Raw genomic sequence first — 144,179 nt, 5'->3', positions numbered from 1 at the left:
GGACTTACTCGCCTGCCCTAATTCCTGACTTCTGCTTTAGCCGCCTATCCACGGGGGTGACGGCGCAGCGCTGCCTCTGAGGGATCATTTGTATTTCTGGGGCAGGTCCTGCAGTTGAAGCGCCTGCAGGTGAGGAAACGTTTGAGTACATGCATCCTCTCCTCATGAAGAGCAGTCACCTTCTGGTCCGCTGATCTGGCTGTTGAATTCTGGGCCTGGAGCAGGGAGATATCTGGGAGAATCATTTTTGGATGCTGAATCCCCAGCCTGGAGCAGGGAGCTATCTTATCCAGCTCTTTTATGGATAAAGGAGCAGCCATCTTGTAATGGCTAAGGAGTGCACCTTGACCAGCCCATTTCTATTCTGAAGGACACCTGGCTCACTATCTACTTTAATGGAACTTCAGGGTTCTCTGCCTGCTCTTCGTTTCCTGAGTCTCTGGGTGAGCCGATGATGTGGATGGCGGCAGTTGGGGGTTACTCATTTGATGGACACTCATGAGGGTGGCACTGTGGCTTTAACTTCCCTCCATCTTGTTGTTACTTCTCCCCTTCCTCTCACGAGAGCACCTCAACAAATCTATACATACAACAGATGTGTTTGTGTTATGTACCTCTCGCCTCCCTGAGGTGAAAGAGGCTAGTGGTGGAGGGTGCGTTTCTCCAAAGCCTCTTTGAGAGTCTAAGTTTGGGACATTCATCATTAAGGTCACCTTTAAACCAAGGTTTGGATTGTTTCCTGGAATCCTTTTGAGTTGCTTTGGTGCAATAGTGTCAATCATCTCCTTGTGTTCGCTTAGATCTCTGATATATCCAGTACCAATCAATACTAAGCACAGCAAAATACATTTATATTTTTCCAATTAGGAGTTTAACATTGCAGTTAGACCATTTCTAAATTCTCCAAATTTTTGAATGGAGCTATTTTACAAACAAGACAGATTATAATTACATCCTATGGCCAGTACTATTCCTATCAGAGATCATATTACTAAATGGACAGCACTCACACTGTCACAACACATTAGGTATATTTTATCTATCCTGCTCACTGTTAATATTCTGTGTGCAGAGAAAATATTGTGGGTTAAAAAAACAACTGAATAACGTCTGTGTTAAAAATATTGTCAAATGAAAAAATAGAATGAAAATAAGTAGGGTCTTAAAACATGGTAAAATGTCATACATTATAGATCAAAGGTAGGCTTACTGAGAGCAGGGGTACGAGGGCATCCTCCTTCTAAAGTAGACTAGAGAATTTTAAATGAGGTAGGGAAGGGGGCGGGAGACTAGCAATGCATTTTTCAAATTCAGGGAAAGTTAGCGTTAATGGATAGTTTGGGGATTTTAGAGCAGCACTAAGGAGCAGTCTGGGGCTTTTATGAGTCAGGGTAGAATACTGTTTTTTAAGTATCAAGAAAGGTAGCATGTATTGGCAGTTTGGCATTTTAAGGCTTCAGGGATGGGAAGCATTTAGGGATAGTAAGGGATTATTAGCCTATAGTTAGGTAAATGAAAGAGTGCATACAATATTAAAAGATTTAAAAATCAACATCTTTGGAATTGTTGTAGCTATCCACGGCCTCTAAGGATGATACCTATTTTCTGCACTCCTGGGCATCCCCCAAGAGCTGAGACTGTGTGCCTTCTTGTATATTATATCTACCCGCTTTAATTTTGATCCCACATGTAGCTTAGACTTTAGACGGCGTGCTCCTCCTGTATAATGTAGCCTTCTTGTATATTATATCTACATCCTTTAATTTTTATCCCACATGTAGCTTGGACTTTAGACTGTGTGCTCCTACTGTATAATGTATCCCTATCTTTCCTAATTTGATCCCTCCCATCCTTATGCTTTGTATTCCTCCCCCTCAACCCTGTAAGGCGCTCTGATACCCTCACGGGTCTGGTTCGCGCTCTATAAAACTATAAAATAAATAATAAATAAATAAGTAGAAGAACACCAAATTGTTCCCTTGAAACTTTAACTCAAATTTAATGAAGTAGACTTGTAAAAGTCAACTTTATTCCACACAACCTCATACTCTCTGCACTGTACGTAGATAAACCTTGCCTCCACACACAAAGACACTTCCTCAATTGACCACACATTTGCCACCTATATACCGCTGAATGTGGACCTTTGCACAAAATAGAGAAGCATGTCTTACCTTGTGGCCTGAGGTCAAGGGCCTCGAGGCTGAGTTGCGGTCAAGGTCCTGTTGCAGGGGAGCTGGAGACGCCATGTGTCCTCTTTCGATATCTCTCAATACTGATCTTGAATGCAATTATATTACAACCAGTCTTAACTCCAATTTCTCAAGTGCTGAAGGATATAAAACAAGAATTATTACCAACAATGACATTGCATTTATGTAATTTTTGTGGCAAATATGCTTCATGTACAATACAGTTTTACACAAAACCAATAAACACAAACATTTGAAATAATACATTCTGGTGGTTTTTAATGGAAAGTGTGTGAGTGCAAGTGAGCTCCTGGGTCTCTGCAAGCATGATGATATGTGCAATTATGTTTGGAGTTGCATATTTGTGCAAACAAGTGAATGCACATGTTTAAACATGTGTCTATATGAAGGAATGTGTATTTGTGCATTTGTGCATGTGCATTTTGGGATATGTGTACATTGCTGTAAGTGCCTGTGTAAGTGTTTGCAAATATAATTTGTGATTACGTATGTGTATACATGTGTTGTCTTTTGGAAAACATAATTATAATGATTAAAAAAAAAGGAATATTCCATCGAGGTCATGGTTTAACACTGACATCAACTCCAAGAGTCTCTGGAGAAGCAATCCTTCTGCTATCCTCCGGGAGCAACCCAAAGCAGCTCGCAGGAAGTATAACAAACACATCCAGAACGAAAAAATAAGGCTATATATGGCCCAGGGGCATCAATTGATATCACATCTCTATCGGGTTCTACAAGATGATCTGCTGGGAACGGCACTTCATATACAAGTGAAGTGTTACACCTTGTTGGGAGAACCCTTGTCGGCTAGGGAGTGGGTGAGGGTCCATGAGGGAGTCTGAATGGTTAGCTCTAATGTGTGCTTTAATCTCCTGTAATAAAATGTTGAACATCAAACTTACCTTGCTCCGCGGATGCTATATGGTATCTATCATATCCGCCCAGCGGAGTGCCCAAGGGCCGATTTTATTCACATGGTGTGGACTTTTCCATCCCTGACTTCCTATTGGCAAAATATACCTACTTGCGTTATTGAGGCTTCAGGGTGGGGTGTCCCCATGGTAATCCAACAGGTATTGCTTGGATTGCTTCCATCCCCAGCAAAAAATAAATTAAGTAGGACGTTTTAAGGCAAAGTAGTGTATTGCCATTACATGGCTTGGTCCTACACCTTGCACCTATAGGGCATGGCTGTGGGGTGTCTGTGAGTGGGCGACTGTGTAGGAGGTGTGGATGCGGCATGTACGAAGAGATGAAAAACTTGAAGTTGGCCTGATGGACTGGTCGTCAATGCTGTCTGAATTGCGGGAGCCGCATCTCAGGGTGCAGCAAAAGGGTTAACACCCCTCGCCCCGGAGGTGTGAATGCAGGACAAACAGATGTTAGCAATGGCTATGAAAATCTGATGATAACCAGAAATCGCTTACAATATTTTGTTCCTTTCTTTTATGTGCTGGCCTAAATCGAAAGCAGGTTAAGTGGGGGGGGGGGGGTTACATTGTTAAGTTTTTACTCTCCTGTATTGCTAGATTCTAATGGAAGCTGGGTATATGCTTTCTGGCTATGAATGTATGCTCTAAACCCTATATGTGAGAACATTGTATAGTGTTTGCCCTTTTCCTTCCTGGATACCTCTGTTGTTTCTGAATAAAGTAGTAGGATGTGGATTACTCATATATGCATGGACAGTGTGAGAAGGACAATGGAAGCCTACAGATGGACTCCTTCTGGTATGCGTTGTCTATGTGATATCTCTATATGCCAATAAAGTTAATTTAAAGAAAAAGATGTAACACAAACATGCATTCAAATGAAACCTCGTCCTGCGAGGAATCACTCTGATCAGTGCAGATTTTCTCTGTGCAAAAGGTCCGCCAAACTAATCATCCTCTCTTTCACCCAAAAAGATAAACATCCCTATCTCAATTGAGCTATCAATGACATGTCACAACAAACCCCACACAAGCTCAGCACAAAATTACAATAAAGTGTCTTCAAGTCTTTTCAATATCATCCCATGATCTTAGGCCATGTTGGACCTGATAACATCTTCTCCACAATAGGCGTTACACTCACACAATCATCTAAAACATTACCACACCATATCACACAATCTCTGCAAGACACAACACAATTGTAACAAACACCACAAGCTAAGCATAAGCATAATACCTTACTGATATTCAAACTTTTGCTGTAAAAACTCGCCCTTGCCCCACAGGAACAGCACCGATTCTCCAAGTCGAAACAAGGGCACTAGGGATTGCAATTGTATATGGATGAATCTAAGTTACAGTTTTCAAACCCCTCTACTTCAGGTACCAACCATCCTCGGTATCCTACCATCTAAGTACTCTCTAGGCCATTTCTTCCAATTTTACTCTAGTCAATATTCCTTAATAGTAGCCTGAGAGCAAAAGGGGTAAACTACAATTTAAATCTTAAGATACAGTGAGATCATTAGGACCACACAATAGAAGTCTGAGTCAATAACTTGAAGGTAAATGGTTTATTACAAACTCAAAGCCAGAATAATATAAATCTGTCTCAAGAACAAACTATAAAAATCAAAGATTATCAAAGGAAGACCAAAGCATCGTACAATATTGCCCCTCAACAGGAAAGAGCATATACACATTTCTGTGGCAGCAATACAGAAAATAAGGAAAAGGATTTGATGACGAGATGCATAGTTTCGATACTTCTTCCCATACATGGAAAAGATTTCCAACATCTACTAAATCCTACACTAAACTGAGACTAGGGAATGCCCTATTGAATCAAGGAAGCAGGAACAGTGTCAGCATCAAAACCTCTATTGAAGTTCTATATGTAAAGAGTAATGTGTAGCATGGAGCCACACAATCAGAGATGTCAAGTGAGGTCTGTACCTCTCCAAGTCTAAAGGAAACCTTATTAATCCCAATGTGGGTTCTCTAGTTAAAATGCACAAAGAATCGTCCAAAAAATATGACCTCATACACATCTCAGTACTTTTTCATTCTCAGAAATAAACTTGGCACCTTGATCACTACTCCCATATTCCAGCCTGCGCTTCAAAGGGTACCAACTGGTAACACTTCCTTTGTTCTTCATTAACATTATTTGACCTTGCCAGTTCTTTCTCACTTCACTATCTTTGAAATACAATGTGCTTTTCACTAACTAATGAATGTCTTTGGTCTGCACCTGCAGAGGAGACTACATGCAGAAAAACAAATTTCACGTTAGTTTTAAATGTCTCAACTGTGAGCTTAAGGCCCACATTCATGCTAACTTAAGAGTTTTCTTTAAATGCATAATTATTCTACACTTACATATAATCCAATAAATGAAATATTTAATAAGGAGAAATAATCTTTATCAATCTGTACACTCATATGCAGCACAATAAACCAATACATGTATTAATAAACAGCAATATATATGTGGCCTAACCAAACAAAAAAGAATGGAGTCAAAATGATGCTACTCCAATGACGGTGAGTAACTTTTAGCAAACACCCTCCTTCTGGATTTCTATTGACTCCTGATTTTCCAGCTCTGCCTTGGTTTTGTTACTTCTGCCTTCCTTTCAATAACTGGCTGCCTTCTTGCCACTCTTTAGCAAAAGGGTTACCCCTAACAACGTTTCCTATATCAGGGTAGACGTAACATATGTGTGAATACCTATATAGGAAACATATTAGAACGTGGACCAAATAACTATATAAAGTTGTACAAACCCATGGATAATGATTTATCAAAAATAATGAAATACCCTGGGCACAGGCCATAAGGTGTAACAATAACTAACTGTATACCTTTAGTCTGCCCAGTAGTAGCTATTTGTACTTTCTTAGAACACTGCTATGTGGCAGCTTGCATATGTCATTCTCAGGTTCCTATCAATAGAGATGAGAGTATCCAATTGTTGATTGCTTTATTGTCCATTTGACACCTAAATGTCAGATAACATCCATGGGGTAGGTATTTGGTTATGATACTATTTCCATATAATACATAGATATATATGCTTATCCAGCACTTTCTAAGATGGTGCTACCTAATTTTGACATATAGCACCGCCACACGTCTGTTCAAAGGACGGGGCTCCAACAACGCGCTTGCGCAACCCAATGAGTCTAAATTTGCTGATCAGCACTTCTTTAAGATAGCGCTACCCAGTTGTTGGGCGCAATATCATTGTGTGTCCCTACAGTGGGTGGGTCTGTAGTTAAACATAGGCGCAGGTCAACCATTGTAAAACTGTCCGATTAGTACCCGTTTAAGATGGAGCCAACTAATTCTGGTTCGATACATCCCCGCGTGCATCATTATTGGACGTGTCTTTAAGCACGCACAGGTGCAGTCTACCGAGTTCAACATTTAAATCCGGTGGGAACTATGCGCCCTACTAGGGGGGACTTGGGGGGGCAGCCGACCGAAAGGGAGGTCCCCCCCCGGGCTGTTTGGTAGGGGCGGGGGGAAGGGGGCATGACGGATAAACTGACATTTTGTTTTGGGCTCTTTTTGATATAGCCCAAAAGCAGCGCAACGTATAAATGCGTTGGGCTGCTTCTCCAAGCCACCATTTTGTCCTTGGTGACCTGGTGGCTGGGAGTGAAGTCAGGGAATTTTTGTGTCAGGGGATTAGTGCGAACTAGTTGAGATAGTTAGCGTATAGGTGGTATTGAGTTTCAGGGTTTTCTTTTTGTGGTGACAGGGTAGGTTTGGTTGCTGATATGTCCGGAGACGACGCCAAAGTGCTCGAGGCCCTTCGCCTCTTGAGCGAGGCAGGTACCTTGACCGGGTTATCAGGGATTTAGCCGGTCCGCTGTGGCTAGCGCAGCAGGCCTCTGCAGGGGTGGCGGCCATGGTGGCGGCATGCACTTCCCCCAAACGGCTGCGGATGACGTTGCCTTCAGAACGGGGCCGCCCGAGTCGGAGATTACAGGTGGTCGAGCGGGCCGGTCTGGCGGAGGTGAGTCTATCTAGGCGAGAGGTGGGCATGTGTGAGGTCGGAGGGAGTGTTGCTGTGACATCGTTGGGGGTGCCTGCCGCCTCTTTGCAGATTGATCAACGGGCCCTGTCTGCCCCGTGCATGGTACAAAGCGCTGGGGAGGCGGGCAGGCAAGAAACGCTCCGCGTCCCTGTTGGCCGATCTCGGCGCGGCAGGGTCGGCGGGGGTGGGGCGGGATGCGGTCAGACCGGGCACCTTTGTGGAGTCTGTAGTGGAGCTGGAGCATTCGGGAGGCGAGCAGCGCAGCATCCCAGAGCTTTCAGAGGGCATGCAGGAAGGTCGGGATGTGATCGGGAACAGTGGGGGGCCTCCCATTATCATTTATCTTCTCTTCAGCACGTTGGGGGCAGTTGTTGGGGTCTGGGGGCAAGAGTGAAAGGGGGAGTGGGTAAAAGAAGGGGGGGCTGTGTCTGGGGTGTCTGATACCGGGAGGGTTCAGAAGGGGGGTCGGAGCTGAGTGGGGTGGGCAGGGGGATGGGAGTGTCTGGCAGTCCTCTCCTTTTTTCTCCTTCTCCTGCGGCGGGTCATTTGCCTCTTTCTGCAGGTGGCAGCTCCCTGGGGGAGGGGGGAATGGGCGCAGGTGGGGGGGTGGGGGTTTTTGCAGCCTCTAGGGGCGGGTCAGGATATGGACACAGGGTTAGAGGAGGTGGATGTGGGGGCCTACGGGCCTTCAGACCAGAATTTGACCCCCCGGCTGGGGCGCAAGCTTGGGAGGGCCTTGATGTTTTCAAGTCATGGGCAGAAGGAGTGCGGGGACAGCGGGTAGGTGGCCCTAAGGTTTTTGTTAGCCCCTCTCGGGTTTCTCGGTTCTCAGAGGGTGTGGGGTTCAGTGAGGAGCGTTGTGGGGAGAGGTTGGCTGTGGGAGGTGAAGGTGAGGGGGCGAGGGAGAGTTGTTGTTTGCTGGTGAGGTCTGTGGTCAGGGCGCAAGAGCGGATGGTGCGGAGCGGAGATGAGGTGGGGGGGCCCCCTCCCCCTTCCTTTGCCCCAGGGTTGGTGAAGGGCAGTCACCTGCGAGCATAGTAGGTAGGGCTGGAGAGGGTGCCTCTGTGGGCGGGCAGGAGGGTAGGCAAGTTAGTTTTTTATGTCGGCCCAGCACACCAGTCCCAATTTTTTCCTTCCAGGATAGGGAGCGTTGTGGGACCACAGACTCTGTAGGGCGGTGTGCGGCCCGTTTGCGTTGAGGAGAAGGGAGGGTGGAGCCTTGCACAGCACATTCCGTACCATCGAGGGATCCCGGCGTGGCCAGCTCACGAAGGTCAGGCGCGACCTCGCTGGCCCCAACGTCAGAAGGTTCAAGGTGGTCACCAAGGCCTCAGGACAGGAACCCTCAGGACAGTCATCGTAGCGGGGTGAACTGGCGAGTACAGTCGGCTCCCCACCAGGAGTATGGTCAGGGGCCACTAGGGCTGATATAGGCAATGTGGGGTCGTTGGAGGCTCGCAGTGTGGGTTTGGTGTCAGATCCTCTATTGATAGAGGAAGCAATTGTTTTGGAATATGATGAGGACAGCCCTGAAGAGGGGGAACTGAGGGACAATAAGGAGGTGGGGTGCCTTCTAATATGTCTTCTAGAGTTTTACAGGCACCTGGAGTGGTGCAGCCCAGGAGGGCGGTGTCGGGCTTGGAAGAGAGTGCGGCCCATCATTGAGGGCTCCTCGGACGGTCGACCCTGTGGAACAAATGGCATGGAGATCGGTGCCTGGTCGGGCGGCCTTGTTAGACCCAGGTGAGAGCATTGTCCCACGGGCCAAACCAAAGATGGTGTCGGTGGGGACTGGGGGTGATGACGTACAGGAGGAGCTGGGTGGTAAGCTCCATAAGGGAAAGTATGTTAAAGATCAGGGTGTGAGGACTGTTGAGAATGTGGTACAAGGCGGTAAAGTGGAAAGTGGGATGAATACGGAACCAGAAGTGGTTAATAAAGATCCGGTCCTGAGTAAGGAGTTGAAGATTAAAAGGTTGCCATATATGGGGGTGACGAAACCACTGGGTGCACATTTGATGCTCGCCACGAAAGAGCGAATTTGGAAGGGGGAGTAAGTTGAGATTTTAAAATTACTGCACAGAGAGGTGCGATCCAAAGAAGGATATAAAGAAGAAGAGTATGAGCTGGCTAAGCAACCTAAGGTGCCGTTAAATATTGAAAACTGGACAGCGGCATTTTTAATATATGCCAGTGTTTATTGCGAGAAATTTCCTGAGCGCTGTGTGGCTTTATTTAAATATATGGATGTGATTTGGAAAGCGCAGATCACAGGGATTGGGTATGCCTGGGCGCAGTATGATGAGGAGTTCAGGGCCCAAATGGCTTGGGATCCAGAGGCTAAATGGGGAGAATTGGATTCGGATCTTTGGCAGCATACTATGGGAGCGTCAGCTGGGGGTAAGACTATATTTACAGCAAGTGGTTTACCTTTAGTTTATCGACCCTTTCAGGGGAAGCCCACCCAGGGAGGGGTGGGGATGGCAGCAACATCTACCGTTGGGTCAGGAGCATGCGGGGAGTTCAATAAGGGCTTGTGCACAAGGGAATATTGCAGGTTAAAGCACGAGTGCTCCCAGTGTGGAAGGAAACACCCATTGGTTAAATGTTGGGGACTCAGGCCGCAAGGCAACCAGCAGTTGCATCAGACAGGTGGAAACACAGCAGGGCCTTCACAACAATTCCAAAGTGGTAGGGGAGATAAGGGACCTCAGGGGGCTGGGCCCAAGGGCTCCTACACCAGTTAGACTGGAGGCATTGAGGGTTGGTATGCAAGGTTATGGAGATTTGAGAGCCAAGAGGGTACTGTTGGAGGGTTTTTAAGTGGGGTTTCATTTGGGTTATGAAGGGCCACGGCAGAGGAGGTGGGCCAAAAACGTGAAGTCAGCCTTTGAGCACAAGTCAGTGGTACAGGACAAATCGGACAAAGAAGTCCGGGAAGGCAGGATGGCAGGTCCATTTCTGGACTGGCCTTTAGAGGACTTGATTGTGTCCCCAATTGGGGTGGTGCCCAAAAAGGAAGTTGGACAGTACAGAGTAATACAGCACCTATCGTGGCCTGAGGGGTCTTCTATCAATGATTGTATTGATGAGGATGCAGCATCAGTGTCATATTCTTCAGTGGACGTTGCTATGTTACTGGTGGTGACCGCGGGCGCAGCTTCAGAAATGGCGAAATGCGACATAAAATCTGCATTTCGTTTGCTTCCCGTACACCCGGATGATTGGAATCTTTTGGGAATTCATTTTGAAGGTCAGTGGTACGTGGACAAGGCTTTGCCGATGGGTTGATCAATGTCTTGTGCTTTATTTGAGTGTTTCAGTGCTTTTTTACAGTGGTATTTTACAGAGCACACTGGCCAGAGGCTGGTAACACACTATTTAGACGACTTCTTGTGGGATCCCCGGGATCGGCGGACTGCCAGGTAGCTCTGGACAAGTTCCTGGAGCTTGTGGGTGAACTGGGTGTGCGATGGGTCCATGTACAACTATGTCTTTCGTGGGCATCAAAATTGATTCAGTTGCTATGCAAGCACGACTGCCAGTGGAGAAAAAAGTGAAAATGTTGGAGTTGTTGGACAAAATGCTTTCACAACACAAGGTAACGGTGAAGGACATACAGGTCATCTTGGGTCACCTCAATTTTGCCTGCTGAGTAGTTAGGGCGAAGAGGACTTTTTTCCGGAGATTGGGCTGTGCGTTGTCAGGTCACCATCTGCCGCACCACCATGTCTGCTTGTCAGCAGCGGTGAAGGAGGATCTGCGTATGTGGGGAACGTTTCTGCATTCCTTTAATGGTATACCATTGGCCAGGGAAGATGAGTTTCAGTGGGATGTTCAGATTTTTTCAGATGCGGCTGGCAGTGATGGTTTTGGTGTTTACTGGCAGGGCAGATGGTGCGCAGAGCAATGGCCAGCAGGATGGAACGATGGGGGGAGGAGCATTGCATTTTTGGAGCTTTTCCCGGTGTTGGTAGCACTGCCATTGTGGGGTGAGGAACTGGCACATAAGAAAGTGCTCTTCAGGATTGATAACTTGGCACTAGTTAAAATCATCAACAGACAGTCTGCAAGAGACGAGCAGATTTTGAAATTGCTGTGGTTTTTGTACTTGGTTGCCTGAGATATGATATTTCGTTCAGGGGGTTGCATATCCCCGGTGTGGACAATGACATTGTGGATGCTCTGTCTCGTTCGCAGTGGGAGAGATTCCATGGGCTGGCCACAGAGGCGGACAGGACACCAACACCAATGCCGGAGCATCTGTGGTATGTAGGCAACATAGGATTGTACAGCTGGTAGTAGGTTCTTTGTCAGTTTCTACTTGTTCAGCTTATGCCTTGGCCTAGAGGGAATTCTTAGCATCAGGTGCCCACAGGAGGGAGGAAGCTTGCAAACGCACAGAGGATGTGATTCCGTTTTTGCTAGACATGATTGGCAAAGGCCTTTCTAAAGTCACCATCGCGGGTAAATTAGCAGGAATTTCTTTTATGGGTAAGCTGTTGTGGGGCTTTTCTCCTTCTGCTGGGGAGATAGGGAGGCGAATGTTGGAAGGTTGGGAGAGGGAGCGGGTGGGGCTCGTTTGACACGTAGGCCGTTATCTTGGCAGATTATGGCGTGTTTGTTAGTGGTTTTGCCTGCGGGTTGCAGAGATGATTTTGAGGCTTGCTTGTTTGCCACTCTCATGGTTTGGGTGTTTTTTGGAGCCTTTAAGGTTTCCGAGTTGTTAGGTTCCAGGTCTCGAACTGGTATCATTTGGCAGGAGGCTATTTTTCTCTGAGAAGGGTGTCCATATTTGGTTGTCCAGCGCAAAAAACGGATCAGAGGAGTTGTGGAAAAGGGGTTTGGTTAGAAGCTGCTTATCCAGTGTCAACTTGCCCCTTGTATTGGGCCAAACGGTGGAGGAGGTTATCTGGTGGCGCAGACAGTTCGAGGGTTTTCCATCATGCGGACGGGGGAAGGGTGACGGGTTATCAACTTAGGATGGTGCTGCGTAAGGCTTTGCGTCAGCTAGGCCTGGATGGGGCCCAGTTTGGGACTCATTCTTTTAGGATTGGAGCGGCAACTGAAGCGAGGAATCAAGGTTGGTCTAGGGGGATATTATGCGGCTGGGGCGCTGGTCATCCAACTGTTTTCAGCGATATGTGCGGAGCAATGCAGAAGATGCGCTAGCGTCAACCTCTTTTTCCTGTAGCTGATATTGTTTTTTCTCATTTCAGGTTCCGTAGCGGGCCCCCGTACTCCGGAATTGACTATTTGGATAGTGGGGCACTCTTTTGTAAAATGGGCCCAGGTTCAAGCCAGCAATTGTTATTTCGGGAAAATGTTGGATTTCAATGAGCGCTTTTTAAAAATTGTTTGGAAAGGGAAAGGGGGGATGTTATGGGGGAAGTTGGCTCCTTGTTTGAACAAATGGTTGGTTGGGGGTCAATTTCCGGATGTTCTGTTAATACATTTGGGTGAGAATGATCTTTGTGGGGTGAAGGGTGTTGTTCTGTTGAGGCCAATAAAAAGGGATTTGGCGCTTTTGAAGGAAATGTGGGCTGGTTGCCACGTTTTGTTAGCCGAGCTTGTGCCTCATAGAAATTGGAGGGGAGCGCGGGACCCCCGGGCTATTGACAGGGCTTGCAAGAAGGTGAACCTGGAAATTTCTAGATGCTGTAGGAGTTTGAGTTTTGGGAGAGTTTGTCACAAGGACATTAAGTTTGAGGCTGTGGAGTTTTTCCGGAGCGATGGTGTCCATTTATCCTGGATGGGTATGGACCTATATTTGTTGGAGATTAGGGAAGTTCTATCTAGGTGTCCCTTGGTTCAGGAACATTCTGGATTGGTATAAGTGAGTATTTACAGGGAACTGCTTTTTTCAGTGGTATCAGTCAGGCGCTATTGCTGTTTTGGTTTGGGGGTAGAAAGGGGGGTTAGTATCCCCCCTCTGGCTTTCTGGGTGGCGGGGATTGGTGGAATTTTTGACAGGGTTGGCAGAGTTTTTGTGTTGGATTGTTTGAAGTTGGGACATCGGTAGGGATTGTTGGGGCAGGTTGATTGTTGGGGCACTTACAGAGGTTGGTGATCGTTAAGTGGTGAAGGGGCAGGCAGGGGAGTGTTGGTATAATAGATATTATTTTTATAAGCTATGTGTTATGCATTGAATTATGATACTGTATTTTTGTAATGTTGTAATGTTGGGTGGGGGCGGGTTTTCAAATAACTGTTAGGGGCGGGGAGGGGTGTAGGGGTTAGGTAAGTCTTTATTTAGTGACGTTTAGTTTTGTAAGGCATTGGCCGAGGAGTTTTTATTTGTTATGTGCACCTGTTCCAATAAAGCGGCCTTTTACACACAGAGAAGTTGTTTGTGGTCTGCCCCCTCCACCCCTCCTTCCCAAGGGGGCTTGGGGCGGCCGACCGAAGGGAGGACCCCCCCTGAGCTGTTTGGGAGGGGCATGGGGGAGGGGGCATGACAGAAAAACTGACATTTTGTTTTGGGCTCTTTTTGATATAGCCCAAAAGCAGCCCAGTGTATAAATGCGTTGGGCTGCTTCTCCTAGCCACCATCTTGTCCTTGGTGACCTGGTGGCTTGGAGTGTAGTAAGGGAATTTTTGTCCCTCCCTTACTCCCTTGTTTTTTTTTCGGTTTTCTTAGTTTCCATTCCTTTTTCGATTTCCCTTTTTACTTAATTTTTTAGGGCCCCGGTCTTTTTCATTCTCCCTCTTTTTTCCCCCTTTTTTCTTATATGGTTGGCTTTGTTGTTTCTGGTGCGCGGGGTAGGTTTGTTGTATTGTCGCTTGGAGCAGGTGCTGTGCAGTGTGGGGATTGGTGGAATTTTTGCCTGGGTTGGCAGAGTTTTTGTGTTGGATAGTTTGAAGTTGGGTCATCGGCAGGGATTGTTGGGGCAGGTTGATTGTTGGGGCACTTACAGAGGTTGGGTGATCGTTAAGTAGTGAAGGGGCAGGCAGGGGAGTGTTGGTATAATAGATGTTTAGTTTTATAAGCTATGTGTTATGCATTGAATTATGATATTGTATTTTTGTAATGTTGTAATGTTGGGTGGGGGCGGGTTTTCAAATAACTGTTAGGGGCGGAGGAAGGGTGTAGGTGTTAGGTAAGTCTTTACTTAGTGAGGATTAGTTTTGTAAGGCATTGGCAGAGGAGTTTTTATTTGGTATGTGCACCTGTTCCATTAAAGCGGCCTTTTACACACACAGAAGTTGTTTGTGGCCGCCCCCCACCCCTCCTTCCCAATCCGCCTGTGTCGTATACGGACAACATGACGACATGCTCTTTCGTCGCCGCACCACTCAAACTAGAACCTGAGGTCGATTTCGGTTCACGCTTATCCAACAGGAATCTAAGCAGAGGGATGGAAAAGGATTCCCCCTGCGTTCTCGATTGAAGGTGGCCACCCATCGGCTCGAGGATTTTTGTGTCGAGGTTGAAATTCCACACTACTTACGGATCTCTTTTGAGGTAAGAGACCGATCTAGTGCAGCACAGTTAGTTTGGTGTGTAGCTTTGCTTTCCTGAATGACACACAAAAGCTAGTTATACGCACTCTTGGGCTCAGGGTTTTTCACCGCATGAGTCATGAGAGATAGCTCTCATCAAAACTTGCCGTAAAAAGGAATGATGGATAATATAAATACATTTTTAAATATCCAGTGTCCGAGGATGGGCCAGCCGAATTAGAACTCAGAGATAGATAAGGCCCCGTCCATCCTATTGAGCCATATGTATCTATGTGTCCACTAAGGAGACTTGCATAAACTACGGAGTTCAGGGGTCTTGTTAAGTTCATCAGTGACAATCTGGTATATATATATATATATATATATATATATATATATATATATATATATATATATATATATATATATATATATATACTTAAATATGCTCTACTTGTCGTCCCTGCAGGACTACTGCCATCTGGGGATAGACATCCCCACCTTTTCGTTGTGCTTACTGTGGTGGGGTAAGCATTCTTGCCTGCTCGGACCATAATCATCCATCACACAGCAGTCAGAATGAAGTCATAAATATAGTTATTTTATGATCCATTGTACCCAGGTCCTGCCCTTTATGTGAATGCACAGCTGTCATCACAATTATCATTGAGAGCATTGCACTAGTCATAATCAACATAGAAGGTAAATATTGTGCTACCAGTATATGGCACTAACTAGGGAAGCATGCAAGGCCATAAATAATCACGGGTGAAGGTGCTTGCCCTATACATATGTTCAACCAGCAGATCTTTTTTCGGTATACACCTGATGGAGGAGGTACATAATTCACGCTTATTTCTTTTCATTTTCTTCTCCTCTTTCTTCTGTTTATCATCTTTGACTGAAGTGATGGGGCAAATAATTCTGTCTCTTTTCTTTTGCTTTGTAAATCTCTTGTTTTTTTATATATACATTTCTGTGACTGGCCATGTAAGTGTAAATATGTACATACAGTGTTTTTTATCTTGAATTGTATAAAATGTGTATATATGATATAATCAGTAGGATTGCCCACTTGTACTCCCCATGGATATATTAGTGATACCGCCCTGATAATATCCTTTCCCTGTTGTCAAACCTTTTCAGATGGCAAAAACACATGGCTACCTGATGAAGGCCCAAGGACGAAACGCGCATAGCTTGTATATTTAGCCATGAAATATTTATATGATTGTATTTCATTTTTGCATTATTTGTCTGTGTTTGTTTCAATTTTGGTCTTTAGGATTTGTGTGTGTAATCTGAATGTGATGTAGGACTATTGGCACTGTATTGAGAAAATAAACCATGTTGAAATTGTGCCAACATGAGACTGTTGTATGATACATGGTCTTATTTATTGACTGAAGTACATATATATATATATACACAAAGGGTCTCTCTTTTGATCTGAATTTTTTAACAATAAATATGGATTTTTGATAAATTATTATCCGTGGGTTTGTACAACTTTATATAGTTATTTGGTCCACGTTCTAATATGTTTCCTATATAGTTATTCACACATATGTCCCTTCTTGCCACTTTCTTTTCAACTCTGTCCATTGTGTTTAGGGCTGTGCAAATTTCCTTTTTAATTATTGCTAGTCAGAGTCCAGTGTTTTCCCTGTTTTTCTATGCTGGGTTCCTTCTGTTATTTCCTTACGTGGAGCTCGGTGTTTCCTTCAGGCTGTGATCTCCTCATCCTCCCTGTACCCCACCACTATCCTAGACAACGTTTTCTAAGTTGCCTTCTGGCCATCAGACTGACGGATTTAGATCCTTTCTTCTTGTTTTCCTTGTGTGATGTGCTGTGAAGGAGGAGGTTAGTTCTGGTACTGGAGCCATGTTAAATAGAGCCCTAGGTTACTTGATTCTTAATGATTTGATAACGCACAATGGGATTTGCTGCTGCACTACTTTGGTCTAGCAGCGTGTTTTACTCTGGAGTTGTTAGCTCAAGACCAACGCATGCTGATTTGGAAACTCCTCAGAGTAAAGAATCAGATAAGGTAGGGAATAAAGGGGTAATTCTTAGAAATGAACCAGTAATCCTAACTACTCTGATTCTCCCTTCCTTGTGTCAGATCTTACATTTCCATCATACTTCCATGAGGGTGGTTGATTGCCATCCAGTTGTGGCTTGGAATGAATCAGGCTAACGTAAGAGTGGGTCTGGATTTATTTTGATGCCCGTGTGGGGGCGTGGCCCTAGAGGGATTGGACCAGAACATCTTCTGTTTGAAATAATTGAGATATTTACAGTGGTGCCTGGCCTGAGGAGGCAGGCCTTCCTCCTCATAAGTACTGGTACGAGGAAGAAAGAAATGGCGTAATAAAGAGTGTCTGTAAATAATGCTCTGCAGAACTAGAATCACAAAAGCTCTGCGTTAATGTCTTTATTTCATTTTTATATGTTTTATGTAGCGCGAACTTGAAGGTATCGCGTATCAGAGCGCTTTACATGAGCACCAGTTGAGTTACATAGGAACACATACATTTTTGTTAGGCACGGGGAGATAAACAGGCACATGTGTGCCCAAATGGTGCGATTCGCAAAAATCGTCCGTTTGCGCCCACTATAAGCTATGCATCAAGGTTCAAGGCCCTTTCAATTTGAGAATTCACAAATAATTGCGATTTCTCAAATTGTGATTGCATTTAAGGAATCGCAATTTGCGATTCCTTAAATGCAATGCAAGAACCACTTTAAAATAGTGATTTCGCTATTAGGGGGCGCAAATTACCATGAAGTTGAACTTGATGGTAATTTGCAAAAACTTTGAAAAACGCACTAAAGTGCATTTTTCAAAGTTGTAAGTTATACACACACACATGCCCTTCGGGCATGTGTGTGCGCAACATGTGTGCACAGAGCAATTTCAGGGGTGCAACAGGGTGGATACCCTTGCACCCTTGAAATTGTGCATGCAATCTCCCATTCATTCCTATGAGCCTGTAGGCCCATAGGAAGGAATGGGAAGGCATTCCTTAATTGCGACTCGCAATTTGCGACTCACAACATGCATAGGCTTTTGAGAGTCCTTAATTGCGATTCCTTAATAATCGCAATTAAGAACTCGCAAAAGCTTCTGTTGATGCATATACCTGCATGTGATTTGCCCAGAATCACAGGATGTTAAGCACCGTTGCAGAGACTCGAACCCGGTTCTCCAGATTTGAGGTCGACCGTATTTCTTATTCAAAATTCTCAAGAGACACTTTAAAATGTATTTGCCCTGATAAGCATGTGGGAAAACAGAAAAGCGTAATAAGCTACACCCTCGCTATATATGTTCGTAAATTCGTCTTGCAATTAATTGTATGAGCACAGAAATAATATCTAGATGATTTTTGGACTGTTTTTCTTTTCCTTGTCTGTCTGGACAAGTCAGTTCCTTCAGCACACAGTGGTTGATTAGGGGCTTCAAAGCTACATAAGCTATGATGCAACTTGCGCCTATTAGTTCAAGAAAAGGCCCATATCAATGGTGCATTACCAATGCCTGGGGAACAATTAAGACAGGCCTTCTCTACAAAACAGCTTTTAAGTGGATAAAACATATTTAGCTGCAGAGCCTGCGGCACATCCAATGGAAATACAATGAAACCCACTGGGAATGTGCATTTATCCCTACCCTGAGCAGATACATAATAACTCACTCGAGACATAATCACTTGTGAATTATCCTTTATGTAACTCAAGGGGATATCCAGTGTGTACATCCTAACTGCTGCTAATGAAATGCTTACAATCTAGCGCATTGTAAAAAAAAAGAAAATAATCATCTGCAGTAGGGTGAAGGGCAACTTTAACAACAATGGTATGGCACATTCAAGATGCACGCGCCTATTGATCTCTTGAGGAAAATGGCGCCGAGGCTAGTATTCATGCTGCAACCAGCTGTGCGACAAAACGAAGCGGCCTGGGAGTTTGGCATCAACTGCACAGCGAGTGATAGATTCATACGGGTCAGACAATGTCTGTGCGAGAGCACGTGATCAATATGGACAAATGTGTCAGAAAAGTGATTTGGAAAAAAAATGATTTTAAGAGGAAAAAAAATCCGAGGTCAGATTCCTGTCCGTTTTACTTTTACTGATCCCAGACTAATAGATTTCTGCAAAGGATTTTTTTTTCATTAGAAAATATAAAGAAATGATGTTCTGAGCAAGAACAATCAACTATTGCAAGGTCGTATTTACCTGTCACCTTAATTTCAAAGTACTTATCATGCATCAGAGGCAAATATGGAACTTTCGTGTAATGAAGAAAACAACAACAATGAGTAGAAACACAAGGCTAGGCGATATAACAGTGTTGTTGCATTATATTCGTGACAAAGTACTCCCATCTGTACCTTGCGCAGGGGCGGCTCCTTCGTTGGAGCCAAGGAGCGTCATTCCACATAAATGTGCCCCAAAACCTACGGAGCAGGGCCTGCAGAGTGACGGCAGGGAGGAGTGGTGGGCGCTTTGCACTGTTTAAAGTGTGCATGTCCATTTGTCTGGCCGTCTTGGGCTGGCCAGCCAGACATGTGCAATTTGAACCTCTCAGCCCAGCTGTCTTAAGACAGCTGGGCTGAGAGTAAGGCAGTCCTCTAGTGTGCTGTGGAGTGCCAATTAGAGGCCGCTCCCTCCATTCAGGGCGCTCCTGTTAGCAGGGCCAGGATTGGGCAAGGGAGTTTGCTCATGCCCACAGCCCGCACTCCAGAAAGAAGAGGTCCGGAGCGCAGGACGTGCAAGGCATTTTTAATTTTTTTTATTTCAAAACAGGATCATTTCGGGGCGTGGCTAGCAGCCGATGATGGCGGCAGCAACCTAGAGAGGCTCCCGTAGCAAGGCGGCTTCCCGCAACAATCCGCATGCCTATCCGTTCACTGATCGCTCCAGAAGGGGTGTCCTGGGTGCGGCGACCGAACGGCGCTCACAGGAGAAAATTGGGAGCACTCAGACCTCGGAAACAGGACGAAACTTCATCTTAGTCCTTCACTGGCGAGGGGCCTAGTGACACGAGGGCAGCCGCGGTGTCGAGTGGAGCCCTTGGCTGAGCGGAAGTCAACTAAGCATGAGCGAATTTTGCGGATCTCGCGTTCGCGAATTTTGCGGATTTGCGGATTCGCAATCCGCAAAATCCGCGAATTCCCGCGAATTTGCGGATTTTTTTTTTTTGTGTTCGCCCGTGTTTCTGCCAGTTCGCGAGGGTTTTGTACACTTTCGCAAATTGCGAACTTACCTGTCGGGTCGCAAGTTTCGCGAACTTGTTGTTTCTACGTGTCCAGCCTGTTTGGGACACTCTTCTTCATCACTGCCACTCTCTGTCACCACTGCCACTCTCTGACTACTCATGCCACCCTCTGGCCCACCCATGCCACCCTCTGTTTCATCACCACACCCTCTGGTTGTCCAGTGTACATTATTTTCGGCAAAGCAAAGCACACCTTCCCTGCCTCAAGTGACCTGAATTAATTTGGGGCTGATTAATGTGTCACAGAATATTTTTTTAGCTGGCACCTGCTTCCTTAGTGCGCCCTGATTAGTGATCTTTTGCACTTGCTAAGTGCTTTCATTGTTGCAAAATTAGTTACAACACCTGCCCTGCCCCAACTGACAATAATGAATTAGGGGCTGATTAATGGATTTTAACTTCCAGCCTGGCTCCTGCTTGTCTCCCTTAGCTGTAATTCAGGACCTTTGTGGCATATGTGTAACTATTCTGAGGTTCAGAGCAGGGTCACATAATAGTTTCAACTGGCAACTGAACTCTGGAGGGGCCCCTCAGGAAGCACTACAGGAAATGGCTACTAATGATGAGCCTGAACTTTTGAACCTGGTAAGTAGTTACTTTCAGTTTTGCTAAAATCGTATTTCTGCAATTTTGCACTTATTCGCGGGGCGCGAACTAACGCGAACTGATGCGAACAGCGCGAGCAGTGCGAGCAAAATCCGCTGCTCGCGGATTTGCGGATTTTGCGGGAGATTCGCAAATCTCGCGGATTGCGGATTTCCCGAAAATCCGCAAAATCCGCGAGCGGAACGGATTTTCCGCCCACGCCTAAAGTCAACCCTCCTCGGCACGATTGACCGGAAGTACCCGCTGAAGACAGCACTCGACACCAGCGACTCGCCGGACCGGCGGTCCCCCCTTACAAACACTTATTCCTCAACGTGGCCTACCCAGTGGCGCTGCAGAGTGGTGCCTCATCACGACACTCGGCCGGGACCCGTGACTTGCTACGCAGCAACCGCCATCTTACCTTGCTTGCCGAGGCTGCATCGGATCCACGGCTGCCAGCCGCACCTTAACATCGACAGTGACCACTGGCCTACTCCCGAACTGAACCTCCTGAACAGACGCCTCAGCACGATCGGCTGTGGGCGATCGGCCCACGTCACCGTAGATAGTGTCTCGCCGCAGAGCCAAAATGGCGGGGAGAGGGCCGCGACAGACCGCCGCTCAGGCGAAACTCGGCAAATTCGCCTATGATAACCAGACGCTCTCTCAGCCTGAGCAGCGCAAATCCCCTGGCAAGGGCGCGGACAACGATGGGACGAAAAAGGCCACACTGGATGATGTCCTACGTGCTCTGGAACAGGTTTAGGCCACAGTGGGCTCGACTGCTACCGAGGTGACCCTTATAAGAGCCGACCTTCAGAAGATGGGCGAAAGGGTGAAACAGGTGGAAGTGGTGACTAAATCCCTGATAGAGGATGTCTCCGACCTACAGGTTACTGTAGAAAGACTACAGGCAGACAATAAACTTTTAAAAAGCAAGGTGGATGACCATGAGGGACGCTCCAGACGCAACAACGTCCGCATTTTGGGGGTCCCGGAATCGGAAACGAAAGGGGCCATGGACCTGTACGTGGAGGAGCTCATAAAGACCCGCCTGGCCCCGAAAGGACTCTCCAATTTCTTTACTGTGGAGCGTGCCCACCGGGTACCCGGCGGGACACCTATGCCGGGGGCTGCCCCACGTCCCATCCTGGCGAGACTTTTCAACTTTAGAGACCGCGACACTATTCTCCAAGCGGCCAGGGTGGCACCACCTATCCAAATCCAGAACTCTCGGATATCCTTCTTTCCGGACTACACGGCGGAGGTCACCCGCAGAAGGAGAACCTTCCTGGAGGTAAAGAAAACGCTTCGCGAACAGGAATTGCCATACTCCATGCTGTTCCCGGCCCGTTTGAGAGTGGTGGCCAACAAGAAGGTCTGGTTCTTCGATTCGGCTGGGTCGGCAAGAGAATGGCTGGAGGGGTGGCGCACGGTGGAACGCAATTCTAATCGTCGACGCAACAGACCGGACGACGAAGGCCGACCGGGCTCACAATCTTCAGCCAGGGGAAGCACGAGCGAATCGCCGTCACAGGAACACGCTGGGGCCGCTGGGGGTGAATGAAACCCGCACGTGATGGACTGAATAAACTCTGATCTACTCCCATGAGGATTGCTTTTCACGTCGTTCTTGGACGCTGGCCTGGACATCCCGAGGGCGGCAGAGGGACCGCCTGCTTTGGGAGACACTCTCCCCCGACGTGCAAGTACTCTGTTTTTGGCATGGGATAAGCGCTCTGCTGAGTTGGGGTGGCGGGCAGTTCTAAGTCCGTATGGCAGGGAGGCAGGGTGGGGCGGGACTTGGGGGGGGTTGGTTCTTCTTTAAGGGAAATTCACAGAGTCGATCTCGAATTATGCAATGTACTTTGACTGCTATTGTAATGTTGCTGGTGCGATGGAGTATATACTGGTTGTATTTATTGCTAATCTCTACTGATGGCGGGTGGGCAACTAAATACAGCGAGGGCGGATGAGACGCAAGTAGGCGGCTCCAATCTCCGACTTCTCGCCTGGAATGTGCGAGGCCTGGGTGATAAGGTGAAACGCGGCCTCGTTCTGTCCGAGGTGAAACGCTACAAACCAGACCTGATACTCCTGCAAGAGACCCACTTGGTGAGTACTGCTACCAAGGCCTTGGACAGAAGGGGGTATAGAATGTTAGTCCACTCCGAATTCTCTACTGGTTCACGGGGTACGGGCATACTGATCAGAAAATCCTCCCACTTCATTACCCCTAGCACTAGAACCGACACACAGGGTTGTTTTGCAGCGGTAGCGGGACAGTGGGACGGACGCCCCTTAACAGTCGTTCGTTACACTCGGTGATGCTACCGGCCCTGGGTGATTTCTTATTGTCCCTCCCGGAGGGGGACATGCTCATAGGTGGGGACTTCAACACAGCTGCAGATCCGCAACTCGACAAGTTCCCGGCGACCGCCATTCCGGGGGGTCCCTCCCGGTTTCGGCGATTTCTAGAGGCACTGGGGCTGGTGGATATTTGGCGCCATGTTCACCCGATGGTTCGACAATACACGTTCCACTCCACCGTTCACAATAGTCTGTCCCGCATTGACTACTTCCTGGCTTTAGGGGATGGACTACAGCGCGTAGATGAAGTGGTTATACACCCTCGGGGCATCTCAGACCATTCGCCACTAACTCTCACTGTCACCTCACAAACACGAACCCGCCGCCGCATATACCCCATTCATGCCTCCTATCTTAAAGTCCCGAAGGTCAGAAAGGCCCTGCAGAAGGCCACGGAACACTATTTCACTGAAAATGAACCGACCACGGCCTCGGCTGAGGTTCTCTGGGAGGCCTATAAAACGGTGTTGCGGGGACAGGCGATAGGCTCTATAACGGCACATAGAAGGGAACAGACAGCTGAACACTCTGCCCTCGAGCTCCGACTACGCGCGGCCACTGCTGCCCACGAAGCCGATCCCATGGAAGATACAGCACATACCCTTGCCCTTGAACAGCGACTGTACGCAGACCATGCACGACTCATAACACAGGGACATATCACTGACACACAGAACCGGGTGTACGATGTGGGGGACAAAGCTGGGAAGATGTTGGCCTGGCTCGACAAAAGAGGGGGTAGCTCCAGAGGGATTCAGCAGGTGCGGGATGACGAGGGCAGGACTCTGACCGACCCCGATCGAGTGGTAGAGGTGTTGGCGTCCCACTTTGAAAAAGTGTACACCCCTGAACGGGAAGTTACCACGATTGTGGCCCAATGCGCACTAAGCAATTTAGACATCCCAACGCTGCATCCGGAGGCCGTAGCTGATTTGGAGGCACCGTTTACCACAGATGAACTACGGGTGGCCATCGGAGCCCTCCGAACCGGCAAGGCACTGGGGCCAAATGGCATTCCAGTCGAGTGGTTCCAAGCACGTACTGACGCTCTCTGCCCGCACTTGCTTAAAATGTATATGGAATGTCGAGAGAAGGGTATGCTCCCATTGGACCAACGGACGGCCGCAATTGTGGCTATCCCTAAGCCCGGTAAACCCCCCGAGGAATGCTCATCCTACCGCCCTATCTCTCTGCTTAATGCGGAGAGTAAAATCCTAGCAAAACTCCTGGCTAACCGTCTAATGCCTCACCTGTCCGACCTTATCCACCCGGACCAGTCTGGATTCATGCCCCGCAGAAACACCGTGCTCAATCTCAGAAGGGTGCATGGGGTGCTGGCGAGGGCATACTGCATTGGCGAGACTGCGGCTATACTGGCGCTAGACGCGAAAATGGCCTTTGACCTGGTGGAGTGGGCCTACCTTTTTGAAGTCCTTTTGTGCATGGGTTTTGGCCCAAACTTCATCTCATGGATAAAATTACTCTACACAGCACCGGTGGCGCACGTAGTGACGAACGGCCACATATCACGCACTTTCCCGCTTGGACGTGGCACCCGGCAGGGCTGCCCCCTTTCCCCCCTTCTCTTTGCACTCTCCCTAGAACCTCTGGCTATCCGCATCAGAACTACCCCCTTACTCAAGGGGATTAAATGGAGGGAAGGGTGGGAGGACCGCATATCTCTGTATGCAGACGACATGCTGGTGTACCTAACGGATCCCGAGCGTGGCGTACCAGCTCTATTGCATCTCTGTAACGACCACGGTGAAGTTTCAGGCTACACCATCAACTGGACCAAATCAGAGTTGTATGTCCTGACGGGGGACCACCCACCGCTTGGCCCGGACTGCCCTCTACGGCTGGCCGGTTCCTCATTCAAATATCTGGGCATCCACATCACGTGTGACCCAACCGAACACGAGAGGCTGAACCTCTTGCCACCACTGGATCGTCTCAAACAAGACGCAGGCTTCTGGGCTGGACTGCCATTGACGATGCTGGGGAGAGCTGCCTTGTTTAAAATGAAGTCCTTACCCCGTTTCGTATACATCCTAGACAACACTCCATTCCCAGTGTCAACGGGATATTTCAGGAAAATTGCAGCAGTAGTCTCCGGATTGCTATGGGGCAACCGCCCTGCGCGTATAGCCCATGCCAAACTCTGCAGGGGCTGGTACGAGGGCGGCATTGCACTCCCGAACCTGCATATATATTATTGGGCTGCACAACTCAGGCCCATCAACCAGTAGCTGCATGCATCGCAGTCCGACCCGGCGTTCCAAGCAGACAGGGCTCAGCTAGGCACTAGTAGCATGCTGGCACCGCTTTATGATCGGAGGAAACTTAGACCACTGGTGGGCCCCACTAGGCTCACAGTGGCCACTTGGCATGCAGCCACCCCTGCACTGGGGTGGAAAGACACGCTCACTAAACTCACTCTGCTCTGGGACACGCGTGCCTTGGGCAATCTTCGGGTCAGTAAGGGGTTCTCCTGATGGGATGACATCGGAATCTCCACGGTGGGGGATATGTGGGAGCGAGGGGATGTCATCACCTTCGCCCGTCTGAAAGAGATTTATGATCTGGGACCACACGAAACATACCGGTATGTACAAATCCGTCATGCACTACTATCGGCCATCCCGACTGGTACGACTCTTCCTGAGTCCTCCCCGCTGGAGGATCGCCTCCTGACGGACTATATGGTAGAGAAGGCGACCTCCCTCACATACCGGAAACTCCTTAATAACTCACCGGATCCGCTGATATCCCTTAAGGGGAAATGGGAGCAAGAGGTGGGCGCACTTGACGAACACGAGTGGAATGAGGCTTTGGCTTCCCCCAAGGAAGCAGGCGTATCGGCCAGGATGAGGCTAATCCAGCTCAAAGTCCTCCATAGAACATATTACACTAGAACACTACTACACCTCATACAACGGACCCCTGATCCCTTTTGCTTGCGAGGCTGCGGGGAGGAGGGCACCTTTTTCCATACATTCTGGGATTGTCCACGCATTCACAACTACTGGCGTCAGGTCTTACGCACCGTATCACAGGTGCTGGAAGTCTCGGTACTGCCGGAGCCACGACGGTGCCTCCTCAATGTATGGGAACCAACAGATTTGTCCCGGCACGGCCGCCTTTGGGTGACACTGGGTATGATGGTAGCAAAGCGGGACATTGCGCAGCGTTGGGGGGTGGCGGACCTCCCGACAACATCACAGTGGTGCATTAACATGGACAGAATGATGGTTACAGAAAGGGCGGTATACTTAAACCGAGCTTGTCCCGGCAAATGGAACAAAGTTTGGTCCCCGTGGAACGCTTACCGGGGTGACATCTGCGACCCACTGCCAGAGGATGACCCAATGGACTCGGATGAGGATGACGGGTTGGAATGAGGGTGGTGGGCTGTAGGGTGGGGTCCTTCAGAAGGGATTGGGGGGGCAATGCTTCCTCTACACCCTATGTCAACTCGTGGACGCAAATGACATAGTTTTAATCCAAGTGTACTCTCACATCTATCTAGCAATATACATGGACAATGATCGCACTGTGATTTCCCGATGTTCGACTGTTCTTTTAGTTAGTTTCAGAAAATAGAAAATGAGAACCTCATTCACCCTGCATGTAACATTTGCTTTTGTCCTTCACTACTTCTGCCGACGGCCTTTACTGATGTGATTTTTGCAATAACCTGCATTGTCGGTATTTATGACTGTCGTTCCAATGTGACACTCCAGATTAGCGGCCGGCCTTCTCGGGTTGTAGGCGACATGCTGTGTACAGATGTGAAGGTATAATAAAGGTTTTTGGAAAAAAAAAAAAAACAGGATCATTTCTGTTTAATCAACGTTGGATGTCTGGAGACCTTTAAATGTGGTGACTGGTCCATAAGTGACCAATATGTATAGCTTGTTGAGTGAATCTTCATCCTCATTGCGTTTCCTGGATAGGCGCACACGCATGCGGTATGGAACATTCCTGATTCTTTTAGCCCAAACTGCTTTGTTCAGCCTGATGTCTATGCTCACAGCTGGAGTTCCCATTTCCTTAACTGCAAATTTACTAATTGCTTTCAGAGCATGGGGTGCATGCGTCTTGAAGCCAACTCCATGGATTCGTCTGTGCACATTGTTGATGTATTCCCTGGTAACCACCTCATCGATGGCAGATCTGCCTTTCTTCTACTCACTCTCTTTCTTAGCAGGAGCCGTTTCGAGGTAGAGCCAATGACGGAAAAAAAGTAGGACGTGCAAGGTAAGTGTTTCTCTCTAAAAATGTTTTAATGTATTTGCCCGCCCCAGTATGTCCGCTCCTCCACGGATGCCAGCCGCCACTAAATAAGGATATTGGAAGTCACACATATGGGAGACAAGGAGCACAGCTCTGGTAGTTTCAGCTTTTTATTTTTTGCTTATAGTATTCTTGCAAGATAACAAACACACCAACTTGTTTCGGCCGTAGCCATCAACATGGTCATAAATATATATACACACACACACACACACATATATATTCACTGAATAAAACAAATGTTAAAGTTATAGTCTGGTGAATTGTGCAGTAACAACGTAACATTTTAAACTTTGAACAATACAGAAATGAGGGGGCAGGGTATCTGAGTCCCTTGTCCTAAGATGGCTGTCAACACTTCCTGGTTGAGGTGGTGGTAGCCAATAAGATCTCAGCTTGTGATATGTCGGGATCTGTGAGGCTCTGTATCCCTAGATATACTAAGTTTTTGAGCAATAATTGCTCAAAAACTATTGAACAGAATTACACAAAAATACAAACAGCACTTTCTCTGGACCAAGTCCTAGCCCTACATCAAATTTGGTGTAAATCCGTTCAGCGGTTTAGGCTGCTGCTGTGTCTAAAATTCCTATGGAAAAATGAATGAGGGAAATGTGTTTTTAGGACCTCCATTTTTCTTGGCCCCCACTTGACGGAATACCCCAAAACTTTTCATGCACAAACTAGACTAAAAAGTAGGGCTGGGCGTAGTTTGCGAAGTAGGGCTACGCGAAGCTAAGCAACGTGCACTTCGCACTATGTGTAGCACTACCAGCGGCAGCTTTCTCAATGTGGACTGGTAGTTTCTCATTACGAGCAGTCGCGAGCATACGCGACCACTCGCAATGAGAAACCTGACCTCCCCGCGTTGAGAATCTCGCCGGGAGGTTTATTTTCCACGCTCGTGATCTGTAACTTGATGTTGCTGATCGCGAACAAGGAAAAAGTCTTGCCGGGATGTCATTTTGCTTGCTCACGGTCGCCAACATGACGTCGAGGACCGCAAACAAGTAAAAATTACCGCTGCGCTACGCTACGCATGTTTGCACTGTGCTACATGCAGTTCGCGTAGTGCGAAATAGCGCAAACTTCGCAAACTACGCAAGCGTCTCGTAGTGCTTTGCCCAGGGTTACTAAAAAGAGCACTGTTTGGAAAGTTTTGTGGAGATTCGTCAAACAGCTCCAAAGTTATTAGCAACACAAATAATGCATATCATATGGAAACAGAATCCTAATGATACCCAGTGGCGACCACCACTCTCACACATACACACACTCGCACACATATATATGTTACACATATATATATATATATATATATATATATATATATATATATATATATATATATATATATATATATATATATATATATATATACATATATATATATTTACTGAAAAAACAAAAAAGGTTTCAGGAATGTTATAGTTAGTTGGACATGTCACTCATACAAAACCAGGGAAGTTCCGCTGTTATAGTTAGTTCAGCTAACTATAACTCTCACCCCCGCAAGGCACTGCTGATGATGTCACATATTATATCATTCATGACATGGTCAGGGACATCACTGATGAAATCACTGATGACATCTCAAATGACATCACTGATGACATCACTGATGACATCATCCAAGTGAAAATCTGATGCACCTCCTCACACTGTAATATAACCTTTGATACACCCACTGTAAAATACAGATGTCATCAGTTAATTCACTGACCATGTCATGAATGCTGTAATATGTGACATCATCAGCAGTGCATTGGGGGGCGTGAGTTATAGTTATCTGAACTAACTATAACGGCGGAATTTCTCTGGTTTTGTATGAGAGAAATGTCGAAATAACTATAACGTCCCTGAAACCTTTGTTTTTTCCCGTGAATTTCTAAGGCTTTTTAAATGCTAATTTCTAACTATAACGTGCCTGAAACCTATGTTTTTTATCAGTGAATTTCAATGGTTTTTTAAATGCTAATTTCTAACTATAACGTACCTGAAACCTATTGTTTTTTTCAGTGAATTTCAAAGTTTTTGAAATGCTATTTTCTAACTATACCATGCCAGTCGTGTTTCCAGAGAGGTGGAGAAAGGAGAGCGTGGCCTCCGAAACACCTCTTAGCAATACCATTGTGTGGGATTTACTGGAGGTAAAAGGAGGAGTAGTTAGCCCCCAATGTCAACCTTGGGGGCCAACTATCCCTTTTATTACCACCAGTAAGTCTCACACAACAGGATTGCTAACTTCTTATATCAGGCCCCAACCCCTCCCTGCAACACTGTGCAAACATGCCCCCTAGCACTCTGTAAATTGGGGGATTAAGTCCCCTTGAATCCTGAGGGTCGCTGAAGGCCAACTAGCTCAACAGGTACCTCCAGGAAGCGGCACAGAGCTGCTTTGCTGAGAGGTGGTTCAAGGCCACACCCCTTTTTTCACCTCTCTGCAGTGTAGCTCTGTGGTGCTTACTGGAGGTACCTGGTGGGTTATGAGGTCAGGGTGTGGGAGATACAAAAAGGATTTTACCAATGGCATCAATTGGTGACATCTCAATCCTCTCTTGCCAATCCACATAATATCCACATTTGGTAACTCAAGGTTGAGAAAGCAACTATTTGCTGCATACCTTTCACTCCAGAAAATTTAGCTGTGTCCCACAATCCACACTCTAAGCATCTTGAAGGGAGATCTGGTTATACTCAGATGGGCTCTGGAAATGAGATGGCAGTTTGAAAAGAATGTGGATGAGATTTACTGAAATTCAACATCGAAAACTAGGGTGCATGCTACTGTTTTTTAAAAGGAGTAATGCTAATGGTTGAGAAAATTCATTGAAAGGAACATTTCAGAGGATAAGCTGGTATATTGAGAAGTCAAACACCCTTGCTGGTTTGGTTTGCAACATTGTGTGATGAACATTTCACCTGTGTGTTCAGTTAGGTGTTCTATGGATTGTTGGCATGGTAACAGGCAGAGAGAGAAGTGGGGGAAGGATGAACATTATGTGAGTCTGAAAGTGTTGAAATGTAGAACCAATTAAAATGTTAGTTTGGTTTTGAATTCGTGTGGGAAGAAATTTCATTGGTTATCTACATGAATATGTGTGGAAAATGAGAGGGAAGCAATGCCATTCTATGGTTCCAGTGACTGGTGCACAATTCAGAGATTCTGCTTCAGAAAATCTGGTGTGTGATTGAAAATGTTCTAAATCTACAAACGCATTTTTAAAGGTGAGTTGTTAATTTGTAAGGGGATCTATGTTGTGCACTTTAAGTTAATAAGAAAAATGTGTTCTAATGTGGAAGCAGGAGTTTATTTGTATAGAGTCTGATTCTGAATTTGTCTGCTTTGGGAAAAACATTAACTCATGAAATGATTACTACATGCTACAGAGAAAGTTGCTATGGCATTTCTACAGCACACCCAGGATCTTTATTACACAGCATAGAGTCTATCTGGAAATTAAGAGGCCTGACACACATACTGCAAAGGACTTTCTAGCACTACATGTCCTAAAGCCTGACTCACTTCTTGAGTACATGTAAACACCTGATGCATGTGTTTGCAGACATGGGAATACATGTACTCAAGGAGTGAGTTAGGCTTTAGGACATGCAGTGCTTTATACTCCTAGCCCTTGCATGTTACCATACACTGCCCAAACACAACTGTATTGCTCTAAACTCAGAAATATCAGTCCCACATGACCCCTACACTGCCCTAACACCACTGCACTGTCCTAAACCCTAAAATACCTGCTAAACTGCTTGAACACTACTGCACTGCTCTAAACCCTGAAACACCTTTTTCAGCGAATGGCCCTATAATGTTGAAACACCACTGCACTGCCCTAAATATTGAAACAGCACTCCCTGCATGATCTCCTACACTGCCCGAACACTACTGCTGTGCCTTTAACTCTGAAAAAACACCCCCTGCTTTACCCCCTATACTGGGTGAATACTACTGTAGTTTTCTAAACCCTGAAACAGCACTCCCAGCAAGACCCCCTTTCACTGTAGTAATCATTTTACTGAATTGCAAGGGATACTGTAATTTGTCTAAAATCACAGTGTGCTTAGTTGAGGTGTTTCAAATATGGGAATACATGTACTCATGAAGTGAGTCAGGCTTTAGGACATGTAGTGCTAGAAAGTCCTATGCAGTATGTGTGTCAGGCATCTTAATTCCAAAATAGTCTCCATGCTGTGTAATAAAGATCCTGGGTGTGCTGTAGAAATGCCAAAGCAACTCTCTCTGTAGCATGTAGTAATCATTTCAGTGACTTTCAAGGGATAGTTTTATTTGTCTAGAATCACAATGTGAGTCAGTGTGTTTTTGGGAATATTGTGACAGAATCACTTCCTCTGTGCATGTGTTTGAAGACATGGGAATACATGTATTCATGGAGTGAGTTAGGCTTTAGGACATGCAGTTCGTTATACTCCTAGCCCTTGCATGATACCATACACTGCCCAAACACAACTGCATTGCTCTAAACTCAGAAATATCAGTCCCACCATGACCCCCTACACTGCCCTAACACCACTGCACTGTCCTAAACCCTAAAATACCTTCTGTAGAAAATCCTGCTAAACTGCTTGAGCACTACTGCACTCCTCTATACCCAGAAACACCATACTCAGCAAATGCCCCTATAATGTTGAAACACCACTGCACTGTCCTAAACCCTGAAACAGCACTCCCTGTATGATCTCCTACACTGCCAGAACACTGCTGCTGTGCCTTAAACTCTGAAAATAAAAACTGCCATACCCCCTACACTGGGTGAATACTACTGTAGTTTTCTAAACCCTGAAACAGCACTCCCAGCAAGACCCCCTTTCACTGTAGTAATCATTTTACTGGATTGCAAGGGATACTGTCATTTGTCTTAAATCACAGTGTGAGTCAGTATTCACTTCAGAAAATTGTGGCAGAATAATTTGCTTAGTTGATGTGTTTAAAAATATGGGAATACATGTACTCATGAAGTGAGTCAGGCTTTAGGACATGTAGTGCTAGAAAGTCCTATGCAGTATGTGTGTCAGGCCTCTTAATTCTCAAATAGTCTCCATGCTGTGTTATAAAGATCCTGGGTGTGCTGTAGAAATGCCATAGCAACTCTCTCTGTAGCATTTAGTAATCATTTCAGTGAATTGCAATGGATGTTTTTATTTGTCTAGAATCACAATGTGAGTCAGTGTGTTTTTGGGAATATTGTGACAGAATCTCTTGCTCGGGCCATGTGTTTGCAGACATGGGAATAAATGTACTGATAGAGTGAGTTAGGCTTTAGGACATGCAGTACTTTATATTCCTAGCCCCTGCATGATACCATGCACTACCCAAACATAACTACATTGCTCTAAACTCAGAAATACCAGCCCCACCATGCCCCCCTACACTGCCCTAACACCACTGCACTGTCCTAAACCCTAAAATACCATCTGCAGCAAATCCTGCTAAACTGATTGGACACTACTGCACTGCTCTAAACTCAGAAACACCATCCTCAGCAAATGCCCCTATAATTTTGAAACACCACTGCACTGCCCTAAACCCTGAAACAGCACTCCCTGCATGATCTCCTACACTGCCCGAACACTGCTGCTGTGCCTTAAACTCTGAAAAAAAAACCCTGTATACCCCCTACACTTTGTGAATACTACTGTAGTTTTCTAAACCCGGAAACAGCACTCCCAGCAAGACCCCCTTTCACTGTAGTAATCATTTTACTGAATTGCAAGGGATACTGTCATTTGTTTAAAATCACAGTGTGAGTCAGTATTCATTTCAGAAAATTGTGGCAGAATAATTTGCTTAGTTGATGTGTTTAAAAATATGGGAATACATGTACTCATGAATTGAGTCAGGCTTTAGGACATGTAGTGCAAGAAAGTCCTATGTAGTATGTGTGTCAGGCCTCGTAATTCCCATATAGTCACCATGCTGTGTAATAAAGATCCTGGGTGTGCTGTAGAAATGCCATAGCAACTCTCTCTGTAGCATGTAGTAATCATTTCAGTGAATTGCAAGGGATATTTTTATTTGACTAGACTCACAATATGAGTCAGTGTTTTTGGGGATATAGTGACAGAATCACTTGCTCGGTGCATGTGTTTTCAGACATGGGAATACATGTACTCATGGAGTGAGTTAGGCTTTAGGACATGCAGTGCTTTATATTTCTAGCCCCTGCATGATACCATACCCTGCCCGAACATAACTACACTGCTCTAAACTCAGACATACCAGTCCCACCATGACCCCCTACACTGCCCTAACACCACTGCACTGTCCTAAACCCTAAAATACCATCCTTAGCAAATCCTGTTAAACTGCTTGAACACTACTGCACTGCTCTAAACCCTGAAACACCATCCTCTACAAATGCCCCTATAATGTTGAAACACCACTGCACTGCCCTAAACCCTGAAACAGCACTCCCTGCATTATCTCCTACACTGCCCGAACACTGCTGCTGTGCCTTAAACTTACTTATGGAGTGAACCACACTTTACAACATATAGTGCTTCTAATTGCTATGTAGTATGCTAGTTGTGGTCTATAATTGTAAAATAAAAATGTTAACATTTTTTTTTCTTCCCAACAGATTTTAATTATCTACTGAAAGAAAAACCATCATGTCTTCAAAGAGTGAGAAAAGAAAAACATATGAACAGGCTTACTTTTCCAAGAAAAAACAAGCACAAGATTTATTTAAACAACAATGTGTGGAAAAAAAGAAGAATGCTCCTGGTAAGACAACAAAGGATTTTATAAGGAGAATAACACAAACTAAAAAAAGTCTGCTAGAGCTGTACATAATAATCTTGGGTTGGTAAATATTCCTTTTGAACTGATGGATTTAAATACTTATGAGTCTATTCTTATTCAATTTGTGCATCCATTTCAGGCTATTGTTCGTATGGAGCCTAAGACAGGGAAATTGACTCCTTCAGAGTTTCAGAGAGGATTAAAGGGAAGAGTTATATATTTGCCTCTAGATTTAAAGAAAAATATTGAAACAATTGGTGTTGAAAATGTGGAAGAGGAACCTCTAGCAATTCTAGTTAATGGCGTTCCTACGAAGAGTAAGAAAATCTGGCAAGAATTAATGGATGTTAGGAAAGTGAAAAAGGCAACGTTGTATTTGGTAAAAAATAATCAATACTATAAAAATGTATATGTAGGAGAAGAGGAAACAACTGTAGAAGAGGACAGTGATTTGTCAACTGGACAAATTGAAAAAGTGGAGGTGTCCAGAACTGAAGAAATTTATGAACATTATAGTGTGCATCCACTTCACTCAAAAGAAGTGATGGGGAATACTATTGAGCTATTCCAAATGAAAGAAATGAAAAGAAGTCCCAATAGTGTATGGGAAGAAAGCTTGAAAGCTCGTTGTTTCCCTCAGTTATTTCCAACAGGCAAAGGTGGACAATATGATGAACGACCTGTGCAGATTCCTGCATCTGAATACCGGACATCAAGATTATGGGCCAGATGTAGGTAATTCTGCTTTACCGACTCTTAAATACCGAATCATACCGATTCGGTATTTAAGAGTAGGTAAATAGGAAGGGGGCAGATGTAGGTAATTCTTATTTTAGAATTACCAAATCTGTATGATTCGGTATTTACCGATTCGGTAAATACCGAATCGGTATTGCCCATTGATTCCTATGAGTCTTGAAGCCCATAGGAATCAATGGGAAATACCGATTCGGTATTTACCGAATCGGCAAATACTGAATCCTGCAAGGGTGCAGGGGGTGTCACTTTGACACCCTCTAGCACCCCAAGTACAGGCTTGTGTGACATGTGGCACACATACATGTTCTAAGGGCATGTCTGTGTGTCACATGGCACAGGTGTACATGCACAGATGTGCATGTACACCTAAATTCGGTATTTTACCACCCATTTGTATTTGGTGGTAAAATACCGAATTCTGAAGGCCTGTAGCACTGTAAACAGTGCTACCTACATCTGGGATTTACCGAATCGGTAAAATTACCGATTTGGTATTTTACAGAATCAGTAAATTTACCGATTCGGTAAATTTACCGATTCTGTAAAATGATGGCCCCTACATCTCAAAAAACAATTACCGGGCGGTAACGGCTGAAATCGGCCGTTACCGACCGGTAATTGGCGACCTACATCTGGCCCTATATGCAGAAGATCCAAGGTTTCGCCAATATATTCCATATTTGTTTCATCTTCTGAGAGTGACTTTTCTGGACTTTATGGATAAAGTCCAACAGAAAGATACTGTTTTGGATTCTCAGCTAATTAATCTCATGGCATGTCAGCGTGGTACTAATGAGTATTGGTACCGTTGTCATGGGGAATTGAAATGTATGCGAAGAAAGTTAGGAACTCCTACATGGTTCCTTACTCTAAGCTGTGCTGAGTTGTTTGGGAAGATTTACTTCAATTTCTTCGAGAGGCAAATGCAAACATAGAAAATATAGAATACAAGACACCTGGAGAACTGTGCTCTTTTGATCCAGTTAATGTATGCAGTTATTTCAATCATAGATTTGAAGCTATGATGTCTTTTATCACAAACAAAAAAAAATCCTCCTCTTGGAGAGGTTCTGGATTTCTTTTGTAGAAAGGAGTATCAAGCAAGAGGTGCTCCTCACATACATATGCTGCTATGGATCAAAGATGCCCCCATACCAAAGATACCATTCTATGCCACTTCTTTGTACGCCTCTCTACCCCCCTCCAAATATGTGCCCCCACCACGGTTGGGTTCATGAAGACCCAGAGTTTTTTCGTCAAAGGACAGTCCCATTCCAACAGGAATCTAAGTTGAGCAGCTTGGAAGTACCATAGGACATTGGGGACCGGAAGACCACCCTCGAGTTTTGGGCGCTGCAGAAGTTGTTTCTGCAGTTGGGGTTTTGCCCCCCCCCCCCCCCCTCCACAGATGAAGCGATCTATGTACTGCTGGAGCTGCCTTAGTTCTCCAGGAAGGGAGGAGAGTGGGAGCGCTTGGAAAATATATAGAGCCCTCAAGAGTATGTTCATTTTAACTGTGGCAATCCTGCCCATCCAAGACAATGACAGCTGTCTCCACCGTTCAAAGTCTTTATGAATCGTGGCTCCGAGGTTGGAGAAATTAGTCTGGACCGTTTTAGGAAGAAAATAATGTTGTCTGCACAAAGTCTGATAAGATGTTGGGCTGCACCGAACTTAATGCCCACCGCCCTGGGTTCATTCCATAACCTCTGGGCCAGGGGTTCCATGTATAGGGTGAACAGAAGTGGGGAGACCGGGCAGCACTGTTGAGTGCATTGCTCCACACACAGTCCCTCCAAGTTCACCCCGTTCACCCAAACTGACACCCTGGGTGTGTTATGTATGCTCCACATCCAGTACAGGAACAGATCTCACAACCCAAAATGCTTAAGGGTTGCAAACAGATATGGCCAGTGAACCCTATTGAACGCCTTCTCCGTGTCTAACAGCAGCAGGTGAGCCTCTTCCTGGTACCAATTAACCTTTGTCTATGAGCTGACACAAGCATTGACGTGAGGGGATAAACCCTGCTTGATTGGGATCGATCAGGCCCAGCATCAATGGGTTAAGGCGATGTGCCAGAATACCGGTAAATAGTTTTGCGTCAATGTTGAGCAGGGAAATCGGGCGGTAGTAGCTACACAGCTCGGATCATTCCCCTGTTTCGGGATCACCGAGATGGACGCCTGCAGCATGGAATCGGTAAGTGATCTGGTCTCTGCAAAATAATGGAAGAGGCAGGTCCAGAGGAGGGCAAGCTCCACGCAGAAGGTCTTGTAAAAAGTTGCACCGAAAATGTCCAGGCCCGGGGCTTTCAGAGACTTTAATCTGGCAATTGCCGCAATCACCTCCTAAATTTTAATCGGTTGGTCGAGCGTGTCTGATTCCTGCGAGGGTAATGGAGTGACCGCAGCAGCTCAGAGATAGGGAAGTGGATCAGGGGACACAGAGTGATTGTTTTGTATATAAATTTGTATAGAATGCCAGAAATTCTGCCGCTATACCTGTGGCATTGTGCTATCCGTGTTTCAATAGCTTTGACTGTAATGGGATGTTCGGTGCTACGAAGGCAATGTGCTGTCATCCGACCCCCTCTGTTAGTGCGCACGTGGAATTTGTGTTTGAGGCGAAGCATGGCATATTCTGCTCTGTCGAGGTCAAGCCTGCTCTAGTTTGCGCCAAACTCGGGGGGCACCTGTCATCTTGTGTATGGATTCAAGCTCCCGCACAAGTTTCCCCAATTCCCCCAGTTTTTGTGTACTGATTGCGCTATAAGAGCTCCTATGGTGACTAACTTAAGAGCTTCCCAGACTAAAGACAGCGGGCCTCCTCTTTGAGAGACTTCTCCTCCCTTGATGGTCGCTGGGAGGAGAATCCGGAGGTGCAATCCTGAGGATCTTGTAGACCTCGGAGACAGAGCGCAGCTACAGGAGTAGGAAATTCCCTGAGAGTGCAGATGGCCCATAATCGGGTGAAAATCCTTTCTCTTTAATAGTGTCGAAGCTGCTAAGTCCTGGAATGGTTGGAGGGAGTGCCCATGGAATTGAAGCTTCTGGACCACCCGGGATGCCCTAAAGATCGCCCCATTTTATGTGAACCTGTGGACGCAGACCAGGATGTCTGTAGGTGGACAGAGCAGGGCCCTGGGCGGGCCAACTCTGTGACATCTGCCCAACTTGATGGACCCAGAGGAGTTTTCCCCCAGGACAGTACCAAACATCTCCTGCACGTAGCCCTCCAGATCTGTACCCTCGTCGCCTGTCGGGTCCCCCTAATGCGGATATTATTTCTACAAGACCTGTTTTCCATGTCCTTGACGTGGGCCTGTAGATCGAGCTGCTGGTCCTGTGGGCGGATGATCTCCTGTTGTAGGGGCTCCATTTCCACGTTCCTAATCAGTGAGCCCTCCTCCAGCGCCGCCACTCTCTCCCCCACCTCAGCAATGTCCTGGCGCGTTTCTCTGATCTCCGGTGCCAGGTTTTAATGGACTGGAGGTCTTCACGAGGGCAGGCAAAAAGAGCTTCTAGAAAGTTGTGGGTTACCCCACTTTCTCCTGCTTCCACCCCTCCAGGCAACTTAGGCCCCTCCACAGGGGCGTCCGACTGACCTTTCAGCAGCATGTCCTTAACTGACCGGTCTTTCTTGGCCTTGGCGGTCGCCATAGCTGTGTGCTGACGCAGTGAGGTGAGTAGCAAATGGAGGAGTGCGCTGAGAGAGGCTGTTGAGGGAAACAATCCCCCTGTATGTCTAGAGGCCCGGTGAACACTGCAGGCCTATCAAGGCAGGATGCCGGCTTAGGAAAAGGTGTCTTCTGATTCGGCATGACAGCATGCGATGAGTCAGGAGGGCTTCACAGGTCCCCCGCCAGGTGGCAGTAATTACTAGGTGTGCGCCAAGAGCCCGCTAGGGCAGTTGCCAAGGGAGGGTAAAGTGGACCTTTTCCAGGGGTCCCTTTTGAGGCCGCAATCCAGGACGGGACCCAATGCAGGTGTTTTTCCCTGTGGGCCCTTGGAGCACTGGGGAGTCACCGGGAGGAACTCGTTAGATTGTATGGACCTCACCAAGGTCCAGGTGGGATCTCTGGCACATGCTCGGGGTCACGTGCAGCCAGCCGGTGAACAAAGGATGGGAGAGCCCAGGCACTGGGGGGACAGAGGACCCCCTGGGCCTCTTGGGTAGGCTCTGACCCACAACCGCTGTGCAGAAGAACGGCAGACCCGGCCTGACCACCCACACCCCGCAGGTGGCCGAGCAAGTAGCTCCATGGCAGGCTCCTCCACCACATATCACTAGAGGCACCGGAGTCTCAGCCACCATCACCACAGGGCAGCGGGGATCTGGGACAGCAGTGGGAGGTTCGCACACTCACCCTGAGGCAGCAGCGGGAGGTTCATTCACTCACCCCTGGCTAGGCCAGCATCCCCGATGCCCCCACAGTCTGCTGTGCCTCCTCCGAACATTTTCCCGTAGGTGCAGCCCCTGGGTCAGCTGCTGCTGGTGATCCTACAGTCCTGGGGCACAACCCCGGCTCACTTCTTCCCTCACCTCACCGCCGGTGTATGGGCAGCTGGAGGATGCTGGTTTTTGACATCGCTGAGGCACCACCGCAGGACACGCCCCGGCAGAGCTAACCGGGAGGCCGCTGTAGCTGTAGCCATTGCGCTCATAGGCCATTAGGTAGGCCCCAGCGCCGCTTCCCACAAGATGCACTGTAACTCGGCCTCTGCGCCCCTTCCGGCCTCACTACCTGCACTGCCTGCCCTCCGGAGCAGCCAAGCCCCATATTAGCTCAGTGGGACCCGGGTAGGGAAGCTATTTCAGGTGCTTTTAGCTTGGCAGGGATGGAGCAGACATGTCCTCTCACACCACCATCTTGGACATGCCCCAAAATCTAACTATTTAAATGGATAATTTTGGAAAGCTTATAAAATAGGGACAAATACCTAATAGTTAGAAATCATACTGCAGGCCTGACTTTCCCAATCTGAGGTAATGCTGCTATGTAAATGTTGTAAAGAGCAAGCTATCATTGAAAGTTCTTTAATTGTGTTCAAATTCCTAGATGGTTGAAAACATGTTATTCTGTTGCTTTACATATTCTAAGTGGCTTTTCATTAGTGTTGTTCACAGATAGAAGAGTTACAGCCTGATTCATCATAGTGCCGTTTTGCGAGTTTGAAATAGCGAATCATAAGGAATCGCTATTTCAGACTCGCAAAACGGCATTCATGTAGGAATCGCAAAAACAAAAGCGATTCCTACATATTCCTTATTTGCGATTAGCAAATTGCTATTCGCAAATAAGGAATAACTCCCCTTTCATTCCTATGGGCCAAAAGGCCCATAGGAATGAATGGGGAGTATTCCTTATTTGCGATTAGCAATTTGCTAATCGCAAATAAGATTGCGATTTAAAGGGTGCCAGGGGTGTCCAAAGGACACCCTGTAGCACCCCTTAAAAGTAAATACGAACAGGTGTTGTGCACACACATGTCCAAAGGACATGTGTGTGTGCAACATGCAACTTAGAAAAATGCTTTTAAAAGCATTTTTCTAAGATTTCGCTATTTACCACGAGGTTTGACCTTGCGGTAAATAGCGGGCCGAAATTGCGAATTCGCAATTTTAAAACGGATGATGAATTGCATTTAAGTAATCTCAAATAGAAATTCCTTAAATGTAAATCATCGCAAAATAGCGAAATCGCTATTACCGATTTTTGCATTTGGGATGATGAATCCCAAATGCAAAAATAGAGCTCGCAAAGGGCCAGATTCTGAGAATCTGGCCCTTTGCGAGCCCATTTCAGCTTCATGAATCAGGCTGTAAGAACTTGGATGGAAAGCTCACAAACATTCACATGATCTCAAGTGCAGGCAGAGAAAAACATTTTCAGAAAGGTTTCAGGTCCATGATAAAACTGCACACTTCACAGGCCTGAAACAAAGACGTCATCAGCCATGGGGTAGTAATAATTTTGTTCTTAGGCCATATCTCTAGAAAAGAGATACCACGTTTGTGCTATAGCAAGAGCAGCGGGAGAGATTACATGGCTTTTTTTGGCTTTCAGCAGCATGATCATACTAAGTTTGTTGACATCTTACCAAGGGCTTAGCTTTCTTATTAACACAAAGGGTTCTGGTGGTCCTGAGGGGGCCCACTGGACCTGAAACTGAGAGAGGGGATAATTCCTAGCTAAAGTTACCTGAGTTCTGAATACAAGAAGGCTCTTGAACTGGGTAAGTCTGAGGTCTTGGCTCCTAGGACATTACCAGGAGGCCCAGAAGTGCCCCTGTCAGTTCTATCTGCCATAAAGGAGAGATAAATATAACCCTGTACCACATAAAAAATCAAAGGGTCTTACATTATGCACTAAATATTAAGAACAAAATGTGCCTTATCAAAGCAGCAGAAGAATTGCATGTTCAAATCTTCTCTAGAATAGGAGACACCTCAATCACAATAGAAAAGAATCCTATTAATAAATCACAACATCAGTTTAACTTGACTTGCTAGACAGGAACAGTCATTTTGTTTTCATTTAATATCTTAGTAGCTCTGGCATTCAGAGATTGAGGCCTGTTGATCTTGAGAGGTGTTAAATAACAGATTTTGTAGCCTTCTTGACCAAAATAGGAGAAATGGGGAGAAAAACTCCCTTTCATCAATCCATGAACTCGCACAAACTCAACAAGTCTGATAAAATATAAGGCCCAGAAACAAGCTCAATAAATAAATTGAACTTAAGCTGTGATACATTATTTGTATTTGTAAACCGCACTATTACCTGCAAGGGAATATTGGCACAGAGTAGGTGTGTGTGCCTAGCCCTGCCTATAGTATGCTCCGTAATAGAAAAGCCAGGTTTTCAGCTCCTTGTGGAATTCAAGAAGAGAGGTGGAGAGTCTGGTGTGAAGTGGGAAGTCGTTCCATGCTTTAGGAGTGATGTAAGAAAAAACCAATTTCCTTGACCTGGTTCTGTGTAAGCTGGGATGTGTGAGAGTAGGTGTCTGGGTGGTTGGTGGAAGGAGATGCGACTTTTCACGTAGATTGGACCTAAGTTGTGTTGTGTTTTGAATATGCGTGTGCGGAGTTTGAAATGAGCATTTCGGTGTCGGGAGCCAGTGAAACTCCTTGAGATGTGGTGTGATGTGAGTTCTGTGTGGGAAGTTGAGCATGAGACTGGCTGCCATGCTTTCGGTGGCTTGTAATCTTCTATTGAGTTGCTTGGTTATCCGGTCTTAGAGGGTGTTCCTACAGTCCAAATTGCTGGTGGCTAGTGCACAAGTGATATTTTTTCTAGCGTTGCTTTTTCCAAAAGTCCTCTCACGTTAATATGTCAGTTTAAAATCTGAAAAATGTATAATCCCATAAAAGGTTTAAGATTTCACAAGTGTATTTGTTTTCAATTGTTGCATATTTCAGTTTCTGCAATATTTATTTAATGATCGATCTAATTTAAGAACTGAGATATGCCTGTCTAGCTGTAAATTTTCATTTGAAGGTTTTGTTTTAGACTAGAGCATTCTGTAATTGATGCAATGTGAATCAGACTATTGCAACAATGTGTTTATAGGGTTAATGTTTTAGTAAAATTATCATGTCCTTCTTATAGGTTCAGGTAAGAAGCACAAAGCCTATGGTCATGATGAGAAAAAGATTTGGCTTCTAAATCAAAGTTATCTTGTTTGTTTTTTGTGGCTTTAGGCAAGGAGGTCTAAAGCTTATTTGACAAGTTTCTTGGTTTCCAGAAATGTGCAGGATTGTGCAATTTTTAGTTTAACGCTTAATTCTTATCATGAGGTCCAAATAGTGAAGGTAAATAAAATATAAAATAATTCTGATGAGAACTAGGTCAGGGGTAAAAATTGCAAAGGAGTGTATAATTTTTTGTCACATACCTTCATTAATCTCCAAACTAAGGGGCCAATTATAATGTCGGCCAGATCGCCACCGCCCACATGGCGGTGGCGATCTGCCTGACATTCTCTCCTGCCCGCATGCCATTTCCCCCGCCATATTACTATGGCGGGGGGACGCCGGCAGAAGGAAGGACAGTCTGCCGGTTTTCTGCCCAGTCAATGAGTTGACCGGGCGGAAAAGCTTTCAATATGGTGGTGGTGTCTGTTAGACACCGCCATCCATATCAGGATGCATGCCATGGAAAGGCAGTGGTGTTTTACAATGGGGGCCCGTAGCGGGCCCCCAGGGAATCTGGGGGGGTACACATGGGGGGTACCTATGGTACCCCCCTGCATTGTCATGGACATGGTAGCAGGCACCTCGCGGTGCCTGTCACCTTTTGCATGACAATGCACGGAGTGCATTCCCAGCATTGTGGCAGGCGCTGCTGTGAGCAAGGCCCGCCAAAATGCTGGGAATGGAGAATGCCTCCGCCACCATGGCGGTGGCATCCTAATCGCCGGTGCCAGACCGCCACACCACTGGTGGTCGGTAGCAGCACCGCTAGGGTTGCGGGCAGACGAAAGTCCGCCCACCATCCTAATGGCTCCTTAAGTATGACTTGTTATTTCCCTCCATTCTCTTTTTCTTTCACTTTATTGTTTCTGTTCTCTTGTCCACCACTTCTTTCTGTGCCTATTACCTAATATTCTCTTTTATTTTTCTAGCTATTTTCTCTCCTCTTTCCTGTCTTTTTGTTTCCTTTCAAAGAGTTACAAGCTAATATGCACATGAAAGCTCATTTACATGGTTAACACATTCAGAGAGGATACTGATTGGGTCCCATCGCCTATATCTTTACATAATCCTTTGCAAGTGTCTGATTTAGAGTTTAACAAACCAGTTACAGTCACAAACTTGACAGATATCCCTTTTGCTCTATTGCAAGTACATTATATCCTATGGCCCTTGCAGTAAGATGGACGGGATACCTGCCACATTTGTGATGAGGTACCTCTCCACTAAACCCTAAATCCGGTCGTATGTTCCTATGCCAGCTGTATGTAGAATAACCTTGCTTCTTAGAAGAAACAGTGGGTCTTGAGTCTGAGAAATGCATTGGTTTTATCTTCACGTAGGATTATGAGTCATGGCTTCCTCTTTAGCACAAGGCTCTCATCCCAAAGGCCCCTACTTTGGGTGCTAGTCCCTACACTGCTACATTTCTGGTTAATGTTCCCTCATTAGGTGAGTCATGAATCACACAGCTTAGCTACAGCAGGGTTCATTGGCAGACCAGGGTTTGGGCTCCCATAAACATATTGATGTGTAATGTGTGCCGCTGAAGAAAATGCAGGTTTGAAGATGGAGCAATGATGCCTTGTAATGTTGTGAATTTGAAGGCGTGGCAATTACTCCTCTCAGTATAGCAGACTCAGGGTGATAAGCGATAGTTAAAAATAATCTCCAGAGTAATCTCAAAAGGTGCATTATTGCAGAGTCAGGAAGTGATGCAGACTCTCCCAGCATGGTAGCAAACGTTTGGAGTGGAACATCGTTAAGAAAGGTGTCCGCCAGAACGGGTATGACCACGTGTCAAAATGTATTTTATTTGATTTCATTTAAGCTACACGCTCCAGGCACTAGCAGCAACAATAATCCATTGCATTACTTATTTATTATGCAATATTATGGGGAGGCAGACAATTCATTATGTATCTGCTCTCATTGTTGTCTTAATGAAAAGGTATATAGTACTATTAGCTTTTCAGTTTAAACAACACATGACCCAAGAGCCTTTAGTACCTTTTCACAAATCCATAAAATCTCACTGTATTTTACTCACAGTCCTGCACTATACTCCTACCCCCACTCACTACCAATTTCCAATTATCACTCCAGACCCTGTGACTTGTTCCTTATAACACATGTCACCTCCAATTTCTGGTCCACAAAAGATCCACCTTAATCGTCCATTGATGAACAGCTGTAGCATAGAATGCGAATACACTTATGCGCTGGTCCCATGAAGCATACTACTCTGAGGCTCACTGCTAGAACTGGGATTTCTGGTTGGCTAAGGCTTGCGCCAAAGCCAGGCAGAAACCACCACTCTAGTCAGGGCAAGGGAGTTACATGTCAAGATAACCCCTGCTCACCCCCTTGGTAGCTTGGCACGAGCAGTCAGGCTTATCCGGGAGGCAATGTGTAAAGCATTTGCGCAACACACACACACACAGCAGCAACACACTAGGCACACCACAAAAAGGAACTCCACACAAGGTTATATATAAAAATAGCCTTTGTATTACCATAAACACATTAGATCATAATCACACAGATACACTGTGCCAACTGGCACTGGGCAGTATTTACAGGGGATTATTTACACCAGGACAGGGCCACGTGGGCCACTGTCAGAATCAACACTTAGCAGAAATTGGTACAAGTAAAAATAGATCATAAACCTACAACCAGTAACCGCTGGTAATCACTGTACCTGTAACATAACTTTACTTTACGCACAGTCACATCAGGCGCAAATGATATCCTGCGCCAACCTCACCAGCATAAACACATTATGCAATCTTTCACTAGTCTAAACATATTAGACCCTTCCTCCTAAGTATAACTCACATTAGGGGCGTAAATCACAGAGTGAAACCTCATCTCACTGGCATAACCACAAGAAATGCAAAATACCCTCATAATCATAAACCACAGTTTAGAGGTATCAGATACAAGGTGCGCAAAATATACTATACACAATACATTTCTTAGCACCACATCACTTTAGCACATAAATCACATTAGGGCCTTGCGCCCTAACCATATACCAGCCCCTCTGGCCAACTGGCCATCCATGAAGGGGCTCAAATGCCCTGTGTCCAGAATGTCAGGGCGCCCTGCTAAGGCAGCGAAAGTCAGTGGTGCGCCATCTGCGCAAACTTAAACGTTGCAGCTGCCCACTACTTGCTGGGCAACTGTAAATCAGCAAACTGCGGCATGGGCTCTCACTGGCCCTTGGGAATAAATCTGCGCCCAAACGTCGGAGCCCTCTAGGCTCTAGAACAAATAATGTGCACATTGCAGCCCTCTAGGCTCTGAAACAGCTTAGGGGCGTTGGAGCCATCTGGCTCTAAAACCAACTGTGCCCCAGGAATTGCAACATTCAGGAGCCCATTCAGGCATGAGAACTGCCCTTCAAACAAATTGCGCCGATGTGGGAGCCACAGGGCTCTAACAATAATCAGGTGCCATGGAGCACACTTGTTCCTCAAATAACAAGCGTGGGCCCCTCTGGGCCCAAGTAAACAAGTATGGCCAGACGTTGGAGCCACAAGGGGCTCTGTGAAATGACTAGTAAAATGTTGGGGCGGCCCACTGCCATCCGGGGCAGCCCTAAATGCGCCCCTGCCACTGTTCAAACCGTTGGAGCGGCCCGCTGCCAGCCGCTCTGAATGCCACCAACATACAGGGCCTCAAACTAGCACCACCACTTCTGCCGCCCAGAGCCCCTCCCCCCCCCAAGCACTTTCTCACTCACAGGGCTTCCTGCGGGGGAACTCCTCCTCATGTCGGCGACAGGGCTTCTCTTGGCGCTGCAGCAGCGGGCGGGGCTCTCTCGCTCTGGGGAGCCTTGTCGGGTCCTGCTGCATCGCGCTTCTTCTGAGGACAACTCCTCGATGTTGCAGGGCTCCCTCCGCTCATGGATGCACTGCAGAGCCGCAGTACTCCTTCTTTCTCTACCCGGGAGATTCCACTGCGGCACGGCTTCTCTCTCCGCAGCACGGGCGGGCGCGGGGCTTCCTCTAGTAACCCGGAAGTCCCGCCCGCCATCAGGCACCACGCTGCCTGACTTCTGGGTCGCGTCGGGCAGTGGCCCGGAGGTCTTCTCGTGCACTCGGTCTGCGGCTGTGAATTTGAGGCAGAAACGAGGGGTAGGCACCCTCGAGTTGCAATATAAAACGGGGTGGGCACCCGTAATTAGAAATATAAATGGGGGCATAATGCAGGGTAGGCTCCTGCCAATAAAATATCACAATAAACGGGGTGGGCACCCGCGCTGGAAATAAAAAGGGCAGGAGCGCTTCCCTCTGGGAAAACAACAGCACTATTCCCATAAAGGAAAATAAAGCGCTCCTGAGGCTCTGGGAGGCCCAACAACCCCAAACGCCCCCGATATGGCCCCTTAAGAAAACAGGGCCCCAGCAACAAGGTCCTCCTAGGTGAAGAGGGCAGGAGGGTCCCAAAGAAGTCCTCCGGGGCATCCAGGGGCTGGGCAGGGCCCAGGGAGGCAAGCCTTCCCTTGGGTCCCAGCAGCAGCACGCCCCTGGTAGTTTCAAGTTAGAAAACAAAAACACTTTTTATAAACTGAAATCCTTTGTCTCCAAAGGTGCATGCAAGGGGCGAACCAGATGCAACTGGTTCTTAAGCACTTAGTTTTGCTCAGCCCCTCTGCCTATTCACAGGATGGGTCAGGGACATCAGACACGCCACAGGGGGTGGAGCCAGCAATGTGTAGGGAAGGCACAGCCCTATTCAGGTCCCAGGTGCACTCCTCCCTTCCATCAACATGCACATATCTCCATTCACCACCGGGGCAGACCCATCCTGACTCCTGGAGCCAGGCACAAAAGCCAGCCCCAGCCAATCACAAGCCAGACAGTCAATTCACATTTACTGCACAGACAATGCCAACTTCTAGAAGTGGCACTACTCCACTAGATACAATGAATCTGCGCACATCATCGCGCAGCATTTAATCACACGAGTTCGCACATACCAAAGTCGACCCTGCACTCCCCACACATCAGGACCTACCATGGTCACACATATTCCCCATGCATTCCTATGGGAAAGCAGGCCACTCTCACCACACCTACACAGAGAGAGCACGCATTTTACACTGGACCACAGGGAAAAGTGCGCAGAGGCCTAAAATCACCAACACCAGGTTACAGAAACAGGCTAGGCAAATGCAAAAAGTTTCAGGATGAACCTGCCAAAAGGGCCAAGTTCAACACTTACAAACATGCATGTCTTCAGGAGCAGAAGATGATGGAAAGATGCGCAGGGTGTGGACATTGAATGGACTAGTCCTGGCCCCTTGATATACCTCTGTAAAGCAAATTGTTGTCTAGAGATTTTCATTTTTGATTTGTGTTTTTGTATCATTCGAGAAGTAATTTAGCTTGGGTAACCATTGATAATCCAGGCAAAATTTTTCTGGACAACATTTATAAAATGGCAGATATGTTGCAGTGATGATGTAATATTTCAGGAACCATGAGACCTATATACTTCACTTTACTGTCAAAACATAGGTTTTGAGGGTCAATTAGTCTTACAGAGACAGAAAATAATTTCTAAGAGCAACCGTTCCTCCATTTTTCCATGTCTGTTACATGAAGGTCTGTACAGACAGAGACCCAAACATATACCTCCAGGAAGGGCCTATATCTGAATCAAACTGCATGGGAGAACAGCCAGGTTTTCAGATATTTTCTGAAACTGGACAGGTTAGACTGAGCTCTAAGCTGGTAGGGTAAATTATTCCACAGGCGATATGTGATGTGGATAAGGCTCCTTCCACCCTAGCATTCCCTTCTGATTTTAAAGACACTGATTTTACTAGAGTTTGCCAAGCGAAGGGTTTCTCTGGGGGAGTACAAGAAGAGCTTTCAAATAGGTTGGACCATTGACATATAGAGTTATATGTGCCATTCATAAGGCTTTGAACATCACTCTTTCTCTCACAGGGAGCCATTGGAGTTCAACTAGGGTCTCCAAGACTGGCTTGAATGTAGAAATTTTCTTCAACAGCCGTGATACTGCATATTGTAGGCCTTGAGGTTTTTTGAAAGAGCAAGGGTGACTGCCCAATTATAGGGCATTGAAATAGTCCAACCTAGATAGGACTAAAGCAGGGATCACAGATTTCTGCATTTAGTACAGAATAAAAGGGAGAACTTTCTTTAAAATGCGCAGCAGAAAATAGGAAGAGGAAGTACACTTATTGATTTGCGCATTAAAAGAAAGACTGGGGTCAAAGATAATTCCTAGATTCCTGACCGACGAAGCTGGGATAGGCAGAGGGACAAGCATATGAGGCCTCCAGGATTGGTCCCAAAAGTTGTGTCCTTGCCGAACAAAAGGCCCTCAGGTTTGTCTGAATTTAGCATAAGAGCATCATTGTTCATCCATTCTATGACTGCACCCATGCAGTTGTGAAAGCAGTATGCTGGCTCACCAATATCATTCGAGATGGACACAACAATTTGTGTGTCATCAGCACAGCCACCTGGGGCAAGTCCAAAAGAATGGATGAACCTACGCCTGACAACAACCCCCCCAACGCTGCCGATAGGCCAACCATAGTGACCTGGAGTCCCGCTATCGTCGAACTCACCACAACCACCCTGAAGAAAACCAACTCAGGAGCCCCAATGAACCCCTGCTCACGCACATATTCCACAGTGCCACTGCCTCCATCCCACCCAAACTGGGACGGACCATTAATGCCTCCCTCATGTCCGGCATCTTTCCAAATGACTGGAAACGGGCAGAGGTTAAACCCCTCCTTAAGAAACCCATGGCCGACCGAACGGACCTGAAAAACTACTGGCCCATCTCTCTCCTCCCTTTCGCGGCAAAAGTCACTGAGCGACTCGTGAAGGCTCAGCTGACCACCTTCATCGGAGATAACTCCATCCTAGATGCCTCCCAGTCTGGATTCCACAGCAACCACAGCACCAAGACCACTCTCCTCGCCGCCACCGACGACATCCGCTTGCTCCTCGACCAAGGACACACTGCAGCCCTCATTCTCCTCGACCTCTCTGCAGCCTTTGACACTGTCTCTAATCGCACCATTGCAACCAGACTTCATGACACAGGGATACAAGGAACTGCCCTCAACTGGATCCGATCCTTTGTCTCCGGCAGAACTCAGAGGATCAGACTCCCTCCCTTCCTCTCCGAACCCAACGATATTAGCTGTGGAGTTCACCAAGGCTGTTCTCTCAGCCCCACGCTCTTCATCGTCCACATGGCCCCCCTCTCCTCCATCGTCAGACAGCATAGGCTCAGCATTGTATCCTACACCGACGACACCCAGCTCATTCTCTCACTCACAAAGTATCCCAAAGACACCAGACTCTGCTTCCAGGAAGGAATGAAGAATATGGCAGCCTGGATGAAAGACAGCTGCTTGAAGCTCAACTCAGACAAGACCGAGGTCCTCATCCTGCATCTCCGCCTGGGACAACACCTGACTAAGCATGGGTGGATTTCGCAGATCCACGATCCGCGAATTTGCGGATTCGCTGATCCGCAAAATCCGCGAATTTGCTGATTCACGGATTTTGCAGATTTTTTTAATGGGGGGGTCTTCTGTGCGAGTTCAAGTGCCTCTTGTGTGTATAAATAGTCAGAGACCGATCAGAGCAGCAGATGAAGAGAAAGAAGCTCCTGGTCACAGGAACAGCACGAGGATTGCGCTCGTGAAAGTCAAGGATACAAAGGCCTCTATCCAGCATCACAGCTGATTTTCTATGGTAGATTTGGGAAGAAGGCACACCTGCCCAGCCTCGACGATGCTCACGATTGTTTTTGGTCTGATGAATGAGTCACTGAATTTGAGCTTCAACTAGTTCCAGCTGCCATGTGTGTGTTACTATGCACACCGATGTGCGCAGGGGTCCCTTGAGTGAGCTGTCCATCCATCATCCTGAGCTGTAACTATTTAAGGATGGCGCCGGCAAGCTGCCAGCGCCATCCTAAAATAGTTACTAAATTAGCTTCATCAGTAAGCACTAATAGATAAAATAAACCAGGTGCTCGAGCACCTGCTTTATTTTATCTATTAGTGCTTCCTGTTGAAGCTAACTTAGTAACTATTTTAGGATGCCACTGGCAGCTTGCCGGCGCCATCCTAAAATAGTTACAACTTGAAGGCTTGAACTTTTGCCCCCCGAATCCGCCGCTCGCGGATTCCCGGGAAATTCGCGGGAGTTCGCGGATTGCGGATTTACCGAAAATCCACGAAATCCGCGAGCGCAACGGATTTTGCGCTCTCACGCTTACACCTGACACCATGCCCTTAGGGCATGTATGTCTGCAACATGGCACTGTTTAAAAAACAGAAAAAATGCTTTTGAAAGGGTTTTCATTATTTACCACCAACTAACGAATTCTTAAACCCCTGTAGCACTGATTGCAGTGCTACCTACATGTCAAAATACAGAATCGGTAATTTTACTGATTCAGTATTTTACAGAATCTGTAAAATTACTGATTCCGTAAAATTACCGAATCTGTATTTTAACATGCCCCTACATCTCCATCTTCAAATACCGGTCGGTAATGGCCGAAATCGGCCGTTACCGACCGGTATTTGCCTTCCTACATCTGGCCCAATATGTTTAGTTGATGCACTTCCCTTCTTCAACACTCATGCCACATATCTTGGAAGGACCCTAATCCGTTTGGTTAGTCCGTTGTCCAGCCACCCATACACTATAACATAGTGGCATCTAAATGACTAACACATGCTTACTGGGAGCAGTAGAAGAGCAACAACTGATGATATAGCCTCATAGGATACATCAGATTCCTGTCTGCAGTACAATTTTTAAGACCACGAATGGAAGGTTCCAAGACTCTTTTAGTAATGTTGCCTTGTATGACTCTGTTGCCCTTAACATGATTTGTGTTATACAAAAACACCCACATACGCACACACTTAAATGCATACTGCAAGGTCATATAGTGTCAGAACACACACAATACAAATGACCTAAACATATATAACATGCCATATTGCTGATAATTCACGATAATTTAAAGGGTTAATCTTGTGTATCACATCAAATATTCAGGAAACAGATTATCTAATTTCCAAGATTTGCTTTCGATATGCCTTAAGCTAGAAATGTAAGCGTTAAAAGTGCACGATTTAGATCATATTTCAGTACTTGAATAGCACAATTAGCATATTTCTACACTGCTTATCTGCAATCCCTACCCACTTTGGTTAACGACAGTGGTCTTTTTAATGCACCACAAAACAAGCTTCTCAAGACCTATGAAAGCGCATACAAAGGTTTCTAAGAATGGTGATAGTCCGCTAACTAGACAATGCTTAATTAATAACAGCATCCATCTCCGGAGCAATTCATGAAATAATGTTTCTTCTATGTGTGCTGCACTATGCCGCACACAAAGAAGGAGTAAAACACCTTTAATGATTGTTTATGTGCAGGAAGATGTCCCTTCCTTCAAATTAACAATCATCCCTGCAACATAGATAACCTTGCAGCATGGCTCAAGGATGCCTGCTTTGCAGGGATAATTCCCGGCAATGCAGGCACCCTTGCACCATGGTGCATAGGGTGTCTGAGTAGCAGGGAATCATCCCTGCAATGCAGGCACCCTTGCACCATGGCACAAGGGTGTCTGTGTTGGCGCTAGGCAGCTTTGTCTAGGGCTAGCGCTATGGAAAACACATGGGTGCGCCGTACTCATGTGATTAAGGCGCATCCGTGCGTTTTTGAAACTACATGCAGCGCTGCTAAAATGCTGTTTGGGATTTACAATCCATTGCAAATGGTAATTAAAACAAAACACAGCTCAATGTGCTGCCATGTTTAGTTTGCGTCAGAGAGGCGTTCCATGGGTGATGCATGGTAATTCTTGTGCATTCACCCATGGATTTTGACGCAAATCCATATCTACAAACACTTGTAGATATCGATTTATGACAAGAACCTGCACCTAGAGAAAAGGAGGGTTCCCGACATCAGGAGGCCGAGGAAAACCATAAAGCCAAAAACACCACCCAAAAAGGGGGCCATTTTTTAGAGGCAAGATATTACCGCTTCATTGTATCTGAAGCAGGCAGCAATTTCCCTCTTATTGGAGGGTGTTTCTGGCTTTAAGATCCTGCAACTACCTGAGGTTGGCGCAATGTGGAAAATATCTTTATTTCTCATTGTTTTTCCTCTTTCCATAAGTTCTTCATTTATTATTATTATTAGGTAATTTTATAACGCGCAACTGCCCCAGCAAAGGGGCGTCCCAGCGCTAGCGGCAATGGGCAGGGCAGCGACACAATTAACAAGGGAATAGAAAAGTTTTAATGGCTTTACGGAAGGGGAACAAATCATCCAAATGGCGGATCTGGGCAGGAAGGGAGTTCCATAGCCTCGCGGCCATAAAGCAGAAGGACCTCCCCCGGCTCTAGCACGTTTCGCACGGGGGACCACAGCCAACAGCTGCTCCGCCGAACGAAGCTGGCGGTTGGGTATGTAAGGGGTCAACAATTTTGATAGAATGTCAGGGGCGGAAGATTTGAACATTTTAAACGCTAGGCAAAGTGCTTTAAATTCGATCCTTTTCTGCACTGGCAGCCAATGAAGTCGCCTGATGGCGCCCGAAGTGGAGCAGAATCTAGGATGCCTAAGCAGGACCCGTGTCGCAGCGTTCTGGACTCTCTGTAAGCGATGCACATCCGCATTATTAGCCCCTAGCAGAAGGGAGTTCGCATAGTCTAAGCGTGACAAGATAGTTGCCTGAACTCTCAACTGGCGCGTGGCAGAATAAAAAAAAAACAAGATGGGCCTAAGGCCGCGTAGGAGACCAAAACAGGTGCCAGCCACCTTTTTAGTATGGTCCTGAATCAGCACACATGCACCAAGCAAATAGCCTTAAAACATATTATTTTTGTGCAGGAAGGGACCCATTCCTGCACAAAAACTATGCAAACCACAATGCAAACACCCTTGCACTATAGTGCAAGGGTGCCTCCATTGGAGCAAGGCTGCACAAAGTTCTCCAGAGCATGGAGAGACCACAACTGTGCCATTTCTTTGCAGCTATGTCACAATACTGCTCTCTCCAGTTCACCCAAGGCAGGGCAGCAACTCTGCTTGCTGCACTGAGTTTTTTGAACTCTTAGTAAATCTGGGTCTTAGCTATGAATGTGAATCCTCAATAGACCATGTGCACTTGTCAACATTGAGTCACTCACATCGTTATGACTCATACATTTTACTACATGTATTCATTCGTCCTCATTATGTAAAACCAGTAATCATCACACAGCTTACGTGTGGCATGACATGATATACTCTTGCAATGGTGTCGACAGTCAGAGCATCTTCCTTGTCATCATTGATGAGCAGTGATACAGAGCAGCATCTTTAATATGTAGAGGATCACTTGTGCACATTACAATGGACATTGGCATACATTCACCCAATGCCATGCAGCAGCACATATCTTCTTTACCCATGGCAAATGAGACGCAACTTAATGAACTAACTAATCACCCAGCTTGTGCTCTGATAAAACTGAGATAATTTAGGCGCACCCCAAAAAGAATAATTAAAATTCCTCAGCTGGTGCTTGCACAATGATTGCAACAGCAACTTGGTGTTTTAAACTGGTATAAGCAAGTTACCCACAGATCGGAGGAGTAACAGCAGTCAATTTCTGAAGTATAAACTGGCAATACAGTTCATGACCTTGTGGCAGAATACTCAACATTACTGATATTTTAACATCAGACGTTTGTGGTCATGTTAAAAGCACTTGCTGTTGAAAACATTGCTCTTGCCTACACATTGTTTTAATTTTTGATTTAATTTTACGTTGATCAATTTCAGACCTGAGCACATGGGCGTCCGCAGGGGGGGGCAAGGGGGTGCGCTTGCCCGGTCTATCTGGTGCTGGCCCAGTGACAATGTGATATTATCGCTTAGGCAGCGCACATTGCTGTAGCAGACCCCATGCGTTCCGAGCAGGTAGGCCATCAACATTCCTTTTATCCCTAATTTTCACACCTACAGCAGGCTGTGCTGTTCCCCTGCGAGAAGCCCCAGGAGTTTAAACGTTCTCTCACTTGGGGCCTCTCGCACTTCTTTGAACTCTAGAGGCTGCATCAGCCCCTCCCCGACCTCGAGCAGACTGTGGACAGGCCCATTGTCATTCTGTCTGCTTCTGATCATCACATAAAAAATGACAATGGGCCGTCTGCCTTTTACGGGCCTTGAAGGCGAGTGCTTGGAGGCAATAGATTATACCACCCACATCTGAGCAAAAAAAATCTACTATTAGATCCGTTAGCTTTTTTTTTTTTAGCCCAAACTGTTTAGCTCGTGTTTATTTTTTATTTGTAAATATTAATCATTACTTCTGAACCGAGTTTCCCAGCCTCATGTTCTCACATATTGCATTGCAGTAGTCTAGTTGTGCAAAACTGCATGAAACTGGGAAACTCAGTTCAGAAGTAATGTTTAATATTTTAGTAGCAAAATAAATACGAGCTTAAACATTTAAAAAAGCAAACGGAAATTAGATCCTCAAACACTGAAGTTAAATTTTTGCCCCCCCTGGAAACATTTCTGCGGACGCCCATGCCTGAGCAGACACAAACATATATACATCAGTTATCTCTTTGAATGTGTATGGTTTTCATTCTTATTCAGATAAACTGATGGCTTTAGAATTCATCCAACTAACCGTATTCATTTGTGATAAAAGATATTGAAAATATCAATAAATTCGTAACCACTCTAGGTAGTTCTCAGCATGAGCTGTGCTACGTTCTAGTATTGCTGCCAGCTGAATCGCATTGGTGGTTATTGGTGTTCCATCGACAGGGAATAGTTTGCCCTTGTGCTTGAACAAAGTATCAAACAAGAAAAAAACTAACATAAACTAGTGGGACATTATCGATTTTTACTGTTTTCACACTGATTCAGAGGACAAGAGTTTGCCCATTTTGGTTCCTTAACAATATTTTCTATTCCCCACTGCTGTGCAACTGATGTACAGTGTTAGGCCAGCGGGGAATCGCTGCTATCCTAGTCTTGTGTCAGGGGAGTCTGTGTTGGAGACCAGATTCCGACGTTATTCTCTTATTCCAAACTCCATTTTTGTAACTGTTGACTGTAGTACAGCATACATTAACATACCAGAATTTACTGGACTCCAAGATGCCTGATTTGTTAATGTAATGTCGTTTGCTATGCTGGTTTTTATACACATATTATTCTGTGAAATTGTAAGCACACGAACCAAACAATTTGTCTTCCTTCTTCATTATTAGAGAACCTCATGTCTGCAAAAACAGTTTAGATTGTCAGATATGCTTGATAATTTCCATGTGTTGAACTTTGTACTCTCTACAGGGGCACCCACAAACCTTTTGCCTTCACCTCCTCTGCCACCCACCGCCCCCTGTTTTCTGAAATTCGATTTTGTTGGCATTAGTACTCTCATGTGCTAAAGTGCTTGTGCTCTCTCCTTTAAACATGGTAAAATTGGCCTACCCATGATTGGCACATTTATTTTACGTATAACTCCCTAGTATATGGTACTGTATGTACTCAGGTCCTGTCAATTAAATGCTAATAGTGATTCTGCAGTAATGATTACACCACCACTAAAGTAGTCCTTTAAAACATGCATCAGGCCTGCAATTGCCATCCATGTGCAGTTTTAAACTGCCATTTCGATTTGGAAAAAGAAACCTTTTGCCAAGCTTAAACCTTCCTTTTTAATACCTGTAAGACACCACTGAGGTAGGCCATAATAGCCCATAGGGTATGGTGCATTGTACTTAAAACGTAGGACATGTGATTTAAGGTTTTGTATGTCCAAGTGTTGTCAAACTCTTAGATTCATTTTTCACTGCTGTGAAGGCTGCCTCTCCCACAGAGTAACATTGGGTTACCTTATTTCAATTAATAAGAAATAATGGTTCTTTGGGAACAGGTGGAAATGCTGCTTTTAGACTCAAATTAATTGAAATTTAAAATCATCTTTAATGATAAAGCTGGATTTTATTTTCCAGCTGCCTAGGCCTATTATTGGCTCCCCCATTAAGAATGCCTATTAGGCCCAGACACTGAACAATAGGACCTGGGTATAACTGGGAGATCGCATCCTGCCTGGATTGCTTGGGGTGGAGCTATTCTCTGCCCTACTTATATTTCAAAGGGCTGCTTCCAGCACCTACAATAAGGAACCTGACACTAGCCGTTTGCCACCCTAGACTACTTGGAGCCTTGGCAGGGGAAGGTAAGAAAATCCAGACCTGATATTGTGGTAGTCTAAAAGATTCCCCCACTTCAAAGGCTGGCACCAGATATAAACATCAAGTGTGAGTAAATTACCCAGGCAAATTGAAAAAAACAACTAACACATAAGAAAAAGTAATCCACTACAGTTTGTACATATTTTTGAATACAAATTTAATACTTATTCCAGTTGCATACTGATTGATAAAATTGACATAATTATACACATAAGATATAAAAAATATTTTGCATTATAACATATGCATGATTACAAAATATTAAACAATTCATAGACATAAAAAACTCTTGGATGGTTTTACTGTATCCTGTCTACGCGTTTCGACACTTTAACGTGCCTTCTTCAGGACTGTACCATCAAGCTATATTTAGACTCGAATCAGGATAAGCTTCTACGGCCTAAGCAAGACAGTGCTTAATGCTGTATAGAGTTGGATATCAGAGATGATAAAATTCGTGTTAAGGTAAAAAAATCTTCAGTATTTGTTGTCCATAGGTGCCATATTTAGGTTATTCAGACCGCATTGGTGGTACATCATCTGTGGTCATATTGTTTACACAGCGGGGCGGTTTGAGCTGCTAACGTTTGGTACTTGTTATTCACGACCGCTCGTTTCGCGCTTCATTAAGATAAGATGTCAGCGCAGCTGTTAAAATGTTGTTGGGCAGACGAAGAAAACTCTGCACATTCGATATTTATTTATCAGCTAGCTCGTTACACGCTCTTTTCGGCACTTTAGTGAGCACAACTTATTCTCGTGTTAGAGAGTGGACCCTCTGGGCGGCGTCTCGACGGTTCTGATAGTTTGGCATAAGGATTAAACATTACACGCCTGAGCCCTCTTCAGTACATTCCTGGAACTGTGGAAGACGTCAAAAGGACTATATTCACTCACAAAATTACTAACCTGCTGCTTGAGGTCTTTATTGTTCTCCAAAGGACAGTCCTGCTGCTACCAGAGGACTGCCATGATGATAGGGGCCTGTGTTGCTGCTTGATCCCAAGACTTCCAGAGTGACTGCAAGGGATAATCGTGTGCACTACAGGGACTTAATACGCTCCAGAGACCTTGAACCCTGTATCTGGTGTCAGCTGGAGATTTTCCTAACCTCTCAAGTGGTGTTCCCCAAGTCCTAGACCCTAGGTGGTGGTGTTAGAGGTGCTGCTCCTGCTCAACCCTTAAAACTTTGAAAATTTCACCAAAAAAGTGGCAGAAGAATAAACAGAAGACCAGGACCTACCCGCCGCCGATCTGCACAAGGTGCATCGCTGGTCAGCCTGACTTTGCAGTAGCTCCTACTACGTTCTTCTCCACAGCAGCAAATCCTGCTCAGCTGGACCTTTGAGCAACCTCGAGGAGCCCTCTATTGCTACAGCTTGCAGCTTCAAAAAACAAAGGTAGAAATCTCTACTACTACTCTGTCCAGAGGCTCCCCTATGGTGACACCTCCTCCTGGTGCCTAAACTTTATCTTCTCAGGAATTTTTATTCAAAATTTCTTCTAAATTCGAAGACCTAGCCCAATCCACTTTGTTTATCCGACCAGCGCTCCATCAAGGTCTGCCTTAACGTTTGACTTTGCTTTGTCTCAGACAACCAGATGCCTGCAGTTGTCACTTTCATCTTTTAGCTGCTATTGTGCACTAAAAAAGGTTAAAAAATTCCTGATTCTGGTTTTACCGATTTGATTTAATTTGTTTTGGTACACTTTTATTAATTACAATTTACTAAATTGTTCTAAATTGGTTTGAGATTTTTCTTGTGCTATGTTTTCACTGTATTACTGTTTGTGTGCTATATACATACTTTACACATTGTCTCTAAGTTAGACCTGACTGCTTTGTGCCAAGCTACCAGAGTGTTAAGAACAGGGTAACTTAGTGATGTTTTGTGGTTCACTCTGACAGGAATTGTGGTTGCCCGAGTGTGATTTCCATCACCCTCAACCTTTAAACAAATTTCTTATACCATGTACTATCCACAACAGGCCCTTAACAGAAGTTAATTCAGGATTACAATTTTATTCGTTTTCAAAGAGAAATAAGGCAGGTTACTTCACTACAAAAATACTTATTCCAAATGTATTGGATGAACAAAGCAAGCTGAAGTTTCACTCTGGTATATGGTTGTATAGCTGACTCAAACTGAAGTGGTATATGAATGTGTGATGCCTAAATAAAAAAGTGAGCAATGACTGTTCCTATCACCCCTGCATAAAGTAGCTACACTGGCAAAAAGTTGGTTGTTTAATATGAGCAGATGAATCATAAGGTAATGGATAGCAGTAATTAGCTAGTAATGCTAGTAATTATTGGTATTGTTATAAAGTTTTTGGATCCCAATATGTCTGCAGAAGTCAGAAATGAGAGTGAAATTCGAGTTTGGAAAACAGTGACACCGCAGCATTGCCTTCAAAGTGATAGGTAATAAAAAAAAATAAGCACTGACAAAACCAATAAATCTGGCAATGGCTGCTTGCCTTATGGCTTTGTCAGCACTTTTTTTTATTTTGTCATATCTTTTGTAAAGCTTTACTGTTGAGGTAGCTACCAGGACCTTGCCAGTGTAAAACAATTTCCTAAAAGCTGAAATATTTTGTTGGTCTCAATAGTACACCTGGTCATAATAGTACCTGGCACTGAAGAGAAGTACTTTGTGTGCAGATGTGCTCCTTGTGAAAGAGCACAATGCTGTAACATAAATGGGTTGACCAAGTGACCCATGCTTTGCGGTGTAGCGGACAGAAGAAAATTTTGAATGACATAACAAACCAATGCAAAAGAGTGCTCTTTGAAAACCCCTATAAGTAAACATATTATATGTTTAATTTTAGTAAAATCAAAAGTTCTTGGCTAACGCCAGACCTAAACAATATCTTCCAAGCCCACATATTGTGGATGTGTCTCACAAAACTTTGACATTTTATGTTGAAGACAGTAATCGTAAGCACATAAGACGCATTAGGGTTGCTTCCATGTGCGCTGCCGTAATGATGAGCCTAGCTCATCATGAGCACAGCTCTACTGTGCCTCATGACTAGCTGGGTTCATCATAAGCATGGAAGGGGTTAAAAAAATGAAATAGATGCCGACATTCTGAAATGTAGCAGGGTTTTTAAAATGAAGCTTCAGGGGTTTGTTTTGGTCGCAGAGCTCTCTCCCTACACCTTCCAGACAGACTGCCTATTGCACCCTCCCTGCCCATCCTCCTCCGATTGCCCACCAACTAATTGCCATTCAAGCCCGAAGGGCTGGGAGTGTTCCTACTCCTTCGTATTTTCGGTGGCTAAATATTTTCAGAGCAAACCATCAATAGATTAAAAAAATACAAGACTGGATACTTTAATCGTTTGACAGAGTCTTTTATTTCTTCCTGAAACATGCCTCAAGGAAACCTGGGAGTAATGCATCTCTACCGTTTCAGTTTCAACAGGGCACTGCGCGTTTCTTTGGCGTGGGTCTTCTGTGATGAGTTAGAAAGTTGTATTGTTTGTTTGCTGTGCACAATCTCTTTAGTGGATGTTTTGTAGCAGATGGAAAGGGATGTTTTCACAGCAACATTTATGCACTAGAAAGGTCTGCAAAGCCTAATGACTTGAAAATGTCTTACAGTTTTTATATCTTGAGCTACTTGGTAACTTCAGTTTTCTCTGGTACTGGAACCACCTGTGACTTTTAGCCCCAACAGCACTTCTCCAGTCAAGCAGCAGGAGGCACGTGTTGGGGTCTGTTTTACTCCTCTAATGGAAGTTTGTTGCTGAGGCTAATAGTTTGTACATTTGAATTTCTAAGGGAAGTACATAAAGGGGACTCAAAGTTAATTTCTCTGTGGCTTTTTACTGGCTGAAGATGAATGGTGTCACTATAAGCAAAAATGTTAAAAACATTAAAAAGCGTATATCTAATGTCTAATTGCTATGACTAACCAATAATATCCCGCCGCAAGCTACATGAAATGTGTTTTTAGTTTTACTCAAACAATTACAATGCTCAAAAAAACACACCACATATTCAACACAATTACATTATTGACATTTAGGTAGGAGAACGGAGTAATGCAGATGCACCAGTGCAATCTTGGCTCCACCTTTACGCATCACAATTACCTTACATAAACGTGCACTTAGCATATGTTTCCAGTGTGGCCTAACGACATTAATATAAGGTGCTGCATTTGACATCATTATTGAAGTGAATTAAATGTAGAATTAGAGAATTTACACATAACACAATGTGTTATAACTTATTATATAAGATAGACTTGATGAATAAACCATACTCACCCATTTAGAATGTGTTTACTTTAGGAACTACAACATATTTATGCATTGTGTGCACTAATGTTTCATAGCTTTCATTTAAAATATAGTCCTTAGCAATGCTTACACATGTGTATTTAAATAGTTTACTGTATGCCAAATGTAATATGAATCTAATGTACTGACATTTATATTTATTTGTGTTCGAAGTGCCCCGTATATTAAAAGTGCACCATTGATTTAATATCCTAAAGTTTTCCTAACTAGGCCTGTTTTCCATTCTTCATAAAATACTGTCTTCCATATCTTCTTGCATGACTTTTCTGTGCAAGTGCATTCATATACATTGTTAGTTTGAGAATAGATACAACACTGTACTAGCGATAGAGAGAGCCTGAGAAGATGACCTTAACAAATGAACATGGAGAACAAGGGCAATGTCGTTCCCATGTTCAGTGTGGGACATTTTGTAAATTTTGTATCTTACAATGTGAGAATGGAAAAGAACAGCGGAATTCCTGATAATGCGAACAGAGGGGTGGTACCTGATTTTGGTACAACTTACTGAAGTCTACACTGTCTGAGATCCCTGCCACTTTTCCTTTGGCTTTGAGAAGTTTATACCTCTATGCTCAGCTCTTGCTGAATGTGGTTTAGCTAACACTCAAATTTCCCTGCCTCAAGAAGACTCTTGACTAGGCTTCTGATTTGCTGGCACCTTATTCTACTTCCTGAACTTTCCCATATTATCCTATTTTCCTGCATTTCCTGCATTTCCCTGATTTTGTAGATTCTTTAGGTTTCAAAACCATCCTCTTTAGTTTAGATTTAACTTAAACGATTTTAGATTCCACTCATGTATAGCGAAAACCAGAAACGAAAACCAGAAACATTTCTCTGAGCACTAAATCTTGTTTTTGAACTTTTGTATTGCTGTGACTGAACTTCTTGTTTGTCTCATACTGGTATGCCGAAACTTCTTTAGGAGGTTAAGTTTCCCAGTTTTTATTCTGTATCAATATAGCATGGTGCTAAGATTCATGCACCTTAACTTTACTATAACTTGTAATAAACCTTCTTAACTACAGTCAAAGATTCCTGGTCCTTTTTGCGTAGCCAAATGGGTTATACTTTTAATGGAAAATTATTGATGTAACGTTAACTCCTATCACATCTCAGGCGGGAAAGAAAAGACCCATCGCAGGGCAATTGATAATAGCACAGAGCGCAGGATCACACATTAACAACGCAAATGAAATACATGTTGTTAGTTTTGCCTTATATTTCATTGTCTGTCTAATATACACAGGAAATACATTTTTCATATATTTCGTTTTGTTAACTGTTGGCTCGTTTAGCTTTCTCCTTCATTCTGTCAACTACATTAAATTTTGGAAAAAGGAAATAAATTAGGAGAACGATAGAAAACCTTTTAAGCAGCGAATAGACAAAGATAAAGGTTGTTTTTCTTTTTACTTTCAACCAGTAATTTTCTGTGCCTTTGGATAGTTTAACCACTCTAACCCTGCCCAAATCTTTGCTTACAAATTGTGCAAATACTTTACTTTCTTTTCCTGTGGGTGAAAGTCATTATTTTACTCCTGACTGTGTGTTTGGCGAAGCATTCAGCCTTCCAAAATTGCCTGGTTCTGTTATCCCTGGGCAAACTCGCCCTCAGTAAAAGTATATTTCCTTTTTATTTCACTACTGTAGACTTTAGAACTTTCTTAACCTCTTCCATGCTCATGACAAGGTCAACTCGTCATGGGTTTTACCTGCGCTGTGCTTATGACAAATTGACCTTGTCATGAACAATGGAAAATGTCAATTTCCAGCACACAGCGGGAAAACCCCATAGCAGCCAAGGTATTAAATACCACTGGCACAGAAAGTGTTTGACTTTAACTGAAGTCATTGAAAATACCTGACCCATGTCCCTGTAGGTGTCCCTTACAAATACTTAAGTTATGTGACGCTGGTGGCTTATGGCAAGGAGCAATCTGGGCAAATAACACCTATAGCATGGTAAGCCATGGGTGCATGTTCCCACCACACTTTTTAACATCTTATTGGGGGATTTAGGCTTTGCACTACAGGGAGCAGAATCATCCTCTCAGAACTGGACTGATCAGACTCCCAGTGGTTTTAAAGTGACGATTTTGTGATATTCTCTGAATAAAAGCTCCAGGTACCGTCTGTTATAAATTAACTTAATGATTTAAACAAGAAATACAGCAGCAGTTGTTGCAACCATTCAAGCTTATTTCTAATGCTAAGGTTATTTCCATATTAGCAGTGAGCTGGATAATCCCAAGAGAATATTATGGATGTAGGCCCTCGTATTTCATATATATGTAGTGCGAGTAAAGCGATTAGAGCTATAGCAGAAGCCTGCCAATGCTGTTGCTCTACCATCTGTTTCACTTGCTTGATATGATATATCATACCTCATTGGTCAGTAGCTTAAGAAGTTTGTAAAACAATAAAAAATGAATTGATACCTAGGGTTAGTATTGTGTTTTGGGCATAACTAGTTACCTCATTCATTGGTATATGAAAGAAATTTGAAAGAGTGGATTGTTAGTTGGAACCAGGAATCTGGTTTATCTGGCTACTCTGAGGTCTTGTGCTAAGTATGTACACTATGTGAACATTGGATTAAATCCTAATTATTTACATGTTGCAATAGCCCTGCTAACGGAATGTCAATTTGATTAATAGCTTCATTTGGCAGAATAAAAAACAGCCATGAAGTACAAACATAACATCAATTAAAAATATACAGATTTAAAAATACACAATTAGTTAAAACAACCTCAACTCACAAACCATTCTTTACCCGAGTTATAGTGCTTTCATGATAAGTTCATAGATATGCAAAATAAATACTCAGATAAATAAAGCTTTAGTTAAAATAACCACATCTCAAACCATCTGACACAGGGAACAGCCTTTACAACGTGGGTATTGCCACACGCTACCATTACAAAGCTGCTATTTCAACGCAAGTCGTTACAGACCATAGTAAATATTTTAGGATTATTAATGACCTTCTTCTTGGAAGCAATAAAATCACCAAATACCTTCATTAGTGTCTGTAAACAGCGTTGTCAGCATATAATAACACAGGGACAGGCCTGGCAGCAACACTTGGTGCATCGGCCTGCACAGCTTGGAGAGCACCATCCATTAATAAAAAGAAAAAATAGAAAAGGCACCCATTAATAAAAAAGGAAAACCATAATAGGCGTCAGTACACAGCCCTGCCTAAATCTCCTCTTCACTCGGAAAAAGGGAGAGCATTCCCCATTCGGGTCCTACCGGACCTTCGAAGAAAGGTTCCTGTAGAGATGGGCAAAAAACCAAATAATCTCCTCCGGGGCACAGATGGAGATCTACGTAGATCATAGGATAGAATGCTCAACTAAATCAAAAGCTCTACTTAAATCAGCAAAACAAAGATAAAGGGATCCAGACTTAACTGTGGTGTACTTGCCAGTCAGCAGCTCAAGGTTCACACATTGTTCGATTGTGCCCAAAGCTTTCCTAAAACCAAACTGTACCTCTGAAAGAATAGAGTTTTTCCATGCCCAATCCTCAAGCCTCAAAAAGAGGACACTACTCATCACTTTCACTGAGGAGTCTAGGAAGGAAATGGGATGATTCTATTTAGGGTCTGCCTTGTCTCTCTTCTTAAAGATTGAGACAATAACAGACACCGCCCTGGAGGGGGGATCTTACGCTCTGATGCCACATTAAACACTTGTGTCAGGACGGGACCCTATAAATCTCCCGTAGACTTTTAGGCATTTATTATTATTTTTTGTTTTAAGTTTTATATAGCGCTAGCTTGACACGTAGGTATCAGAGCGCTTTACATACATCCTGTAAAAAAACAGACGGAAATTGCATTACATCATATGCAGGCAATAGGGAAGCAAACCAGAGATAAAAAGAATACAGCATGAAAAATAAGGTGGTTAACACAGTTCGGTCACCAACTATCGTTGAATGTCAAGAGAGAGGAGTAAACTCGGAATAATGAAGTCTAGGTTAGTTGACGTTGGTCAGGAAAGTATTTGTTAAAGAGATGGAGTTTGAGGTCCCTTTTGAAACAGGAGAAGCAGGGGTTGCATCTGAGGACTCTAGGGAGAGCGCTCCTCCTGTTGCCATGTTCCCAGATGCCCTCCTTGGCATGCATGCTGTGGCCACTGCTTCTGCCTCACACTCACTTTGTTCCATGCGGTTTTACCCATCGGTGCCAGCGGGGCTGACTCGGCAGAGTGCCGCGCTCCCATCCCTGCTTTGGCTGTATAGACTGCCTCTCCTGTCGACCTGCTTTCACAGGTCAACCCGGACCCTGCCTGGCCTGGGGCCTTCCCGCCTCTGCTTTGTTTGAGGGCAAGGAGAACCTCCTGTAGAAAAATATTAAATTGGAGATGATTTGAACACAGGCCTTGCAGACATCCCATAGAGAATCAGAGATGGCCGAAACATATGCCACCCATGACTCACAGGGGGAAAAGAGTTGGGCTCGGAAATGTTGTCATTCTTAAGAAAGGGTGCATTAGCCGTACTCTAAAATAATTTAGGGCCATGTGTCTCGCAGCCTGTAGCAGTTAAGGCCAGGTATCTTCTTGCAGCGCCCTTTTCCCGGCCACTAATGCTTGGCTATAATTCTTGAGCTGTAGTCTTATAGCTAAGTGATCCCTTGGGAATGATGTAAACCCGATTTCTAGAGCTTAGAAGCTATAGTGCATGAGTGGTCAACCCACCCACGGTTTTGCGACTTATTAGAAATTGTTGGTCATATAAGAAGTGTGCTTAGTGACCTACTGATCATATCAAAGGAAGCCAATAACTTTTTATGATTCACCACCATCTCCAAACAGTAATCAAGCTCCACGAGTTCCTTCGTACTAGTTAATGTACAACGGAGCTAGGTTCAATCCCTACCCATTTCATACATTCACCATTGGATCTCACCGGAGCAATATTAACTACACATTCAGAATCTCTAACATTTTTTGTCCAGTAGGATATGGACAGAACATGTCGGCTGTGAACGCTCTTTACAGTCGAGATAACAGGAAATTAACTAACCAAATTATTAGCAGGGGAAGAAACAAGAACATGGTCATAATAGTACTGGCATCTATACCTATAAAAGAAGGAACTGACATCCCTTTATCGGTACAGCTATCAGTAAGTAAAAGGAAGTTGTGTTTCAAAATTAATTAATTAAGTGAATCCCCATACTCATTGTGTGGAAAATGTGGTGCTGCCCACAAATCCCTGTAGCAAGCAAAGGACAGACTTGGATATTAAAGTCACTAACCCAAAGTATGATAAAATTAGAATAAATTGGGTGCAAAAAGACTTCTAATCCCGCATCAAGTGCATGAGCCGCCATATTATGTGGTAAATCAAATACATTATAGTAAAAACGGACCACCACAAAGTCATGACCGCCCTTAGATGGCAACCAAAGAAACTGGGACGAGGCAAAACAGACATAGTGGGCCTTTTCTTGCTTAACAATTCTGTGCCTCTGCCTCTCTGTAGACGAGTCTGGGTTGGCTGACAGCTGAGCTGTTGTGCATTCCCTCAAGGGAGCTAAGGTGTGCCTTACTTGGCCCAATGGCCCAATACCAGGCTGATGGGCCTTCCTGAACTAGAGTGGTGGTAGGAGTTGTCACTGACACCTAAAATAGGGCTGTGCAGGTCCTCACACAGAGTTGCCTCCACCACCCTGTAGTGTGTCTGGAGCCAGGTTAGGGAAAAATAGGGTCTTGTGCACTACAAAGACTTTCCTTTTAAGTTTGCCTACTTTAAAGGCAGAAGGGAGTATAAGTATTAGGCCTTTGACACCCCAAAATATGAATACTTCTGGATTGAGAATATTTTGCCTGGAAGAAGAGCTGAATGCTGTAGGAGGGACTGCCACTCTACCTGTTGCTTTGTTGTGCTGGCCTACTGCTTGCTGCTTCTGTCCTGGGAGTATAAAAGACTGGACTGGTTTTGTACATCCTGCTTCTAAGGTTTTCCAAGGGCTTGTGCATGCTTTCCTCTGATTAATAAGTCTCAGGGTCATCAAAGACTTCACCAACCAGTGCCTGGGCTCGTCTGTTGAGAGTTTTGACTTGCCAAGGGGTGCTAAATCCAGTTCATGAGCCCTTGGGAGTGTAACCTGTTGATCCTAAGGAGAAAATCTATGCATCGACTCTTAGTGCCTGCTTTATCGATGCATCACAGCAAAAGATCGACGCATAATCACTGCCTGATCAGTGCACCGACCACGGATTCCACCGAAGGCCCCAGAAAAATTGCCACAGTGTGAGTTTCGAGCACTGTGTCACTGACGTACATGACTCCTGCTCTGACTCCGACACATGTAAAAACAACAGTTGATGGACAGAATGCAGAACAAGGTCATACATTCACCCCAGTACAACGACATCGGCCTAAATCCATCGTTTTTTTGCTCACCATGCCATTCCAGTTTGAACCTAGCCATATGCAAATCAGTCTTGACCCTGTGTCCATGAGTCCCGTGCTCACTGCGCCACTGGAGTCAAGCTATCCTGGCTGAAGATGGCTGATAGCCAGAAACCGGTCCTAGGATGCTTGATTCCGGTCTAGGGAAGACATGGCTTGGCAGTTCGGGCTGGACTGTTCCCATGAGGCACAGGGTCAAGACTGATTTGCATATGGCCATGTCTGAACTGGGGTGGCTTGGTGAGCACCATAACGATGGATTAAACCCAGATCTGAGAATGGAGGTGAATGTTTTGCCATTGCGCAACATTCCGTCCATCATCTTGTTTGTTTTGCTATTCACCCTATGTGGGAAGGGTATGCCCAGACGTGGGTCCCGTGCTCACTGCGCCACTGGAGTCAAGCTATTCTGGCTGAAGACGGCTGATAGCCAGAAACCGGTCCTAGGATGCTTGATTCCGGTCCAGGGAAGACATGGCTTGGCAGTTCGGGTTGGATTGTTCCCATGAGGCACAGGGTCAAGACTGATTTGCATATGGCCATGTCTGAACTGGGGTGGCTTGGTGAGCAAAATAACGATGGATTAAACCCAGATCTGTGACTGGGGGTGAATGTTTTGCCATTGTGCAACATTCCGTCCATCATCTTGTTTGTTTTGCTGACTCTGACACAGCATCTGGAAATCAATGCAGCACCTGCATCGCCGCTGTCGCATTGATGCAGCGCATCTGGATTTTTGATGCATCATCCTTCAACGCTGACTCTTCATCAACACCACACCGCAGTAAGGAACTGAGACTGCATGTCCGGCAACCGAAGCATCACCTCCCCTGCCAGTAAGGAACCAATGCATCACCTCCCCTGCCAGTAAGGAATCAAAGCATCACCTTCCCTGTGTAGTAAGGAACTGTGAGGAAGGCCTTGGGACGGCTGCCCCGAAACCCTTTTGCGTCCCAGGGATGGAGGTAGAAGCTCTATAATATGGGGAACATCAGAGGAAAGCAAGGGTTAATCAGTTGCTCCCGACCTCTCCCCTGCAGGAAGGAGGTGGCAATTGGAAGGAGGCAGACCCGGGAGACGCGGAGAGAGAGGAGGAAGGAGAAGAACGGGCTGAAGACGGAAAAGCGGAGGAAACCTCGGGAAGACCGTTCAGCGACACAGGAGACATCAAAGAAGAAGAAGAAGAGTGGTGGATCCCCACCTCACCAGGAGTTGCGAGAAGGCCGCTGCAACTCAGGAGAGTTGGGGCCAGGATGGTGAGTAAACTGGGCCGGGAGGGCAGATTCCGCATCAAAAGGAAGGGTGTCTTGAGGGTGTGGGGAGGATGGAAGAAATAAAAAACAGAAGTAAAATCTCGGCTCCGTGGTATAGTGAGTAGCTGAAACAGCTCCACGTGCTCCGCAAGAAGGCGGAAAGGAAATGGAGGAAATGGTATGAGGAGGAAGACAAGAAAGACCTCAGACGGATACAACTGCAATATAAAGAGGAAATCCTCAGGGCCAAGGCAGAAATCTATGCCAGCTCGATTATAAATGCACCTAATGGGACTAAAACACTGTTAAGAATTATCAAGGACCTCTCCTCCCCCATATGTATGGAAAATAAAGTGGCAGCATCCCAAAAATTTTGTTATGAAATTGATCTACATGTTCAGGACAACATTGCAAATATTGTGAATACTCTGCATGCTAATGATAATGGCGAACGACTTAACCCTGAACAATGGATTGAGGCAGACTCACAACAGCCTGTATTCCTGGATAACTTCCAGGCATTAACAGAAGTGGCTTTTGACAGCTTGGGAGATAATGTATACTCTGGCTCTCCCCTTGATCCTTTTCCCCATAAAATATGGAAATATTTTGGGCAAAATACCTTTCCATAGCTGAGGCAAATATGCAATCAGTCTCTGGAGGAAGGAACGGTCCCGGAATGCTGGAATTTGGCAGTGGTGACCCCATTGATTTAAAAGCCCTCCTTGGACCCGTCAATACCGTCAAATTTTAGGCCCATTTCTCTTCTTCCCTATCCGGTGAAGATTCTAGAAAAAGCAGTCAGTAGGTCTTTGCCGTGCTTTCTGGAGGAGAACCATTTACTGAATAAAGACCAGTTTGGTTTTCGCCCTGGGCACGGGACCGAGACGGCTTTGATCACGAAGATGGATAATCTACGTATGCGTGCCGACATCGGGAATGTAACTGTCTTAGTGCTTCTCGATATGTCGGCCGCATTCGATACGGTATACCATCTTTTACTAGTGGAAAGACTGAAGAAGATAGGAGTGAAAGGCCGGGCACTGCGATGGCTTCAGTCCTATCTGGAAGGTCGACAGCAGGTGGTAACTTTCGCACCTTTCTCCTCTGGTAAATCCTTAGTCATCCATGGGGTGCCGCAGGGATCTGCGATCAGCCCTATCCTATTTAATGTCTACTTGCAGCCTCTGTTTTCCATCATGAAGTTTTCTGGAGTCTGCTTAGTCAATTACGCCGACGACACACAACTAGCCTTTTCCTTGGAAGGGGACCATGCATTATCCATGGGCATGTTCCAGCAACGCATGCAGCAGACGACTGACTGGCTCAGAAGAAACTCACTGCAATTTAATAGCAGAAAGACGGTGGTAATGTACAGCTCTGTAGGTAGGATGTCCAGACAACTGCCTTCTGACTTCAGACTCTTACCAGAGGAGGAACCTCTAACCCCGGTCAGGAAAGTTCGTAATCTGGGGGTGTTGTTTGATGACGACCTCCAGATGGAATCACAGGCAAATAAGACCGCTAGCGTATGCTTCGCCCTTATTCGTATGCAACGGAAAATACTCCCTTCACTACCTAAAAACGCACGCCCTCTGGTGGTAAGTAGCACTGTGGGAAGGAGGCTGGATTATTGCAACTCCCTATATCTGGGGGCCCCTGCGTACATCTTCCAGGGACTGCAAAGAATCCAGTCTGCAGCAGTCAAATTGGCCCTTGGTAGGCCACAGAGCTCTTCTACTACCCTGGCTCTGAGAGAGCTACACTGGCTGCCCATTAGGGAAATGGTCCATTTTAAAGCCCTGTGTATGGTTTTCCGAACTGTGCACAAACTAGGTCCTGTACCCCTCCAGTAAAGGTTCATGCGGTATCACCTCACAAGACAGCTCCGGTCTTCTAGCGCTGGCCTGCTGACGATTCCCCGGGTTTAATCGGGCCAGGTTAAGAGGAAGGGCTTGTAGCATGGCTGGCGCCTGTCTATGCAATGAGCTCCCTCAGAACCTCAGACTAGTCAACTCTCTGTTAGACTTTCGTAGGAACCTAAAAACCTGGTTTTATCCCAAGACCTAGGTTCCTGCTCCTCTCCTCTTCTCTGCTGCGACCTGCTTCCACTCTGGTCTTAGCTTTTTTTTTGTCTGAAGCGCCAGGATACCCGTAGGGTGACAGTATGCAATATATAAGATCTAAAATTAATCAAACAATCAATCATGAAACAACAGCAGAGAGGGTGCGGAAGGGACATAAGGGGTAACAAGTCTAATCCCCTAATGCTTATATGAGCCGCATCTTGCACTTTACATGCCAATAATCTCACAAGTGTACCTGCTATTTTGATTAGCATGTCCACTCCGATTTGCATCAGGACAGTATCGACTAATCCATATGTGAGTGAGATAAGTGAAGAAGCACGGTCTTAATATTCTGTTGGGCACATTGCTCACATTATTTTTTAAAGATATACCAGCACTGACGTAAGTGTACAGAGATCTCTTCTGGGCAGCTATGATAATATACCCAGATATGGACCGAGCAAGTTTTTCTTGTCTATAGCTAATTAGGGACCTGAACAGGGGTCAAAGAATAGACCAGGGGACCCCAAGACATTTGATGTTCCTGATTATTTATTTTTCCTATTTTGAGCCCCCCCACCCCCCACTTTCGGTGTGGTAACGGATTCTATCCAACCTACTGACACTTAAACTGTCAAATCATAGAGTCTCACTGTTGTTTCTTTTTCCTTTGAGCCACCTGGGAACAGACATCAGAAGAGAGATACTAGGAATCCAGAAGAGAAGGAACAGTTGAACCAACACCAGAACTACAACTCCAGAAGTGCACCTTATTACATCTCAAGTTTTTCTTTAATAAATCATATAAATTGAGAAACACATCAGGCCTCCTAGCTTCTATTTCCGAACTGCATTCCCTCAGGAACTAACGCATTGCTTTGCTTTTACGGCACCTCACCTCCCCTGCGCCTTGCATCGTTTTTGATTTTTGATGCATCTGGTGTACTTTGTTCTAAAACCAACGCATCCTTTGATTTCTATGGACTAAACTTGCTTAACTTTTTAAAAAGTGATATTTTGACTTGTGTGTGTTTTTTTTAAAACATTTTGGTCTTGTTTTATTAAGATAAATATTGGCTAGTTTTTTAAACAAGTGTGAACTCCTTTTGTAGTGTTTTCACTGTGCTACTGTGTGTATGTACAAATGCTTTACACATTGTATCGGAAGCTGGCTCTCTGTATAGTGCACTAAAATGAAGTATGCTGTGCAGAAAGACCACTTTGTAAACATAAAGACTATTTTTATGTATTTTTAGATTTCAAGAACACAGTTCTACGGTAAGTACTTTTCGAGTTAGGATTTTTTAAGAGTTCAGAAAATATATCACATTTGTGTGCTATTACCCACCATAAGAATTAATGGGAAGAAAATAGAAAATTATATATACAATCAAGCAATGCTAACCACAAATGTCACCTTCTTTCACCTTCTCATTTTAAGTCGATGTTGGGATCAGGTCCAATATTCCAGCAAGAGAAGTTTGGGAGCTTCCTGGATCAGGCGGGAGCAGAGTGCTGAGGGTCTTGGAAACTGGTGTGCAAAGACGGAGGGGGGCACTTTTCAGTCAAAAAGATTGTTTATTTAGACCCTTGGTCCTTAAACATTTACGAACATATCAGTCTTCTATTAAAAACCATCTCAAAATATAATCTATATAACAACCGTATAAAATTACAGTTCCATTAAAATCGTCTAAAAATATGATCTGTGTAGAAATTGTTTCAATTCCATTTCCATTAATAAAAACGGGTACACGTTCCATCATAAACTATACCGGCAAAAAAGCTCCAGTTCTATACATTTTTTTAAATGTTTTTACCTTCAGGCATAAACGTCTCTATTGCACATGCTGCAAGAATGCATTTCAGTTAGCAAGTCTGCTGCCTGTACATGATTTTTAACATCATATTTTAAAAGATTGGCTGTAAATACAATTTTTGTGCATCAAGGACTTTTAGAAAGTCTAATAAGATGTGCAAAATGTTGCATTTTGTGCCTAGGTTACAGGTACACTTCTCTTCATGGTCTAATCCTTTAATTTCCATAGAATGGATTCATTCCAATTCATACCTTTAGTAATTCTTTCCTGAGCCAGCGATTGGGAAGTATATCTCTTTATGGGAACTGTTGATCATTTTGCCATGACTTACTCATAAAACACACAGATCTTTTCTCTTCCAAGTACTGTTGATCATGGTCACATGATATTTCTTTCCCTAAGGTCCTACGTTCCTTCTTACATATAAGAAGTTGTAAATTCTGCTGGCACAAATCAACTCTCAATTCCCTGTACACCATAGCTACTGTTTCCCTACCCCCCCTTTGCCCACTTCATTTCACTCTGTAAGATTTCACATTTGCACCAGTATGAAACTTTTTGATCATCGCCACAACCCAGGCATTGCTAGAATCTTATTAATGTCATACTTGCCATTTTCTCTCATTATAACATTCCGGTTCCTATTCTTATTGGATGGCTCATGGAAGATCTGGGTAGGGTCAATAACTTCTTTACAAATTTCTCTTCTTCAGCATCCCACTCCCTCTTACCATTCATATATAGCAATTCAGCACCATATAAGAACTGGGGAGGTACTTTAGCCATGTAAGCTTTCAGAACAGGTCTATTTATCATTTCTCCATAGCTGTTATTAAATTTTCTCAGGCCACTAACCAAGGTTAGGGCCCACATTATCAATGCATCCAGGTGTATTTTCCACTAAATAGATTTCTCAAACCACATTCCTAGGTATGTATACTCCTTAACTATCTCAGGTTTTATCAAGCCTAGGAACCAGCTAAAATTCTTCCTATTTTTATCAAAACCTTGTTTTTTTCCAGGTTTACTGTTAATTTCTTATGGCTACAGTATTTACTAAACACTTTGAGCTTTCTTTGCAGGCCTATCTCTGTTTGATCTCAAATCATCAAATCATCTGCATAAATTAAGCATACAACATGTTTCCCTTTTTATTTTGGGCTGGCCCCCCGTGCTGTACTCAAAATAGCTGGTACGTCTGCTATAAATAAGGAGAAAATCAAAGGGGCCAAAACACACTCCTGTCTTAACCAATTTCCAATGGATATCTTCTGTTACGAATTCCCCACTGTATCGAGGATGACCTGAGCCCAATTTTGGCTGTGAAGCCCTTATATTATGGTCAGGAGACCCTTAGCGTCTCCCATAGTCGTTCTCAGTCTACGAAGTCAAAAGCTACCTGGAAGTCAACAAAGCAGCAGAACAGACTACCCTCCTGCTCCATCGACTTCTGTGCCATAGCCCAGAGTGCAAAGCAATGATCAATTGTGGAGTGGCCCTCCCTCAAGCCACCCTGTTCTGGAACCACAATTTGGTTGTATTCGGCCCACTCCTTATGTTTTTCCAACATTATTTTCACAAACACCATTTCAATCACATCCAAAAGATTGATTAGCCTGTAATTGTTGGTATCCTTATGTCTCCCCGTTTATGGATAGGTCTAATAATAGCTCCTCTCCAATTTTCCAGAATTATCCCTGAGTCAAGGATGCTATTAAACATTTTGGGGAAGAAATCTGACCACCAATCTGGTCTAGTTTTTATAATCACTGCCGGAAGATCATCCGGGCCAGCTGCCCAGGTTAGTGTTAACTTTGATATAATTTGTCTTACATTATGTACTGTAAAGTGAGACCTAATATCCTGCTCCACCACCATCCATGATGTATCTTTCTGTCTTCTTGATGTTCCCCTTCACCATATATTTCTCCCAGATATCTCTCCCAGGCATCTTCTGTCACCACACAGTTCAAAGTCCCCTGTTTCTTACCAGATCCATCTTGGAATACCTTCAAGGACCTTTTTACATTTCTTGTTTCTATTGCTTCCAATAGTCTTCCCCAGCAACTCTCTTTATTTTTTCTTTTTTGTTTCCAAATAGACATTTATTATAATGTTCTTACTTTCTGTAGGCTGTTAAACATATCTGAATCTACTTTAATCTCAGATTTCTATCCCCTTTTCTTATATTCAATTTTAATTTCCTTCATTTCTCATTAAATCAATTCCTATTTTTACTCTTGGTTCGCCCCTTTTCATGTTCCCTACAGCTATTTTAGGTCCACCCTTAAGCACTGAACCACTTCAGAAATTACATTTTCAAAATATCTTCGGGTTATCAGTATTGGGAATATCATCTAGTGTCTGGCCCTGCTGGAAGGCCGCTAATTTTCCCATACACTCCTCTGTCAGGCGAGTGGTGAGCCGCCTAGGATAGTCTAATTGGAGAGGGATGATGGTGTCTCTTGATTTTTTATTGCCTCCTGCAATCCCTAGTGTTAGGGGACAATGGTCACTTCCCCCATCTTTCATTACCTCAAATCTCTAATTAGTTCAAAGTCCCATTCATGGATAAAAGTATAATCTGTAGGGCATGGTTGATGGCCTATCCTAAATGTGCAATTTTCGGGCCAATCTGGCTCCATCCTTCCTTTTATGCGCACTAGGCCCAGTGAGCCCAGGACATTTCCTAGGGCTATATCTCGCGCGGCAAGATTCCCCTTAGGGAAACAATTGATCTTTATCTTCTAGGCAGACAATAACTCTTTGTAGATCAGTCAACTCTACGAGGGTCTAATTTATGATTGAAGTCTGCCATTAATATGACCAGATCTCTATGATGTAGCTCAAGTATATCCTGAACATCCTCTTTGAACTTTTTCAGTTCTAATTTATACTTTTTATCTCCAACCCCCTGCATATACACATTAACTATGACAATACCATCATACTCTGGGGTGGGATCCAAAAGAGTCACTTTACTGGCCACTAGCCATTTACACTTGACTTTCAGGGGGACTACCTTCTTGGCTATTTTAGTCGATATCAAGGTTATTTGTCCACCAGATGTACGTCTGAATTATCCCTTTCTAGCCAATGCATTTAGTTGAACGTACCCTTCAAACAGAGGTGTTTCGTTGAATAGCCAGGTTTCCTGTAGGCATACAATTTCATGGCAATTAATAACATTTTTATTTTATTTTCTGATTTAGATATACTGCTAAAGCCATTTATATTCCAGGTAATTATGCCCAGGCTGTTCGACGACCCTCCCCTCTAATCAATTTCACTCAGCCAGCTTTTGTCCTCATTTTCTGATGATGCTAACACATTATATCTATTTACTAAGTTTAGACCTTCTCTAGATTCATTCATTACATAGGATCTTAAAATGATTGTGAGATCCTTCCTATCTTCACATCCCTGGTTCATCAATCTAATCTGTCCTAATCTTAAACCTGCATGATTTGTCAGGAATGGTTTCTCATATTTGTCCCCTTCCGACCTTTCTGGTATGGGGACAAATCTAATCCCTTGTTTAAATAGCCCCTTCTCAGCTTTTAATAATGCTCACTTAACAAGTCGTGAATACAACAGGACCTTTGCTATTTCTTTTTCCCATTCTATTTGCAGTAAATCACACGTATCTAAGATCTTTAATCCCTATGTCTCTCAGGCTTACACACTTGCAAAAGTGAAAGGGTAATTGTGTCCAATTTAATGGATTTAATTTCCTTACTTTATTTCCCTCTTTCTTTTGTTGTGTTTATTCAAAATATAGCAATACATCATTATCTGATGATATTTTCCTACCCTTCCCTTTCCCCTTTTCTTCCGCATAATTTTTTTATGTCTTTTCTCTCATTTCTTCCCACTCCTTTATTCATACCATTATCACACTCATTTTCACTCATTGACTGTACTCTGGGTTTCTTTATTCAATTTAACAATGTCCTTTGCTCGCTTAACTTCCTCTCCGTATTCTTTACATTTCCAATAACAGTTTTATCTCTGAGTTTCTGATCTTTTTTGGAGGGTTTTGCTGCACCACTGGCCATCCTTATATATTTGTGATTTCCTATTGCTTATGTTTTATATTCATATTCTGCCCCTCACTGATCCTTTTCTCCAATCTCTTTGTCCTGGGTATGTATTGTTTGTATCTCCTTGCTTCGCCCTGTTTCTTTATAAGCATAGGATAGCAAGATATGAACACACACAGTTTTTCGTTCTGCGGTGGTACATCTTTCTCTCCCCTATCTGATGGTATACACCTTCCACAAGCTTTTCTTCTATAACTGGTCTGACTATCAAATGCATATGTTCTTTGATTTGTTTCAGTTCCCCCATAATCAGTTGTGACTGTTTTTTCTGGGTTTTTAGAATCTCATTATTCATCACTGATACTTCCAATAGTACTTGCAAATATTTTTGTATAATCAGCATTACTTGCAGCATTGAGGTACTTGATGTTGCTGTAATCTCGAAATTTGATATTGATCCTTCTACCGGGTCATTCACTATAGTAGGGGCAGTTCCATTCTTTCATTTGTCTCCATTTGTACTCCTTCCCTGTTGTTTGACTCCGTACTACTATGCTCACTGTCCATACTCCCTTCCCCCTCTGAATTTCGGAGCTCAAAGCCACTAAGGAGACAAGGCGAAGAAGACAGCCTTGGCTCCAGCAGGAGGTCACTTATATTAAATATATCGTAGTGGTTTGCATGTGGCGACTCCGCATCCTGTGATGTCAGGCTATTTGATGCTGCTTGCTTTCACACCCATAATTGTGAGTCAGTTAATCATTGGCTTTTCTTAAAATGTTTACCCACAAAGTATTTTATCGACTTAGTAACCGAAGCTCTGCCTTTTACTCCCCCTGGTTTATTTTGCTTGGGTGTTTTGATCTGCTGCTGTTTTATCTGGTTTTTATGTCCTATGTTCACTAACATAAACCCTAACGTTACTTGCTTTTAGTGCTCTACTTCATTGTAGGTAGGTTCCTAATAAATAGATTGCATACAAACATTCGTAAGAGTTCTTTTAGGTTCCAAAATACCTTCGTTTATGAGTGCATATTCAAAGTAGTGGGTGACAAAATATGACATTTTCATTTGGGAATATTTAATACAGTAAATGGTTTTGGGCAGGGCAGCGATGCCTACAAGAGTAGCAAGGACCCTAAAACTCACAGAACCTTGGAGAAAAAACAATGTTCCTCTTGGAGAACCAAGTAAAAATGTTTTTCAATGGAACTGCACTACAAATATCTGTGAAATACAAGAAAGCCAGAAATCTGCAGAAAAGGTAGGAGTAACAACCAATGAACAAATATCTGCTTTTCTTTGTAAATTAGGTGTATGGAGTTGACTATAGCCTGGATAATTGAAGAAACAGCAATTCAAAACGGGTGATAAAGAAAAAGTCCTACCCATAAACAATCGGGGATATCATGATTCATAGGCTCTTAATAATATCTTTTGTGAGGGTTTTGTCTTGTTTCTAACATTGGACAAGACAGCCTTATTGTCTATTGGTGCACCAAGGTATCTGTCCTCTTACTATTGCCAGTTTTTCACACCGTAGGTACCAATTTTACCAAACCACAACAAGTGTTTTTATTTAAGCTGATATTATTATGCAGACAGGCATAATGCTTCGGATGCCCTCTGTAGGCCAATCAGTGTTTAGTCCCAGATGATAATGTCATCTGTACAGTATGACGCATATAATAGAGTTGTTACTACTCTAAGCAAATTAGCCAAATGTAAAGAAATGATTCAATACCCAGAAACGCCTCTAAGGTAGAGATTAAAAGCCCCAAATTTTAAAAGGTTTTCAAAACATCATCAAGCTCGTGGCTCGCATAACTGCAAGTTTGTAAGCTCTAAAAAATGAAGAATGTATGAACTAATAGTGCATTGAAGGTCTCATATCTCTAATGTACACATTGCAAATCCTTGTGTGACTCCTGATTCGCAAGGGGGATGGCAGCATGAAAAGCGACCCGCCCCCATCCATGCAAATTGCAATGGAATGCATTAGTGCATTGGCCCACAAAGCAGATGTGTTCAGAGGCATGAAGAAGAGCATTCCCACAAACATTGCCTGCAGCAAGCACAAATACATGTAGTCTTTCATAACATTAAAAACACCTATACTGCGTCCTTTACATGTTTAAAATCACCCTGATTTGCAAATGTGGGACACTTTTTTTAGCTATCTGACTCGCTAATGGCGGCCATTTTTATTTTGGTGTTGGGCCTGTTTTTGTCCTAGTCCTACCCTATCGCCTGGGATTTTTCCAAAGGGAATAGTGATCATAATTTCCCTACCATAAAAAAACCAGCTTCAAATTGGAACGACAAATGTTTAGTGCAACAATTGTTTATGGCTTGTAGCCCACGCAGCTCAAAGCCAACTTAATATAACTGTCGATATAATTAAAATATCCGAACTCTAGAACTGAATTGTACATACACACCCTTAAGAAAAGATCATTTTCTGCTTTTTTTTTACTTCCTGTAATGATTTAGGTCGTATAAAAGCTCTGCAAGCCGAACAAATGTGATAGAATTAGAGACAAAAGACTCAGACAGAACAAAGCTTTTTTTTTTTTTTAAAGGATTCTAAATCACACACAAAACATTTGTTCTGCTCCAGCTCTTTGTGAACTAATTGGCTCTCCTGGAGGGACAGGTAATTGTACTTGACTACACAAGCTGTCCTGAAGCTCCCTTGGAAAGCTCCGGCAAAGCTTCCAGTGTTAGCAGCCATCAAGGATTTCACAGGTCAGCCATCGGATCGATAGAGCTAAAAGCAGCAGGGACTGTAATGTCGACAGCAGGTTTCAGAAAACACTGCAAGTGCCAGTTTGCTCCCCTTCATGCAGCCGCTCAAGACAGCTTAATTAACCCTTGGAAAATGCAATTTATCCAGAGGCTTGCCAGGTCTTTGCGAGGCCTTATTGGTGAACTGATAGCACAGGGAGCTGTCAGGCCCGAGTACCCATCCCCCGCTTTAATGCGGTTTCGGCGTGAATTGCAAAGAAAACATCGTTTCGGGTGGATGTGTTCATCTTGTCCTAAGGAGTGGGCTACGGCAGGCCTCAGAGGAGGGTATTTTGTAAGAACTAGTGTGTTCTCAGCAGGCGCCGGGCCCAGCAGGCCCATTGATCTCACAGGCCCCGCGCTCTGCATGCGTGTGGACGAGAGAAACCAAGCGCGGCAGCAAGAGAAAGGCCTCTCCCCCTGACCACCTGCTCCTCGGCTCCCTCGTTAAGATGTTCCCCTGTTAGCCGTCTATTTTTACTGTCTTTTAACACCACATGGCCACAAAAAGAGCAGGCAAGGTCACTTTACGTATCCTTAGCCACCTGCGTGCTGGAGGGCAAATGGCCCGCTATGGGTGACGGACCAATCAGAAGCTATGTTGTCAGATGTGACTTTCAAATGTGTATCTCCCGTGTGGGTCCCGCCATCAAAAAGAAATCACAATGCCGCTTCAGTGGCGCCTGAAAAACATATGTAGAATTAACTAACGACGTGGAAATCCTTTCGCGTAAACCAAGCCCAGCAATGCCTGCGCAGTGTTCGGTTTAATGGATATTTATAGCAGCCTCGCCTTCAATTTATTTTACAGTTGTATCAGTTGTGCCATTAATTTGTATAATTTCAATTAATTAATGTACAGTAAAATTGTTTTCCGTGCTTTTTATGGTGCTGTCATTAGAGAGCGCGCGCGCGAGAGGTTTCTTTCCAGAACAGTGGGTCCTTGCTGTGATGTGATGGAAGTTGAGTGGATTCATTGCCTCTTCTGGCTGGTTAATTAGCAGTCCTGATCGGTAGCAAACTAGCGTCTGAGAGAGGAGCTCTGGAGAGAGAAGTGAAACATTTGATTTACTAGGCAAGAAAAAGCACAACAGTTGTGTGTTTGTAATGTTTATACAGGGCATTCAGTGGGGGCACAGCTGTCAGCTCTGTCCCTTGGAATACGGTGTTCACTATGGTTGTGCCAGGATGGATTACCTTTCATAATCCCAATAAATGAGTGAAGGGAATTTATGTTATTATTGGGGTTCGATTAATATTTGTAGGGGTTTAGTGCTCCTTTGGTTGTTAAACCTTTCCAAGTTGTCAGGGTTACCTGAGTCTTCTCAAAGTTTCTAGCTAACACCAGGCTTGCAGGGCTGAGCTCATCCCATGACACATCCATGTCTCACAGAGAAAAGTAGCCAGGGCGCCAGTGCCATGAAGTATTGCATGTATGTAGCAATGTTGTGAAGATGACGAAAGCTTGATGCAGGATTGTGTAAGAAAGAGGTTGAGGTTCGCTTCTGGTTGAGGCCTGGAGAAACTTGAAATACTTTAGCAATGATGGAAGCAAAGTTTCTTCAGCAGATGCACTTTGAGTTCAGAAGTGGAAATTTAATGGCTTTAGTCTGATCGGTGGTGGGATGGTGTTTCAATGCTTGTGGTGTGGGCTTTTCTCATCTGTGCATTCTGGCAATGTCTTGACTTTATGTGTTAAGTTGGACACCTGAGATGTTGAGTCTGTTTGCCAATAGAATTGGCTGTAAGCGTCTTGGATGTGGTGCTTTATGTTTTGAAGATGATTTGGATGAGCAGGATTAACCAATAAATGTTCTTCAGGGCTTGCATGACCTAGTCTTATTCCTTAAAATGTAAGTTTAGGAATTAATCCCTTCATCTTCGTTGACGAGAGACCTGAACTAATTTCGGAATAGGATGAACAAGGATGAAAACCCTAAGTGCTGTCTCAGTAAATGGTAACCTGGTGGAAATTCTAGATGTCTGAACGTTTTATGTTGGATTCAGTACATCAGGAGCCCAGACTATATATTTTCAGTGGAAAAAACAAACATATTGAAAGTGGTTAAATAATAAATGAACTGAAACCAATAGCATGTTTCCACATACAACTGATAGTAACAAGGCACAGGCAGACATGTTTGCTTAACACTGTGTATGATAGCTGAGGAATGCTGTCTCAGCTCCCTGGGGGTGTCATGCTCTTGAAAACCCAATGCTCAATCATGTTCCCTGAGATGCTCAAACAGTAATTCAGATACCAAGAGTGTCCTTCCAACCTGCCCAAAAGACACCTGTGAAACATTTTCTGGCCTCTTTTCTCCAGACTGCACTCGCTATGGTCCTTATAGTGCCAAGTGGGTCCCAGACCTCGTCCCAGGGTTCCAACTCCTTGCAAACAGGATAAAGAGCAAGATCTTACCTCTATGGTTAAATTCTATATAAGATGGTCCAGTCTTTTGAGATCTTGCTTCAGAGTGTCTCAGATCTCGTCTTTCAAGCGCATAGCCCTGGAAGCCTTACTTTTTGAGTTTCTTTGAAACACTATTTCAGTTTTAGTGATGCTGCAAAACCACTCACTCACCATCAGGGCATTTGATCTATTTGGGCATTTCCCCAATCGGCTGAAACCTTTGGAGGCCATGTTTTTTTAAGGCCCAGTGCTGCAGCTGGAGGTTCTGTCACTTTATTACAGCAGGAACAGTAATAGGTATAAACAAAGAGAAAAAGAGAAAGGAAACAAATGAGCGGGGCAGCGATAGAGAGAAGGAAACAGAAAACTAATGGATGGAAAGAGAGAAAGTAGTTAAGAAATGGGGGCTGGGATAAACATTTTTGCCACAGTTAAGTTTGGTTCCCAATCCTGCCCTGCTCACCATGTAGGAGATGTTGTATCCTCATTGCTGTACGTCAGAATATCAATAACAAAAATACTGTGGCCTAAATATAATTTTCAAAAAAATCGCTCTATTGGTTTCAGATGTTCTATTGTCAACAAGAATAGGACCTCATGTTTTTTAAACAATATTTAGGACACCGTATTTTGGAGATGACATTTAGGCTACAATATTCTGGTACCATAACATTTTCTCTGGCCTCTATTTCACTACATTTCATCACCAACTCATACTTGGAAAAGAAGCATCTGGAAGTGTGGTAATGGAGCACCATCACTTGGACAGAGCCACAGAAGGAGCTCCTTCTGCCATGCTGAACTCTGCAGCAGTGTACACTAGCCGTCTAGAGACTGAACATCCTAGTTTAAGTCTAACCTAAAGAGTTGAGGATACATGACCAGGATAAAGCAGTTTTTAATTACTCTGCTGGTTGTCACCGGCATCTTTGAAGATGAAGATGACAAAAAGAGAGATGTTGGCTTTGTGGGTAGAGTAGACCTTACTACCACATATTCGTGTGTCGGAGACATAAAATATTGACTTGTGGACTCCATTGCTATTGATTAGGCTAATCAAATGACTCCATCCTATGTGGCTTTTACTCCAGAAGGGAAACAACTTATAGGGGATGCAGCAAAGAAACAGTTGACATCAAATCCCGTGATTACAGTATTTGATGCTAAACGCATGATAGGCTGCACATGGAATGATTCCACTGTTCAACGGTACATCAAATATTTGCCATTTAAGGTTGTTGAAAAGAAAAGAAAGAATGTAAGATAATCAAATATATAACTAAATCAGCTTTCAGAACATTAGCACCAGGCTCCTCTACTGCAGGATCGACTATATTGATGTTGTTTTTTTGCCCTGTTTAGCAAGTGTACACCTCATCAAGTAACAAAGCACTTCTTCTAAAGCACCAATCACCCCATGCATCGTTTATGTTCATGTTTCCCAACTTTAGCGAAAAAGACTGTATCACTCAGGAACAAAACCGAAGCATACTTAGCAGTACTTATAAGCCTGTACAAAAGAGCAAGGCGCTGGGGGGTGGGGAATGCTACTACTGCTCGAAAAGCCCGGTCTTGAGGAGTCTTCTGAAGGTCAGCAGGTCTTGGGTCTTGGGTCTGCCGTAGGTGGATGGGGAGGGTGTTCCAGGTTTTAGCGGCGAGGTGGGAGAACAATCTGCCACCGGAGGTCTCTCTTTGGGTGCGGGGGAATGTGGCGAGGTCAGCGGAGCACAGCTGGCGGGTGGGGGTGTAGAAGCTGAGTCGTCTGTTGAAGTACGTTGGTCCAGTGTTGTGGACTGCCTTGTGTGCGTGGGTGAGGAGCTTGAAGGTTATCCTCTTGTTGACGGGGAGCCAGTGCAAGTCTCTCAGGTGGGGAGTGATGTGGCTGCGGCGAGGGATGTCGAGGATCAGGCATGCAGAGGTGTTCTGAATGCGTCGAAGCTGTTTCAGGAGTTTGGCCTACGCCCCTGCATAGAGGGCGTTTCCAGAGTCCAACCTGCTGCTGACGAGGGCCTGGGTGAAGGTTCTTCTCGTTTCAGTGGGGATCCACTTGTAGATCTTGCAGAGCATGCGGAGGGTGTTGAAGCAGGAGGAAGAGACGGCGTTGCCCTGCTTAGTCATGGAGAGGGTGGAGTCGAGGATGACCCCTAGATTGGGAGCGTGGTCGGTGGGTGTTGGAGCTGTTCCCAGAGCGGTCTTCCACTAGGAGTTGTCCCAGGCCAAAGGGGTGGATCCAAGGATGAGGACCTCCATCTTGTCCGAGTTCAGCTCCAGTCGGCTGTTCCTCATCCATTCGGGAGACGGCCTTCATTCCTTTATGGAGGTTGGTTTTGGCGGTGTGGGGGTCCTTGGTGAGGAAGAGGATCAGCTTAGTGTCCTCAGCGTAAGAGATGATGTTGAGGTCATGCATTCGGGCGACGTGGGTGTGCGGTTCCATGTAGATGTTGAACAGCGTAGGGCTGAGGGATGAGCCCTGGGGTACACCGCAGATGATCTCAGTGGCTTTGGAGCGGAAGGGGGAGAGGCGGACGCTCTATGTTTTGCTGGATAGGAAGGAGGTGGTCCAGTCCAGGGCCTTCTCTTGGATCTCGGCTTCGTGGAGACGTGTTCGTAGTGTGCGGTGGCAGACCGTGTCGAATGCGGCTGACAGGTCCAGGAGGATGAGGGCAGCATTTTCTCTGTTGTCTAGCAGGGTCCTGATGTGATCGGTGGCAGCGATGAGGGCAGTTTCGGTGCTGTGGTTGCTGCGGAACCTGGACTAAGACGGGCCCAGGATGCTGTTCTCGTCAAGGTAGCAGGTCAGTTGTCTGTTGACGGTCTTCTCAATGACTTTCACCGGGAACGGGAGCAGGGAGATGGGCCGGAAGTTCTTGAGGTCCTTGGGGTCCGCCTTGGGTTTCTTGAGTAAGGCGTTGATCTCGGCATGCTTCCAGCTCTCCGGGAAGGTTGCTGTCTCGAAGGAGATGTTGATGGCATTCCGGAGATGGGGTGCAATGGCGGTGCTGGCTTTGTTGAAGATGTGGTGTGGGCATGGGTCTGACGGAGATCCAGAGTGGATGGTGTTTGTGATCTTGATGGTGTTCTTGTCGTTGATGTTGGTCCAGGAGAGCAGTCGGTTGGTGCAGATGGTGGTCGTGGGGGCGGAGGTCTCAGTGGTTGTTGAGGCGGTTGTGGCATTAAAGCTGTTGTGGATGTCTGCGATCTTGCGATGGAAGAAGGTGGCCAGCGAGTTGCACAGGTCTTGTGAAGGTGGGATGTTGTAGGAGCTGGGGTTGGAGAGTTCCTTCACGATGTTGAAGAGCTCTTTGCTGTTGTGTGCGTTGTTGTCTAGGCGGTCTTTGAAGGAGGCCCTATTGGCTCATCTGATGAGATGATGGTGTCTGCGGGTGTCGTTCTTGTGGGCTGCGTAGCTGTCCGGTGTTTGTTCATGGAGCCAGTTCCTCTCCAGCTTTCGGCAGGTTTGCTTGGAGGCCTGGAGGTCTTCAGTGAACCAGCTGGCTTTCTTGCTGGTGTGACTGTTGGAGGGTTTCTCAAACGGGGCGAGGGTTTTGGCACAGTCGCTGAGCCACTGTCTGCGGTTGTGGGCGGCAGTGTCAGGGTCGGTGGGGTCGGCGGGTGGGCTCTGGCCGAGGGTGGTGGTTAGCTGGTCTTCTGTGACTTTGCTCCAGCAGCGGCAAGGCATCTGTTGGGTGCGGTGGTGCATGATGGGTTTCCGGAAGGTGAAGTGGATGCAACGATGGTTGGTCCAGTGGAGTTCGGTGGTGTGTTTGAAGGAGACGTGGGGGCTTGCTGAGAAGATGGAGTCAAGCGTTTGGCCGGCGGAGTGGGTGGGTGTTGTGACGAGTTGTCTGACTCCGAGGTTGGCTAGGTTGTTGATCACGGTGGTGGAGTTGGTGTTGTTGTTGTTCTCGAGGTGGAAGTTCAGGTCCCCTAGCAGGATGTAGTCCATGGAAGCGAGGGCTTGTGTGCTGACGAAGTCGGCAATGGAGTCGCTGAACTGTGGTCGGGCGGGGGGTCTGTAGATGAGGGTTCCTCTGAGGGTGGTGTTGGGGTCGGTGTGAATTTGGAAGTGCAGGTGTTCGGCGGTGCTGAGGGTGTCATAGGTGTTGGTCGAGACTCTGAGAGTGTTCCTGTGGACGATGGCGATTTCTCCTCCTACTCCGTTTGTGCGGTCCCTGCAGGTGATCTTGTAGCCTTCCGGGATGACTGTGGCGATGTTGGGTGCCGAGGAGGGTTTCAGCCAGGTCTCCGACAGGAAGGCGACGTCTGGGGAGGTTGAGTCGAGTAGGTCCCAGAGTTCAACGGCGTGTTTGCGGGTGGAGCGGGTGTTGAGAAGAATGTATCTGAGGTAGTTGGGTTCTTTCCTTGTAGGTAGTTTGGCGGGGCGGATGCTGGTGAAGCTGCAGTTCCTATTCTCTAATCAGGGAAGAAATTTCGCAAGGATCTACAAGCCGCACCAAGGAACAAAGCATAAAACAGTTGATATACCTTTCAAAACGACAAATAAATCAGAAACTGCATGCGAGCACACTAATAAAATATCACCGATCATTACGTATACCGCGGGCCTAAGAATCGCCCTGAAACCATCCTTGTGCAAAAATTCGAAGAGCTTTCAGGATAAATGGTTCGCTCCTTGGACCTCATTCTTTTAATCATAGAAGAGTTATCAGGAATTCTAGAGGAACAAACCAAGGAGATCACAGAGGTATCAACAGACTTAGCAAACATGATGTCAGAAGATGAATTATCAAAAACTTTAGAGGATATCAAAGAACAAATGGATAGACACACGAAAGATATCAATGAGAGAAAAATACGCAAATACAAGAGGGATACCCTCGATTATAAACTTGGGGAAGTTTATACTTGGGCTGAGATCTATGCCCAAAAAAGAAGAAATCGACCATACTCTCAACATACCGATACCTCTTCATCGGGGAGTGAAACATCACAAAGGACACAAAGAACCCAACCTCCAGCTGGAACACAAGATACCTCTCAAACTGAACAACCAACAACTAGCGCTACCATTGAGAAAAGTCCTTTTTTAGATCAGGGCCAAGCCCAAAAAGGAGACCCAGGCGGGGAAAAAGCAAAAGAAAAAGAAAAGGAGAGGGAAGCACCAAACACCAGGAGCACAACCTTACCCAAGAAGGACAAAGAGCAGAAGAAGAAAGTAGTACAGAACAACTAGTCATTAACATCAGTGATTACGAACTGAGCACATATGAAAGGGACCTTCTACATAAAGAAACATCATTAGTACCAACTACAACTACTGACGCACTAGAGCTGGAAGTAAGTTTCTTTAAACTCATGCGCAAACTAAGGTTAAGGCATTTTTTTGATAACGTCCTACCAAAAATTGACACACAGGAACCGGATCAACTATTGGGTTTGAGAACAACCAGTACTTTTCAGGCACCAGTCAGCCATAAGACTTTAGATCTCTTTGAAAAGTTGGTAAAACAAGATCTGTCAAAATTCAAATATGGGGCACGTACCAAAAAAAACATCACCCAAAAGGATATGGATACCTTGAGAAAATTAGCGGCCAACCTGGAGATCACGTGCACCAAAGCAGACAAAGGTGGCGCGTTAGTCATCATGAATACTATAATGCATGAGGAGAAAGTCAAAGAACACACAATGGACACAAACACATATATGAAGTTGGATGGTAATCCCACTGTGGAATACATGAGAATCTTAAAGGACATCATTGAGAAAGCTTATGAATTGGGAACAATCAATGACAAAACCAAGAACTTTTTGATTAAAACCAATCCAAGGAGTCCGGTATTATATATGATACCTAAAATTCATAAAAACCTCTGGGATCCACCTTTACGTCCGATCGTCTCAACTTGTGGGAGTTTACATGAACCGATAGGACAACTACTTGACAGATATCTCCAACCCATAGTCAAAAACATGAAGACCTATGTTAAAGACACTACTGGCTTTTTATCGAAGCTTGACAGAATACCAATTGAACCAGGTGAAAAACGGATTTTGTGCACAGCTGATGTTTGTTCACTTTACACATTAATACCCCACTCATTGGGGATAGAGGCGGTGGAAAAGGCCTTGCTTAACTCGGACTTAGAATTACCTTTCCAGATGTTCCTCATGGAATTGATGTTATTCACTCTGTACCAAAGTTATTTTTGCTACAAAGATGATTGGTATCAGCAACTGGTTGGAACAGCTATGGGCAATTCAGCGGCACCGGTATACTCTAATATATTTATGCAGGACTATGAAGAGACACATATCTTCACTAAAATGGAATGGCAGGACAATTTGAATTTACTACTTAGATACATAGACGACATATTCATAATTTGGAAAAACACAAAAGAGAAACTTCCTAAAGAACTCATTAAATTCAACCAAATAGATGACCGCATACAATTGACCTGGGACATCTCTGAAACAAAGGTTACATTTTTGGATGTAAAGATTTCGGTCACAGACAAAGGTTTTGAGATGGACAAATTGAAGAAAAACACAGACAGAAATAATATGCTCCATTATCAAAGCTTCCACCACCAAAGTTTAAAAAAACATCTACCTTTCTCTCAAATGGCGAGAGTCAAAAGAATCACCTCTGATAAATGCAAATTACAATTCAGAATGGATGAAATGGCAATTAGATTCTTCAAAAGAGGGTACCCCGAACACATCATTGAGGAGTCAAGGAAAAGAGTAGATTCAATCGAAAGAGGAGAACTACTAAAAACCAGAATAAAGGCTGAAGAGACAAGAATAGTGGCAGTTTCTAAATTCTCAACATTGAGTGAATGTTTCAAAAAAGCCATCACAAAGAACTGGCCAGTTCTGAACCTTGTACCACTATTTGCTTACACACGAGCTCGCAACATAGGAGAAATGCTGAAAAACAAACCCACAAAGGAGGAGATATTCAAAGGAACGAAACCTTGCTTAAATTGCGGAAATTGCAATAATATCATCAAGGGAAACAAGATCAATCATCCCATGAAAGGTCCCGAAATCAAACTCAAGACAAATGCAACATGTGACACAGCGAATGTTATTTATGCTTTGAAATGTCCCTGTGGAAAATTGTATGTCGGAAAGACAGAAAGACGCATAAAAACCAGACTTATTGAACACAAGTCCAACATACGTACAAAAAACATGAAATCGACAGTTGCCGCACATTTTGTGGAAATTGCAAAAAACACAGTTGATGGACAGAATGCAGAACAATGTCTTACATTCACCCCAGTACAAAGATCTGGGCCTAAATCCATCGTTTGTTTGCACTCCACACCACCCTAGGTCAGGCAATGGCTATATGCAAATCAGCCTTGACCCTTTGCCTCATGGGAACAGTCCAGCCCGAACTACCAAGCCATGTCTTTCCTAGATTGGAATCAAGCATCCAAGGACCGGTTTCTGGCTATCAGCCTTCTTCAGCCTGGATAGCTTCACTCCAGTGATGTGGAGAGCCTGGGACTCACGTCTGAGCATACCCAGCCCACTCGGGGTGAAAATTGCAAAAAACACAGTTGATGGACAGAATGCAGAACAATGTCTTACATTCACCCCGGTACAAAGATTTGAGCCTAAATCCATCGTTTTTTTTGCACTCCACACCACCCTAGGTCAGACAATGGCTATATGCAAATCAGCCTTGACCCTGTGCCTCATGGGAACAGTCCAGCCCGAACTACCAAGCCATGTCTTTCCTAGATCGGAATCAAGCATCCAAGGACCGGTTTATGGCTATCAGCCTTCTTCAGCCTGGATAGCTTGACTCCAGTGATGTGGAGAGCCTGGTATTCACGTCTGAGCATACCAAGCCCACTCAGGGGGAAAATTGCAAAAAATACAGTTGATGGACAGAATGCAGAACAATGTCTTACATTCACCCCAGTACAAAGATCTGGGCCTAAATCCATTGTTTTTTTGCACTCCACACCACCCTAGGTCAGACAATGGCTATATGCAAATCAGCCTTGAACCTGTGCCTCATGGGAACAGTCCAGCCCGAACTACCAAGCCATGTCTTTCCTAGATCGGAATCAAGCATCCAAGGACCGGTTTCTGGCTATCAGCCTTCTTCAGCCTGGATAGCTTGACTCCAGTGATGTGGAGAGCCTGGGACTCATGCCTGAGCATACCCAGCCCACTCAGGATGAAAATTTCAAAAAACACAGTTGATGGACAGAATGCAGAACAATGACTTACATTCACCCCAGTACAAAGATCTGGGCCTAAATCCATCGTTTTTTTGCACTCCACACCACCCTAGGTCAGGCAATGGCTATATGCAAATCAGCCTTGACCCTGTGCCTCATGGGAACAGTCCAGCCCGAACTACCAAGCCATGTCTTTCCTAGATTGGAATCAATCATCCAAGGACCGGTTTCTGGCTATCAGCCTTCTTCAGCCTGGATAGCTTGACTCCAGTGATGTTGAGAGCCTGGGACTCATGCCTGAGCATACCCAGCCCACTCAGGATGAAAATTGCAAAAAACACAGTTGATGTACAGAATGCAGAACAATGTCTTACATTCACCCCAGTACAAAGCTCTGGGCCTAAATCCATCGTTTTTTTGCACTCCACACCACCCTAGGTCAGACAATGGCTATATCCTGGCTGAAGACGGCTGATAGCCAGAAACCGGTCCTAGGATGCTTGATTCCGGTCCAGGGAAGACATGGCTTGGCAGTTCGGGCTGGACTGTTCCCATGAGGCACAGGGTCAAGACTGATTTGCATATGGCCATGTCTGAACTGGGGTGGCTTGGTGAGCAAAATAAGGATGGATTAAACCCAGATCTGTGACTGGGGGTGAGTGTTTTGCCATTGTGCAACATTCCATCCATCATCTTGTGTGTTTTGCACATTTTGTGGAGGCACAACACAACGTATCACAGTTAAAATTCATTGTGTTGGAGACTGCGAAGAAGATGGAAGGGAGAGACAATACGAAATATCTCCTACAACGAGAGAACTTTTGGATTCAGAAATTGTGTACACACAAGCCCAACGGTCTCAATGACCGCATAGAACTGTCATGTCATCTATGAAATCATGAATTCACCTTGGTGTCAAATATGATTCTTGCGAAACCTGTAATTTTTGTTTGTATCAACATATGTACGGTCTTTTTTAGAATGTGACATACTATCATGTTATGTCTTGTGCACCAGAAACACAACACTCACTATAGCTCTATCCCTTAGGCACCCTTAGAGATATTTTAGACACTGCAGGGTTCGTATCCCCAGGTCGTCCTAACACTCAATTTTTTATTACATATTTTTTTCACTTTTGTATCACGAACTTTAGAGCGTAATTCACATAGTAAACATAGGGATATCTTCTTGGATTCTAGCGTTCATACCTAACGATTTCGTACTCAGTTTACTAACAGACTAAGCACTTAGTATGTCTTTTATTTTAATAACACGTGATCGGAATGTTGACCAATGAATGTCTTCGGGGATAAAACAAAGATGGTCACTATGGAGTATCTTTGAAAGTTTGGCAGACACCCGAGAAAGCTTTCGACAAGCGAGAATACAACAGGTTAGTTGTGAAAATGGGCAATTGGTAGTGAATAGATAGATTGGAGACATTAGAGTTTTAACATCAGAGTTCGGTCTTAACGGTTCGTTTACTGTTTTTGCTCTTGATAGCTTTCGACTATGTGGTGAAAATCCATGCGGCAGAATCGGCATGTGAGTGGGCTATACGGCCAATTATTGGATTAACACGGGATGTAAGGTCATTTAAGGTGGCCGTTTAAATTCACGGTATTTTGTATTTGATGGTGCAATACACACAGTTCTTAGAACCGTGCACACGTTGATTTTTAGATGATAACACAAAGGCTCACAACACTAGGTAATAGTGTATTGTACATCTAGATCGTACCGTATTTTTGATATTGTTTTACTTTTTTCTTTGTAGTATTGTTCCCTGATGAAGGGCAGTTTGTAATGCCCGAAATGCATTGGATTAAAAATAATGCTGCATTTGTAAAATGAAATGAATGGATCACAAAAGATCAAAAAGAGAAACTGATTTGAGAAAAGCATAAAAGACAATTGATATGATATCATGTGAATAAAAAATGGATAATGTACAATACTAACATGGTGTAAAGAACCCTCATTCTCGCACTGAGGGGTGGAAGGTGTGCCCCCGGGGATGCTTCTAATGTCCCATTATAAGCACGTTTTTTCATTACAAGTACAAGCGCCTTAGGACGTCAGACGCCTCCTCCGGAGCACCCAAATATTAAAAAAATTCTACAAGCTTGGATAAAAAAGCGGTGCACTTGCCTCAAACATTTATCGGAAGTTGCAGTTCCGGCAGGTGCAAGGTCCTTTGGTGCGCTTCGGGGTTGCCAGGAAGCAGGTGTGTGATCGTCCGGTGTTGAGAGCGTGGAGGGTGCTGGCATCGTAGTGGAGACGGGTGTTGGGGAGTTCGCGGGGGCCAGGGGTGCTGGCACTGGGCACGGTCCAGGCGCGGACGGGTGCAGATGGGCTTGCCTTAGGCACACCTTTGGCACGCCAGTTGCGCGACCGCCATAAGAGGGGGAGGTGGGAGGGAGGAGCAGCTGGGAGGAGGGAGTGGACAAATGGGTGAGCATGGGGGCAGGACAGCAGGGGACGAATCGGCGGGAGAACCGGGGGCCAGGGAACAGAAGGCAAAAAGGTAGCACAAGGGCACAGAATACAATGGGGAGGGGTGAAAAACGGGGCAAATACAATGGGAGAAAACGAGGCAATTGCAGTGTGAAAAACAGAGGCAGAAACAAGGCAATACAGTGCAGAGGATGTGGGACAGGGCCGCCGGGGACGCAGCAGTGGGAAAAACGAGGCAGCAACGCCTTGGGGCAAAAGGGCACAGGGCACAGAGTACAAGGGGAGAGGATGCAAAAAGGAACAAAATAAACAGCAGAGGAGGAGAGAGACGGGATAGCTACACAGTAGGAGCAATACAGAGCAACACAAACCTACAGCCAGCCACTGGCCTCGAACTCGCAGCAGTGGCAGCAGCAGTGAGCAGGGGAACATTGGCACAACAGACGGTACTTTTGCAGTGTGGGGAGCGACCTACATGGAGCAGGGTCAAGGGTCGCTCTCCCTACCGCGCAGCAACCGCCATAAGAAGGGGAGGTGAGAGGGAGGAGCAGCTGGGAGGAGGGAGTGGTTAAATGGGCGAGCGGGGGCGTGGGGACGCAGCGGCCGGAGAACTGGGGGCGAGGGAACAGAAGGCAAAAAGGGAGCACAAGGGCACAGAATACAACGGGAAGGGAGGGAAACGGGGCAAGTACAATGGTAGAAAATGAGGCTATTACAGTGTGAAAAACAGAGGCAAATACAATGGGAGAAAACGAGACAATTACAGTGTGAAAAACAGAGGCAGAAACGAGGCAATTGCAGTGTGAAAAACAGAGGCAGAAACGAGGCAATAAAGTGCAGAGCAGGGTGGCGGGGCCGCTGGGGACGCAGCGGTGGGAAAAATGGGGCAGGAACGCAGTGGGCCAAAAGGGCACAGGGCACAGAGTACAAGGGGGAGGATGCAAAAAGGAACAAAAAAAAAAGCAGAGGAGGAGAGAGACGGGATAGTTACACAGCAGGAGCAATACAGAGCAACACAAACTTACAGCCGGCCACTGGCCTCGAACTCGCGGTAGTGGCAGTAGCAGCAGCTGCGTGCAGGGGAACACTGGCACAACAGGCAGTGCTGTTGCAGCGAGGGGAGCGACCTGCCTGGATTACTTGCTGATCCCACCAACTTCTAATGGAAATTTGACCGTGGGTTTTTCCAGGATGAATGGTGTGATTGGTAAGACGGCACGTCTGATTCATTGAAGGCTCATAAATTGTTAAGGTGATTTATTGAAGCGTTTCACAAAATTCCTATACAGTCTAACACAAAGTGTTCTGTCATACTTATGTGTTCTTTTTCTTTTTCACTGGATTTGCTGATTGGGTGTGAGCCTTCGAGCATAAGGTAAGGGACATTAGAATTTGAGACTCTCTTATTCACCTGCTTCTCACACTTGGAGAGAGAAGAGGGCTAAGATTATCAATCGATGTGGTTCTTTTGCTGACTTTCTCAATAGGGCGGGGCATGCATGCAGGGTTGCGTCTGTCCCCCTTATTGTTTGCCCTTACAATTGAGCCCCTGGCGGCCATGATTTGTGTCAGTCCTGACATTCGGGGTTTTAGAATCTTGGTTGCAGATGAAATGGAAGAAAAAAATCTCTGTATGCTGATGATATATTGCTCTATATCACCAAGACCACCATCCCTGCAGTCTTTCCAACCTTTGAGACCTATGAGGCCCAGTCTGGATACTACATCAATTGGGGCAAATCAGTGCTCTATCATCTTTATGGCCCGTTGGATATGACAAGCCTTCCTCAGAAGCTCCAGGTGGTAACTAACATATTCTAATATCTGGGTATCTATATGATGCAGCAGAAGGAGCAGTGTTTGTCTTGGCTTCTGGGAAGAGTCCTATGGGCTTTCCAGGAAAAAGTGGTTAAGTGGGGCGCACTGCCCCTCACTCTGATGGGGAGGCCATTGTTTTTAAAATGCTTATGCTGCCTAAACTCTGCTATGCCTTGAAAAATACTTACTACCCAATCCCAGAGTTGACATTTGTCCAACTAGAGAGTGACCTCAGAACACTGCTGTGGTGCAGTGAGCCTCCTAGAATAGTGCTCCCAAGACTTCAATGTAACCCCTTCAATGGAGGGGTGTCTCTCCCTGACTTCAGGTCCCACAATTGGGAGGCCCACATGATGGTCATCAATGACTCAGCGCTTGCATCGAGAGATCATTTCAAGTACAGGCTGGAACGTGCGCAATTCGTTCATTGGTCCTATATACACTTTCTGTATGGAGAGGGGTGCCCGACAGCTGATTAGAGGCCGTGCAAAAGGCCACAAAATGTATAGGTTGGGCAGGGAGGGTGACGTGGGCAAAATTGGTCTGGGAGGGAATGTGGCTGCCAGAATTGGAGAAACTTAAGGGGTTTGGAGCCTTGGACCTGTTGGGTATTACCCATATAGGAGATCTCCTTAAGGAAGGTGACCTTATCCAGCTTGCATCTCTTCAAACAGATTACTCCATGCACTGCAACCAATACCTGAAATAGGCATAGTTGAGGCATTCCTGGAAGGCAGAGGGACTGGGGCTATTGGACTTGCCAGAATAGCCCCCATTGAAGGGCAGGCTACTGCCGGAGAAGCTCCAATCAAAGGCTGTCTCTCTCACATACAAGACAGTCAATAATTATATGGATGATGAAATGACCAGGCCTAGAGTCAAATGGGGAGAAGATGTGGGAGCACTAGAGGATGTGGATTGGGAGGCCGCCCCAATGCACCCAAGGGTGGTGGCTAAAAAATCCTGCCTTCGCCTGATCAAGTACAAATTTGACATAGAGTCCATTATGGTAGGGATTGCTTACACTGTTTGGGGTGGCATCCCCAGAGTGGCTGCAATGTGGGGCAACTGGGAGATCCTTTCTACACACGCTGTGTGACTGTCTGATCATCCAGGTGTATTGGTCATGAGTAGAGGGTGAACTGAGTCGTGTGGTGAGTGAAACCATCCATCTTGATCTCAAATATGTTCTGCTTGGCATAGAAGGAAGTATAGATTTTCCCAGGGCGCAACTCCTTTTCTGCAATCTGGGGCTCGTGATGATTAAACATGGTGATGCCCGTTGGGGAGCGCCTGAGGTCTGAACATACAGGAACAGAGAAGGGTGGTGGATCGCTTTATCACAGCAGAAAAGATTATGTACAGAGTTTATGGTTGCCGTGCACGTTCCACAAGGTCTGGAGGTGGCTGAGGTATTATGACTTACAACTCCCTTCAGATGTTGCTGCTTCCTTGCCATGATCCACTGGGGCAATATGTTACTCATTGCTGTTTTTTTTCCTTTCCAATGGTCTACCCTGCACTCTGACAAAATCTGGTGGGTGGGGGTGTGTCTGTGCCTCCACTGCTGTTTTTATATTTGTTTAGGTTGCGAGTTTTGCACCTTTATTTATTGTTTGTTTGCATTATTTATGCTTCTGAGAAAATGAAATAGTTATTTTAAAAAAAGATTATCAATCTGAGTTGATGCTGAAAGAAAGGATGCATTTTGTCCTTTCAATAAATAGATTTAAGAGAGTTGCTTCATTTTTTCCATATGGTTCCTACGAGAGTCCTCTCGTGCAATCAGAATATGTTGACCTAGTTCCTGGTTAGCTCACAGTGCACCACCTGAACTCATAAACCTTACAAGGTACCTGAGGGTGTTTGCAACCTGAGAACATGACAACCCTAATTCGCCCAAGGAAATTGTGGAAACAGATATACCCTTTCATTTATTGAAACAAGTGGATTCTTGTGTAAAATAAGTGTACTGCAATTATTAGCAGAAGAAAACAAAGCATAGTAACCGGCGTTACAAGTATGGTGAAGAAGAGGAATAGTTTAACCATTATAATTGTTGCATTGATTATCTATTCTGCCAGATACCCTAGAGTGGTCTGACTCCCCATTTACCTGAGCCTGTGTCATCTAGTTGCCAGTCTTGGCATAGAACAGGCCGCTGTCCTTCTCGGGATAGTGATGGGATTCAGATGGCTAGAATTCAAACAAGGGGTGACTGTGGCAATCCAGCGAACTGCTCCTCTGCCAAACAAAGTCTGCAGTTTATATATTAAAACTGAACCTCTTTGTTCTGTGCCCTAGCTCTGGTACTGCTGTCATTGTTGATTCTACCTGCCCAAAGCTGTCGCTTGAACTGACAACAAACAAGGCCAATTTGTGCAGTGCACCCAGTCCTTGGACAGAATGTTCTAAGGTATGATAATGTGCCTAAGAAGAAATTTTGTAGCAAATCCCTTCTGAGTACTCTATCTCATAAGGATGCGCAAGCAAATGTGTGCTAAAAGTCACCATTTAAAAGGATGTCAACTTTAAACGTGAACATGTGCAATGGAAGTGTTTGTGCACAAGGCCTATTAATCTCACAACAGTGTTACTTCTTTTGGTTAGATTGAGTGCCATGTTGACTGCATCAATCATGAGTAAGGGTTGAACAGATGCCTAGATCTGAATTATTGTGCAGAGAACGTCGAATACAAATTCGTAGTGAATGTTTCTTGTACTATGTCTATTGAATTGAAGGGGCCTGTCAGAAATGAAGCCTCTAAATCATTTGATAAATGCAAGTGGGTGCACATTTTGCCCTAAGCTTTTAAGAGCAGCAACGGTAGGCCAAAGCCTTCATTGGGTAAACTCATAGCTTCAAAGCTGGTAATCACTGCTCCATTTCTACATTTACATAGCAGTAGGCTGGAGTGGGAGGGCTTTGAGTAATACCAGAAACCACAGACAGAGTTTCCCCAAGGCTTGAAGTGATACAAGGGCTCAACCTTTTGTAGATTACATAACATTGTGATAATTAGGTGTTTTCCTGTAGTAGGCTTGTGTTGCTGAGAGATCTGTAATACAGGGACAGTTGAAGAGACTTGAGTTTTGTAGGAATTTGTGCTGGATAGGATCGGGGCACCTATATTTGCGAATTTTCGAGAAACTCTGAAAAAGGAAGACGCTAAATATTCCCTGATTTTGACAGACGCCTTCTGTGGCCAATACATGATTCTCTTAATAGTATTGTTTATTAGGGAAAAAATACAACTCAAATGCATGCACATTCTTAACACAAGTAGTCAGACTTTGATTCCCTCATGCACTTATTAATTCAATAGCAAATCCTCAGCAACCTGGCACCTTATTGAACTCAAACGCAACACAACACAGCATGCGCTACTGAGTCCTTGAAGTTATTTTTCACCCACTTTGTTTGCCACAAATAAGAAACGTGGTGGTTAGACAATTAATGTGGACACAGTCAGTGGCATGACTTAATATGGAAGTCTTTTTCAAAATCATCTGAGAGAACGCTCTAGTGAGCGTGAACAGAAGGATACACTGTTTTCTAAGCTCCATTATAGGGAATAGGTTCCCCCTAGACAATATTAATTTAGTGGGATGGAGCGTGAGAACGGTGTCGCCCGATTCACTTTCTGAAAATGCTAGAAATTGACTGTCCACTGACAGCCTATATCGGCGGGAAATTATTTCCGAATATCTTGAACAACGCTCGTATATTGTTTTGATCCAGGGTGTCTTCTCCCTCTGTTATATTGCTGTTTTAGCTGATCGTGTACAGCCATTACAGGACAAACTTTGGAACGTGAATGCGATTATGACTTCGCCACTATTATAGAAGAAACACAGAATCTCTGATTCGATGTAACTGAAGTGCTGGTATTTACATTTATGTCATTTGGTTATTTATTATATTTTTTTTCCAGAGTTTTATTTAGCGCGAACTTGACGCAAAGGTATCTGGTATCAGAGCGCTTTACATGAGCACCAGTTGCTTACACAAGGACCATTCATTTTTGTTAGGCACGGGGACATTAACTGATTTGCCCAGCATCACAGAATATTGAGCGTCATTGCCGAGACTTGAACCCTGGGCCATATTATCAAGAAAGCTCGATACATTATCGCTGCTTTTATCGGCAGGAAACTGCTGATAAAGCAGCGATAATGGCCTTGATAATATGCTCTATGCAATTCCAATCGAAGCTCTTGTTAGATGTCTTCATATCTAACATGGGCTTCGATTGGGATTCCATAAAGCATATTATCAAGGCCATTATCGCCGCTTTATCGGCAGTTTCCTGCCCATGAAAGCGGCGATAATGTATCGAGCTTTCTTGATAATATGCCCCCCTGTTCCCAAGATTTCAGATCAACCGCCCTAGCAGTTAGGCTACATCTTCTCCCCAATAATGGCCCTCCCCAATAATAACTTATTTTTAGAGAAGTGTTTTTATATGTCAGTTATTGTCTTATCACATGCCAGCTTGCCCATATCTAAAGTTTGTTGGTGTAAAAAAAAATGGATGCTGAAAAGCAATACTTGATGCCTAGAATGGAGACAACTATCACTTTGGGATAGTTTTGACACATTTGCCTCAGTTTTCGAGTTCATATGTCATGGTCTACATGTAATCTATTTCATTTTAGTAGTTTCATAATTATGCATCATATAAACATTCTATCTAAAGCAGTTGGGGTTGTGTTAAAGATTGACTAGCCATGGGAATACCCTCCATATTCGTGTGGCTCACTTGGTTTAATATTTTGTGCACTTGTGAAATTATTTATTGGGACTGCAGGTGTGTCGCAATCATAGACAGGCGAATAAATGGTAGTGGACTCCAGATTGCAAAGTAGAGGTAATTAATATAAACAGATTAAATGCCCTTTTTGTTGCTGATTGAAACCTTTTATTTTCTCAAGCATTGGGCCCTGACGACAATGTGCATTGATAGATTTCACTACAAAACATCGATTGATTTAAAAAAAAAACTTTTTGTTGTTTAAGCTAGTTCTCATGTTCAAAATAAAGATTGCATTTATTACATTTTGTGATTCAAGTACTAAAGATTGAATCAGCTGGATTTATTGACATAAGCTGATCCTTAATCAGAGACGTCTCCCTAAGCCGTGCAACAGAAGACGGCACCTCGGTCATGTGCTGCATAGTGATTCTTGCTGTTGCAATGTCCTAGGACATAGGATGTGCCCCAGACTTCACACATATTTTGTTATTGTTCTACATTTTCATTGTTTGCTTACTTTATATTGTAGGCCCCATTCGGGGGCCATGGGGCAAGTACAGGCTATTGGGCCTCAAAGTAGGAGTTGCGGTTATTTGCATTTTATGTCCTGGGGCCCTTCCTGCTTTGTATCTGCAAATTGGGCCAAGTATAACCCTTGAGCACTTAACTCTCATCGGTAGTAATGGTGTGCAATCACAGACTTCTCAGGAAGGTAATGTGTAAAGATTTAGACTCAGCATTCAACAAAGACACATTCATATAGTAAATGATTGTCCAACCTAGTGCATGACTTTCAAAAGCAAAATTACTTTAATGCCCAATAGGACTAACACTACACACAGGTTTGCCCACAATGCAATTTCAGTGAACTGGCACTCAAGTATGTTGGTACTTTTTTCTGCTATGGCCCCCGGTCATCTCTTTGGTCCAGGTGGAACCCTCCTTTTGGCAGTGTATAGCAAGATGGAGATCAGGTGCAGATTACCCCAAACACTTTTCCAACAGCACTCAGTATTTGACTTTACAAACTATTTCTCATCCAATAAGACTTTGAGTCTGTGTATCCGGCAGGTATCTAAATAACTGTCCGCTCTTCGAGAGGATTAACTGTCTCTAGGCTCCTATTGCCTGACTCAACCAACTGTGGAGCTTCAATCTCGTTAATGTTCTCAATCACAGCTTGCCAAATACTGGAGTGCAGTGGAGTTGCCTCATCCAGCGCCTCATCCATCGGAGACCAGGCAGCGCCGACAGCCTCCAATCTGCTAGGGCCATTGGTACTAATCCCTATTTCTGGAGAGGACCCTGAGGACCCTGAAGAAGCTTCTAGGGAAGTAGGTGACGTAGGAGAAGTCACCAGGAGCGGCAGATCCACTTGCGAGTTCATGGTACTCATTGTCCCCCTTATTTTCTGGTTAGTTCTTCCTCTTCTGGCCAGCCTTATCAGGTAGGTGGGAGAGTGCGACTCACGGCATGCCACAGTCATAAATTAAGCAACGGTTTTGGTCAGGCTGCTTTTTCACTCATCGGGCACAGTGTCTCACACCACCCTACGGTTGTACACTTTGGGTGCTGTGTCTTAGGCCACACAACCTCTTTGCATTTTGGGCACAGTGGCTCAGGTCATGCCTTAGTTTCACACTTCGGGTACCATGGCTCAGGCCATGCAACATCTTCACAACTTAGACATAGCAGCTACAGTCCTGCCGCAACTTGACACTTCGGGAACAATGGTTAAGAATGAGTTTTGGCATGGCAGCGTAGGATACACCAAATTTCACAATTCCTAACCAGAATCACAGAGGAGACTCTGAGGCCTTGCAAAACCAGGGCATGTAGGTAACTCTCCATAGACCTCCACTTTTGAAGACCCACTACACCAGGGCCATGCTCCCCCTGGACACTGACTCCTGCAGGTTTGGCAGGCTTGTTCCCTCTGTCAGCAGGCAATCCGGTTTCCAGGCACTTCAGGACTAATGTTCAGCTCTTTCAGTCATCAACCAACTGAAGAAGTGTTGTCAGAGAAAGACAAAAGGCTGGTCCTCACCCAAGGAATTTCCTTCACCTTGCACAACAAAGTGCGTAGTCCCAACGTTCACCCCAACCATCTATCAAATAATAGTGCTTCTTTCATGAAGACTAAACAGAAGCTTCTTGCTCGGCAAAAGGCTAATTGAATTTCAAAGAAGCCTTGTCACCTCTCCCCTCATTTCAGTGTTTGCGCCCCAACACCCATCCCCTCGAGTTCAGAAAAGGCAGCAATACACTTCCACTATCTGGGAAAACAACCTCACATTTGTTTTGTGCAGCAAGTCGGACTTGGGGCATTCAAAATAGAACCCATAGGCCTCCATCATCCTGGCAGACCCATATACCTATGCATCTGCCATACAGGCCACATACACTAACACAGATTATACACTTTGGATGTTAGCATTGGGATCTGGGTTAGTGCACAGAAGGTACCCTTACACAAGTGGACCAGAACTACTCTTCTCCAATGACATAGATAAAAAGATCTTATCACAACAATGGGTTCACAAGACACAGTATGATGGCAGAAGTGTGTCATGTATTAAACCCATGACAGGGAAGGTAGTTCAATGTCAGTTCAGCGAGGGCACACTGGGGGCATGCCTCTAGTCACAGGTAGACCTGGAAATGCATCTGAATTGTATGCCTTCCCACCAGAGCCGCAGAAAGGGGAAATATCTATATTTCTCCTCATTGTTCACTCTACAGCACACTTAGAAAGAGGAAAATGCCTCTAAGGTGTCCCTTTCTGCACAAAAACAACCTTACCTGTAACACAGGGACCCTTGCTGCATAGCGCAGGGCGGTCAGCACGGAAAGAGGACATAAAAGTGCCATATCTTGATGGATATAAAGCATTCCTGCCATCTCCCTTTCATGCAGCCGTGTAGCAAGGTGTCTTAGTGCATTGTGTGAAAAAAAGATAAAAATGTCCCTTGGTATCATGAGCACTGGTTACAAATGTCCCCTCTAAGAGACCTCAGTGGCCCCCTCTGACTGCAAACCAGCAGAGCCCAACTGACGGAGGTCAGGAGGGAAATCTTCATGGAACCCACAAACAAGTGAGAAAGCCTAGTTTACAAAGATAAAATATGGCTTAACGTTTTATATTTACTGAATGTAGTGACACATTATGCTTTGAATTACCTTCCTGCGGCATCAGGGGAAGAGCGGCCTGGGCTGCTTGTCTGATTCCCTGAGAGAAAGAAGTGCATTTGGATGCTGCAGACTTCCTGTTTGCTTGATGGCCAGTCCAATTCTGTCACGAGGATTTGACATCTCAAGGCTTAAAAGTATGTTCTGGGTTATTCCAGTTCCCGTAAGACCACAAAGGATCAGCGAACCAAGAAGCTGGCAACAAGCAAACGTGACCTATTCATGTCAAACAAACGCACATCACGGATACCGAGCGCCATCTTAGGTTGCAGGGTGATTCTCGAGGGGAGGGCCCGGGTGTGAGACTGCAGCTCTCTTTCACAAGGGGCGGAAGCACCAGCAGCTCATTACCTGTCTACACTATAAACATGCAAAAGGAAATCAAAGCAGAAACTCTTATAAGAACACCTATCCGATAAAAAGATAACCTTAAAATGTACATAGAATAATGATGCATTTAATGTAATTGTTCTCCCTCACAACTGTGCTCACACAAAGCTTCATCATACCCTATACAAACGCCAATTTAGAATTAAACAAGTGGGCAGCAGCACCTCAAATGTGAACATTAAATTACAGAACAAAAAGGGCACATTAAGAGGGAGATACAAACACTGCCAATAATCCCTCACACTAACAGAATGTGTAAAAAAGCGTGGAATGTGTAATACATTTACGGAAGTCAAACAGACAGCGCAAGCAAATGTAAGCATGCATGCCTTGAATAAAGCATGAATGAATATCTATCGAGTGATCGCAGTTAGAGCACACGTGTTGTATCACACATATGTGAATATGGTGGATTTGTTTCGCTTGACTCTGATCCAACCCCTGAGCTGGATGCACCGCATTGCTACATTATTCTTCATAATTCTCGCAATCCTGTACTTCTGCAGCCACCTGGATTTTGTTTAAATCCCAATCCAGTGATGTCCATGCCTCTTCATTTCTGAGCATATGCGGCGCAGGTTTCGTTTTCTTCATTTCTGAGTCTTTGCTGTGTAGGTTTGTGTTCGGGTTTATTCTCATGTGTGCTAAATGTTTCACACTTGTGCTGTATTAAGTCATTTTGTTCGCTGGTAGCAAGTTTATTGGAGGCAATGCATGCCCCTTCTTTTGTCTCGTTTTCTCTAATATAGTGTGGTGATGGAAGCAATAATTTTTTCGTTCAAGTTGGATTCATACTAACTGTTGATTTGTGAGTATTCACAAATCAACACTCATTATGACCACGAATCAAGGCATACATGTCTGATCCTACTGGTACCTTCAAGGAGCTAGTAGAGTGTGTCACTGTACTGGCAAATTACTCAGAAGCACACAGAGGTTCCCCATTACCACTGGAGGTACTAACAACATTCTGGGCACACTTTTAGTGGAAGCTCATGTCTTCTGTAGTCTGTCGCAATAACTAGTCTATTCTTCTGTTCACTGCCTCAGTTGCTTCTCATATATCAGGTGCCTATCCACCTGTGTCCCTAGAGTGTTACCTCCGCACATTGTGTGAATAGTTATGCTACAGGACTGTGGGCCATGCCATTTAAAACACAGATCACTTCCCTGAGACAACAATCAGGAAACTCCAAGTGTGTATGGTGGATCAGCACAGTGGGACCGAGTGTCAGTGGGAGATCCATGAAAGTAACCCATTCTTTGGTTTGCAGAGATAAGGACACTGCATCTGCATGAGATTATATAGTAAAGCAAGTTATTGAACCTGCAGAACAACACCAATCATACTGTTGCCTGTAGAGTGATACTTTGAAAGAGATGCCCACTAAATCAATCAATCAGAGTTCTTAGAGAGCGTGGCTAATGACTTATTAGGATCTCAAGGAACTGGGTGGGGGTCTGCAGTTCAGTCGAAGAGCCAGGTTTTGAGGTCCTTCCTGAATTGAGGCAGTAAAGGTGATTACCTGAGATGTAGAGGTAGAGAGTTCCAGGTCTTTGCAGCGAGGTAGGAGAAGGATCTTCCTCCGGCCGAGGTCTTGCGGATCTGTGGGATAGCTGCCAGGCCAGTTGTGTGGAGCTGAGATGTTTGGTGGGTGTGTCGAAGGAGCAGCGTGGTTGAGGTATGCAGGTCTGGTGTGTGGAGGGGTTTGTAGGTATGCGTGAGGACCTTGAAGTTGATTCTTTTGTTGATTGGGAGCCAATGAAGGTCTCTCAGGTGACAAGATATGTGGCTGCAGCAGGCGATGTCCAGGATAAGTCTGGCGGAGGTGTTCTGGATGCTCTGCAATTTCTTTTGGAGTTTTTGGGTGGTGCCGGAGTTGAATGCATTGCCGTAGTAGAGCTTGCTGCTGACGAGCGCCTGGTCACCATTCTTCTTGACTCGTGGGGATCCAATTGAAAATCTTCTGAAGCAGGCAGAGCGTGTGTAAGCAGGAGGATGATTTTAATGTAGGTAATAAGGACCCCCTGTCAATATTTGAGATTTCTAGGGCAGGGCAAAAATACTTTCGAGGTTAAATCCCCAGGCAATCAAAAGGTCAAACAACAATCAACGACTCATATCAAAAAACAAACATAATATAGTAAACTCAATGTCACTACATAGATATATTAAAATTTCATATTTTTATTCTTATTTCCTTAAAAACGTTGTTCAACGTGTATACAACAAACAATAAACATAAAACACAATAGACACAATATGTGAAAGCAAAAACATGTAAAGTGCAGATTGACAAAATCCATAAAATATATCAATAAACACCATTAACAAAATAGTTTAGTTTCAGTTTCAAAATGCTTTATTCGGTTTGTACAAGTACAACCATGTAGCAACATACATAAATGCAGTTTCAAATTCATATTTATGTAAGTTATAGATAATGAAACAGTTAAAATTACATCGATATCCATACACCAGTCTCGTTTTAGTTCAATTGTAATACAAGGTGTGTCTCAATTGAGTACAAAGTTAAATTTGGTCACTATATACGTTTTAGCAGCAGATATTATAGAAAGAGTTAGTGCAAAAGACGCAAATGTAAAGTGCAAAATTCGAGAGACCTATCATATACATAAAGTGCTATTGACATGTGCAAAGATGCAGGATTAAGAATAAAGTGCAAAGACTGTTTGATCACTTTAAACATTTTAGCAGCAATTTGTTTACGATAAAGGTTTGTGCAAAGCACCAGTGCAAAATGCAAAATACCGGGAGATAATCATTACCATAAAGTACTTTCGGCCGGTGCAAATATGCAGTATAAAGTGCATTGCAAATAAATACATATGTAAACAATGTAACTCGAACAATAAATCATAGGCAGAATAGGACACATTCGTGACATAAAATGTAGCAGCCAGGGGAATATTCAGGGGGAAAAGAAGTCATATTATAATTGATTTCCTTTGCCACATACATTTTAAGATATAAGTGGCCACACGATAACACACATCCGGGGAAGCCAAGTCAAACATCAGTTGCATTGCGGCTCTTGCATTGCACGTGTTATGATTTAAAAATAATTGCTTCAGATAAAACTTTCTAAAACCAGTATAAAAATTACAAAAAAGTAAAAAGTGGCAGATGCTCTGTTTCGATTTTCCATCGCATAGACACAGACATATCCCAGGTTGTTTACTGTGGGGAAAGCCACTAAATGGTGAACTATTCCCAGCCTCAAGCGAGCTAGAACAAAGCGATGGGAATTAATACTGACAAATGTGAGATAGGAGGAGAGACCTGTGCTAAGATTGTTTTCCATGTATAATTTAAACGTACTTTGCATTGCATATTCCTTCATTCTGGTCCCTTTTACATGGTCCAGGTAAGTGGATTTGAGGTCACGTTTTGTTAAAACTGATTCTGTTAATATGTCTTTAAAAATGTCCTGTCCAAAGAGGGTCTTATACCAAAATTGAATGTGTTTTAGCCAGGGGATTTTCAAGTGACGATCAAGTTTAATACAATCCATAATTACTTCTTGGGTAAACCTGGTTTCTTCTTTAGCCCATATGGATCGCCATAGGGACAGGGGACACAATGCAATCAAATCTGTAGCGTAATTAAGGCCTAACTCTCTGTGAGTAATCTCAGTTGAAGCAGAAACGGGGAGGCATAATAATCGTTTTAGGTACTTGTTTTCCTCCTGCTGGATGGACAGGGCAATCTGAGGATTATATCCCCATATCCCAGCTCCATACAGGGCAGAGGACATACACCTTGAATTATAGATGGAGATCATCTCTCGGATTCTACGGCCCCCCAGTTTTGAGGCAAATCTGAAGATGCAATTTACATTTCTAATCATTTTCAGGTCAACACAAGATTGTTCGTTTACCCATCTCCCATTTCCTGAAAAGGTAATACCTAAATAACAGAAATTTTGGACAGCCTCAAGTTTATCCCCATCTAAAAAGAATGTCTTGTTTTTCTTCATTTTCTTTCCACAGGTCATAGTCATTGTCTTACCCTTGTTGATTTTAAGCTTTCTGCCCTGAATAAAAATATGGAACTTCTCGATTAACTTTTGCAGCCCGTTCGCGGTCCTGGAAATCAGGACCGCGTCGTCCGCATATAAAAGGACGGGTATTTGCTTTCCATTAATAATAGGGGCATCAGCATGGGATTCTCGTAAAAATTGGTCAACCTGATTAATAAAAAGGGTGAATAAAAGAGGGGCTAGCACGCACCCTTGTCGGATCCCTCTGCCAATTTTAAAAAAGGGAGTACATTCACCGTCTGTTCCGAATCTAACCTTGCTTGAGAGACTACTGTACATTCTAGCCAAGAGGTGGATGATTTCGGGTGGTGCGCCCATGGCAAGTAGTGTTGGCCAGAGCAGTGCGTGTTCCACCAAGTCAAATGCAGAACTTAAATCAGCGAAGCACATAAACAAATTCCCTTCCTTGGCTTTCGTGTACTTGCCGATAATAAGTTCCAGGTTCACGCACTGCTCCATAGTTCCTAGACCCCTTCTGAACCCGTACTGGATAGGTGAAAGGATGTTATTGTCTTCTACCCAGGACTCTAGTCTCACCAAGAGTACGCGACTCAGAATCTTTAACGACGAATCCAAGAGTGAAATTGGGCGGTAATTTCGTGCTTCTGCCCTGGAGCCCTTTTTAAAAAGTGGCACTATAATTGATTGTCCCCATGAAATCGGTAACTTATCTTCAATTGCAGCATTAAAGTAACGGGTCAAGATGGGGGCCCATAGGGTAATCCCAAATTTGTAAAAGTCCACAGGGACCCCGTCCGGTCCCGGGGCTTTCCCCCCCTTACTCTTCTCGATTGCCTCAATCACCTCGCTTAATGTCACGGAAAACAATATTTTCTCCCATTTAAAACAGGTTGATGTGTCAGTTAAAACATTAGAAATAAAATCAGAAGTAAAACCAGAGGTAAAATCAGAGTTAAAAATTCCTGTGAAGTGTGCTATCCAAACCCGGCAACTGACATGCGAAGTTAGTTCAGGAATGTTATCGTTCTTCAGGAACGGACTATTTACAGTGTCCCAAAAAAGTTTGTGATCTTTGGTATCAGCAGCCAAATCTAATTTTGCCCATGCCTCGTCCTGCAATTCCTTCTTCCTGGTGGAGAGTGCAGTTTTGTAGTTGTGACGCTCTTCCCTGATCTTGCTAGCGTCTCTAGGTGTAGCATCAAGTGAAGTTTTCAGCCTTTTTAGTGACTGGGCACAATGGTCATCAAACCACACCGCCTTGACCTTCCTTAATTTCCGAGCTGTGTGTGTCAAGGATTTCTCAATCATTTTGGTTATGTTTAGGAAGTTGGATAACAAGGTTCGTGGGCATGGATTAGAGGACAAACAGTACTCAACCTCTCTGCAACAATTTGTAATCACGTTGGCTACAAATTGAGTGGGGTCAACTTTTATCCATTTCACCCTCATCCCATTAGGTCTTTCTGCCGCAATATAATTCTCATAAAGACAAAGACTAAAAAAGGACAAAAGACTGTGGCTTAACGATGGGTCTTCCACGCGCATTTCGGTGCACACTGTGCCTTCATCAGGAGAGCCACAACCAGTTTCTTTTCCATATTTAGACTAGGTAACTGCAAAAAGATAAAGGGCTACCAAGACGCGATTTCAAATCGTATTTAAAATAATGATAAGTGAGTCTTGAGCCGTGCAGAATTTCTCGGAGTCCACCAACAGTATTACACACATTAGTAACGAAATGCACACCATTATTTATCTAAATTCTTTTAGTTTCTAATGTTATTTCAACTTTTTTGCTTGCAGTCCAGATATAGTGGTTTTACCCATTTAACCACTCGAATGAATAATCAACACAGGTGGAGCGCCTTGCTGCTCCTATCGAATGCACAGCCTCAGTCCTTAAAGAAAGGGTAACTCAGTTTTTCTGTTAATTCACTTCTTTTATTGTCCAGTTACATCCCAGTTTTTATGCATGTCCTGTTTTATAATCGCTCATATTTAACGTGTTCCCTCTAATTACTTAACACTGCATCAATACCTAAACCACAACAAATTTTTACAACACACAAAACATTTCCCCTTCCGATATCACTATGAATTTCTACACATCTTTCCCTCCAGTGGCTTCCCTTTACAACCAACAGCTTTCTCCCTACTTACTTCAAACATCTTCCCATCGCACTTCCCGCCTTCATTACAGCGATGTGCAAAACAATATGTAAAACCTCCCACTTATTGCCTCCAGCCTCTTTCACAGTGTCCGCCAGCTCTCCACCCCTTCCAACTGCCACATACAACAATCTGAGGCATTGAATACTTCAAAAAAGTTCCTCTGGACGCGGGCTTATTTGTCAATAAAGTTATCAATGAAAATGATGTCTCTGTGATGCGTAATGCAGTGAAGGAAGATTCTCTAATTCAAAAGATGTTTCAAAAAGAAGGAGTCTGTGATCGTGGATCCTTACTGTTGATGGTACTGAAGTTAACCTACCCGGTTCAGGTACAGGGTAGTCAAATAGCACGACGTCCAGCGTTCAGATGAACAAATAAGCACGCGTCAAGAGGAACTTTTTTGAGGTATTCCATGCCTCAGAATGTCGTATCTGACATACTGCTGGTGGACGAGAAATTCTGCTCGGCTCAAGGCTCACATATCATTATTTTAAATAGTATTTGAAAAAGTGTCTTGGTAGCCCTTCATCCTTTTGCGGTTACCTAGTTTAAATCGGGAAAAGAAACTGGTTGTGCCTCCCCTTGATGAAGTGAAAGGGTAAAGGTGCCTTCAAGGGATTATATTTACAATATTTGGTATCTATTTATAAATATAATTAAAGACGCAAATACATGTTGGTCTATAAATGAATTAAACAGTTCTGGTTATTGATTACATTTAAAACAGTCACACAATGTGATCAAAACATGAAAAGCAAAGAGAACGGGTGTATGTAGAAAATTTATTTTATATGTGATATAAATCAGAAAAGGGTACTGAAAAAGTATATCAACAACAATGTTACAAGAAGTACATATTACAGAAATAAAACCACTTCATTGTAGCAATTGTGTGCGCTCCTCTTCTTTGTTGCAATTGATACAGTAAACTGAAAAAGAAAAAGCGTAGGTCGACGTTTCGGTCTCTATAAATTGATTGCCGAGACCTTCTTCAGGACAAGAACGAAGATATACGGGAAGACCCCTTTAAGGTGTGTCGCAGTTTGTCAATCGTGTATCCAATTGTAGAGAAAGTTATCCAGTTGGTCCTTAGGATCAAAGCAGTATTGGTAATCTGTATTGATGCTGACTGTCTTCGAATCTAATCTCATAAATCGAGATTCTTAATTTCAATGGAGCAGTTCACAATAGTAGGCACCTAAATTCGAGAACGCAATGTCGTCACGTGTGCCTTCTGATAAGTCAACGATCTTTGAACCTCCCTGTGTGAAGTATCGGTAATCGTGACCTCTCCCAGCTCGAAAGTGGCACTGATCGTTGACTTATCAGAAGGCACACATGACGACATCGCGTTCACAAATTTAGGTGCCTACTATTGTGAACAGCAAAGATTTATGTGACGAGCTGCTCCATTGAAATTAAGAATCTCGATTTATGAGATTAGATTCGAAGACAGTCAGCATCAATACAGATTACCAATACTGCTTTGATCCTAAGAGCCAACTGGATAACTTTCTCTACAATTGGATACACGATTGACAAACTGCGACACACCTTAAAGGGGTCTTCCCGTATATCATCGTTCTTGTCCTGAAGAAGGTCTCGGAAATCAATTTATAGAGACCGACACGTCGACCTACGCTTTTTCTTTTTCAGTTTACTGTATCAATTGCAACAAAGAAGAAGAGCGCACACAATTGCAACAATGAAGTGGTTTTATTTCTGTAATATGTACTTCTTGTAACATTGTTGTTGATATACTTTTTCAGTACCCTTTTCTGATTTATATCACGTATAAAATACATTTTCAACATACACCCGTTCTCTTTGTTTTTCATGTTTTGATCACATTGTGTGACTGTTTTAAATTTAATCAATAACCAGAACTGTTTAATTCATGTATAGACCAACATTTATTTGGGTCTTTAATTATATTTATAAATAGATACCAAATACCCGTAAATATAATCCATTGAAGGTACCTTTACCCTTTCACTTTCTTTGCCCGAGCCCTCAAGGGTATATTCGGTTGCTCACTTCTTGTTTATCCCCTTGATGAAGGCGCAGTGTGCGCCGAAACGCGCGTAGAAGACCCATTGTTAAGCTACCGTCTTTTGTCCTTGTTTTTATGAGAATTATAAACTATTTTGTTCATGGTGATTATTGATATATTTTATGGAGTTTGTCAATCTGCACTTTACAGGTTATTGCTTTCACATATTGTGTCTATTATGTTTTATGTTTATTTTTTGTTGTATACACGTTCAACAATGTTTTTAAGAAAATAGGAATAAAAATATGACATTTTAATATATCTAGGTAGTGACACTGAGTTTACTATATTATGTTCATTTCTTGATATGATTCGTTGATTGCTGTTTGACCTTTTGATTGCCTGGGGATTTTAACCTCGAAAGTAAGCAGGAGGATGAGACAGGTTTGATCTGGCAGTTCATTGAGAGTGAGGAGTTGAGGATGATGCTGATGTTGCTTGCATGGTCAGTGGTTGTGGGTGGGTGGTCCCGAGCACTACGGGCCACCAGGAGCCATCCCAGGCAGAGGGGGTGGTGCCCAGGATGAGGATTTTGGTTTCGTCAGAGTTAAGATTGAGGCAGCTGTCCTTCATCCAGGCTGCGACTGCCTTGATCCCGGTGTGAAAGTTACTCTAAGCGGCTGTAGGTTTGTCAGTGAGGGAGAAAATCAGCTGGGTGTCATTGGCATAGGAGACAATGTTGACTCCGTGGTTTCTGACGATGGCATCAAGCGGGGCCATGTAGATGTTGAAGAGGGCAGAGCTCAGAGAGGAGCCCTGAGGAATGCCACAGCTGATCTTTATAGGTTCCGGGAAGAACGGTACGAGCTTGACTTTATGGGTTCGACCAGTGAGGAAGGAGGGGATCCACTCTAGGGCTATGCCATGGATGCTGGTGTCGTGGAGTCTTTGGAGAGGGTGGGGTGAGAGACAGTGTCGAAGATGGCACTGAGGTCCAGGAGGATGAGGGTTGCGGTTTCTCCTCCATTGAGGATCTAAATGAATATCCTGGCCAAAGCCATGGGTACCATTGCTAATGGTGTGACGCTTATATAAATTCATAAATGTACCCACCTACACCCATTAACAGCAGATGAGGCAGCACAATCTACAGTTATAGCAAAAGCCAAAACTGCTGGAATTGAAGTCAGACAAGTGACAGTGAGATACTCGCTCACAGGATCGGCTTCCAATAATCATATGGAGAACCAGGGTGAGAAAAATGCAATGAGAAAGCTGTTTTGATTCTCACGGCTTGCACTGATCAACATGAAAAGTGACAATATCAGTGAAGAGACTGCTAGCAGAATGAAAGATCCAAATGGAGGCCCAATTAGATAGGATAATTTCACAATATGCCAGGGTGCCACATTGATAGACTCTGAGACAATCAGAGGCCAGTCACACAGGGATGACAACAAAAACTGGGATTTAGACTTGAACGGGCATCAGCAAAAAATCTTAGATAAGAACATTGAAAAAACTTGAATTTAATTAGGAAGGGTTTCTAGTCTTACACCTGTGGTTTCAAAAGTTCCTACAATTCCATAATAACAAGTGCAGCAGGATATTCACGAGCCTCTGAAGAAAAAACAAAACTTTAACAACCCATTCATTCTCATTACACCCACACAAATTAACTGATCATGGTAAAATAAGTGTTTCTGTAAATTCTTTTCTAGTGTCCTACCCAGGTACACACCCTCGCTCTATGATAAAGATGCATGTGATCTCAGAACTGAGGGGCAGTTCCCAAAATGTACCCAAGTAAGACAGTCAGCGTGGGAAACACGAACAAAAGACTGGTGCAAGCAGTGGTGCAATAGGGGAGACTTGTAATCCCTGTGAGGTCTTATTCAGTGGTGCAAAGTAGCAGTGATTGATAACCTATGGTAGATGTCTAGGAGTTAGAGAACTCACAAAGAAAAAGAAGCAATATCACAAGAGGTCATGAGGTTGGATCATGCAGGGATATAAGAGTGGCCAAAAATGATCAGTTAGTTTTGCCCCAGAAAGCATTCAAACAAGCTCCACTCAAGCTAGTTCTACTATTGAACTCTTAAAAACTGATGGACAACCTTGAAGCTGCTAATCTGACTCCACCTGATGTCTTAATATGAGGAAATCTATACACGAGAAACAAGATACAAGGAGAACAGATGGACAGTTCTGTTTATGTTGACACCCTGCTCAATCAGAATTTAGATGAGGCACCTAATGATTTAAATATAATTGGTTGTTTGCCTAGTTTGACTAGACCCGTAAAGAAAGATAATGCTACTACAGAGGCAACTGACAATATTGGGCTCAAAATTCTAAAGTGCTGGCACTGCTGGGGTTAATTCTGCAAACAATCAAGCAGAACCAAATAAATTTCTCTGATGAAGTGTGAAATCAGATTGATACTAAAGGGCAACTGAGGCGATAGATTAATGGGTAGCTGGCACAGAAGAAATACATTGCAGTTTCATTTTCAACCTGCTGAGTTGTCAAGGGAGGTGCAACAGATTTGATATTAGGGCCCAAGTGGGACTCTCACCTTAGAAAAGTGATTGCTAGATTGTCAGTGATTGCCAAGTTAAGGAGGGTCTTGTCTAGCTCATAGTACTGAAGCAAGCCAAAATGAACAATGATCTTTCATTTCAAGTATTTACAGGCATTAGAAACATTAAAGAGACCTTGAGAGATCAAGCAGTAGATAATTCACCAGAAAGAAAATGACATTCATGCAATGAATGCGCAACAATCTCTCCACAAAGTCTTGTAGTAGGACAACTTATGCATGTCTAATTTTACCAAGTTCCCACCGTCTTTCTCTAAGCGTTAATAAAAGAAAAGACAGACAAAATAAAATTGAGGATGAGTTAGTAATACCATCTTCTGAGGAACCTACTTGAGGGTGAGTTAGCAATACCATCTACTGTAAATGTGGTAACAGCAGTATTTTTCGAAAGGTTGGGGGCAGAAAATTGTTTTAATATTTGTGATGGATGGGAGGTTGTTAAAGCTCTTTATTTGGTAGGTAGGGTGCACAACTCTGAGTGCAATGAGAGAGCACCCTTTTCGGTTCCCAACAGGAACAACCACCATGAAGTCTTTTTATTAGGGGTAGTAGGACACTGGATTATGCGTAAGGGAGAGCAGAGGGCAGGGTGGGGCAATAAGGAAACAGAGATTGGACCAATTGATTGTGGAGTTGTAAACAGCTTTATAGGTTGAGCACATTTGAAGGGATGTACGACGTTACGACGCATAGTTTTACCACGCGTACCGTTACAACACGTTTTTTACAACGCAAGTTGTTACCACGACTTGCGTTGTAGGGGTGCGGACTTAGGAATTTTTTAATTTACTATTCCAACACCAGCCTACTTACAGTAGGGAAGGTGTTGGATAGTAAATTAAATTATTCCTTGTCCTGTAGCGCCCTCCAGCGCAAGTTGTGGTAACGACTTGCGTTGTAAAAGACGCGTTGAAAGGGTACTGCGGAGTAAAATCCGCGTCGTAAAAGGTGTTCCCCCATTTGAAGTGTCAGCCATTTCAGAGGGTAACACAATCTGGGTAAAATATAGAAGCCCTAACACCTTGAGAACACTGAAAGGTAGGGGGACTGGGAAAACCATCTAAGGGCAGTGTGCTTCTACTTTAGATAAAATATCTCAGGCAGTGGAATATTCTTCCTCAAGAAACAAGAATTAAGGGATTAAAAATGATAAATAAATGGTTGTATAGCCATATATTTCCACTACTCTTTAGCAATTGCTATTCATTGTGGGGTAGCTGTATATTTAACAAGAATATTGCAACCAGAATATCAGTCATTATAGGTCAGGGCGATGGGTTTTGGTAATAATAGAGATTAATGGGTTTGCCATTCACATTGTTAGTTTCCATGGGTCAGTTATAGCTAATCCTGCTCCTTTTCAGGACCATTTCACGGTTTAGGAATAAGGTAGTGCATATTATAATTGTTGAAGATGTTAATGACAAGGAGAGTTTAAATTTAGATACTGCCTACCCAAGATTTATGGATAAAAAACATAAAAAGGTGGGCATTGTAGGTCTTGAAAGAAAAATTGCATTCAATAGACCCCTAGAATAAACAAAATCAAGATGCAGAGTCATTTGCCTCCTGGCTGCTCCCAAAAGCACCACTTTGCCACTAGATTAGATTTTTTTAAATCAAAGTTTTGGCATTTTCCGGTACATAGGTAGAGCTTCCTATGTTTCATACAGGCTCAGGTAGTAACCAAACCTTTCACCTATATTCCCCTGCCATTACACTACATAATGGTTCTTGGTACCGACATCTTACCTAGTTACGGTACTGCTTAAATGACCTGTGTTTTTCTCAAAAAATTAAACTCATTCATTATGCATGAGGATTCTTGGAATCTCAGCAGGACTGCCACCTCTTGCATAATGACTATGTATAAGGGTCCTTCCTTCTATCATTCTAGTCCGACATTACACAGCAAGGTAGATCCCTTGAGGGTACCACTTTGATATATAAACACCATATTTTACTTCCATGCTGACACACTGACGCAAAATGCTGAGTTTCCTGAATGTAGACACTCCAGTTTGCAGTGGTCTGACATCTCTCGCGGGGTGTCCATCTCGAGACCAAGACGGGCTCCCACAGTTTCTCACTTCAGGTAATGTGGTTGGCTTTATCCTAGAGGATTTCTTGGGTCTACACCTACATACATGCTAGGTACACTTAGGTACATCTAGTTAGGTTTGCATAGTAGGAGTATGCATTATTACTGTCATATATTTTTATACCTGCCTGTATTGATGGTTTTAGCACCATGGTAAGAATCAACCATCGTTTTACTCTGTTGGTGCTTGTAATCATTTATATCTGGTTCTGTCTTAGGGTTGTTTCAACACACCTATTTAACACTAGAATGACGCTGGTTCAATATATGCTTATTGAAAAGGTCCCCACCGTTTATTCTGTGTACATCTCTGAGACAAAGTGAGCATGAGTGACTGAGCGAAAAGTACTGTACTGTTTCCACGATCTCTGACGGGACAGAGTTGTCATGTTCGATAGTTGCCAAGAACTATTCTCTCTTTGGGAAGAGGAGTTTACAGTGGCACTGTGAGCTAGCTGATATAAAGATGAACATACCCGGTGTGGGTGTCTGGAATCAGTATGGACACCAATCCCACAGTCTAAGTTGTCTAAACGCACAGATCCTATATAGGTTTATAGGAATTACACAACATGGCAAAGCCAACGTTGGTTTGGTACTTATTTAAGGGTCAACTCTGAGTAGTTCAGTTGTGCTATTTTCAGAGACCCCTACTCACATTCTCCCTGAAATGTCTGGAGTGGGAAAGGGAACAATCCGCCACAGCTGAGTAGGCATATCCTATGTATTGGCTGTAGGTTTATCAAGCTTGAAGGACAAACAGTTCCCTAGTGTGCATAAACCCTTATCTCAGTTTCCTTGAAACTTTTTCATTCTTCAAATAATGGCTGACGAAGAGGCCGCTGTTTGAGCACAACTTGCGAACGCAGTAGAGGAAAGAGAACAAGAAGGCAAAAGAAACATTTCAGAAAATGTCAGAACTCTCCTTACTTTACAACTAGCAGACTATGGAGTTACAGCTAGGGGTGGGACAGTAACATTTGTGATTGAGGCACACAAAAGTCATATAGAACAGAGGTATTCTATTCATAGGTTAAATTCCCACAAGTAGATGCACACACAAATACATTTCATTCTTACACTGGAGATGAAACACCAGATGAATAGTGTCCGTATGAGGACATTGAAACTCAGCTCGCCTACCAGGAGCACATAAACTGGTTTAAATGCACCCTCAAACATACAAACGAAAAGGTGAGACTCAGTTTGATCAGAAGAGATGAAGCAACTTGGCCGATCGTAGCATCTTACACACCACATCCAAACATTGACACAATGCCAGTAGCAGACTTAGATTCCACTTCATAAAGAAATATTACAACATTACAGAAACCTGACACAGTTTGTGATGAGAGCACTCATACTCCAACCAACAAGGGCTACACCTACAGGACAAATTCAGGGATCTACAACTAAAATAAATCCACAAACGCTGCATGCAGTTATGGGTAAAATGCCCACTAAACGTGAGCAAATTCCATTCATGATAGCTCAAAAAATAACACCGTTAGAGGCAGTGTTTTCACACACAAGCCCTCAAGAAAAACACAGGATGCTAACAATCTTCTTGCCAATGGGGATAGCTCCCCTGATAGAAGATTTTACCCCTTGGGGTACAGTTTTCGCTGCCATATATACCACAACTCATGGTATCCCTTCAATACCAGTAATACCAGAGTAGGGAGCAAAACCTGCTCAGAACTTAGAGATGAAATTGTTTGGAACTGTATCAACTATTATATTAGCAAACATATAAGGGGAGGCAGCAGCAGTGGCAATATGCCCACGCCTGAGGGATTTCACTCCTTTACAACAGGAGTGTGAATTACCTAAAATTATCGAAGCTACCTATGGTGAATTAGGTCGGAATAGTTTGGGAGCTAGAGCAACAAAACCTCAACTGATGGGTGGTCCTGATAAAGATAAACCCAAGCAGGCACCGATTCCTCTAAAAAAAGATGGGATAATAATAATAACAAACAAAAGAATAGAGAAAAAAGGTCACAATCCAGGGGTGGATCTCCTCAACAGTAGGCCTCCAAAAGGAGGTACAACCTTAGGAATAGAGATAACATTAAAAAACCTGCGAGATATCAGGAAACTGATACACGTTCCTCTCGATCCTTTCAGGGATCATCTAAAAACGTAGAGAAGGAAGGACGGTCAGGACACAGACAGGACACGTGTGCAAAGTCCAAAGACACGCAACGCGCTTCAGACTACACTTCCACAAAAGAAGAGAAACAAAAATCAAAACCTCAATTTATAAAGAAGAAAGTAGCAGATCTTAAAGTTAGACATGCCCAGAATTCTGAGGACTCAACTTCCGAATGGGGAATGGCCTCTGACAATGCTAGACAGCACAGCTAAAGTAACAATAGCTTGCCAGAACCATATGGAATTTCTGGTGACAGCGGAGTTGAATGAATATATCAGGATTGAGACACCTGATACAAGGGTAAGTGTCCCGCATTAGTTACATGAAATAACATTTCAAATAGACAAACCCAGAAAAATTAAAGGTCTCTTTTGGGAGTATCTGACTTATGGATATGACATCCCTTTGGCTGAAAAAGATTGTCCGCCTGAAATTGTTATGGTGTTCCCAAAGGGAGAGACAATAATTTTACTTGCTTTTTCTAACCTTGTTCCAGTATACTTAAAAAATTCATATGTACAGGAGTGGGCGGTAGCACTTGCTCTCGTATTATATTGCAACCAAGTTGGGTGGGATGCTGAGTCACCTCCCCATGAAATCCCAGTAAAAACTACTCCAACTCCACAGAGACAATACCATTTTAAACAAGAAGTGAAAAAACAAGTAGATCAACTTGAATACCATGATGTAATTGAAACTTGCACCTCTTCAATGAATAATCCTTTGTTTCCTGTAATGAAACCCGATAATTCATAACGTCTAGTTTTAGACTTCTGACATCTGAACACATGCACTAAAACATTTTCAGTACAGAATGCACATAGTGCCGCATTAATGAATATCATTGTGAGGAAAAAATACAAAACAACATTAGATATCTCAAATGGATTTTACTGCCAAAATATAGTGCCTGAAAGCAGATATTTCACAGCATTCTCCGTGCTTGGTTCTCAGCGTCAAATCTGTCAACTCCCCCAAGGGTATAAGAATAGTCTGGGTTGTTGTCAGCCAGGGTAACATAATTACTTCAGAAATTGGATGAAGAGGCATTGTCCTATGTAGTGACATTTATCTCACAGATGATGATTTAATCACTTGACCCAGGTGAGCAACATAATTATGGAGTTTGCCTCTGAGGGATACAAATTCAATTTCAAAAATCGAAAATAGCCCACCTCAATGTCCTATTTTTGGGATATAAGGTTTCAAGTGAAGGGAAAAGCCTGGCAGCTAACTTTTTAGAAAAGTGTGCACTGCTCTAACCTCCTAAATCACTGAAAAACTTACAATCCACATTGGGATTCTTGAATTTTGGCAGAACTTACATTTTAGATTCGCAGAAAAAGTTAGTTAGTTGTAAATAGTGTAAATGTTTGTAACTAGTGTTTTTTCTCACCCATAAAAATGTTTTTCAAAATGATCAAAAATTGATAAAAAGGGTTTAAATAAAATAACCCATACAAACAAAAGGTTTTTCCCTTGTTTGTATTCTCATAAATTGTGAGGTAAAATTATCCTGAGGGCCAGCATTGTTTCTGTGTTTCAGTATTATAAGGTCCAGCTGACCCTTTGTCCCAGGACCAAACTCCGTTTTTTTACAAAAAGCAGTGATAGAAAGAGCACTGGCTCAGGGGAAACAAATAATTGTCGTAACTCCGGTAGCGGCCCTCTAGGCTGTCACAAAGTCAAGCATTCAAAATTCTAAAGCTTTACCTCCAAGATGGATATACTGGGCTAGTTCTCTCACTGCAACAGATGTAGATTACAAATGTGACAATATAAATAAAACACAAGCATTTTTGCAAAACAACCAAGCATATCCTCTCTCGAAATAATGCCTCTAGATCTGCTTCAATATATTATTTACACTAACGGATCTGCTCAGTCGGCCATAGGAAGTAAATAACAATACAGCGCATGTGCAATTGTGAAGGGTCGTATGCAGGAAGGTAAGTTCCAACCTAGCAGTACGAAGACACAGTCTCTAGGAGACTGCACAGCACAGCTGGCAGAATTAAAAGCCCTGTTACTGTCACTAATAAATACGGATCGAGAATTCCTCACACTGATTATATGCGATTCTTTTTACTGTGTCCAGTCATACAATGAATATCTTCACTACTGGGGTCACAATGGGTTTAAAGACTCAAAAGGTTGCACAATTAAGCATACATTACTTTGGGAACAGGTGGCTGAGTTGAAAAACTAACTACCAAGAGATCACATGATGCACACTCTAAGTCATCAACCTGATGGCGTTCACCTTGAAGGGAATTCATTGGCTGATGAAGCCGCAAAAGGGGAGGTACGAACTGCTGATATAGCTGCAATCACTCGTTCTAGCACAAGAATAGACAAAGACATAATAGTAGCAGTCATTGCTTCACGCAAAAACATGTCAGCAGTACCAAAGACATTTCCACTCAAGTACTCCTACAAGTTAGATGCAAATAACATTCCATATGCTCAAATTCCAGGAGTGGGAGCTAGAATAATACCAAACATGGATCGTAGATTCGGTTTAATTCTAGCTGCACACAAGGGTCTAGGTTCTGCACATGCAGGAATCATCAGAACAGTTTCCTTGTTATTTTGGTGGCAGTTGATTCAACGCTATTGGTGGCAAGCACTAACTAAACAAAGAATTCAGTCTTTAAATGCGATATGCATCAGCAGATGAAGGGTTCCATCATGGCACATCCTCCGCAGACACCATTACTTATATCAGACAGACCAGTCGCTTGTGTCTATTTGGACCACTGCGGCCCCCTAAAATCAGATGGGGCTTACAAGTATATTTTGGTGGCAGTTGATTCATGCTCTAGATTCCTGTGGGTTTGGCCTCAGAGCTCGGCTGACGGTCAAACTGTTATAAAAGATTTGCAAGTCTTTATAGGGACATATACAGTTGGCACATTACATTCTGGCTGCGGCCCCACGTTTAGCTCTTGGGCTTACAAAGAAGCCATGGGAAGTTTGGGTGTTGCACTGCAGTACTCCTCTCTGTACCATCCCGAGGGAAATTCAGTTGTGGAGAGGAAAGACCGAGACTTAAAGCAATCTTTAACAGCAAGAGCATTAGGTTCTGGTAGTAGTTGGGTCAATCACTTATATGGGGTTCAGAGGGCACTCAACAATATACCAAGAAGTTCTCTAGGAGGTGTCACTCCTTACAAAGCCCTATTTGGGACGAGAAAGTGAGTACCTGATCTCGACTATGAAAGCACAGTGGTGGATGAAAAACCATTTGACACCAATAAACGTTTGGCTGTTTTACAGGATCTCAATGAATTCCAGGCACTACAAAGCAATGTGTAAGTAAAACGCACTGCCACTGGGGAAGTCAAATCAGTCATGACAAGACCTACCTGGATCCCAAAAGTCAGGGATCTGGTCAGAGAAAAGATTGTGGACAAGAAAGAATTTGCACCATCATACAGAAAGCATGCATCTGTCCTGCCTGTCAAAGAAACAAGAACAGTACTTCTTCTGCCTCTTGACGGCAAAAATGAGATTTGTCTCCATCGATCTGATCAAACCACACTATGTGGCTGATACTGAATAGTAGGCCTCGTGGGCTCCTGGGTAGCCGACATTCTCCTCTTGCTACCATACAGGAAGTTCAGACAGAAAGACTCATAACATTTGAAGAGTCAACAATACAAAATAATGGACTTTCCAACAATAAAATGGAACTCGTTCTTGTTGCATTGAACATCAAACACAAATGAAAGACAAATATCAATTCCGCCTACCACGATATCTCCATAAATATGCTTCCACAAGATACGTCTGCCAGTTCAACAAAACCTGCTGAGCTACCAAAAATAGATCGAACTGCATCTGGCTACTTCATCGATTTTGATGCCTTTGCTCTTGATCCCAGTGAACCTGAAACAACCCCAGCTCCAGTTTCCCGTAAACAACAACTTCATGACTTCTACATTTTTATGAAAAAGACTTACCTAGTCTCACCATGGCTACAGCTCTGGATAACAACTGGAATACTGTTTTTTCTATTCTGGATTGGCCTACTGCCTGTCTTTTGCTTACTCATGAATGGAAACTATCTCCCAGAACACTCTGCAGTAACAAATGCGAACTTTGTCCTGAAACCTCACACGCCATCTCATCATGAACAAAGAGACCTGTCCTTCGTGAACGTTACAGCTGTTCCAATTCCTGATGGTATAGTTTTGGACAGAGTTTCATATGATGTATTTGGTCCCACTGAAATTTTGAAAATACCTCATGTATTTTAAATTGCTTTAAATTATATCATTACCTCCAGTACATTTCCTGACGATTGGGATTTTGAAACTGTAATGATATGTTGTCTGATTTAGAACAATCCACTGCATTTTCAAGCATTGAAATTTTAGAGGACACAACTGATTACGACATAATGTACTGTTACAAATACTATGGTCATCAGTTTTTACATAAATCTAGTTCCCCACGTAATGTTTTGACATACCACCAATGGGAACATTGCCCAACGCCACCGAAAGGTAGTTCACAAGCGTTTGCCCATAAGTTTTCTTGTTTTTCAGGGTTTAACACTTCTGACTCAACCTCCTTTTACTAAAAGGTTGCACCTACAACTGCACAGAAAAATATGCTAACTAACACCAAACACATTTACTCTGCATCCTTTATTTTCTAACTGTCTGAGCAAGGTTTCGACTTATAGAAGGACACTATAGACATAAAATCAGTCTGGGGTTCAAAGGAATGGCAGGTTCAGGGAACAGGAGCACTATTTCGAGTGTGCCTCATTCCACAGCAGATGATATTTCTGAAGAACACTGTGCAACACACTTCCTGTCTTTGACTAGCCAAGAACAAAGATTTTAACACACCTCGAATTCCCTCACCATCACACTTTGAAGGGTGGAAAAACATTACGACACATGGTGAAGATACAATTGATGACAGCAAACATGCCATTTCATACAATTTGTCTGATCCCAATTGGAAGGGATGGTAATTTTGGCTAACAGACACACATAGGTGTCAGTCAAGATTCACGGGTAACAACCGAAGGGTTTCGTATCCATAGGCCGGACCAACGCTATGTACAACGAAAACATCTCGGGTTGGTGACAACACACAGTGTTGGAAGTTATGCCTCGATTGGCTAAAAACCTTGACACTATCCAAGGTGAAACAACACTTGTCCTTACTAACAAAAGACATGGATTTAAGGGACTTTTGATTGGGTCCCCGAAAGCCACGTCAGAAACATTTCCTATATGCCCATATAATGAAATTTGGAAAATCTCTCAACAGGAAGCTGCGGAGAGACTTCGTGAAAATGATAGGATTAACCTAGAAAAGTACTTATCGGTAATTGATAATGGTATGACTACATTAACATCCAGGATTTATTCACTGGGCAACATTGTATCTTCTGCTATTGATATACTAGAACAGGATTTGCCCATACTACAGCACGGACAGTCTCAATTAAGTTCTATTATGTTGTTAAGCTGGAAGCTACAATCATTGCGTTCTGGTTATGTGCCATGAAAATTTATCAACAGTACGACCTTGTTCTCTGCATACAATTTAAGTATGGTCGCCCATCTTGACCAAAGTGCTTGAAGCTGCTTGTGCCATAGGTTTAGTTGACTCATGGTCAGCCTCAATTCTTGTTCCCATCTTTAAAAAAGGGGATCACCATAGTCCATCATGTTATCGCCCCATTTCCCTCCTGGACTCCCTCATTAAGGTGGTGGGTCGTATTCTCCTGGAACGAATTCAAACCTGGGCAGACGACCACAACATAGTTTCTGATCTACAGTATGGTTTCAGAGAGGGGTTAGGCACAGTGGAACAAGCATTTAACCTGTCGCTTATAATGGGGAAATACGTTGCAGCAAAAGGTGGCCAATTATACATGCCGTATGTCGACTTAACAGCTGCATTCGACTGCGTAAGCCACCTTAAGTTATGGGCGATCCTTTCTGAAATGGATATAGAGCTACCATTGGTCAACTTCCTTCGCGAACTTTATTCGGAGGCGACGGCAAGAGTGAGGTATGGACTTGGGGACAAACTCACGGCATCATGTGGAATAGAGAGGGGGGTTAGGCTGGGATGTGTCCTGGCTCTCTTCCTTTTTACCCTTTATACAAACGGGTTGGAAACAGCTATGTTGGAAGGGGGCCCGGACCTCCCATATAGTGGTTCTAGGCCAATACCGGCCCTCCTTTATGCCAATGATGCCGTGATTTTAGCTAGAACACCTTTAGAGCTTCAACGCAGCGTAGAAAGATACCACAAATTTATGGCTGCCTCGGATCTTAAGATTACCATTAAAAAAACTTTTGTAATGTATTCACGTACGGGACTCAAGAAAACAAGGGATATTTTTTTTGAGAACACAAAGTTGGAAAAAACAAACACATACCCGTATTTGGGAATTTTAATAGATAAGAAGTCTTCGTGGAAACAGGCGATTGAGGCAAGGAAACTATTGTTTTTGAGGGCTACAACTGCCCTGATAGCATTTGCACAAAGATTAGGCAAAAGGTCAGCACCTGAAATGATTAAGATATTTAAACCTAAATGCATAATTGTAGCATGTTATGGGGCAGGTGTTTGGGGACATGTGAATGTGGATGCTCTCCAAAAAATCGAGAACAGTTTTCTGAGATATTTACTTGCTCTCCCACAAAGTTCTTCGACTTTTTGTTGCCATTTAGAATTGGGTATGGCATATATTTCATACATCATTAAACTCCAACCAATTCTTTTATGGCACCGTGTCTGGACGTCCCCAAAAAGTGAATTATCCCGAAACCTTCTCCGTTACTGCCTCTTGCTCGAAAACAGGTACAAGCTTAAATAGCTTGTCTATGTAAAAAGAATTTTTTATGACCTGGGCTTGGAGAAATATTATGTTTCCTTTAACTTTATCGGAAATGTCAAGAAGTTCTCTTAAAAAGACCTGCATGTCACATCTGGAAGAGCTAAGATTAAATACATTAGTCGGAAAAAGCTCAGTGCAACATATTCTAACTATTCAGATTACCTTTTCCATGCAGCCTCATTTAACATACAAGCTGAGCAACTACGAGAAATTCTTACTGACACGTTTTAGGCTCAATATCTTCCATCGATTGGTGACTTTTCCACATGTTAATGACTGGTCTAAGATCCTCTCGGTATGTCCCTGTGATGATGCTTCTCCTCAGTCGTTGATACATACTGTTTTATTTTGTAAATTTTTTACTGAGCCCAGGGAAATTTGGATAATGCCAATTTTAAAAATGCTTGGCCTACGCAGATGCCACCCCACCTTTCTTGCTCTCCAATTTCTAGAAGATGAGCTATAGGCAAAAAATATTGCATGTTTCCTCAAGTTTTGTGGTAGGCATAGAGCAAATCTCGATTAAAGCTATCTCTGGGCCTTGCCACCTAGTGTATTTCTTCCTATTTTACAAATCGATTTATTTAAAATGTTATAGTTTTTTAAACTGCTTGTTAATACTGTTTAATTGTGTACTGTGATGATTTGTATATCTATTGTCTTTTCAGCATTTTTACATGAACTTTTATGGTTTTCTATGAAATTTGGAAACCGAATAAAGAAATTTGATTTGATTTGAACTAAGAAGCAGATAACAATGGAACAAAGAGGAGCAAAATATACAATGCTGCATAAAGAAAAACTGGACCAATTACCTTTCACCATCCATGAAATGGTTAGTTCATGGCCATATAACATTACCTGTCACAACTCTCCAGTTTCAATATTGCCTAGAACAACACCAGGCAGACAGATATGTGTCGATGGCTAAGAAATTCATCAATCTTGGGAATTGCCATACAGATTTCGATGCAGGAATGGAGACACGAAGTGTTTCTAAGTGGTATAAACCTCAAGATCTCTTTAAGTGGATCTCTCATATGCCAGGATATCATGCTTCACGGGACCTGTAAGGATTCAGTTGCAAACTTATAGTGTCATTTGAAAGGGTCCCCGGCTGCCGTGATCAATCGGTGTTTAAGTTGCCCTAGAATGCGAGGTACTTGATGCTGATTGATCAAGGTTGCTGTGGGATGCTTCCGGGCGTCTGTCACTGTAGGCTCCTGCATTACTTGTTCTTTACTTCCAGGTGTCAGCAAAATAGCTGAGAAACATGTTAACCTAAATCTCTCCCAATACCTCGAGTCCAACAAACTATTGGAGCCCTCCCAAACAGGATTCAGGCCAGGCCAGAGCAGCGAGACAGCAATATTAGCGGTAGTCGAAGAGGCAAGGAAGATCATAGACTCAGGGGGATCAGTGGCAGTGATCCTCCTGGATCTTAGTGCCGCATTCGACACCGTTAACCACTCTATCCTTATCCAAAGACTCAAACACCTCGGAGTCACAGGAGTGGCCCTGGCCTGGTTAGAATCCTTCCTCAAAAACCGACTCTTTCAGGTGACAGAGGGCACCTTCACGTCCAGACCCACAGCCATCAACTGCGGGGTACCACAGGGCTCGTCTCTGAGCCCAACCCTTTTTAATGTTTATATGTCCCCCCTTGAGAAGGTCGTCGCCCCATATGGCATCAAACTTCTGACATATGCCGACGACACTCAACTTGTGGTCTCCCTTAACCAGCAAGACCTCTCCATTCCCAACCTGCACACTTGCTTGATCGAAATAACAGAATGGATGAGTAGCTCCCACCTCAAGCTGAATAACGAAAAAGCGGAGATCATGTTTTTAGGCAACAAATCTTTATACACCTCCACCTCCATATGGCCATCAGCCATGGGCCTCCCCCCTGCTTCTAAACCAGAAATTAAGAGCCTGGGCATCTGGTTAGATGAAGAACTTAACTTCTCAGCCCAAGCACGGAAAACTGCTGGAACCTGCCACGGTCTTCTAAGATCGGCAAGAAAAATCCTACCCCTGCTTCCGACTCAATCCCGTAAACTCCTCATCCACGGCCTTGTACTATCTCGTTTGGACTACGGCAATGCCCTATACCTAGGGGCCCCTAAAAAAGTTCTAGCAAAACTTCAAACGGCCTAGAATGCGGCAGCCCGCATTCTTACAGGTACCCATTGTCGCTGTTCCGCCAAACCATCTTTGAAGGCCCTTCACTGGCTCCCCATTCAAGAGAGAATACAATTCAAGGCTCTCTGCACGACCCACAAGATTATGCACGGCAAGGCCCCTCCCATACTCCAAAATCTCATTTCACCCCACACTACCTCTAGAACTCTCCGCTCCTCCAACTGTAACCTAGCCTCAATCCCCAGGATCAGAAAAGCCCGCTCAGGCGGCCGACTGTTCTCCCTCAACGCTGCCAAACTTTGGAACTCACTCCCCCTAACCTCAGAGCCCAACCTAACCTTTTCTCATTTCGTAGAGCACTAAAAACATAGCTGTTCCCATAAAAACATCTCTCACTAGGTTTTTGTCTGTCAGCGCTGGGACGCCTATGGGCAGCCATGCGCTCTACAAATCTGTAAAATAAATAAAATAAATAAATTGTATGCAAGCATTGTTTTTTGACCCACACAGTCAGGGAGGCGCCGTTATGGTCTTTGTTGAATGTTTCCTTTATACAGTTTGACACTCAAAGCTGAATGAAAGCCATGCTTTTACAGAAAACCATGCCCTTAACTTTTGTCTGAAAGACTTTTGAACTATAGGTTGCAGGGTGCTCAGCTGAGATACTGGCACTTGTACGAATGAACTGCCCTTTCCATTTCACGGAAATGGTACAACATATCTTTAACATGTCTGATACAAAGAGTATAGTACACCTATTCAAGACCATAGGTTCTGGACTGATAAGCACCTTTCAGACAGTCTTTGGAATGATTCCAGTCTTTATACAGTCCGTATTCTGAGGCATTTTTAGTGGACTTCCGCTAATCCTGTTACTAATAGCAGGAATCCTGATTGTAATTTTTCTGCTACGCCATGGATGTCCCAGTTACCAAAGAGATGGAAAAAACGATCTTGGAGCGCCAATACCATGATCGCATGGTACTCCATCTGGGCACACCTCGCCTTTAAGAACTAAGCAAGTCTTGGTTCCTATTGTTTCGACCAGTCTGGATTTACTGTGTTTTGCCAGTCTTCCGGTGCCTGTTCTGTGGACAAGAATGGATGTTGAATCTCTGTCTAACACTTCTATTGGTTGCGCCACCAGACGTGGATGATTTACTGGACGTGATAACGGTCCATGTACTGCTGTGTCCTCAGTGTATTCCCATGTTGATGTCTGTGTTCTTAGAGCCACCATGGGATGCTTCAGAATGGAGAACGGCTCCTCTGCAAGCACTCAGGCCTTGGATGTCATACAGGCTTCCCCAGCATCGGCTGTGGGCAAAACAGAAGATCATCTGTGCTCGATTGACCTGATCTATGATGTGTAGCAGGGACCGTCATATGCAATTTCAAGCAACAGTGATCTTGCGTCTTCCACACAGGACACATAAACATTTGGCTCATCGTGTGCTGGCAAAAAAGTGACACTTTTTGCTTCTCAAAGCTGAACAGCATGGCTTTCAGGCACTCATAGTTGTTCAGACCTTATACACAAACATATTTGAATAGACTTCTAATGCTTATGCTAGAATTTTAGCATTTTTTTATGCCTTGTTTAATTTATGGAGCTTTTTAGTTGTCTACGTATTTTTAGAAGTTCATTTAGTCTCTTAGTATGTCGTCCAGTCGGATGAGGAGTGAGTGTTAAGTTTCATACAGGTACCCTGATATAGGCCCAGGTAGTAACCAAACCATTTCCTATATTTCCCATGCCATTACACTACATAATGGTTATTGATACTGACCTTTAAGCTGCTTAAATGACGTGGGGTTCTCTCTGAAAACTAGCCTTATTCATTTTTCCTGAGCTACTAGCTCCTGCATAGTAAGTATGTATAAGGGTCATTACTTTCATCATCCTAGTGCGACATGACACAGCAAGGCAGATACCCCGACGGTACCATTTTTGTATATAAACACCATAACTTTGCTGAAGCAGGAGAGAAGAAAAATAACTTCCATGCTGACACACTGACGCAAGACGCTGAGGTTCCTGCATGCAGACACTCCAGCTCTCATTGGTCTGACATTGCTTGTGGGGTGTCCATCTCGAGACCAACATGGGGTCCCACATTCTCTCACTTCAGGTAATCGGGCTGGGCTTATCCTAGAGGAATTCTTGGCTCTACACTTACATAGATGCTAGGTTACACTTAGGGACATCTAGTTAGGGTTGCATCATAGGAGTACGCATTATTACTGTCATGTATTTTTATACCTGCCTGTGTTCATTGTTTTAGCACTATTGCAGGAATCTACCATCCTTTTACTCTGCTGGTGCTTGTAATCATTTATATCTGTTTCTGTCTTATAATTTTTTCAGCCCATTTATTTCACATTAGATTGACGCTGGTTCAATAAATGCTTATTGAAAACAACCCCACTGTTTATTTTGTTTATATCTCTGAGACAAAGTGAGCATGAGTGACTGAGCAAAAAGTACTGTACTGTTTCCACGATCTCTGATGGGACAGAGTTGTCATGTTCCATAGTTGCCAATAACTATTTTCTCCTTGGTAAGAGGAATGTACAGTGGCACTGTGAGCTAGCTGGTACACAGGCGATAATACCCGGTGGGGGTGTCTGGAATCAGTCGACACCATTCCCACAGTCTATGTTATCTAAACACGCAAATCCTATATAGGTTGATATGAACTACATGACAGGGCAGGGTGGGGCAAAAAGGAAAACGGAGATGGGACAAATTGCTTGTGGAGTGGTAAATGGCTTTATAGGTTGAGTGTCAGCTATTTCAGAGGGTAACACAATCTGGGTAAAATATAGAAGCCCTAGAACCTTGACAACATTAAGATGTAGGAGCTGTTAAAGCCATCTAAGGACAGTGTGCTTCTACCTTAGATAAAGGATCTCAAGCAGTGCATGATTCTTCTTCAAGAAAACTGAATTAAGGGATTAAAATGGTCATTGAAAGGTTGTATAGACATAGATTTCCACTACTCTTTCACAATTGCTATACATTGTGGGGTAGCTGTATATTTAACAATATTGCAGCCAGGATATTAGTCATTATAGGTCAGGGCGATGGGTATGGTATACACCTGTTACAACGCAACTTTTACAACTACCTACCATTACAACGCAACTTTTACAACGCATACCATTACAACGCATTGCGCTGGGGGGCGCTCTAGGATAGGGAATAAGTTTAATTTACTATGCAACACCTTCCCTAGTGTCCACGGGGACTGGAGTTGGAATAGTAAATTATACTTACCACTATCCAGCACCTCTAAGCGCTATGCGTTGTAATGGTATGCGTTGTAATGGTCGCGTTGTAATGGTAGGTAGTTGTAATGGTATGCGTTGTAACGTCATACATCCATGGGTATTGTTAATAATAGAGATTAACAGATTTGCCATTCACATTGTTAGTTTCCATGGGCTGACGAATGTATGACGTTACAACGCATACATTTACAATGCATGCCTTTACAATGTCGTTTTTACATCGCAACGTCCTTTACAATCAATCAATCAATCAATGAATCAATCAGTCATTCGTTAAGCGCACTACATACCCGCGAGGGTCTCAAGGCGCTGGGGGTGGAGGGGAGGTGGGGGTCGCTACTGATCAAACAGCCAGGTCTTTAGTATCCTCCTGAAGGTCAGCAGGTCTTGGGTCTGTCGTAGGCTCAGTGGGAGGGTGTTCCATGTCTTGGTGGCGAGGTGGGAGAAGGAGCTCCTGCCGGTGGTTGTTCTTCGTATGCGCGGGACTGTGGTGAGTGAGAGGTCGGCAGAGCGTAGCTGGCGGTTGGGGGTGTAGAAGGAGAGCCGTCTGTTGAGGTAGGCCTGGCCAGTCTGTGGAGTGACTTGTGTGCGTGGATGAGGAGCTTGAAGGATATCCTCTTGTTGACGGGGAGCCAGTGTAGGTTTCTCAGGTGGGGGGTGATGTGGCCGTGTCGTGGTACATCGAGGATCAGTCGTGCTGAGGCGTTTTGGATGCGTTGTAGTCAATTGATGAGCTTGGTTGGGGCTCCAGCGTAGAGGGCGTTTCTGTAGTCGAGTCTGCTGCTGACGAGGGCCTGGGTGACTGTCTTTCTTGTATCTGTCGGGATCCATCTGTAGATCTTGCGGAACATGTGGAGGGTGTTGAAGCAGGAGGAGGAGACGGCGTTGACTTGCTTGGTCATTGAGAGCGTTGAGTCGAGGATGATTTCCAGGTTGCGTGCGTGGTTGGTGGGGGTCGGGGCTGCCCCCGGTGCCGTTGGCTCCAGGAGTCGTCCCAGGGTGACGGGTTGGAGCCGAGGATGAGGACTTCCATCATGTCCGAGTTCAGCTTCAGACGGCTGATCTTCATCCAGTCGGCAACGGCCTTCATTCCTTCATGGAGGTTGGCTTTGGTGGTGATGGGGTCCTTGGTGAGGGAGAGGATCAGTTGAGTGTCGTCGGCGTAGGAGATTATCTTGCAGTTGTGCTGTCGAGCGACGTGTACGAGCGGGGCCATGTAAATGTTGAACAGTGTCGGGCTCAGGAAGGATCCTTGAGGTACGCCGCAGAGGATCTCGGAGGCTTCGGAACTGAACGGGGGGAGGCGGACGCTCTGGGTTTTGCTGGAGAGGAAGGAGGTGGTCCATTCCAAAGCCTTGTCTCGGATCCCTGCTGCGTGGAGGCGTGTGCGTAGTGTGCGGTGGTAGACGGTGTCGAAGGTGGCAGAGAGGTCTAGGAGGATGAGTGCTGCAGTCTCCTCGTTGTCTAGCAGGGTCTTGATGTCGAAGGTGGCGGCAATGAGGGCGGTCTCGGTGCTGTGGTTGCTGCGGAACCCAGACTGGGAAGGGTACAGAATTCTGTTCTCTTCGAGGTATCGGGTTAGCTGTTTAGTAACGATTTTCTCGATGAACTTGGCCGGGAAGGGGAGCAGAGAGATGGGGCGGAAGTTCTTGAGGTCCCTTGGGTTTGCCTTGTTTTCTTTTAGTAAGGCGTTGATCTCAGCGTGTTTCCAGCTCTATGGGAAGGTCGCGGTCTCAAGGGAGAGATTGATGATGTTGCGTAGGTGGGTTGCGATGGAGCTGCTTGCTTTGTTGAAGACGTGGTGTGGGAATGGGTCTGACGGTGAGCCGGAGTGGATTGTGCTCATGGTCTTGATGGTGTCATCAACGCTCACGCTGGTCAGCAAGGGGATGTGGTCAATGGTGTGTGGAGGGTCTGTTGTGTTGCTGTCTGTTGGGGCTGTCTGGGTGTTGAAGCTGTCATGGATGTCTGCTATCTTGTGGTGGAATATGGTGACGAGGTAGTCGCACAGGAATTGAAACGGCGGGATGTCGTTGGTGTTGGAGCTGGGTGTTACATTTTATCTCATTGCATTTTCCTGTACCTTTAAATCCTGCATGCTATTCTTTAAGTGTTCTTAGAACACTACTCTGTTCTTGGCTTCGGGTCAGTTGCACTGTTCCTGTGGACCAAGAGACTGCTTTTCATGTTGCTGTGCTGCTCATTAAATCAGCTAATATTTGAACCTGTTCCTGTGGATTTTTTAACAAATTTGGCGACAAGGGTGACCTTAGACTGATTGAAGACTGCAGCACAGAGGTGGAGTCTATTTTTACATTTTATTGGAAAAAGGAAAAATCTGTATTAAGGAATTCTTCTTTATAAATCTTCTTAAAAGACTTAACAGAACATTCTACTTAGAAGGAAGAAAATCCGCTTTTCAAGACTCCTACCGACTTAAAGCTATCGAATTTCCACACTTTTAAGGTATTTACATGTGTTTACCTTTGAATTGATTGACTCTGGCTGGTGGATCGCGAGCTCTGCGTGTGACCGACACGAGACTGCAGCAGCTGTTTATTGCACAATACAAGACTCGTCATCGAAGGGAGACTTCCTTGTCAACATCCTGAAGAACGCTTCCCTCATTTCTCTCTTTGCGTTCTGTTGCCAAGACGACGAGCGGAGTACACGATCAAGACGACGACAGCGGAGCGCAGGATCCCTGTGTGATACTTCCGAAGAGAGTTGCAGCGTAAGGACGCTTTGGCACGTGATGACGTAATCACGCAACGTCCTCAAGCGTGGCGGCCATTTTAGATTGGGAATTGTTTCTTTTCAGTTACCACGGTAACGAATCACCGCAATTGCCGTTTTCTTTAGTCGAAGTATCTGGAAGATTGCATGCACCGGAAAGCTTGCCGTGTGGATTTATTTGAAGAATTAAACAATAAAATAAGGAATTAAAGAAGAATTGAACAACTAAATAAGGATATTACAAAAGTAATCATTTTTAAATCGTTTTAGCATATCATTTCCTTTTCCTCTGTTTTACTGTTTTTACATTGAACGAAACTAAAACAATATTCATTTGACTTTCAATACATGTAAAAAAAAAATTAAAAGTCATTTAAAAATATTCTAAGTAATTGCATCTGGTTAACCTTGTATTTGGGGTGTTTTTATAAGCACAAAAATAGAAAACATGCAGTTTGACCCACCTGAAAAATTCTTACAGAATAAGTGTGATCCACCAATTCCGTGGACTCGTTGGAAGGAAGAGTTTTTTAACTACATGAAAGCAATAGATGGTGAACGCATGGGTGCTGAAAGGAAGAAAAGTATTCTATTACACTGTCTGGGCTCTGAGGGACAAATGGTTTTTAGAGCTTTACCTCCTGTTCCACCTGAGTTGGGTGAAGGAGAAAGTACTAATGTATATAAAGAAGCTCTTCTTAGAATTGAGAAACGTTTTAAACCAGTTTCTAACATAGCTCTGAATAGATACAAATTCTACACTTGTGCGCAACAAGATTCAGAATCGTTTGATGAATTTATGACTGCATTGAGATCTTTATCTATTCATTGTAATTTTGGTACCATTTGTGATGAGATGTTGAGAGATCAGATTATAGTTTATGTAAAAAATAAGAAAACGCAAGAACGATTATGGGAATTAGGTGATCCTAAATTATCAGAAGCTATTGCCATTGCAAAGTCCCTAGAACAGTCTGAGAAATGGATGCTGACTGTTCAAAAACATGTTGTTAATAAGCCTGATTCCCATGATGAAGTTTGTTTGATCAAACATAAAGAGGGGAAAATAAATGAAAGTCAAAATGCATATGCCAATCCCAACAGATTCAATAACACAGGAAATTATAAGAGATTTGGAAAGTCTGTTATTTGTTATAAATGTGGCAGTAGGATGCATGTTGCTTCATACGCTGGATATCCTTCCATTAACAAAGAATGCAGGAAGTGTGGAAGATTAGGACATTTTTCAACTGTTTGTAGGGATTCTAGGGTTTCTGTTCAAAATCCCAAAGATAAAGTAGCTGTCGTTACGGAAGGTCTATCTAAAACTTGCAGTTGTGTTTGTGTGAGTACAGAGAATGGTTCTGCAACAAATAAAGGTTTTGTAGTTTATCTGGCTGATGAGATTTCTTTGATTGATGACAATGCTCAGGTTATTAAAAAACCCATTTGTGAAATGTTTGTTTTGGGAGTTGGCCTTGACTTAATGGCTGATTCAGGTTCACCTTGGACCATCATTACCAAAGATTACTTTGAAGAACGTTTAAAACATGTCTTGAATTTTAAGGACATTCTCCCTTCTGAAATTAGCGCAGTTAGTTTCAATGGTACCAATGTAGAGATGTTAGGACATTTTTTAGTCAAGATTACTTTCAAATCTAGATGTGTTGAGGTAAAATTGTATATTGCTGTTAAAGGCGTTAATGTTATTGGTTGGAAGGATCAGTGGAAATTTGGTATAATTTTAAAATAATAGCATTTCCTCCGTTTCAAATGAAGAAGGAACTAACTTAATAAAGTGTGAGTTTAAAGATGTTTTTTCTGATAAGTTAGGTATGCTTCAGAATTTTTCTCACAAAATTTAATTAAAATCTTGTGTTGTTCCTGTTAGGCAGAAACTAAGAGGGGTGCCTATTAATGTGAGGGAGGATCTAAGGAAAATGTTGGATGATTTGATGCAAGAAAAAATCATTGAACCCATTGATTCTGTGGAATGGGTTTCTCCGATTGTTTTGGTCAGGAAACCGGACAAATCTTTGAGAATGTGTGTGGACCTCAGGGCATTAAATTTGGCTATTATTGTGGACTGTCATCCTCTTCCCAACATAAATGAGGTTGTTTCCACGTTAGAAGGTGCTAAGGTGTTTTCAACTCTCGATTTAAGATCGGCTTATCACCAAATTACCCTAACAGATAAATCCAAGTGTCTAACAGCATTTATTACGCCTCATGGTCTCTTTCAGTATACCAGAATGCCTTTTGGGTTGGCTTCAGCTGCCTCGGTATTTCAAAGGGTCATGTACAATATTTTTAGGGATGTAGATCATTTTGTGAAGTGTTTCCAAGATGATATTATAATTTTTTCTAGCACAGATGAGGAATATCTTGGTCATTTACGTTGTGTGTGTGAAAAGTTGAGGAAGAGTGGTTTAACTTTGGAAGCCAGCAAGTGCAAGCTATTTCAATCTTCTGTTGAATATTTGAGTCACACGTTATCTGGTGATGGAGTAGTACCCAAAAGATCGAATGTGGATGGTATCAGTAATGCTCCTCCACCAACCAATAGAGACCAGTTATTATCCTTTGCAGGCATGTGCAAATATTATAGCAAGTTTGTTGATAACTTTGCCACTAAAATGGAGCCTCTAAGGAAGCTGTTGAGACATGATAATTCTTTTGTTTGGGAAAGGGAACAACAGGAGGCATTTGAGCTCATCAAGTCTGATATTTTGCATGCTCCTACACTTAGACCTTCCTGTTTGAATAAATTGTGTGTCATCACGGTGGATGCAAGTATGTATGGTCTTGGATCTGTTTTGTCTCAAAGGTCGGGCAAAGATGAATGGAATGTCTGTTTTGCGTCCCGTACTCTCAATGAAACGGAGCGCAGATATGCCGTCATTGAGAAGGAACTTTTAGCTTGCGTGTGGGCAATTGAGCACTTCAGAAATTTTATTTGGGGAAATAAATTTATTCTGAGAACTGATCACAAGCCATTAGTTAACATTCTTTCCCCTGGTGGAGGTTGGAATGCCACGGCTCGTATTTCCAGGTTAACTTCACGACTCCAAGAATATTCTTTCACCCCGGAGTATGTCCCTGGAAAAAAAAATGTGGTCGCAGATTTTATGTCTCGCCATCCATCTCCAATTGCTGAGTGCAAAAATTTGAATGACTCTGATGTGGTTACTTGTTTGCAGGATGTCCTTTCTACCTCTTTTGCTGAGATTTCAGAAGAGTTGTGGGAAACTTCTGACAAACAAGATCTTACTTTACAGGATGTTAAGAAATGTATTCTTGAAGGTTGGCCTGATAAAAAGTTGTTAAAAGAAAATTTTATGCCATTTTTCAATGTTTCAAATTAACTAGAATTGGAGAATAATTTAGTCTTCAAGTCCGGCAAGTGTGTTCCACCTTTTACTATACAAAATTTAATTTTAAATGTCGCACATAAAACTCATCCAGGTATGTCGGCCATGAAAAGATTGATAAGGAATTATTTCTGGTGGCCATCCTTGGATCGTTTGGTTGAACACAAGGTTAGAGAGTGTCCTGTTTGTGTAGGAAATGACAAAATGTTGAAAGTCAATGTTCCTCCTTTGAAGAAAACCACTTGGCCTACGTTGCCTTGGAAAAAAATTGCTTTTGATATTTCGGGTCCGTTTATGTGCCTTCCCTCTGATTCTCGTTATGCCCTTGTTCTTATGGATTACCACTCAAAATGGCCTGAAGTTAAGTTTGTTTCTTCTGCTTCCACCAATGTTGTAGTAGAATTTTTTAAGGAAATATTTTCCAGAGAAGGCTGTCCGTCCATCTTGGTCACGGACAATGGGGTGCAACTTACCTCATTAGAAATGGAGAATTTTCTTAAATTACATTCTATCAAGCACAGCACTGTTTCCTTCTACGAACCACATGAAAATGGTTTGGTAGAGCGTTTTAATAGAGTTTTGAAGGGTTTAATTTCTGATGTGTTTAAGTCTGGGTCAGATTGGAAAACTCTCTTGAGGGAAAAACTTTGGTTTTACAGAATTACTCCTCATTCAACCACTGAAGTTAGTCCTTTCCGTTTGCTCAAGGGACGTGATCCTGCTTCTAACATTTGTCCTTGGTGGTTTAGGGATAAGTGTCTCAAAAAATCTTTCTCACAAGAGTTGGTTGAACAAGCCTCTCAGAAAGTTGAGGAAAAACAAGCTAAAAGCAAACTTTGGTATGACCAAAAGTAGAATGTTAAATCTCATAATTTTTCTGTGGGAGATGTTGTGAGAATTAAAAGACCCAGTGGCGTCACTAGGGGGGTGCGGGGGGTGCGGACCGCACCGGGTGACACCATAAAATGGGGTGACACCGTGGTCCGTGTCAACAATAATCTTGACCGGCGGCCGGGTTAGGTTGGACATACAGTAATATTATTTTGCATTTTGGTTTCACGGAGTCCGTGTCACCAGAATGCAAAATAATATTACTGTCCGTTGAACCTAACCCGGCCGCCGGCCAAGATTATAGTCCCAATTAGGCTACGACGTCAGCGTCCAAAACGTCGATTACGTTTGAAACGTCATTCACGTGACGTGGCTTCCGGACCCGCCGTTTTTATCACTGCTCATGCCTGTCCCCTCCTGCAGCCTGCGAGCCCCAACAGTTGCTTGTAATTAGAAACCCGTTCGATTGTTGGGGAGCGCCGGACTCGCCTCAGCCTCTGAAACCCCATCTGCTCCCCCTTCAAAGCTCGGCTCGTGTCCCCGTGATCCGAGGTCCTGGCCAGCAGACCCCGCGCGGAAGGAAGAGGAAGCATCCTCTGGCACACCAAGCCCCCTGGAGATGTGGCGTGGCGTGCCTGCCATAATGGGCAAGGCTGCACCTTTCGCTTCGCTGCACAGTAAGAAACAGGATGTTGTCACTTATTTTATATAAGACAGTTCTGAAGGAGATGCGTGCATTTGATATTGTTACACACACACCCTGCAGTCGTTACACATGCGCACGTCAGAAGTATTGTAAAAATCAACACCACTGACAGCAAGGCAAAGGCACTGTTGTGATAATTTCACAATGAAAAAGTGTCCACTACCAACTTTGATGTGGTTGCATCGGTGATGAAACGCCATCAGCAGTAGGTGCGTTGTCAGACTGTCCCACAGGTCCAAAGTCACACAAAAAACGCACTGGAATCTGTGACCTAAATATGGAAAACGTGAAAGCTTGTAATGCAGAATAATACCAAAGGGGGTGTATTACAATATCACTATGAATATCGAGCTGCATATATTTCAAATATCAACATATTGCTGAGGTAAGCATCTATTGGGAAGTTAACATGGATTTATTATTTGAAATCCACATATGCATATACTTACCTAAGATGACATAGTGTAAGTCGATATTGTGGAGACAATATATATGCTGGTCGATAGTGAAACTTGTAGTATACAATGACTTCTGTGGCATGCTCAAAGGGCCGAAGATGTGACGACAAGACAGCACAAGAGCGTACATGACAGGTGCAATGGGGCAACGTATCAGCGGCCAGAGGTTATATGACCAGAGTTGAGGTACACTGCCCGTGAGTCGTGACCTGCGGCCAGGTTTGACAGGGTTTCATGGGCCCTGGCAGTTTAGGAGATGAGGCAATGTTTAATATGTACAGGTGGTTACAGATTGTAGTCCTCGCTTTTTAGGGTGTAGACTTATTTTGATCATAAGTTATACATCCATTTTAAAGCGCACTGAGGCCGAGGGCATCCAACTGCTAAACACTCTACAGCCTCAGAAATCTTACCAGACCCGACACCAAGAAAGGGGAGGATGGATTCCACCCTTGAGATCCATGCGATGCGGGCAAGAGGAATCATTTCAGGAAAACTAAAGGAACAAAGAAGTCCCTGCAGGCTGAACTCTGGCTAACCGACCGGGAAGTGAACCAGGGTTTTGCAGCGCCAGGTACACGCTTGTCTTCCTCTGCAGCTGGTAAGTGGCACCCCCATTCTTCCCTTTGCTGTGTTTGAAAGTATGCCCTTTGGGGATTACAACCTATGCTCCTTGTGTCTGAGAGTGCGATATACCCAGTAAACTGCTTTGGTCTGTAGTTGCGCTATTGTGTGCAAGGTTAACGTACTGCCCACTGACTATGTGTTGCATGTGGGTGTCATGTTTCCATAAGTTACTGTGCGCATCTTTCCGAGTCCGTGCAGACGTATCATGCTATGCCCGGAAACAGTGTAGCCCTGAACGGGCATGTAGGGTTCTTGTGCTGCCAGTAAACCTGTGTCTAACTGGGCATGGGTAGACTGGTGCCATGCGTCGTGTGTGCACATGACACGCAGGTGCCATGTGCATTTTAGTCCCTGTGTAAAGCCGTGTATGGGTATCTGGGGGGCATCATGGATTCATGGGGTAAGTCGTGAGGGGGTGACACCATGAGTTACCCGCACTGGGTGACACCAACCCTAGTGACGCCACTGCTGGTCTTGTTTCAAAATGGTCTGATAAGTTTAGTAAGCCAATGAAACTAGTAAAAGTTTTTAGTAATAGTGTCATTACCCAGGATGGCAGATTGTGGAACGTTAGGCGTGTTGCAAAATGATCTAATGTGCAGCAAACTCCCATTCCCTGTTCTCCAGAAGCTTCTAGTAGTTCCATTGCCTCAAGAGTTAAGTCTTCTGATCGTTCTAGATTGCTTCCTGTAAAATTTGATGATTATGTTTCTTAACCCCCTTTCTTTCTTTTTTCTATTGAAGGGAGATGTGTTACATTTTATCTCATTGCATTTTCCTGTACCTTTAAATCCTGCATGTTATTCTTTAAGTGTTCTTAGAACACTACTCTGTTCTTGGCTTCAGGTCAGTTGCACTGTTCCTGTGGACCAAGAGACTGCTTTTCATGTTGCTGTGCTGCTCATTAAATCAGCTAATATTTGAACCTGTTCCTGTGGATTTTTTAACACTGGGGTTGGAGAGTTCCTTCACAATGTTGAAGAGTTCCTTGCTGTTGTGTGATTTGTTGTTGAGGCGATCTTTTAAGGAGGTCTTCTTGGCAGCCCTGATGAGGTGGTGTGGTTGCGGACAGCGTCCTTGTGTGCTGCGTGACTGTCAGGAGTTTGTTCACTGTGCCATTTCTTCTCTAGTTTCCGGCAGGCTTGCTTGGAATCTAGGAGTTCTGGGGTGAACCAGCTGGCCCTCTTGCTGCTGTCACTGTGGGGGGTTTCTTCAGCAGGGCGAGGGTGTTGGCGCAGCCCTCGATCCAGCGTCTGAGTTTGTGGGCAGCGACGTCGGTGTTGGAAGGTTCGGTGGGTGGGCTGAGAGCATGGTTGCATGTAGTTGGTATTCAGTGATTTAGCTCCATTAGCGGCGGGGGATTTGTTGGGTGCGGTGGTGTGTGGTGAGTTTCTGGAAGGTGAAGTGGATGCAGCGGTGGTCGGCCCAGAGGAGTTCGGTGGTGTGGCTGACAGAGACGTCCGGGCTTGAGGAGAAGACGGGGGTCGAGAGTGTGGCCGGCAGAGTGGTTGGGTGTTGTGACGAGCTGTCTCAGTCCGAGGCTGGCGAGGTTATCGATCAGGGTTGTGGAGTTGTTATCGTTGTTGTTCTCAAGGTGAAAGTTCTGGTCTCTGAGAACGATGTAGTCAGTGGAGGTCAGGGCGTGCGTGCTGATGAAGTCGGCAATGGAGTCGCTGAACTCTGGGGGTGGGGTACGGGGGATCGGTAGACGAGGGTGTTTCTGAGGGTGGAGTTGGGGTCTGTGTGGATCTATAAATGCATGTGTTCGGCGGTCCTGAGCGCATCGTCGGTGCTAGTCGAGACCCTGATGCTGTTCTTGTGGACGACGGCGATTCCTCCTCTGACTCAGTTGGTGCGGTCTCTGCGAGTGATCTTGTAGCCGTCTGGGATGGCTATGGCGATGTCGAGTGCGGGGGAGTTGTTTAACTTGGTCTCTGTCAGGAAGGCGACGTCTGGGGAGGTTGTGTTGAGCAGGTCCCAGAGCTCGACGGCGTGTTTGCATGCGGAGCGGGTGTTCAGTAGTATGCGTCGGAGGTGGTTGAGGTCTTTCTTGACGGGTGGTTTGTCGGCTCTGTGGCTGGTGTAGCTGCAGTTCTGGCAGGTGAAGGGACCGTGTGTGCGTTTAAGGGCGGCCTTGAAGCAGTTGTGGGTCTGTCCGGGGTTGAGAGCGTGCAGAGTGCTGGCGTCGTAGTGGTGGCGGGTGCGGGGGCCAGGTGTTCTGGTGCTGGGCGCAGTCCAGGTGCGGGTGGGCGCAGACAGGCTTGCAGCGCGCCAGCGGCAAGTCTGTGCAGCGGCCCGGCATGTGTGGGGAGGTGGGAGGCGGGGGCAGCGAATGGGCAGACAGGGGGGCGGAGCCGCAGGGAGGGCATTTGCAGGGGCGGTGAGGGGCGACGGAGGAAACAGAAGGCAAAAGGGCACAACAATTGAGGGGGAAACGAGTGGCACAGAGGGCAGAAAGGTCACAAAAAGGGCAAAAAGGTCACAAGAATACAGGGGGAAACGAGTGGCACAGAAGGCAAAAAGGTCACAGGAAGGGCAAAAAGGTCACAGAAAATGGGGGGAAACAAGTGGCACAGAGGGCAAAAGGTCACAAGAAAGGACAGAAATGTCACAAAAACGGGGGGAAACGAGTGGCACAGAGGGCAGAAAGGTCACAGAAATGCAGGGGCAGCTAAGCAACAGAAGGCAAAAGCTGGCAGATAGACATGGGAGCCGCAAGGGGAGCAGAAGGAAAAACCTGGCGGGGAGACACAGGCCCAGCGAGGGGAGCAGAAGGGAAACCGGGCAGAGAGACACAGGGGCAGCGAGAGAGAGAACCGGCACATGCGGTGCTGTGCAGAGGGGGAGTAACCTACCTGGAAGGGTCAAGGGTCGCTCTCCTCACAGCGCAGCAGCCGGCCTATATGGAGAGGTGGGAGGTGGGGGCAGCAAATGGGCAGTCAGGGGGGCAGGGACGAAGCGGCGAGGTGGCGACGAAGAAAACAGAAGGCAAAAGGGCACAACAATTGAGGGGAAACAAGTGGCACAGAGGCAGAAAGGTCCCAGGAAAGGGAAGATAAGGTCACAAAATATGTGGGGAAATGAGTGGCAGAGAGGCAGAAAGGTCCCAAGAAAGGGCAGAAAAGGTCACAAAAAATGGGGGGAAACGACTGGCACAGAGGCAGAAAGGTCCCAAGAAAGGGCAGAAAAGGTCACAAAAAACGGGGGGAAACAAGTGGCACAGAGGGCACAAAGGTCACAAGAAAGGATAGAAAGGTCACAAAAAACGGGGGGAAACGAGTGGCACAGAGGCAGAAATGTCACAAGAAAGAGCAGAAGAGGTCACAAAAAACGGGGGAACGAGTGGCACAGATGCACAAAGGTCACAAGAAAGGGCACAAAAAGGTTACATAAAACGGAAGGGAAACCAGGTGGCACAGATGCACAAAGGTCACAAGAAAGGGCAGAAAAGGTCATAAAAAACGGGCGGAAACGAGTGGCACAGAGGCAGAAAGATCCCAAGAAAGGGCAGAAAAGCTCTCAAAAAACGGGGGGAAACGAGTGGCACATAGGCACAAAGGTCGCAAGAAAGAGCAGAAAGGTCACAAAAAATGGGGGAAACGAGTGACACAGAAGGCAGAAAAGTCACAGAAATGCAGGGGCAGCTAGGCAACAGAAGGCAAACACGGGCAGAGAGACACGGGGGTGCGAGGGGAGCAGAAGGAAAAACCGAGCAGAGAGACACAGGGGCAGCGAGGGGAGCAGAAAGGAAACCGGGCAGAGAGACACGGGGGCAGCGAGGAAGAGAACTGGCACAACGCATTCTTTTACATTGTATGCCATTACATCGCATTTTCAGAAACTACCTTTACAACACATTCCATTACTTCGCATTATACCTTTACAAGGCATACCATTACAATGCATACCATTACATCGCATTTAAGGTAAGTGTTGGATAGTGCAGGGGTAAACATTACTATCCTAACTTCAGTGAGTGTAACAGTAGGGTAACTGTTGGATAGTGTAGGGGTAAAAATTACTATTCTAACTCCAGTGAGTGCCACAGTAGGGTGTGTTGGATAGTGTAAGGTACTATGCATTGTAATGGTATGCATTGTAATGACTTGCGATGTAATGCCTGCGTTGTAGTGACATGTGATGTAATGACATGCGTTTGAGTGACATGCACTTTAATGGCTACATTGTAATGATATCCTATGTAAAGGATGTTGCGATGTAATGACTGCTATGTAAAGGTAGTGCGATGTAATGACTGCGTTATTAAGGTTGTTTCCCGTCAGTTATAGCTAATCCTGCTCAGTTGCAGGACCCCTTCAGGACTAAGATAGTGCATATTATGCTTGTTGAATATTTTCATGACAAGGAGAGTTTACATTTAGATACTGCCTACCCAAGAATTATGGAAAGAAAAAGAAAAAGGTGGGCATTGCAGGTCTTGAAATAAAAATTGCCTTCAATAGACCCCTCGAATAAACAAAATCAAGATACATAGTCATTTACATCCTGGCTGCTCCCAAAAGCATCACTTTATTATTATTATTATTATTGCATTTATTGAGCGCACAGCTACCGGGAGGTTTCCCGGCGCTTGCCTTGGGAACCCGTCCTGGCTTTTCCCTGTGAGATAGCCCCTACAGGGCATCCCCAAGGTGAAAGCCAGGCATCCCGCCGCAGGGGGGCCGTTGTGGAGATTAAGCAAGCTTAATGCCCAGAGTTGCAGAGTGAGAACCCATGATTAGAGCAGGCACTGAAGCGAGAATTATCGAGTCCGTGGACATTTGAGCTCAAGACCCTGCCGCGTCGGGAATTTAACCCTGGTCCTGGGTCTGACCTCAGCTTCCGGGTCTGCCTGCTCTACACTGTGAGCCACACTTCTCCACCAGATGTCCTCATGTAGCGCAACTGGGGCTTGTGTAAATCGCTCTGATACCCGAAACCTTTGGGTCAAATTCACGCTATATAAAACTCTGTAAATTAAAAAAAAAGATTCGATTTTTTTTATTTCCCAAATTTTTTAAATGCCTAGTACATAGGTAGAGCTTGATAACTTCTTAGACCATGCACAATATTGATTGAAGTGCATATTTATTACTGACAGTGGTGATCTCCATAGGTATTTTGCAAACAATCAAGAAACAGTAGTACCACATACCTAATGGAAATCATTTAAAGGAACCCAAAGTGGAAAAATATGTAACAGAAAACTTCTTAGCCTGGAGCTGGATAAACAGCAAACATTCTAGAGGATTTCATAGTGGACTTGAGACTGCAATTGTATTAGCAGACCCATTGGGCATTTTAAAAAGAAGGAGAAACATTAGATTTCTTGTTTGGTAGGTTTGAAAACAGTAAACACAGACTACATTATTTCAGATCAGCATCCAGACAGTGGTAACATTGCTGCATCACCATAAGTAATTGTTGA

At 44.2% G+C, this 144,179-nt stretch overlaps 1 pseudogene; it reads right to left on the bottom strand.

Annotated features, from left to right (window-relative positions):
• Positions 1 to 26,733: 26,733 nt before the first annotated feature.
• On the bottom strand, positions 26,734 to 107,988 carry LOC147708893 (uncharacterized; annotated as a pseudogene).
• Between the last annotated feature and the right edge of the window lie 36,191 nt (positions 107,989 to 144,179).

Source organism: Lissotriton vulgaris, chromosome 6 (genome assembly GCF_964263255.1).
Source record: "Lissotriton vulgaris chromosome 6, aLisVul1.2, whole genome shotgun sequence".
Lineage (NCBI taxonomy): Eukaryota > Metazoa > Chordata > Amphibia > Caudata > Salamandridae > Lissotriton > Lissotriton vulgaris.
Note: the sequence above shows the minus strand (reverse complement) of the source record. Positions and strands in the feature narration are given on the sequence as shown.